The following is a 144179-nucleotide window of genomic DNA, read 5'->3' as shown; positions in this document are numbered from 1 at the left end:
CATTAAAATACCAACGGTATATTTCACAGAACTAGAAAGAACTCTCCAAAAACTCATCTGGAATAAAAAAAAAAAACCCCGAATAGCTGCAGCAATACTAAGAAAAAAGAACAAAGTAAGCGAGATCTCAATACCAGATACCTATTACAAAGTGATTGTTCTCAAAACAGCCTAGTATTGGCACAAGAACAGACATATAGACCAGTGGAACAGAATAGAGAATCCAGAAATTGACCCAAACCACTATGCTGAATTAATATTTGACAAAGGAAGCATGAGCATACAATGGAGTCAAGACAGTCTCTTTAATAAATGGTGTTAGGAAAATTGAACAGATACATGCAAAAAAATGAAACTAGACCACCAACTTACACCACACACAAAAATAAACTCGAAATGGATAAAGGACTTAATAATAAGCTGGGAAACCATAAAAATACTGGAGGAATCCACATGCATCAAAATCTCAGACATATGCCAAAACAATTTCTTCACTGATACCACTCCTAGGACAATGGAAACTAAAGAGAAAATAAACAAATGGGCAGTAGACAATTGATAAAGCATAAACTACATTAAAATAAAAAGCTTTTGCACAGCAAAAAAAGCCATCAACAAAACAAGAAAGACCACTGCATGTGAGAAGATATTTGCCAATGTTATCACCAATAAAGGTTTAATCTCCAACATTTATAGGGCACTCATACAACTTAACAAAAGGACGATAAACAACCCAATCAAAAAATGGGCAACAGACCTAAATAGATACTTTTCTAAAGAAGACAGAAGGAAGACCAAGAGACATATGAAAACATGCTCAAAGACACTAATCATATGAGAAATGCAAATTAAAATGACAATGAGGCCGAAACCGGTTTGGCTCAGTGGTAGAGCGTCGGTCTGCGGACTGAAAGGTCCCAGGTTCGATTCCGGTCAAGGGCATATAAGTTGGTTGCGGGCACATCCCCGACAGGGGGTATGCAGGAGGCAGCTGGTCGATGTTTCTCTCTCATCAAAGTTTCTGGCTCTCTATCTCTCTCCCTTCCTCTCTGTAAAAAATCAATAATATATATATATATATATATATATATATATATATATATATATATATATATATATATATATATATATAAAACGACAATGAGGTACCATCTCACCATCTGTCAGAATGGCTATCATCAACAAATCAACAATTGATAAGTGTTGGTGAGGATTTGGAGAAAAAGGAACCCTCTTGCACTACTGGTGGGAATGCAAACTGATGCAGCAACTGTGGAGAACAGTATGGAGTTTCCTCAAAAAACTAAAAATGAAACTCCCATTTGACCCAGTGATCCCACTTCTAGGAATATATCCCAAGACACTAGAAACACTATTCAGAAAGGATATATGCACCCCTATGTTCATAGCAGCACAATTAATCATAGTTAAGATTTGGAAGCAGCCTAAGTGCCCATCAGCAGATGAGTGGATTAAAAACCTGCGGTACATCTACACAATGGAATACTACACTGCAGAAAAAAAAAAAAGAAAAAAAAAAAAAAAAAAAGAAAAAAAAAAAAAGGAATTCTTACCATTTGCAACAGGCATAGATGGAACTGGAGACCATTATGCTAAGTGAAATAAGCCAGTCAGAGAAAGATAAATATAGCATGATCTCACTCATTTATGGAATGTAATGAGCAACATAAACTGATGAACAAACACATATCCCGAGACAGAAAAGCATCGATCATGCCATCAAACCTCAAAGGGAAGGTAGAGACGGTGGGGGTAATGGGGAAAGATCAACCAAAGACCTTGTATGCATGAATATAAGCCTAACCAATGGACACAGACAACAGGGGAGTGAGGGCATGAGTGGGGGTGGGATGGGGGGCAATGGGGAATTAAGGACACATATGTAATACCTTAATCAATAAAAAATTTTAATAAAGAAAAAGTTTCTTGCCGAGACCGGTTTGGCTCAATAAATAGAATGTCGGCTTGGGGACTGAAGGGTCCCGGGTTCGATTCTGGTCAAGGGCATGTACCTTGGTTGCGGGCACATCCCCGGTAGGGGGTATGCAAGAGGCAGCTGATCGATGACTCTCTCTCATCGGTGTTTCTAACTCTCTATCTCTCTCCTTTCTTCTCTGTACAAAATCAATAAAATATATTTTAAAAAAAAGAAAGAAAAAGTTTCTTAAGCTTCAGTTTCTTTATTTGTGAAATTGTTGTATCCAAATACAATATATCTTTTTGCCCCACACCAGCTGTTAAAAATCACTCAGAACTTCTTTGTATTCTTTGTAAAGAGGCCCTGTACATTGAAAGTGTACCATACTGAAGATTTCAAAGGCAAGTAGTTGGAAGAGATTTACAAACAAAACATTTTTCTCCAAAAATCTGTTTGATATCTCTTTACATCTTACTTCTCACAGCCAGTAGGTCTCCTTTTCTTCACTCTTTTCTATCATGTGTAGCCTCCCCAGTTTTGGTTTCTCCCTCTCAGCATGGTTATACTCCTCTTTCTTTGGTAAAATGAATTGTCTCTTACTAGGGACTTCCAAATTCACATACTCATACTCAACTCTACTTAGCAAACAAAGAATCCTCCAGTTGTTAAACAGCAAAAGATTATAAATAACATTTTTTACTCTTTCATGTGGATAATTATAGTAACTACCAAACAGGGCTATTATGAAATTAAATGAAATAATAAATCTAAAGTGGTTTGCATACTTGCACATAGATGTTAACCAAATGTTAGCTGCTGCTACTGTTGTTCTTTTGATTATTATTATTATTATTTAACTTATGGAATCCTTCACTGAGTATATTTTGCCAGTATCAGGTAAAATGATGATATAGGAAGTGAGAGGGCAGGGCGGGCGAGGATGCGCTCCTGACTCCACTGTGGGGCAGGGCGGAGTTATCCTCCATTTTGTAACTGGACCCAGCCCAATCAGGGTTAGCCGAGGCAGTGACATCACCACTGACCGAAATAAAACCCCTGGACTGGGCAAAATTCACTCTCTTCCGCCATGCTGCAGGCGTGAGTGGGACAGAGCCCATGCTAGCATGGAAAAGACTCTTTTGTTTATTGCATCGGACTCGGCTCCCTGGTGGTCCTTGGGGACCACAAAGTCTGGGCATAACATATGGGGGCATTCATCTGGGATTCCCAGGACCATGAGAGACCCCGATCCGGAGAGCCTGACTGGCCACAGTAGGTGTGTGTGTGTGTGTGTGTCCTTGTGTAAGCGCTCTGGAGGGATGTAAAACCCCTCATGGAATTGGTGCCTGAATACGCCTGGTAGATGCACCATTAAGGCCACGGGCAGGAGGATTCAGAAGACAGGTGTTCTGACCTCCCGGGAGGGCCCTAGAGGGACCCTCATATTAGGAGAGGGATGGTAGCCTCTCCCAGGACAAGGTGAGTGGCGTGAGCTGTTGCCTCACCTGCGGAAAGTGACGGGAACCTTTCCCAGGTCTGAGTTTGGTATCTGCGGGCGACGTGAGCTGTTGCCTCACCTGCGGAAAGTGACGGGAACCTTTCCCAGGTCTGAGTTTGGTATCTGCGGGCGACGTGAGCTGTTGCCTCACCTGCGGAAAGTGACGGGAACCTTTCCCAGGTCTGAGTTTGGTATCTGCGGGCGACGTGAGCTGTTGCCTCACCTGCGGAAAGTGACGGGAACCTTTCCCAGGTCTGAGTTTGGTATCTGCGGGCGACGTGAGCTGTTGCCTCACCTGCGGAAAGTGACGGGAACCTTTCCCAGGTCTGAGTTTGGTATCTGCAGGTGACATGGCGCCCCAGGATGGAGCCGGCGAAGTGTGGCCAGAGTGGTGGTGCGGGGCCCCCTGGCGGCATTGGGTCGGGGGGGGGGGGCTCCTGCCCGCGGGGCTCAGTCTGCGTGTTGGAGCACGGCTGGGCAGTGGTGGCCTTGCTCAGGGAGCAGGCACCTGGGTTAATTTTGCTGGCTGCCTGGAGAAGGGGAGGTGGAGCCGGGAAGCCACTGGGGCGACCCGTACTTCCTCCTCGGAAGTCGCCTGAGCAGCATGGCTGGGGTGGCAGCTGAAGCAGCCTCACTCCGGGGGCCTTTGCCCGGGGGGCCTGGGCTGGCATGGTGGCATAGGCCTCAAGGGCGAATTTCTGTGCTCATGTAAAGGGAAAAGGCCAGTTCAAAACGAGTGCACATAGTTTTGGGCTGTGCTTAAAACTCTTTTCTGTGTACAGAATGAGTTTTTAAAATGGTGGAGATTAACTGGGAGATAAGTTAAAACTGGTTTCCCAAGTCATTGTAAGCAGCTTTTGAAATTCCCTGCCGTGAGGCAGAAACTAGATGGTAATGGTAACAAGTTTACATGAATGGCTGGGAGTCTTCAGCTAAAAAATGTGTTCATTTGCATTTAAAATGCTACTCCAGTGATCTGCAGGGAGTGGCAAGTGATTCCGTGGTGAAGCTGCCCAGATGGCCATGCTTATGAATTGTGATTGACCTATGAACAAAATTCATTTTTTCCCCTGACATTGTCTTAAATCTTAGTAAACTGCCTCTGGTGTGGAGAGGTCTAGGGGAGGCCGGAGAGGGCAAGACTATTTGCTCTCTTGCAAAGAGATTATTGAGTGCTTTGTTTATATTTGACTTACCAGCTTTAAAAGTTCAAAGTATAAATTGAATTAGAAAAAGTTAATTGCAGTAACTATATGCCTAGAATATGGCAGGCTAAACTGTATAACATGTGTTAAGAATAAGCAGTAATGATCAAAGATCTCAAGGATTGATTTATTCTCATTTGTCAGATGAGAAAGTATGTGATGCTTACACTTAAAAAATTATTTTAAGTCAGTGATGCAGTATTTTTGAAGTCAGTTTTTCTGAAGTAATGTTTAATGTAACATGAAACTTTTATATTTGATCTGTTTTGTTTTGCTTTATATAACATTGTTGTCATTTGTAATTGCATTGTAAGCTTGAATTTGGGCTTGTACCTGCATCTTGTATTTTGTAAACTTTGGGAGTCATTTTTTGTTTCAGTCATGTGTGTCTACTTTGTAGATTTAAGTAGACTTCATCACAAAGGTTTATAATTTATTTAGAATTGTGTTAAAACAATGTGAAAACAATTATTTGTATGATTTAACCCCCTGCGACTGCTTGGACAATTTTCACCAATGTTCTGCGGGAGGGAGTAGAGGGGGCTTAGAAATGCAGATAAATCTGTAACTGTAGGAAAAATGTGGCATTTTAAATTTCAAGCAGTTAGAGGCCTGGGAACAGGTACTGGACCTGCTTCCTCCTCCCTTGCCTTTTCTTTAAAATTTGAGGCATGGTTATATATTTTTGGAAGATAAGATTTTTATAAAAGTTATAAAGAGAATGTCCTGACAGGTTAGCTAGAAGAGGCAAGCCTGTTAGTTTCCTGATGGGCATTGGGGCAGCCTATTTAGTTTTGAGAGAGCCAATAGGACCCGTACATCAGCACAGGAAGCCACCAGACAAACTGCCTGTTTTCCTTGGACATCAAGAAGGACTGTGGTCCTCGGAAGGAACACGTACTGGGGGAATGCAGCTGTTGAACTGGTCCAAAGTGGAACAACGGGCCTTTGAGGAGCTAAAGAAGGCTCTCATCTCAGCAGCTGCCCTAGCCTTGCCAGATGTAGAGAAGCCCTTCCACCTCTATGTGAGTGAGGTAAGAGGCATTGCCAAAGGGGTTCTCACTCAGACTCTAGGTCCCTGGAAGAGACCTGTTGCCTATCTGTCTAAGAGACTGGACCCTGTGACAGCAGAGTGGCCAGTGTGCCTCTGGGCAGTGGCCACCACAGCATTGCTGGTGAAGGAGGTAGATAAGCAGACTCTGGGCCAGGAGCTAAGCTTTTCTCCTGGACCAACCTTGTGACCAGATTCATAAGACTCTGGCCATCAACCCTGCCAGCCTGCTTCCAGATGATGATGGAGGAACCCATTCATGACTGCACATAGGTAAGAGATGGCAAGGTACTGTTCACGGATGGGAGCAGTTACATTCAGGATGGGACCTGATATGCAGAGGCAGTGGTAGTCACCCTGGACCACACCATTTGGGCACAAGTCCAGAACTTTTGGCCTTAATCCAGGCCCTTTGATGGAGACACTGTGCCATCCACAGAGAAAAGAGGGTTACCAACTGCAGCCAGAAGGAATCGGCTGAACAGAAGCAAGCCACTGAAGGACCAGATGATTGGTGGACTCTCCAGATGACAAGATTGTTGGTCCCAGAGGCTCTAGGTCAGAGTTGCCCAGTGACACCAGGTTACCCACTTAAGTGTCACCAAGACTTCTGAACTTCTGTGAGGCAGAGTTGCTAGAAGTACTGTCTGTGCACAGGTAAATGCTAAGCAAGGTAAGGGGGTCCCCCTGGGAATTCGGGTCACAGGGAACTTCCCCAGGAGAGCATTGGTAGGTGGATTTCAGAGATTAAACCACCAGCATTAAGGTCTAGTTTTTGTAGACACTTCAGATTAGGTTAAAGTGTACCCTACTAAGACAGAAACTGCCTCTACAGTAATTAAGCGATTACTCCAGGAGATTATACCTAGATTTGGACTGCCAGTAACAGATAACAGCCCCACCTTGGTACCTAAGGTATCTCAGAGTATAGCTCTAGCCTTAGGACAGGTAAGTGAGACTCTGGAAAAGGGGTTTAACTAAATGTGTCCTAGAATCGGTGAGAATTGGACCAACCCCCTGTCCTTTGCCCTCTTAAGGGCCAGGTGTACCCCTTACTGAGACAAGTTTCCAATTTTTTTTTTTTTTGGGGGGGGGATCATGTATGGTAACCATTCCCTTGCTCAAGTCCTTACAGGCTCTGCAGTTTGCTTGTTCCAGATGCACTGCCAGTGCCCACCACAGACCCTGTAGCCCAGGAACTCAATGTGGGTAAAGAAATTCACTGCCCAAGGACTCAAAGGGACGCTACACTGTTATCCTGAGCACGCCCACTGCTGTTGAAGTAGATGGCACCCAGACCTGACTACATGACTCCCAGCTTCTGCATGGCCTGGATCCTGGCAAGTAGCAGCCTCACCTGTGAGATCCCCAGCCTGGGCTCCACACAGGCCAGGAGGAGAACTGATGCCTGCAGGAGGGGAACTGGACTTCATTGAGGACAATACTGATGGGAACTGTGGTACTAAGAGTCTTGGTAACTGTATTTGTTGTTTATGCTGAAAGGAAGTAGGCTGAGTCAATGATTTGACTCCTGCACATAAGACAAGGGGGGAATGAGAAGGCAGGGCAGGGCGAGGATGAGCTCCTGACTCCACTGTGGGGCAGGGCAGAGTTATCCTCCATTTTGTAACTGGACCCAGCCCAATCAGGGTTAGCCGAGGCAGTGACATCACCACCAACCAGAGTAAAACCCCTGGACTGGGCAAAATTTGCTCTTTTCCACCATGCTGCCAGCGTGAGTGGGACAGAGCCCATGCTAGCATGGAAAAGTCTCTTTTGTTTATTGCATTGGACTCGGCTCCCTGGTGGTCCTTGGGGATCACGAAGTCTGGGCATAACAGGAAGAATGAAAGTACTTGAGGTTTTAATGAAAAAATATTTACTTGATAAATACAACCTAAAAAATCAGATTCTGTACCTTTAAGGAAGATCCACTTTGCCTGGGCATTTGTTTTCTTCCCCCTCCATCAGCTGAGGATTTGCAATATAATTGTTCTTAAGTAGTAAATTGACTCGGGCACCATCCACATCCTATGTTCTGGGGAGGAAACATAATTTTACATCTTTTGAGAGAAATAAAGAGAAACAGCATTTACTGGGCTCTTACTCTTTAATCAGCAAAGTACTACATACTGTGGTTACTTAATCCTCAAGAAAACTCTATGAAGTAAGTGATATTATTATCCCACTTGGAATCTTGGTCTTGGAGATGTTAATTTTAGTTTCATTCTTTGGGTTGGATAGAACACCACCAAATCAGTGCCAGCCACAGATAACCATCACATCAAAATCTCTTCATCTAGGGGGGAAAAAGCCCACCTTTTCCAGGATATGTTGCACAGTTTTTCAAAATATCTTGAAATCTAAATACTTTATAAAGTGCATTTCTCCTTTGCCAATGGCTTTATTTTTATATTTTGTAGACAATTTGCCCAACTGTTGGATTGTCAAAAGAAAATAAAAGAATATTCTTGCCAATCTAATTTCTTTACATTGAGGGAGAATAGAGAGGCTGAGTGCTCCCTTCTGCAAGGCGTGCACATCTATAATACAAACAAAAATTCTATTGTATTCATCCATATTTCTCTCTTTTAAAAAAATAATTATTTATTGTTGAAAGTATTACATATGTCCCTTTTTCCCCTCATTGACCCCCTCCAGACCCACCCCAGGCCCTCACCACCCCATTGTCTATGTCAATGGGCCATGCATATATGCATACAAGGTCCTTGGTTGATTACCTCTCACCTACCCACCCTCCCCCACCTTCCTTCTGAGATTCCACACTCTGTTCCATGCTTCCATGTACTGGATCCACTCTGTTCATCAGTTTATTTTGTTACTTACATTCCACATATGAGTGGGATCATGTAATACCTGTCTTTTTCAAACTGGCTTATTTTGCTTAGCATGCCACTCTCCAGGTTCTTCCATGCTGTCTCAGAGGGTAAGAGATCCTTCTTCTTTACAGCTGTATAGTATTCCATGGTGCAAATGTACCACAGCTTTTTTTTTTTTTTTTTTTTTTTTTTTTTTTTTTTTTTATCCACTCATCTATTGATTAGTACTTGGGCTGTTTCCAGATCTTAGCTATTGTAAATTAAGCAATATTCAGCTACATTTCTTACCCTTCACCCCTTTTTCTCCAACCACTCAAGATAGAAAGTCATGGGATATCTGACCCTGGACTGCTCAGAAACTTCTAATTCTCCACTTCTTTTCAAAAACCAGCATCTAGAAAGGGGCCTAGAGATGGTTGCTTTTAACTCCCAGGCAGACCTTGTCCTCTGCACAAACCCATTCTACTTTCTGCCTGGGACCACCTCTTTCACACAGCTCTAAGCAAGTAGAAGCAGCAGATTTGAAGCGGGAAAAAGTGGGGAGTTAGATTTTGGACTTGAGGTGATTGTGAGACATCCTAATAGAGATACAGATCTGGGTCTCGGGTCAAAGCTCTGGACTGAAGACCCAGAAATGAGAGAAGGTATCCATGGCAAAAAAATAGGTGAGGTTATGCAAGGAGAAAATGAAGGACAAAGGAAGGGAAGAAAGAAAGAGGAGCATGTTCATAATAGAAGTCGGGCTGGGCTATATGACAATGGCAGGGACATGAGAAGGAAGATTTACTAGGGAAATGAGCAGAGGGCAGACTGCCCATGTCTATATCTCACTTATCCCACATCCCATCAGCTTTTGGCTGGACAGTACCTGATGCATGTTTATAAACACCATCATCAGCAATCTTTTTTTTTTATTGTCTCAGGTACTGGCTATCATCTCACTTCTACACATTTTTTTTTTCCTCAAGGACTCTGAGAAACAGCTTTTTTTTTTTCATTCAGCATCAGATTGAATCACATATCTTGTTTAAGCAGGGAGTTGTAAATAGCTGTGGCCTACTTATATGTGCAATCTATAAAATCAGAACTCATAGAAACAGAGTAACATGCTGGTCACCGGGATCAAAAGGATAGGGAAAATGGAGAGATGTTGGTCAAAGAATACGAAATTCCAGTTATAAGATGAATAGGTTCTGGGGATTTAATGTATAGTATGGTGATTTTTAGAGTGAATAATACTGTATAATACATTTGAAAGTAGCTGAGAATATATTGTAAATGTTCTCACCACAAAGAAGAAGTGACAGTTATGTGACATTATGGACATGTTAGCTAACCCAATGGTGACCATCATTTTGCATATATAACTATCAAATCTACACATACACCTTAAATATACACAATGTTATATGTCAGTTATATCTCAATAAATCTAGAAAAAAAAATAGTTCTAGTCTTAAAAAAGTGGTTCCCCAATCATACAAGTTTGGGAAATGCTGAATGCTACAATCTGAGAGTTACAGCACGTAGTACAGACAAACCTCCATTTTCAAACATCTCCCATTTGACAATTCGCTCTCAACCTGACAACACTTTCATGATCAGTTTACACATCTCTCATGAGACAAAGAAGAGAATGTGGGAGCATGAATCACTTTACTGCTAAACTTCATGTTGTTAGCATCCCAGGAAATTGTGCTGTGAATATTTTCATGTTCTTTTGCTTTTGTTGCTGCTTATTATTATATAAAATATTTTTATATTATTATATATAAAAATGTTCATTTTTTCTAACATTTTATTTCCCTTTTTATTAAATTTGCACTTACATTTCATCTCCTTTTGTTTTTAAAGTATTTCTAAATTAAACAGTACATTAGACATGTACTGTATATAAGAATGGTTAAAACAGGGAGTTATTTGGGGGTCAATTTATGATGTTTCTAATGGGAAAAAATGATTCAGTTTTTGAACAGCCTTCCAGAATGAATTAAGTTTGAGAACCAAAGTTCCAAAGACTTTGCCAAGCCTACAAGTAAAACTCCACACAATTTTACTTTGCTTAACCAAGAATTTGCTCAGTTCTTTGGTCCCAGAATTATTTTTCTAATGGATTACTTACTAGCATCAGTATCACATTGAGGACTGAGGTTTCAATATACAAATTTGGGGGAAACATAAATGTTCAGTTTATAGTACTGGCCCATACTATATGGCCTTTGCCTTTGGCCTCATTAATACCACATTCTCAAAAGCCGAATGAACCACCCTCAGAGTAGATAATACATACCTCAGCAACATGCAATTTTTCAGTGACCACCTCTGTTCTTTAAACATGCAGTTATAATTAATTAGAAGAGCAGTTCTATCTCTGGAAAATCACTTTGCTAATTGACAGTGTCCGCTACAGAAAATACCTTGCAGGCATTTTTCAATTTAATACTTGAAAAAGTACAAATGTGTACTTTAGCTCATTTTTCCTAGCTGGTGTCATGTTGTAAGCACTAGTTTGCCAGAAAACTTTCTTTTACTTAATTAGTTTGGAATTCAAATTGTATACAGTAAACTTGACTTACAGACCAAGTTCCTTTAAAATTAGTAGCTCAAGCAATTATTCAGTATAAGACATTTAAAAAGCAAACTATATGAGTTTTTGAATGATGGGAAATAGAATAAGCTTATTTTCTGACTAGAAGAGAGAGTGAATGGAAAAGTAATTTATTCATGCAATTATTTCTTGTTTTATAGACCAAGGTTTTTACTCTTTCTGGCAACTATGAGAACATCTACTGAACCACTCTTTCATTTACTGTATGGTAGTATAGTGGATATGACTGTGAAGTTGTGTACTGGCTTCTATTCCTTCCACAACTGACTTACTATCTAGTTTTCTCAAGTTATTTAACTTTGCTTTGTCCCAATTTTCTAATCAATTGTTATGCTATCTAGAAGTTTCTAGGAAGAACTTAAATCCCATAGTCTATTATTCTAATATCTCACTTGTTTAACTTCAAGAATGAGTGCTTGGTAGAGAGGACCAAAGCCTAGAATATTTCTGAGCCTATTGCAAAAGATTTGAGCTATCTGTATGAAGAGACAATAACAGTTGAAATTCTTCACTTCTCAGACTATATATATTTTTTTATTTGATTCTGTTGACTGACCCTTTTCCATGTTCTCCATACACCAGTGTCATAAGAGGGTAAAGGACACTCATCTGAAGGTGACACAATTTCATTAACCATGCATCACTCCCCCAAAAAATGAATTAATGAACCTTGCCCTGGCCAGTTTTCTCAGTGATTAGAGCATTGGCCCATGGACTGAAGGGTCTCTGGTTCTATTTCTGGTCAAGGGCATGAACCTCATTGCAGGCTCAGTCCCTGTCCTTGGATAGGGTGCAAACTGGAGGCAACCAATTGATGTGTCTCTCTCATATTGATGTTTTTCCTTCTGTCCCCTCTTCCTACCTCCCTTCCATTCTCTCTCTTAAAAAAAAATCAATGAAAAAAAATATCCTCAGGTAAGAATTTAAAAAAGTAAAAATTGCCTGCCTGGTATGGCTTTGGTTGAACATGGATCTATAAACCAGGTGGTAACGGTTTAATTCCTAGTCAGGGTATATGCTGGGGATATGGGCTCAATCTCCAATAGGGGGGAAGCCGATCAATTATTCCCTCTCATCATTGATGTTTATTTCTCTCTTCTTCTCCCCTCCTCTCTGAAATCAATTATACACACACACACACACACACACACACACACACACACACACACACACACACTAGAGGTCCAGGAGCTGTCAGGGGATGTCCTACTGATGGCTTAGGCCCATACCCCATTGTTCTCTGCTCTCTGCAGGGCCTGGATGCTTCACCGCTGCCACAGTGACAAAGCCCCCATGCCCCATTGTCTGCTTGCTGTCTGCTGAGACTGAGGGCTTTGCTGCCACCACAGTGATGAAGCTCCCATGCCTTGCTTTCCACTCTCTGTCTGCAAGGCCTGGAGGCTTTGCCACCACTGTGGTGACTAAGCTCCCATGCCCCACTGTCTAGTCTCAGCAGCTGAGCTGAAAGGACTTGGTGACTCCAGTGGGGTTGAGGGGACTGGGCGCTGCCATCTTTGTGACAGTGTGAAGGTCAATTTGCATAGTCCCTCTTTATTAGATAGGATATTTTAAAAAATATATCTTATTGATTTTTTACAAAGAGGAAGGGCGAGGGATAGAAAACTAGAAACACAGATGAGAGAGAAACATGGATCTGCTGCCTCCTGCACACCCCCCACTGGGGATGTGCCTGCAACAAAAGTATGTGCCCTTGAATGGAATTGAACCTGGGACCCTTCAGTCCACAGGCCAACGCTCTATCCACCATTTTTGGCTAGATAGGATTTTTTTTTTTTTTTTAAAGAAGAAATTGCACAATTGTCAGTTTAAGGATCATTTTAGATCTTGCTTCCCAATTTTCAGTTTGGCTCACATAAACTCTTAAAAAAAAAAAAAAGAGAGAGAGAGAGAGAAAAAAAAATTAATGACCCTTGAACTAAACCTTACAACTTATACATAAGTTAACTCAAAATAGATCATATATTTATATCTAAATTAAAATTTTTAAGAGTTACAATAAGAGAAAACCTTCAGCATCAAGAGCTTTGAGAGTTCTTAGACATGATACCACAATCCAAAAAAGAAAGAATTGACAACCTTCTGGAAGAAGGCAGGGCCGCAAGGGCTGAGGCAGCTGGGGCTGCGAAGGCTTATTTTTGCACAAATTTAGTGCATTTGGGACTCTAGTTCTCTCTATAAAAGAACCTGGTAAGAGTGAAATAAGGAAAGGCCTAGAATAACAGGAGAGGGACTAGGTGGGGAAATGAACCTAGGCTGGGCTGCTTTGGCTCACTAAGACAGAGTAAAGGAACCCTTGGGGGAAAAGATCCAAGGGGTTTACCCAGGACAAACTGCCAGTACCCATTGCTTACCTGGTTGAAAGCCTTATGGCGTTGTTGTAGTGGCTAGAACAGCACTGGTGTTATACCAGTGGGTTCAGTAACTTCAGTACTTAAGTTCTAGCTAGGAAAGAATTCGGAGCCAAGACAGAGAACATCCTATATAATTAAAGGCTAATATTCAAATTGTCTCCTTGACCAGGAGTTCAACCAGGAGCTCAACCAGGAGTTCAACCAGGGAGTGGGTCTGGCCCACCAACCATCCACAGCCCTTCTCCCTGGCTGGCCCCAGACCTGATCGGTCCTCCCACCCCAATTGGGGCCAGACTCCACCCCTGCACAATTTGTGCACCAGGCCTCTAGTTTATTTATAAAATCACAGAGTTAGAAAAGTAATTCATAGAATTGGATTGAGGAAATGAGTTATAGAAGTAAGGGAAGGTCCCTTGGAATGAGGAAGCTATGTGCCTGGTAGTGAGGGAAGGGAAAGAAGAAGGGAAAGGCATAGGCATGTACCCTGGCAGAACTGTGCACTGGGTCCTCTATCCTAAATGTTTTAAGAGTGAAGATTTTGAGGCTTGAGTCCTGCCGGGGTCGTTGATGCACCTCAGCCGCTAGAGCAGGTTGCCTGCAGACCAACCTGAGGGGGACGTGGCGGCTGGCCTTCTAAGTCAGGCTGACATTGGGAGTTTCCCTTAGTTCCTTTGAGCACTGGACCTAGGCAGCCCGATCAGCAGATTTGGCCTATTACTTTGGGCACAGTAGCCACAGAAACTCTTGATGAAGGAGGAAACATTTTCTGGGGAGAAGAAACACCACATAACCAGACATCCTGAAAAGAGAGGCCATCGAGAGACAAAGAAAGAGCCCACACATGAAAGAAAAGCAGGCATCACCAGAAAAGGAAGTAAAGGAGTCAGAGGCAAGCAGCCTACCAGAGCAAGAATTCAGAATAATGATCATAGGATGGCTAAAAAGAATGGAAGAGAAATTTGACAATAACCAAGAAGAAATGAGGAAGAACCAAGAGGAATTGAAGAAGAACCAAGAGGAAATGAAGAAGAACCAAGAAGAAATGAAAAATGACATCACTACCATGAAGAACTCAATAGAAAGCATCAAGAGTAGACTAGATGAAGCAGAGGACCGCATCAGTGAGCTAGAAGACAAGATGGAAAAAAATACCCAATTAGAGCAGCTTCTAGAAAAAAAAAAAAAAAAGATTAAAAAGCAGGAGGAGAGCCTATGGGAGCTTTGGGACATTACAAAACAAAATAATATTCGAATAATAGGGGTTCCAGAAGGAAAGGAAACTGAGGTAGACATGGAAAAAGTATTTCAAGAAATAATGACAGAAAACTTTCCTGAAATAGAGAAGAAAAAAATCACAGAAATCCAAGATGCTCACAGAGTCCCAAGCAAAATGAATCCCAGAAGACAGACGCCCAGGCACATTATAATTAAATTGGCAAACAACAATGACAAAGTAAGAATCTTAAAAGCAGCCAGAGAGAAACAGAAAGTGACATACAAAGGAACCCCCATTAGACTAGCAACTGATTTCTCAACAGAAACATATCAGGCCAGAAGGGAATGGGATGAAATATAAAAGTCATGCAAAGGAAGGGTCTGAATCCAAGAATACTGTACCCAACAAAGCTATCAATCAAAATTGAAGGGGAAATCAGGAGCTTCACAGACAAAAAAAGACTGAAGGAATTTATATCGACCAAACCAGCAATGCAAGAAATGCTAAAGAGTCTACTGTAAAAATAAAGAAATAGGAAGTGAAGAAGGAACACGGCTATAGAATAAAAATGGCGTCAAATGAGTACCTATCAATAATAACATTAAATGTAAATGGATTAAATGCTCCAATCAAAAGACATAGGGTGTCAGAGTGGATAAGAAAACAAGACCCATAAATCTGTTGTCTACAAGAAACCCACCTCAGAAAAAAAGATGCACACAGACTGAGGGTGAAGGGATGGAAAAAAGTTTTCCAGGCAAATGGAAATGAAAAAAAAGCTGGGGTAGCAATACTTATATCTGACAAATTAGATCTCAGAGTGAAGGACATAACAAGAGATAATGAAGGTGACTTCATAATACTAAAGGGAACAATCCAACAAGAAGAAATAACCCTGGTAAATATATATGCACCCAATACAGGAACACCCAAATACATTAAAAAAAAAACTGCTGGAGGACATTAAAAGAGAGATTAATAGCAATACAATCATAGTAGGAGATTTTAATACCCCACTGTCACCCTTCGACAAATCATCAAAACAAAAAATCAGCAAAGAAATATCAATCCTACATGACTCACTAGACCAGATGGAATTAATTGACATCTTCAGAACATTCCACCCCAAAAACACAGAATATACATTCTTCTCAAGTGCACATGGGACATTCTCAAAGATAGACCACATTTTGGGACATAGGCAAAGTCTCTTCAAATTCAAGAAGATAGAAATTATATCAAGCATTTTCTCAGATCATAATGCCATAAAACTGGAAATTAACTACAATAAAAATAATCCAAAGAAATCAAACACATGGAGACTAAACAGCACGCTATTAAACAAGGACTGGGTTACCAGAGAAATCAAGGAAGAAATTAAAAACATCCTGGAAACAAATGACAATGAAAACACAACAATCCAAAATCTATGGGACACAGCAAAAGCAGTTTTGAGAAGGAAGTTCATATCCTTACAAGCCTATTGCAAAAAAACTAGAAAAAAGGCTAACAAGTGATCTATAATAACTCTACAACTCAAAGAGTTAGAAAAAGAGCAACAAGAAAAGCCCAGTGTAAGCAGAAGGAAGGAAATAACAAAAATGAAAGCACAGATAAATGACATAGAGACCAAAGAAACAATACATAAGATCAACAAAACCAAGAGCTGGTTCTTTGAAAGGATAAATAAGATAGATGGACCTCTAGCCAGGCTAACCAAGAAACAAAAAGAGAGGACCCAAATAAACAAAATCAGAAAAGAAAGAGGTGAAATAACAACAGACCTCACCGAAATACAACGGATTGTTACAAAATACTACGAACAACTCTATTCCAACAAACTGAACAACCTGGAGGAAATGGACATATTCCTAGAAAAATACAAACTTCCAAAACTCAATCAGGAAGAATCTAAAAATCTCAATAGACCAGTGACTTGGGAAGAAATTGAAACAGTCATCAAAAAGCTTCCAGCAAACAAAAGCCCAGGGCCAGATGGCTTCACAGGAGAGTTTTACCAAATATTCAAGGAAGAACTAAAACCTATCCTCCTCAGACTATTCCAAAAAATACAAGAGGAAGGAACACTTCCAAACTCCTTCTATGAAGCCAGCCTCACCCTAACACCAAAACCAGATAAAGACAACTCAATGAGAGAATTACAGGCCAATATCCCTCATGAACATAGATGCCAAAATCCTCAACAAAATTCTAGCAAATTGACTCCAGAAGAACATCACAAAGATCATACACCATGACCAAGTAGGATTTATTCCAGGAATGCAAGGATGGTACAATATCCGCAAATCAATAAACGTGATACATCACATAAACAAACTGAAAGATAAAAATCATATAGTTATATCAATTGATGCAGAAAAAACATTTGATAAAATCCAACACCCTTTTCTGATAAAAACTCTTAATAAGGTGGGAGTACAAGGATCATACCTCAACATAATAAAAGCTATATATGATAAATCCACAGCCAACATTATACTCAATGGGCAAAAACTAAAACCATTCCCTCTAAGAACAGGAACAAGACAGGACGCCCACTCTCGCCACTCCTGTTTGACATAGTACTTGAAGTACTAGCCATTGCAATTAGACAAGAGGAGGAAATAAAAGGCATCCAAATTGGAAAAGAAGAAGTAAAGTTATCTTGATTTGCAGATGACATGATATTGTACATAAAAAAACCAAAAGACTCCATTAAAAAACTAATTGACTTAATAAATGAATTTGGCAATGTAGCAGGATACAAAATTAATGCCAAGAAATCCATGGCATTCCTATACACCAACAGTGAAACTACAGAAACAGAGGCTAAAAAAGCAATTCCATTTACCATCGCACCAAAAAAATTAAGATACCTAGGAATAAATTTAACTAAGGAAGTAAAGGACCTATATGCGGAAAACTACACGACACTGAAAAAAGAGATAGAGAAGGATGTAAGGAGATGGAAGAACATACCATGTTCATGGATTGGTAGAATCAACATCATCAAAATGTCCATACTTCCTAAAGCAATCTATAGGTAAACTGCACTCCCCATTAAAATACCAACGGCATATTTCACTGACCTAGAAAGAACTCTCCAAAAGTTTATTTGGAACAATAAAAGACCCCGAATAGCCACAGCAATCCTGAGAAAGAAGAGTAAAGTAGGAGGGATCTCAATACCAGACTTCAAACTATATTACAAAGCCACTGTTCTCAAAACAGCCTGGTACTGGCACAAGAACAGACATATAGATCAATGGAATAGAATCGGGAACCCAGATATCAACCCAAATCACTATGCTCAATTAATATTTGACAAAGGAGGCAGAATATACAATGGAGTCAAGGCAGTTTCTTCCATAAATGGTGTTGGGAAATTTGGACAGACACATGCAAAAGAATGAAACTAGATCACCAACTTACACCATTCACAAAAATAAACTCAAAATGGATACAGGACTTAAACATCAGACGGGAAACCATAAAAATACTAGAAGCATCCACAGGCAGCAAAATCTCAGACGTATGCCAAAAGAACTTCTTCACTGATACTACACCTAGGGCAATGGAAGCTAAAGAGAAAATAAACAAATGGGACTACATAAAAAAAAAGCTTTTTTACAGCAAAAGAAACCATCAACAAAACAAAAAGAAAGCCCACTGTGTGGGAGAACATATTTGCAAATAATACCACTGATAAAGGTTTAATCTCCAACATTTACAGACAGCTGATACAAATAAATAAAAGGAAGATGAATGATCCAATTAAAAAATGGGCAATGGACCTAAATAGAATATTTTCAAAAGAAGACAGAAGGAAGGCCAAAAGGCACATGAAAACATGCTCAAAGTCACTAATTGTCCGAGAGGTGCAAATCAAAACAACAATGCGGTACCATCTCACGCCTGTCAGAATGGCCAACATCAACAAATCAACAAACAAGTGTTGGCGAGGTTGCGGAGAAAAAGGAATCCTCTTGCACTGCTGGTGGGAATGCAGACTGGTGCAACCACTGTGGACAACAGTGTGGAGTTTCCTCAAAAAACTGAAAATGGAACTCCCATTTGACCTAGTAATCCCACTTCTAGGAATATAGCCCAAGAAACTAGAAACACCAATCAGAAATTATATATGCACCCCTATGTTCATAGCAGCACAATCTACAATAGCTAGAATTTGGAAACAGCCTAGGTGCCCGTCAGCAGATGATTTGATCAAAAAACCATGGTACATCTATACAATGGAATACTATGCTGCCATAAAAAAAGAAGGAATTCTCATCATTTGCAGCAACCTGGATGGAATTGGAGAACATCATGCTGAGTGAAATAAGCAAATCAATGAAAGAGAAACACCACATGACCTCACTCATTTGTGGATTATAAAGAACATTATAAATTGATGAACCAAGAGACAGATATAGAGACAGTAAAGCAACAGGCAGACTGTTAAATTACAGTGGGGAGGGGAGGAAGATCTGGGGGAGATAATAGATCAACCGAAGGACTTGTGTACATGCATATAAGTACAACCAGTGGACATAAAACTCTGGGGAAGGAGGGTATGTATGGGAGGGAGGGAGGGGGGCAAAAAAATCAATAAAATATATTAAAATAAAATAAAATAAATAAAAATAAAAATTACATAATAAAAAAAAAAAAGTGAAGATTTTAGGGGACGTCCCAGGGATAACACTGAATGGCATATTCATCAGCTTTCCAGGCTTGTACTTTTAGGGTTGGGGTCTCCATTGATTGATTGGTTGTCACCAGGACAGGGGGTCATTATCCAATGCAGCATATCCTGAGGTCAGCCATGGGGTTGCTAGTCTTTTTTGGGCTTGCAGCTGAAATACAACTGAGGCCTGGAGCTTATGACCTTTATGGCAGTGGTCGGCTGTTGGGAGCCGAAAAAGAATTAGTGACTACATCTTAAAAGACACCTCCATCTTAGACACTGAGTTTCTGACTTACCAGAACTCATGTGACAAACTGTGGTGTGGCAGTTAACTAGAAACAATCTAAATGCCTAGCAGCATATCTGGCCATTGAGCAAGGCACACATGTTGTGATAACTCCCCTCGCCCCAGAGAATCTCTGCTGTATCCTCTCCTGCAGACACATCCTGCTGATACACAACCCTCCCCGCCCTGGAATGTCTCCTTGGCAACTTCCCCCTACAACCTGTGTACATATATTGCGGCTGCAACAAATAAAATTTGAGGCTTGATCAGAACCCTGTCTTGCCTCCATTTCTCCGCGTCTCCTGTCCTCCCTCATTCCCTTCCAGGTGTCTCCTCGCTTCCACGTTGCTGTCCCGCTGACCGGGGCAGTCGGCAAACTCATTAGTCTTCAGAGCCAAATATCAACAGTACAACAATTGAATTTTCTTTTGAGAGCCAAATTATTTTTAACTTAAATTTCTTCTAATGCCACTTCTTTAAAATAGACTCGCCCGGGTCATGATATTGTGTGGAAGAGCCACATTCAAGGGGCCAAAGAGCCGCATGTGGCTTGTGAGCTGCCATTTGCTGACCATGGTGTTAGGTGAATAAAGGTCAACCTGGGGCAAGGTCTCACTCTACAATTGTCCTTTGCTAGGAACCTAGGGCTTTCTGCCCTGGTAACCTTCTGTATCTGGCCCATTGTCCTTGCTCTGCTCATATCTGTCTAATTATCTATCACAGGGTCCCTTAGAGTTTAGATACAAGAGTGGGGAATATCCAGCCCACAGACCATATAAGGTCCACAAAATCATTTGGTCTGGCCCTGACAAGCTATTACGGGTGAGTGAATGAGATGTTTGACCAAAGATAGCAGGCTAATTTTTAAGTTGATAATTTTGTATGGCCCACCAATGATGTTATAAATATCCAAATAGCCCTTGGCAGAAAAATGATACCCCACCCCTGGTTCAGAAGAAAAATACCAGTATAGGAAGAAGAGGGAGAATGGAAAAAAGTGAAGGTCAGCTCTGGGAAGAAAGAGCTCAGGCTGGGACCTTCATTTTGAGGGGTGGTAAAGGCTGGGAGTTTAGGGGAGATCTTAGGAGAGGATGTTAATAGAATATGCATCAGTTTTATGCTGATATGCCAAAATAAGATTTATCCCTTAACATAATCTGTCATTCGGAATGGTAGACAAATGTCACTAATTGGATTTCTGCTATCTATTTTCCTGAGTAGGGTGATTTAAGCTCTTTACCCTCTGGTTGGGGAGGAGAAGTGCAAATCCTTTACTCTTATGTGTCCTTGCTTTAGGGAAGATAGGATTTACTATATGGCTGCAAACTACTTATTTAACTGCCTGTCTGTCTCCTATTCCACTTGTCTTGGGTTAATAGCCTGTATCAATTCCATTCATCTCACTTACCAGAATGGCAAAAAAATAAAAGAGAAGAAAAAGAAAAAGAAAATAGTGAGAACACCAAATACTGGAGAGGGTGCAGAGAAACTAGATTACTTACTAGTACTTTGCTGGTGGGGATGAAAAATAGTATGTGCACTCTAGAAAATACTTTGTCAATTTATTGTGAAACTAAACATGCGATGACTGTATGATCAGGCAATTGTACTCTCTCTTTTTAAAAAATATATTTTTTATTGATTTCAGAGAGGAATGGAAAGGAAGAGATAGAAACATTAATGATGAGAGAATCATTGATTGGTTGCCTCTTGCATGCCCCCCTATTAGGGATTAAGACTGAAACCAGGGTATGTGCCCTGACTGGGATTTGAACAGTGACCTCCGGGTTCAACGTTCTATGCTAAACCACTGAGCAACACCAGCCAGATAACAATTGCACTCTTGAACATTAATCATAGAGAAATTAAAACTATCCATCTAATGTCGAAACCGGTTTGGCTCAGTGGATAGAGCGTCGGTCTGCGGACTGAAAGGTCCCAGGTTCAATTCCAGTTAAGGGCACATACCTTGGTTGCAGGCACATCCCCAGTAGGGGTGTGCAAGAGGCAGCTGGTCAATGTATCTCTCTCATTGACGTTTCTAACTCTCTATCCCTCTCAATTCCTCTCTGTAAAATCAATAGAAAAATATATTTAAAAAAATAAAAAAATAAACTATCTATCTATCTATCTATCTATCTATCTATCTATCTATGCCTAAGTGACCGGCCAACTGGTAGCTATGAAGCGAACTGACAACTAGTGGGAAGATACTCAATGCAGGAGTAGAAACCACAGGCATGGAAACATGGAACATGGAACAGAATCATGAACCTAAGAAGGAAGGGAGGTGGGGGAAGGGCAGGAAGAGATTAACCAAAGATCTTTTATGCATATTAGAGGCCAGGTGCACGGATTCATGCGCTGGTGGGGTTCCTCGGGATGGCCTGGAGGGATTGGGCCGAAACCAGCTCTCTGACATCTCCCAAAGGGTTGGTCCAGGATTGTGAGAGGGCACAGGCCAGCCTGAGGGACCCCCCCTAGTGCATGAATCCATGTACTGACTGGGGTTCTAGTGTTCATACAAAGACCCATATATGAATATTCATCTCATTTTTACTCATAAAAAAGAAAACCTGTAATCATATCAGATGCTCTTCAGTAAGTAAGTGGATAAAACAACATAGTTCAGGAAGAATAATGTGCATTACTTTTTTTATTAAGCTTTAGAGTGCCAACCAAGCACATTTGTATAGCAATCCTACAATAGATATGGTTATTCCAGGGATTGAAGATTATTATGCAATTGCATGACATTCCATTTCTCATTTTTAAGTTGCCCCTACTTCCAACCATAACCCTCAGACACTCAATGTCTTCACACTGCTTCCTGGCTGCATAGGATATCAAGCAGTCTTTAATGGTATCTTGGACTTTCTATATCCTCTGAAAAAAATTAAAATCAGATGAAGAAGTATAAAGAAAAATGGAAAACAAGAAAAAATAGTAATAAATCATCTAACTCAACAACTCAAAGAATTAGAAAGAGAGCAACAACAAAAAAAAAGCCCACAGTAAGCAGAAGGAAGGATATAATAAAGATCAGAGCAGAAATTGATGACATAGAGACCAAAAAAAGAAAAGAAAAAAAAGAAAGAAAACAATACAAAGATTAATAAAACCATGAACTTATTTTTGAAAGGATAAACAACATTTATGACTTTCTAGCCAGGTTCACCAAGAAGCAAAGAGAGAGGAACCAAATAAACAAAATCAGAAATGAAAGAGGAGAAATAACAACAGACTTCACAGAATTATAATGGATTATTAAAAAATACTATGAACAACTCCATTCTAACAAACTAGACAACCTGAAGGAAATGGACAAATTTCTAGAAAATTACAACCTTACAAAACTCAATCAGGAATATCCTAAAAATCTCAATAGGCTGATAACTATGTAAGAAATTGAAACAGTCATCAAAAAACTTCCAGCAAACAAAAGCCTGGGCCCAAATGGCTTCACAGGGGAGTTTTACTAAACATTCAAGGAAGAACTAAAACCTATCCTCCTCAGATGGTTCCAGAAAATACAAGAGAAAGGAACACTTCCAAGCTCCTTCTATCAAGCCAGAATCACACTAATACCAAAACCAGATAAAGATAAAACAATGAAGGAAAATTGCAAGTAAGTATGCCTCATGAACATAGATGAAAAATTCCTCAACAAAATTCTAGCAAATAACATCCAGCAGTACATCAGAAAGATCATACACCATGACCAAGTAGGATTTATCCCAGGGATTCAATGATGGTACAATATTCACAAATCAATAAACATAATACATCACATTATCGAATTGAGAGATAAAAATCACAGTCAGCCGGGACCGGTTTGGCTCAATGGATAGAGCGTCGGCTTGGGGACTGAAAGGTCCCGGGTTCGATTCCGGTCAAGGGCATGTACCTTGGTTGCGGGCATATCCCCAGTAGGGGGTGTGCAAGAGGCAGCTGATCGATGACTCTCTATCATCGATGTTTCTAGCTCTCTATCTCTCTCCCTTCCTCTCTGTACAAAATCAATAAAAATATATATAAAAAAAAATCACAGTCATATCAATTGATACAGAAAAAAGCATTTGATAAAATCCAATGCCCTTCTTGATAAAAATTCTCAGCAAGGTTTTTTATCTCATACCTCAACATAATAAAAGCCATATATGACAAACCCACAACAAACATCATTCTTAATGTGCAAAAACTAAAATCATTTCCCCTAAGAATAGGAACAAGACAGGGATGCCCACTCTCACCACTCCTGTTCAACATAGTGCTGGAAGTGCTAGCCATTGTAACCAGACAAGAAGAAGAAATAAAAGGCATCTAAATTGGAAAAGAAGAAGTAAAACTCTCCTTATTTGCAGATGACATGATATTGTACATAGAAAACACTAAAGACTCCATCAAAAAATTATTAGACTCAATAAATGAATTTGGCAATGTAGCAGGATGCAAAATTAATGCCATGAAATCTATGGCATTTTTATATACCAATAGTGAACTTAAAGAAAGGGAAACTAAAAAAGCAATCCCATTTAACATCACACCAAAAAAATTAAGAAACCTAGGAATAAACTTAACTAAGTAGGTAAAAGACCTATATATGAAAAACTACATGACACTGAAAAAAGAGATATAGGAAGATATAAACAGATGGAAGAACATACCATGTTCATGGATTGGTAGAATCAACATCATTAAAATGTTCATTCTACCCAAAGCAATTTATAGATTCAATGCACTCCCCATTAAAATACCAATGGCATATTTCACAGACACAGAAAGAACTCTCCAAAAATTCATCTAGAATAAAAAAAGACCCCAAATAGCTGCAGCAATCCTGAGAAAGAAGAACAAAGTAGGTGGGATCTCAATACCAGACATTAAACTGTATTACAAAGCCACTGTTCTCAAAACAGCCTAGTACTGACACAAGAACAGACATATAGATCAATAAAGTAGAATAGAGAACTCAGAAATCAACCTAAACCACTATGCTCAATTAATATTTGACAAAGGAGGCATGAGCATATAATGGAGTCAAGACAGTCTCTTCAATAAATGGTGTTGGGAAAATTGGACAGATACATGCAAAAAAAAAATTAAACTAGACCACCAACTTACACCATACACAAAAATAAACTCAAAATCAATCAAGGACTTAAATGTAAGATGGGAAACCATAAAAATATTAGAGGAATCTATAGGCAGAAAAATCTCTGACACTGACATATGTCAAAGCAGTTTCTTCACTAATACTGCTCCTAGGGCAATGGAAATAATAAGAAAATAAACAAATGGGACTACATCAAAATAAAAAGCTTTTGCACAGAAAAGGAAACCATCAATAAAACAACAAGAAATCCCCCTGCATGGAAAAACATATTTGCCAATGTTATCACCAATAAGGGTTTAATCTCCAACATTTACAGGGAACTCAAGCATCTTAACAAAAAGAAGATAAACAACCCAATCAACAATTGAGCAACTGATTTCAGTAGATACTTTTCAAAAGAAAACATAAGGAAGGCCAAGAGGCATATGAAAACATGCTCAAAGTCACTAATCATCAGAGAGAAGCAAATCAAAACAACAGTGCAGTACCATCTCACACCTGTCAGAATGGCTATTATCTACAAGTCAACAAATGACAAGTGCTGGCAAGGATGCTGAGGAAAAGGAACCCTCTTGCACTGCTGGTGGGAATGCAGACTGGTTCAGCCACTGTGGAGAACAGTATGGAGTTTCCTCAAAAAAAACTAAAACTGTAACTTCCATTTGACCCAGTGATCCCATTTCTAATAATATACCCAAAGAAACTAGAAACACTATTCAGAAAGGATATATGCACCCCTATGTTCATAGCAGCACAAATTACCATAGCTAATATTTGAAAGAAGTCTAAGTGCCCATCAGCAGATAAGTGGATTAAAATACTGATACATCTACACCATGGAATACTACTCTGAGGTAAAAAAAAAAAGAAGGAATTCTTACCATTTGCAACAACATGTATGGAGATGGAGAATATTGTGCTAAGTGAAAAAAGCCAGGCAGAGAAAGGTAAATATCACATATCACTCATTTGTAGAATATAATGAAAAATATAAATATATGGGGGGAAAAGGATCCAGAGACAGAGAAACATCAATCAGAATGTCAAACCTCAGGGAAGGTAGGGGACAGTGGGGGTAATGGGGAAATAAGGACACATATGTAAACAATAATAATAATAATAATAATAATTAAAAATTAAAAATTTTTTAAAAATAAAAAGAAATGTGAGGTAATCAGAAACCCAAGAATGCCCAAAAACGTCTTTCTTGCCATTCTATCAGTCATCAGCTGTACAGTAATATCACCTGGGGCAAATGGGGAAGTATTTTGCACTTATGTCCCCGACCTTTCATGGGTAAGAGCCTTATGTAGGTTGATCCCCTGCCTAGTATAGTCACCAATAATGCCAAACACCTTGGTCATCCAGGAGGGCAATGGATGGGGCAAGGAAGTATAATTACACAGGGATCTCCACTCAGCTTCCCTTTTGTATGACACAAAATCAAACCACTCCCCCTTTACGTGTAAAATTAAAGAGAGGTTTCTGGCTTGTGTGGACACCAAAGGAAGGGACTATCACTACTTGCTCCTGGGAGAGGTGCAGAAAATGTAACTAAGACCTTGTCGATACAAAAAAAAATTGACAACCAGTTTGAAATGGAATGCCATGGCCTAGAGAAAATAATATCTTTACATGATATTATTCTACAATGTCATTATAATTTTTCCCAGGTTTGTGTTACCTCCATAACCTATAATAGTACCTGGTACCCGTGGGAATCAATAAAAAATCATCTTTTTGGTGCTTGGTGCTTGTAATATTCTTGATATTTTAGAATTACAACAGCATAATATACAATTATCCCAAACAAACTTACACACTAATTCTTTGAATGTCTGGCAGCAATTTAAAAAGGACATGAAAGGATTTAATCCCTTCTACTGTGTAGAGGGCCCCCTGGGAAGGCACCTGAGCATTCTATATTGGCTCCTCTTTCCCTTTTGGCCAAGAAGGACCCTCTTCTCACAATCCAATTGCCCACAACTGTTGCCTGAGCTTTCTGTTCATGCCAAAGTTGAAGCCTCGTGATGGCTGGTACCATGGATCTGTCTCTTGCCCAGTGAGGTGAGCTGGGCCCTCCCTGTAGAAGAAACTCAGGTTCCCCAAGATATGTGATCAGTGCTAGGGCCCTGCCACAGATGAGGGGATCCCAAGGCAGGGGCTGGGAGTGGAGGCCAGGGGAACATAGGCTACCAAGGAGACAGAACTGAACCTCACATCACCCTGCTTGGCCCCATAGGATGGCTGGTTAGCCAGAGATGGGTAAGATTCCTCAGGGAAGAAACAACCTAAGACAGGCACAGTCACAGAGGGGCCATCAGGAGAGAACTTGGGGTTCAACTGAGGTGCGGCACAGACCCTCACCTCCCCCAACTTTGCAGGGGCCTGAACCCTAACCTTTTCTGAGGGAAGTCTCCTGCCCCCATGGCTGCTTTGATTCCCATTCCCAGCTTATACTGAGACCCAGGTAACAAAGACTTAATCGACAGCAGCTGCCCTCTCACTGCAACAAGACTTGTTTGAGTTGTCTTGTACCCATGGTGTGGGGAAGTGGGTTTTTGATATCTAAATCTACCTTAGCACCAGGAATGCTAAGGGCCTACTCAAGAAGGCAAATAATCATTTCCACTAATATTTACAGGGTAAAATAAGATTATTAATAGAGTATTAAATTTGACCGTAAAATAGTAGTCAATTTCTCAGAGGTAATTAAATTGGCTAATTGAAATAAGCAAATATTCTAGAAAAATTGATTATACTAGACAAAAAGCTGTTCGTAAAGTGTTAACTAAAATTTCTATTGGAAGTTTATCTCATGGTAAAATTGCATAACATGTAATGAATCTAAAGCAGTCATATTTTAGTTTAAAAAATAAAATGTAAAAGCTATCAAAACTACATTATAAAATTTCCAAAAGCCTCCTAATATTTAAATAAAATATGGGCTAGTAGAAGAATATCATGTAAGGAAAAGTATCCTGTAAGTAAATTACATCTAGAAAATTTTTACTTTAGAAAATTAAGTTTCATTTGTAATGCTAACAGCAAGACACCCATGTAAAACATATATGTGTCAAAGCAAGCCAAAGGAAAATTGTTGGGGCAAAAAATAAAAAAGGATCACAAGTCAAATTTATAGAAAGGATTCCTTTGTTAAATTTTGGTCAAAAATATGTTTGTATATTTTCAGAAAACAACTCTGAGACCATGTGAATTCCTATCACAGAGAGGAACTGACAGGACTACTCCAGTCATGAAGACAGAAGAGAAACTTTCCAGAGATGGATGACGCTAAAGACACATTGCCATGCTATAGGTCTGCGGCTATCTGTCACTGCAGGTTGCCCAGGACCAAACCAAAGATGGTCGGACCTGCATTACTACCATTTGTCTACCACCCAGAACTGAAATATTGATGACATGTACACATGGGTGCTATTTGACATTGAAATTAGGACTCAAAAGAACTGTTGGCCCAGAAAGAGACTTGCTGCATTCTGGTTCATTTGCCCCAGCATACTGTATTTTCCGACGTATAAGACTGTGTTCTAGTAAAAAGCCTGCTCAGAATTGCCAGAGTCAGAGAGGCAGTCTATTAAAAAAAGAACTGGTGTTGCCTCAGAAGTGGAGGGTAGTCTTATACGGCGAATATAGGCCTAAACCTATGTTTTAACTGTAAAATTAGGGGGTCGTCTTATATGCTGGAAAATATGGTAACCATTATTGCTTGTCTCATTTTCTGTTCTTATAAGTGTATTTATAGTAGCACATGATCTCACTAATCTAGGGGAAATGATGAACAACATAGACTGATGAACAAGAACAGACCTGGAGACAAGGAAGCATAGATCAGACTGTCAGACCTCAGAGGGAAAGTAGTGTATGGTGGGAATAAGGAGGAGACATCAATCAAAGGTCTTGTGTGCATGCATATGAGCCTAACCAGTGGTCACAGACAAGTGGGTGGTGGGGGCATGTGTGGGGAGGGGTTTGGGATGGGAATGGGGAGATGAGGACAAATATGTTATACCTTAATCAATAAAGAAATTAAAAAAAATAATAAAGGATTCCAGAGACTTGTTCTTGTTTCATTATTTACTTTTTTTCCCACATTAAATATTTTTTGTCAATTACAGTTGACATAGACATTTATAGAATACTAGAGACTTGGTGCACAAAATTCATGCACGGGATGGGTGTTGTCCCCCAGCCCACCCTGCACCCTTTCCAATCTGAGACACATTGGGGGATATCTGACTGCCCATTTAGATCCCACCAGATTCGGGCCTAAACAGGCAGTCAGACATCCCTCTAACAACCCAGGACTCCTGGCTCCTAACTGCTTGCCTGCCTTCCTTTCTTATTACCCCTAATCGCTTCTGCCTGCCAACTTGATCAACCCCTAACCACTCCGCTGCCAGCCTGATTTTTGTCTAACTGCTCCCCTGCCAGCCTGTTTGCCCCTAACTGCCTTCCCCTGCAGGCCTAGTCACCCATAACTTCCATTCCCTGAAGGCCTGGTTACCCCTAACTGCTTTCCTCTACAGGCCTGGTCCCCCCCCGCTCAACTGCTCTCCACTGCAGGCCTGGGTCCCCCCACCCACCCACCTGCCCTTCTCTGCAGGTCTGGTCACCCCCAACTGCCCTCCTCTTCTAGCCATCTTGTGACAGCTGTCTTGTGTCCACATAGGGGCAGGATCTTTGACTACATGGGGGCAGCCATCTTGTGTGTGGAAGTGATGGTTAATCTGCATATTACTCTTTTATTAGATAGGATAGAAGCCTGGTGCATGGGTGGGGCCAGCTGGTTTGCCCTGAAGGGTGTCCTGGAGCAGGGTGGGGTTCCCTCAGGGTATGGTGGTTTGCAGGCCGGCCACTCCCCCTGTGACCCAAGCTAAGGCCCTGGTATCTGGGGTTTATGTATCTTCTATAATTGAAACTTTGTAGCCTTAAGCTGAGGCCTGGGCAGGCCAGGGTATGTGGAAAGCTTGGCTTCCTCTATTGCCGGAGGCAACCCTAGCCTCCTGCTCTTTCCAGCTCTGTGGCTGCCACAATTTCTGTTTGAATATGTTTACCTTCTATAATTGAAACTTTGTAGCCTTGAGTGGAGGCCTAGGCTGGCAAGAGCAGGCGGAAAGTTTGGCTTCCTCCATTGCCAGGGAAACCCAAGCCTCCCTCCTGCTCTCTGTGGTGGTAGCCATCTTTTTTGGGGTTAATTTGAATACTTGCTCTGATTAGCTGGTGGGCGTGGCTTTTTGGTGTGGCTTATTGTGTAGTGGAGTGATGGTTAATTTGCATATTACTCTTTTATTAGGTAGGACTAGGGGCCCCTTGCAGGAAGAATCCTGCAATAGGGCTTTCTGCTGTGGTCTCTGCTGTCCCACCTGCTTCCCTCCCTTCTCTGCAGTCCCACCTGCTTCCCTTCCTTCTCTGCCACCCCACTTGCTTCCTTCTCTCTAGCTTCGCTCCCTTCTGCAGCACTTGGTTTCTTTCTACACTATCTTCAGTTTTTACTCTGGCCTGGATGTTCAAATTAACCACCATATTGGTTGGGTTAATTTGCATACTCACACTGATTGGCTGATGGGCATGGCTTGTGGGTATAGTGAAGTTATGGTCAATTTACATGTTTCTCTTTTATTAGAGAAGATTAGTTTCAGCTATATAACCCAGAGATTGGACATTATGTAACATACTAAGTGACCACCTCAATAAATCTAGTACCCATCTGACACCACACATAGTTATTAATTCCAGTATTTTCACTGTCTAGGTACACTTGAACTGATTTATTTTCAAAGTCTCAATTTTCTCATTTTAATGTATAGGAATTGTGCCAGAGTAGAATTACTATAGAGTCTTTGAGCTCAGCCAGTGTAGCTCAGTGGTTGAGTGTCAACTCATGAACCAAGAGGTCACTGGTTCAATTCCAGGTCAGGGCACATGCATGGGTTGTGGGCTCAATCTCCAGTAGTGGGTATGCAGGAGGCAGCTAATCGATGCTTCTCTCTCATTAATGTTCTTATTTATTTTTTCTTCTCCCTTCCTCTCTAAAAATCAATGAAATCCATTTTTTTAAATAGTGTCTTTGAACTCTGATATTGGTGTTTTTGTGTAATTCTGGAAATAAAATTGCTGGCCTGTATTTTATTTCTCTATTACCCTTCTCTCTGTTATGTGACAGTATCTGATAGAATAAATAAATATTTATAAACATGCTAGTATTAATCCTGCAAGAGAACAAAATCCATGTCTCTTTAATGAGGACTTTCTCTTCAGGAAAAGAACTAAGGGCAAGGATTTTGAAAAACTTGATATTCTCATCAAAGTCTTCTGATTAGGTAATCTTATTTCTCATGAAGTAAATATGCTTAAATGGGTTACAAAGACAGCAATTCTTCAGATTTAGTGAATTCAAAATCACCTCAAAATGACACAAGCATATAAAAATCAATAGTTCTAGGGAATCCAAGATGATAGAAGTGTAGGTGCAAGTTACACTTACCTCCTCCCAAAACCAAACTGGTTTACTACTAAAATATAGAACAATCACTTTGTTAACTGAAGACTAGCAAAACAGAAGTCTTATAACAAATGGTGTATAGAAGAACTCACTGAGACAGGTAGGAAGAACAGAGATGTGAAAAGGGATGGTCCCACAACCACATGTGGTAACTGAGAATCTGAAGGGATATCTCAGCTTCAAAAGTCCCCACTGAGGAGCACTGGGTTTCAACCCCACCCCAGCTCCCCAGCCCAGAGCATCAGAGCTGGGAAGAGGGGCACACATAACATCTGACTGTAAAAAATCAGCAAATATTCTGTCCATGAGGTAGAGACAGGAGTCTTCTATAAACACATGCAAACTCTCAAATGAACAAAATCTCATTTGTAGGCACTCTCCTTCACCCTAAGGAAGAGCAGCACAAATGGACTAGTTCATATGAGGAGAGACTGGATTGTGTGGCTCCAGGGAGTGAGCTGAAGGACAGCCACTGGGATCCCTGTATTAAGTTCTTCTCCCACACTGACCACAGACACTCTTCTTTCCTAGGTTGCACATTCCTCTCATTACTGCATCATCCTGGGGGAATGCAATAGCGCAACTCCCTGTTACCACACCCTGCAGAGCTCATCTCTGCTAAGGAGTCAGCTGCTTGGGCCCATGGCATAGAGCAAGCATGTCAAACTCAAAGGTTAACACTGCCAAATAAACGAGGTTTAAGTTTATGTGGGCCACAAAAAAACAAAAAATAAAAAACACTTCAATTTTCATAGTAATGTAGGTTTTATTTCAATAAAGACATGCTAAATACAAAAGGCTGAAATAAATGAGTCATCATTAGCATAAAAGAATGGAACATTTTAATAAAAATTATTTTTCTTGAACATGAACTTACCAAGCACTGAATAACTGCACAAATTAATAAGTATAACACAAATAAACCTATTTTTCTTATTTTCCAAAAGTGAAATATTTTCTATTGCATATTCCAAACAAGTCAGTCCAAGACTAATGACTTGGCAATCGCTGCTAAAATATTACTGGCTATTACTGGAGAGAAATGGTTTGCCTGCCCATAAGGTGTGTAAGGGAAATGAATACAACATGATTATCATAATCAGTCACTAGCAAATGACTAATTAATAACTAGAGGCCCATTGCACAAAGATGCCTGCAAGAATAGGGCTTCCTTCAACCTGAGCGAAGCAGAGAAGGGAGTGAAGCCTGCCAAGCCTCCTGCCTCCCACCTTCTGCCTCTCACCTCCCACCTCATGCTGCCACCGCTGCCATCCCCCCAACCTGCTTTCCGCTTTCCCTCCCTCTACCTTGTACACTGCCTTCGCTCTGCGCCTGTGTATGCAAATCAGTCACCATCTTTGTTGGGTTAATTTGCATACTCACTCTGATTGGCTGGTGGGTGTAGTGGAGTGATGGTCAATTTGCATGTTTCTCTTTTATTAGTGTACATTATGTATAACAGGATATTGTAAAATTAAGTTATGAATTTTATTAAAACATTTGCTACTGTTATATTGGCTGGGCCACAAAAATATTTGTTGTGGGCCGCCTGCGGCCTGCAGGCCGTGTTTGACATTCTTGGTATAGAGGTCTGGGCTGACTCAGGGGGTGGCAGAAACAGAATTGTGTGTCTCTGGGGTAGGCATCATTGGCAGGTGTCCTTCTTGTGAGCCTGACAGGTGCCAACCCTCTAGGGGAGACCCACTAGCCCCACCTTCCCAACTCTCAGTGCTCTTGCCCTGCTGAGCATAGACTCTCAAGGATGTCCAGGCACAATCCTGGTCAAACTAAATGTTGTGGTTTTAGGGCAGAGGCCATTTTCATTGAACGCTTGACCAGTGCTAGGACTTCCCTTCATTTTGGAGTTCCAAACAGGTTGGCCAGGAACAGTCACAAGGCAGCACTTGGCATTGACCAGAGTCCCCCCAAGAAGCCCCAGAGTAGAGTATCAAAAAACACTAGAGAAGGATCCAACTAGCTTTGTAAGTATCACATCCAAAATGAGATTTTGGCAGGCACCTGACCTTGCTAAAGCAAATTCCATTTTCTGTGGTCAGTACCTGCACAGCATTTCATACTGTCAGTCAGCCTCAGATCAGCTCCTTGCATAGATGGGCTAGCAGCAATCAAGATTCAACTATAATACAATAGGAGGGATGACAAAACCCACAAAAGGGACATTCTTTATTGCTATTTTATTGATTTCAGAGAAAAAGGGATAGGGAGAGAGAGATAGAATGAGAAATATTATAAAACCAAAAAGGCTCACACCAAGATACATCATTAAAAATGGCAAAGGTGAAAAACAAAAATAGAATCTTAAAAGGAGCAAGAGAGTTAGTTACTTACAAGGGAGCTCCCATAAGATTGTCACCTGATTTCTCACCATTAACATTTCAGGCTTCTTGAGAGGGACTCTAATTCAGGTCAATGTCAATTGGCATGAAATATTCAAGGTGATAAAAATCAAGATATTCAAGAACCTATAACCAAGAGTACATTACCCAGAAAAAATATCATTTAAAATTAAAAGAGAAGTAAAGAGCTTTCCAGACAACCAAAAGATAAAGAAATTCATTACCATCATCAAATTAGTTTTAAAAGAAATGCTAAAGGAAGTTTTTAAAGGGAAAGAAAGAAGTAAAAAAGGAACATAGCTATAAAGGATAAAATAGCAATAAATATATAGCTATCAATAATCACTCAAAATATAAATGGTTTAAATATTCCAATAAAGAGACATAAGGTTGCTGAATGGATAAGAAAACAAACCCAATATATATACTGTCTACAAGAGACCTACCTCAGAATGAAAGACACACAGACTGAAAGTAAAGAGAGGGAAAAAATATTTCATGCAAATATCTTTTAAAAGCTGGGCTAACAATATGTTCATCAGACAAAATTACTTTAAAACAAAATCTATAAGAAACAAAGAAGGACACTACATAATGATAAAGTGACCAGTGCAACAAGAGGATAAAACCCATGTGAAATTTATGCAACCAACATAGGAGCATGGACATACAGGGGTGGGAAAAAGTAAGCTTAAAGTTGGGAGTACTCAAAACACAGGGTTTATTCCTTTAGTATTTTTAATTATTGTATTATTTTCCATGTAAACCTACTTTTGTCCCACCCTGTGTATAAAGTAAATTTTCATGGCTGGCCAGGTGTGGTGCATTGGTTTGAGCATCAGGTTATGAACCAGGAGGTCACAGTTTGATTCCCAGTCAGGGCACATGCCCAGGTTTCAGGCTCAATCCCCACTGTGTGGTGTGCAGGAGGCAGCTGATCAATGATTCTCTCTCATCATTGATGTTTCTATCTCTCTCTCTCCCTCTCTCTTCCTCTTTGAAATCAATAAAAATATAGTTAAAAAACATTAAAAACAACAATGAAAATAAAGTAAAATTTCATGGATATAAAGGGAGAGATAGAGAGTAATACAGTCATAGAAAAGAATTTTAATACCACATTCACATTAATAAATAGATTTATCAGACCTAAAACCAACATGGAAACAGTGGCCTTAAAAAACACACTACATTAGACAAATTTAATTGATGTTTGCAGAGCATTTCACACAAAAGCGTTTCCTTGTTGATTTTCTGTCTGGAAAATCTATTTATTAATGTGAATGTGGTATTAAAATTCCCTACTATGACTGTATTACTGTCTATCTCTCCCTTTATGTCCAAGAATTTTTACTTTATTTTCATTGTTGTTTTTAATGTATTTTAACTATATTTTTATTGATTTCAAAGAAGAAGAGAGAGGGAGAGGGAGATAGAAACATCAATGATGAGAGAGAATCATTGATCAGCTGCCTCCTGAACACCCCACACTGGGTATTGAGCCAGAAACCTGGGCATGTGCCCATGAAATATTTTCTGGAACGACCATGTTAGGACACAAAACAAATCTCTATAAATTTAAAAAGATTAAAATCATATAAAGCATCTTCTCTGAGCACAATGTTATGAAACTATAAATCAATTATAAGAACTAAACTTGGGAAAATACAAGGAGCCTAAATAACATGTTACTAAACAATGAATGGGTTTACAATGAGTTCAAGAAAGAAGTCAAAAGTTACAGTAAGACAGATGAAAACAGGATCACAGCATCTTCATTCAGTTTTGACCTAGAATAGGATCCTGGGTGATGCCTGCTATGAAAGGTGTTATTTCTTATTTGCTATGAGGTTATACAGGTACCAGTTCAAACTGAGGGGCTAGTGTGGATAAAAGGGGCCACATGCTAACCTGACAAACTCAGGGAAGGCCTTCTTGGCAGTCTTGCAAACTCAGTGACCTAAAGTAACCACAAAGATGGTCTGAAATTTAACTAAATGCAGTTGTTATGGGTAGTTACATCGTAGGCCAATATCTTCACTGACAAGGTCAACTTTTACTGTAACTGAGCCTATCTGTCTTTTTGCATCTATGATAACACTAGAAGCCCAGTGCACAAAATTCATGCATGGCAGGGAGTGGTGAGAGAAGAACCTCAGCCCAACCTGCACCCTCTCACAATTCAGGACCCCTTGGGTAACTTGTAACTTCTTTTTTTCCGGGGCCCCTTGGGACATAACCTAATGTGCCTGGGTGCCAGGACAGATACCACAAATTCTTTCATTGTTATCATGTTACCTGGTGACTGTTGGCTATCCTACATTCATCTAATTATATTGTAGTATGATTCTATCATTTTATTTTTTATCCAATCCCAGAGATTTCCCCCACTTTATTTTCTCCTGCCTTTCTAATCTATTACTAATGTATTTCATGTAACCCACCTATATTTCCTCCTTTAATTGCAATGTAAAAAAATAGATGAAAACCCACCATTCTCCCAATCCATTGAGAAACTGCTTCCTGGCAATTGTCAACAGTTTGGCTCAAATAAACTCACAAAAATTCTTTACAGGTTTGAATGTTTTTACATTAATATTAGGAAGCCCCAAATAGCAGAAGACAGGTAGATAAGAGGGTAATGTGACTCAGGGCACTGTGTAACAGGCATTTGGGAAATATTCAATGCCTTGAAACTCTATCATCATGCAAAAGTAAAAACAATAAGAGTTCAAAAGCTTCAATTTCAAAAAATCAAGGTCATATTATTGAAAGGTTAATAAACTTACACGGCTAGAATGCCAATAGGTTCCACTGGTCTTTTTGCAAGGTCCAAATCTATGTAGATTTGGTTCCACTTGGTTGTCACATCCACTTATTGGGGAAACTCTGTAACCACAGAAACAGCTCAAACTGGTCCTGTCCTGTTTATAACAAGACCTGGAATCAAAATTTGAACCTTGGATACCCCACTTAAAAATAACCCTTGTGCACACCACTCACACTTGTGAACCCTTAACTACTCCCCCACATGAAACCAAAAATCAGGACATAACAAGAACATGAATGCTGGAACACGAGATATGCACACTTCCCCCGCACATTTTAGGGAGACACAGGAGGACGATCTCTTCATGAGTGTGGGTGGTTACCACATTGGTAAGTAGGGTAGTCCACCCGGCACCTTTATCTGTGCCCATACACAGGAAGGTAACTTCTCACTCCTTGTGAGAGGCAAACTCTCACTCCTTGTGAGTGAGAGGCAACCCTCACTCTTAGTTTATGAGTCAGAGCTCCCTGCATCCTTGGCATCCTAGAAGAGGGGATGCCCCACTAGCAAGGAAGAGTCACAGAGACACCCTTGGCTAGGAGGGGGATGTCTCCACCGGCAACGGATATCAAATGTCCTTTCATGAGTTACAAGAATACTAGATGCTAGACATCCCAGCAAGTGTTTTTTTTGTTGTTTTGGTGGTGGTTTTGTTTTTTTGTTTTTTATGTTTTGCATACAAATAGGAAGCACATCTTCATACCCACAAGCAATGAAGGAAAAGTACCGGACTTACTTTTGTACCCATGCTTGGTCCCAGCACCAACTAGCGAATGGGAAACCTAGCCCCCAGAGGGAAGTTTTAGTTATAACACTCTCCTGCAGTTAGATCTTTTCTGTAGAAAAGATGGGAAGGATAGGAAGTAGTCAGAAGTCCCATATGTCCAGGCTTTCTTTACTCTAAGGGACAAGCCATAGCTATACAGGAACTGTAAACTTGATCCCTCACTCCTAGCAATAACAACCTAAAATCCACCAAAGAAAAAGGCAAAGGTCACACCTCTGCCAAGGGCTGGGCCAACCTTAACTTGACCCAAGACAGATGGAAGGTCTGGTCATACTTTAGCCCAGATCCCCTTCTCACTCTGGGACATGAGACAAATAAAAGGTGATTTAGAAAAGTTCTCAGAAGACCCTGACAAATATATTAAAATCTTCCAAAACCTCATTCAAATGTGTAATCTCTCATATAGAGACATCATGCTCATATTAAACCTGACCCTCTCAGCTTCTGAAAAGCAAACTATATTAGAAAAAGTAAAAGTACTTAGGAATGAATATTTTATTACTTATGCACAGGGAATAACGGACTCTGAGAAAGGAAAATAAATTTCTTAATAGGACAGGAGGCATTCCCTCCTGTAGACCCTCAATAGGACCCTGAAACCAAGAGATAGAAAATAAAACACTGCCAGTTCTATATTATAGATGGCCTCAGATGTAATAAAACAAAGTATGTTAATTACTCAAAACTAATCACCGTTACTCAAGGAGCTGACGAAAACCCCTTGGCTTTTTAAGGAAGGCTCAGCGAAGCATTGGTTAAGTACACCAACATTACCACAGATACAGATTCAGAATTGGGACAACTCATTTTAAAGGACAAATTTATCACTCAGATGGCCCTAGACATCAGGAGAAAGTTGTAAGAATTGGCAATTGGTCCCAAGAAACCTATCTCATAAAAGAGTAATATGCAAATTAACCATCACTCCACTATGCTCACCAGCCACACCCACCAGCCAATCAGGAGCAAATGTGCAAATTAACCCCAACCAAGATGGCTGCTGCCATGGAGCAAACAGAAGGGAGGCTTGGGATTCCCTGGCAATAGAGGAAACCAAGTTTTCCACACACCCTGGTGGGCCCAGGCTTTCATTCAAGGCAACAAAATTTCAATTATAGAAAATAAATAAATCCCAAAATAAATGGTGATAGCCACAGAGCTGGAGAGAACAAGAGGCTAGGGTTGCTCCTGCCAATGGAGGAAGCCAAGCTTTTTGGCTGCCGTGGCCTGTCTTGGCCTCTGCTTAAGGCTACAAAGTTTCAATTGTAGGACATAAATAAATCCCAGATACCAGGGCCTCCATTTGGGTTGCTGGGGGTAATGTTCAGCCTGCAAACCACTACAGGCCCCTCACCCAGGCAGCCCCTCACCCCAAGAGAACCCCCACCTTGATCTGGTACACCCTTCAGGGCAAACCAGCTGGCCCCCACCCATGCATCAGGTCTTTATGTTATCTAATAAAAGAGTAATATGCAGATTGACCATCACTCCAACACATAAGATGGCTGCCCCCATGTGGTCAAAGATCCTGCTCCCATGTGGACACAAGATAGCCACCACAAGATGGCTAGCAGGGGAGGACAGTTGGGAGAAACCAGTCCTGCAAGGGAAGGCAGTTGAGGTTGATAAAGCCTGCAAGAAAGAGCAGGTGGGGGGGGCGGCCCAGACCTCCAGGGGAAAGCAGTTGGAGGGGACCAGGCCTGCAAGGGAGGGCAGTTACAAGTGACCATGCCTGCAGGGGAGGGCAGTTAGGGGCAAACAGGTTGGCAGGGGAGCAGTTAGGCATCAATCAGGCTGGCAGGGGAGTGGTTAGGGGGTGATCAGGCTGGCAGGAATGTGAGCAGTTGGGAGACAGCAGTCCTGTATTGTGAGAGGGATATCCCAGATTGGAGAGGGTGCAAGCTGGGCTGAGGGACACCCTCCCCACACATGCATGAATTTCATGCACCGGTACTCTTGTGCTTCAAAAAATCTCCTGAAAGTTGCCACCTCTGTGTTCTGTAATAAAGACCAGCAGGAGGAAAAGAGAAGAAACAAGAAAAACCAGGACGAGGCTACTAAGAACCTCCAGTCAGGACCCAAAGGTAGGCAGTCAGCCTCAGTCACCTGTTACAACTACAGACAGGTTAGACCTATGCACTTGAATTATCCCACAGGCCATGGTGGACCTCAAAAGACCTGTACTGTCTGTCAAGAAAACCACTGGAAGTCAGACTGCCTCTGGAGACAGAGGTCTCCTGTAGGGAGTGACTATAGGGCAGTGGTTGGTAAACTACTGCTTGCGCACTGGCTGCAGTTTGCTGCTCTGTTGACTAATGAGTTTGCCAACCACTGCTAGACTAAATGTTACCATGTAGTTGGAAGCTGTAAGGATTAGGCAATTGTGGCATATTGTGTGCAAAGAGGTAAAGGGTAGTATATGACAGTGGTCAGCAAACTCATTAGTCAACAGAGCGGCAAACTGCGGCTGGCGAGCAACAGTTTACTGACTACTGCTATAGGGTTAAGCCTGGGACTGACCTGTTAGAAAAACCACAAACAAGTCCCAGCTTAGAGGACACAGCCCTCTTAGCATAATTAAGCTTGACCTTATGAATCTCCCTAAATCCTTACTGGGTAGCTAACGGGCTGTGGGAGGTGCAGCAAGTGCTGCCAAAACAAGTGAAAGTCACAAGAATATTGTAACTATGGTGACCACTACCTTGTTTACCTCTGACTATAAAACAAAGGCTCAGCTTGCCCTCTGAATCTGTTCTGTGGTCACAGCCAGGCACAGAAGATCCACCTAGACCCAGATTATTCTCTTTGTCTGTCTTTTCTACATCCTTCACTGCCCTCCCTCAGGCTTGTGGAACCCTCGGCTGTGCTGGCACAGCACAGTCCCCTGGGGCAGGACTGGTCATCCAGCTGGCCCAACAGGACTAATGGGGCCCACGGTCTTCCAAACTGGCTCCTCATAGGACTGTCATTTCCACCCAGGAGCCCCAGGTAAGCCTGACAATTGGGGGTAATGAAATTAATTTACTCCTTGATGCTGGAGCCACTTTCTCTGTACTCCTATCAAATCGTTCTCAGAGGCTGTAGCTGTTACAGGCATGGCTAGGAAGCAGATAGAGAAGTAATTTTTCTCAGCCTTTATAGTGCAGCTGGGGTAAGTTGCTCCTTTCCCATGCATTCCTGATCATACAGAAAGCCTCATATATTGTACATACATCAAAGGCAATATCCTCTCAAGCCTGAAGCTAGAGAAGGACTCAAGATTATAATAGATAATCTATTTTAGAAGCCCAATATTTATTGAAACTATGTTATTGTCCTTACAATGCTCCCATCTCAGGAATACAAAAACCTAATAGGGAATAAGAACTAGTTCAGGACTTACAACTAATAAATGAAGTAATATTCCCATTCACCCCATTGTCAGCTATAGAGAAGTAACACTCTTTCCCAACTAATCAAGGAGGTCCCAAAAGGACAGCCTCTCTGTTTTAGTCTGGAAACCCAAGACTGAGCAAACTTTTAAACTAAAAGGGGTCCTTGTACAGCCCCAGTTTTAAGTCTCCCAATAGGTCAGCAACATCAACTCCTGGCTCCACCTGTCTCAAGTAAAGCCTTGAATACCAGCACAAGAGGAGCATGAAGCTGTATTGCCATCCACTGAATCATCGGATTTCTCCTTGCCTCTGGAGCACCTAAAATTTCTCTTTCAAAAGAATCCTAAAGAGCTAATGAGTACCAAATAAGTAATATGCTCTCGTATTTCTGGATAATCATTGTTTTCATCTTTTTAATAGTGCTTATTTTGTCTTTTTATGAGTGTCATCAAAACCCTAGGCTGGTACCAGGAGGAGACCTTTTCTGCCCTTGCTGGAACACAGAGACATCATAAAATACTCCTACTTATAGCCCCCCCCTTTTTTAAATAAATCTTTATTGTTCAGATTATTACAAATGTGTTCCTCTTCCCACCCTCAATTTCTCCCCTCCACCAAGTTCCCACCCCACCCTTTTCCCATCGTCCATTATCCTCATCCATAGGTGTACAGTTTTTTTCAGTCTCTTCCCGCAGCCCCACTCCTCTTTTTCCCAAGAATCATCACTCTGATTCTATTGATATTATGTTCACCAGTTAATATTGTTCATCAGATTTTTTAATTCCCTTGGTTTTTAGATTCACTTGTTGATAGTTACGTATTTGTTGTTCATAATTTTTATCTTTATCTTCTTCCTCTTCCTAAATAACCCCCTGCAGCAATTCATATAATTCTGGTTTGGCGGTGATGAACTCTTTTGGCTTTTTTTTATTTGAGAAGCTCTTTATCTGTCCTTCGATTCTGAGTGATAGCTTTGTTGGGTAAAGTATTTTTGGCTGTAGGTTCTTCTATTCATCACCTTGAATATTTCTTGCTATTCCCGTCTGGCCTGCATGGTTTCTGTTGAGAAATCAGCTGACAATCGTATAGGTGCTCCTTTATAGGTAACTACCTGCTTTTCTCTTGCTGCTTTTAATATTCTCTCTTTGTCTTCTGCTCTTGGAATTTTAATTATGATGTGTCTTGGTGTGGTCCTTCTTGGATTCCTTTTGTTTGGGGTTCAGTGGGTTTCCTGGACTTGTAAGTCTATTTCTTTCCCCAGGTGGGGGAAGTTTTCTGTCACTATTTCTTCCAGTATTCTTTCAGTATCTTGCTCTCTCTCTTCTTCTGGGATCCCGATAATTTTGATGTTGGTTCGCTTGAAATTGTCCCAGAGGTTTCTTACACTATCTTCAACTTTCTGGATTCTCTTATCTTCTTGTTTCTGTGGAGGAGTGTCCTCTGGCTCTTTGTGTTCTAAATCTTTGACTTGATTCTTGTGATCTTCCAGTCTGTTTTTAGGATTCTGTGTAATTTTTTTTTTAATTTCAGACAATGTTTTCTTCATTTCTAGTTGATCCCTTATTATTTCTAGTTGCTCCCTTTTCATATCCTCATAGGTCTCATTTATTTTATTGGTTTTTTTTTTTTAGGATATTGTTGAATAACCTTATAACTGTAGTTTTGAATTCAATGTCCAATCATTTCTTTTCCTCCATCTCCTTCCTTTGTGTCCTGCCTCTTGCCTGCATTTTTAGTTGGTTCCCTGATTTGATGAAATAGTTTTGTGTTCTAGGTGTTCTGGTAGAGCTCAGTAGCACAGCCTTCCCAGTTACCTGTGGTGGACAGTCTTGGTGCAGCCCTTTGTGGGCTGTGTGTGCAGTCTTGTTGTTAAGCCTTGCATATTGTCGGTATCACTGGGAAGGGTTGATCTCCAAGCCAGTTGGCTGTGAGGATCAGCAGTGTCTCAGCTAGGAGGGCTTCTGTACTTTGCTTGGATGGGGCTGGGTCTTGGCATGGCACAGACAATCTTTGGTTCCCTGTCAGTCTCGCCTTAGAAAAGGCCTGTTCATGGTGAGTCTCACCAGATTGGTTGCAGGCACACGCACCTTTTTGGTAAAGGCATAGACAAGCTTTCAATTCAGGCCAGTCCCTCTTTAGAGAAAGCCAGCCTCTGAGAGAGCTTCTGTGCTCAGCTTGAATGGGGCAAAGTCTCAGGGTGGTGCAGACAAGCTTTGTTTTCCTGTCAGCTCCTCCCCAAGTGGCTCCTCTCCAAGTCCCACAATAATGGCCTCTGGCTTCACACACCTCTGAGAGATCTCTGCCTACTGCCTGACAGCCTGGCCTCTCCCTGCCTGGGGCCCTCTATCAGAACAATCGGGTGATTCTGTTTTCCTCTAGAACAAGAAAGCCAGTCGCGCGCTAGCTGTCCGTCCTCTCAGCGCGCCAGGAGCAAACCAGTAGCGAACTCAACCAGGCCACCCTCTCTGTGCACCAGGAGCAAGCCAGCAGCAATCTTGGTCCAGCCCTTCCTCTCCCCACGCTGGAAGTAAGCCAGGGCCTTTTCACGCACATAGCTCACTGTACCTTCACAGTTCCCGAGGCTCAGTGTGCCCTCTCTCTCCCTCCAAGATGGCAGAGCCTCCTCTCAGCTAGCAGTCCAGTGCTTCAGGGAAATGCCTCCCCTGTTTTCCAGTTCTAAATTCAAATTTGTTGTGGTAGGCTGCATTCGACTGTCTACCCTATGCCGCCATCTTGGTTTCTCTTTATAGCCCTTTTCTTTACCTCCTATACAAATCACCAATACCAACCTAAGCAGAACTATCTCTCAAGTATCTGAGAATACTAGCCAAAACTTTAGGGACATTCAAAGGTCTGCAGATTCTTTAGCACACATAGTCCATATTCACAAAGAAGCCCTTGGTTATCTACTAGCTGAACAGGGCAAAATTTCTGCCATGATTAACACTTCTTGCTGCATCTACATAAAACCCTCTAAGGTGGTAAAGTAATGAACAACTTGAATCCCTCAACAAGCAACCTGACTGAACAGAAAAGGCCTCACAATCTCTCTCCTCAGAAATTTAGAAACAAATTAAAGAAATAATACCATCCTAAAAGGCTAGTTAGACCCTTTTCTTGGCCCTCTGTGCATACTTTCTTATGACTCATCTTTAACCATTGCCTGTCTAATCTTTTGTTATGTTTCATATCCTCAAGTTTAGAAACCCTGAAGCTACAGATGGTCCTCCAAATGAAACCACAGATGGAGGGTGCTGATTCTTTCTTCCATGGACCCCTAGATCGTTTACCTCTGATGGGACCCTAACTGCTGCCCCAAACAACGTCCATTTGGCAGCAGATAGTCAGAAAGAGCAGTATCCCTTGTCCACAATAGCAATTTGGATTTCCTAATCAGAGGGGAGACTGAAAGCTAGTTTAATTAGGCAAGTTTAGAAAGTTTTAGAAATGAAAGGGATCTATAGGGAAGGAATATATAATGGAGACTTGAAGATGACAGGGAGTTTATCTTACTTGTACAGAGAGTAGAGAAATGGAATAGGCAAACAGAAATATATCTGACCCATGCAATTAAAGACAGGCATAAACCAAAGGCATTTCGGGCCTGAGCAATTAAAGTGACCATAAGTTAGGCCAAAAGTAGCCCTGACCTGAGTAACTGGGAGGGCCATAAGATAAGGCTTGCTCTGCTGACACAATTAGGAGAGATATAAGATCAACTAACAGTGACTCCAACCAACAAGATAAGAGGGAGAGAAAATGAGGGACACCATGTGAGATTTGAGCTTTGAAAACTACCGGTAATTCTATGTAGCAAAATGACCTATAAGAAGAGGTCAGATTCAGACAAAGTGTAGAGGGCCTCCTAGGAAGGCACATGGACATTTCTTTAAATTGTCAGCTGAGCCCGAGGCACTGGCAGAGTTCCTGTCTCTGGTTACACCCCTCCCAAGAAGGTGGGGGGTGTTATTCAGTTTCTGACTTACCTTTGTCCAGGTGTCAGCAGGGGCAGGTCTAGATATGTAAATCCAGTAATGCTAGGGTCTAGTTAAGAATGCAAATAAGCTCCTTTGATCCTGAATTTTGGTGTTATTTCTTGGTATTTTGGGGTGTAAAAATAAACCTGCTGTGTGGCTCAGATAGGGTGCCTGCTGCCTCTCCATCAGAGAGAATGGCGCCCACCTAGCTCTCAGCTTGATGAATCTATTTTTGCCTCTGCTCTCTTTCTTTAATTTCTTAATCCCCACCTCCTCCATTCAGGAACCTCACTGTTTTTCTTTTTCTGTGATGGAGATGGACGTGGAAAAGAGACAAACTCCCCTCCACCCCCCAATCCTCCCACTCCCCTCCAGCCCCCCATGGTCCCCCCCCCCCAACAAAGAACTGCAGCCTATTTAATGCTTCAAGACAAAGAAAGCAATGGTCACCCTTCTCAGGGTTCTCTCGATCCATCCAGGAGGGACAGAGTTTTAGGCCTAGAATTTAGAATTAGGTTTTAGAGGTATTGTCTGCTTACAATAAAGTTTCTGTACTTTTCACCTATCACTTTCTTTGTGGCTTCATTCTTCGAAACCATTGAGACAAGAACCCAGGAATTCAGTACGTTCCAATTCATTTTTTCACGTGTCACTCTCAAACTTTTATTGTGTAGTTTGTGACATTTGAATTTTTCAAACATGATATCTAGTCATTTTATCATTTCCAGTCTTTTATGCTTGCATTCCTCTCACTTATTTCATTAAATGTGAAGCATACTACTTTAAACTGTGAATGTATTTAAAGCTTCTTCTGACGAATCCTCCATAGTTTGTTTATAAAGGCAAACAACCTTATTCATGGTGAACACTTTCATTTCAACTGCATTTTTTAAAACAATTAGACTCTCACCTTTTAAGACTGAACACTATCTCTATGGCTTAGTGCAAATTGCAACATCACATTATTTTATTAATGCAGTAGGCAGTTATAGAGGCATGAGCAGGGTAGGAAAGATAGGCCAGGTGAAGAGGGTCACCAAAGTGGAGAGCCTGGGTGCCTAGCAATGGGCAACCACTCCCTTAAGCATTAACCACCGGGGATGACAACTAGGCCTCAGCTCTGTTTCATCCCCAGGCCCAGTAAAGCAGCAAAACAAGGTGAAAGGATGCTTTGACTGACATCAGGACCAGCTTCATTGACTAATGAGCCCCTCCCCTTGTGCCAACCAATCAGTGGAGACAAAGACTTGAGAAAGCTGATGAATATTCTATTGAAATCCTCCACTGAGACCTCAAATAAAAGCCCTCAGGATGAAGGACCAGCATGGTTCTCAATATGGAGCATACCCTGTGGATCCTCACCCCCAACTTCCCCCAAGACACAGGCACTTTCTCTCTTTTATGAGGCATGCCCAAAGTTCATATCTCTCTTCCTCATTCTCTTAATCACCAAAGGCCCTTCTACTACTCTTGTGATACTCTAAATAAACTTTCTAAATAATTTGAGTCTTAGCTCTGAATTATTTCTTCTCTTAGCCAGAACTCAAGAACTGAGGTTGCTGAACTGAGGTTAACACCAGGTAGCATATTTCTACTGCTATCATTTAATACATCAATGAATAGAATCTGACCCATCCCTTGACTTTTGAATGTGCAACACTCTCACCATGGATTAATAAGGAAAAACCCACATGTGAATAGAATCTAGAAAATGTTGAAGTTTTGAGTGCTCTAAATACTTAAATACAACAATGCCTTTATAATCAGATTTATTCACTTGTAGAGAAAATTCAGTTCAATAAGACTCATAGTTAACATTTGGCCATAAGACGAAACGACTGAGTCAACAGAGTGTCTCTTGACGAGAAAAAACTTCTTGTTTTTTCTGCAAAATCTGAAATTAAAAGAGAGCTTCATTATCAACAAATAGTCATTAATAACACAAACTATTTGACTTAATAAATCACAGGAATATGCAAAATAAAAAGCATTCAGCAGAGAAATAAAGTGAAACCTTTCATACACATTCACAGCTCTCTTTATCTTTAAAAGACTTGACTTTGAGATATTTTCCTCCAAGTCATCATTCTTCCTGAAATCCCTCTAACCCACAGTGACTCACTTTCTGAAATTCTATTACATTATCTGTACAACTCAAATAGCAATAATCTAAAATCAGCTCATAATACAGGTTATATTTTTGTATGAATTTAATCTCCCTCAACTACAAAATGAGCTCTGGCACCCTGGTTTTGAATTTCTGTGATCCTTTGTCTATGGTACTATATTTCAGAGTATGTCCATTATAAGTCACTTTATCCTTTCTTTTCTCCAGTAACTCTTTCCTTGTATTTTCCCTAATCTAAAGGTAAATAGTATATTGTGTTATAAAGCATTATTCTTTTATTTCAGCAAAAGTAAATCCACCTCAAAATGTAGCTTTTTAAGGTTAATTTTTAAATTGTTATATTTTCTGAAGACATTCTCACAATCCATATATCAATTGTACACCCAGAGTGTGCAGGCAAAATCATAAAATGCAGGGCCATCAGTCCTAAATGCAGGACATATTTTTGTTATCTACTGTCCCATAGTGGGCATTATAATGTTATACAACTTACCATTCTCTGTAAAGCTTTTTGCTTATTCATAAGCATATAAGTTATTATCAAAATTAAAAGTAAGATAAAAGCAAATGGTATCAAGAAAGCTAAGATTTCATCCTGCTGGACACCTGGGTGGAAAAAATCACACAAAAAGGGGGAAGGGTTAGATGTTTAGAGTTATTTTGAAACAAAATTACAATAATCTAGTAAATGATGAAGAGCTGAGTTCTAACTCAGAAACTGCTGCATCTTTGCCATTGCATACATACCACAGTTCTGTTGGGTATAGCATTACTTTCATTTATGCACTTTTTATATAGGACAACTACCTTACTGGACTGTGACATCTCTACATTTCACTTGGAAAAATAGTTCCCCAAAGCCCAATTCTTATTTTCTAATATGTTTTGTTTAAAAAAATGACCTTGTAAATTTTTCATATGAACAAAATGGTAAAACATTAGCCAAGTGATAAGATAAACATATCTTATGTATCTCTTTACTCTTAATAAGTCAAATGTTTATATCATATAATGCTATAGTGAGCAAGAGCTGGTCTTCAATAAAAGTCCAATAACAGATCTAGTCTTTAAAGGGCATGATTTTAAAGTTGTCTCACATTTCAGTGACTAAAGAGATATGTTTTTTCTCTTTTAGGGATGAACTTTTATTGGTTCTTCTACATAGCAAAAAAAAAAATAAGCAGTAACTAGATAGCCTTAAAAAGTAACCTATCTGGTGCAGCTCAGTGGTTGAGCATCGACCTATAAACCAGGAGGTCACGGTTGATTCCCTATGAGGGCACATGTCCAGGTTGTGGACTCAATCCCCAGTAGGAAGCATGCAGGAGGCAGTTGATCAATGATTCTCTCATCATTGATGTTTCTATCTCTCTCTACCTCTTCCTTCCTCTCTGTAATAAATAAAACATGTTTAAAAACAAACAAAAAGACAAAGCCTGTCCTTCAAAACTAGTATCTCTCACTTGTTTTGTAGTACTACTAGAGAACATGAAACCTAGGCCTTACCTGCACTTAAACCTACCTACCCCAACCTTATGTTTCTCTTTGTCTTATTCCCTTAGGATCTTATTTTGTACTAAGTTAAATTCATATGGTCAGTTCAGTTAAGATTTGCAAGGATATAATCCAGAGAAATGACTAATGTAAGTTTTTGGCATGCAAAAAGGAGTGGAAAAGCAGGCTTCTTTTGTGAAGTTCCAATTGCTTTCTCTCTATATAGAATCAATCCAAGTGCAGCCAGCATGGCTAAGTGGTTGAGCTTCAACCTATGAACCAGGGAGTGACAGTTTGACTCCTGGTCAGGGCACATCATCATCCATGTTTCTATCTCCCTCTTCCTTTCTGAAATCAATACAAACTTGTTTTTTGTGGTTTATTTTTTAAATAACCTAAAGCCCTAGTTAGTTTGATTCAATGGATAGAGAGTCTGCTGTGGATGGAAAGGTCCCAGGTTTGATTCTGGTCAAGGGCACATGCCAGGGTTGCAAGCTCAATCCCCCCAGTAGGGGTAATGCAGAAGGCAGCTGGTCAATGATTATCTCTCATCATTGATGTTTCTATCTCTCTCTCCCTCACCTTTCCTCTCTGAAATCAATAATAATAATAATAATAAATAGCCTAAAGAACTAAGACCAATTTTGCCATGAGATAAACTACCAAAATAAAAATTTTTGTTAACACTTTAGGAACAGCTTTTTGTCCAGTACAATCAATTTTTCTAGAATATTTGCTTATTTCAATTAGCCAATTTAAATTACTCTGAAAACTTGACTACTATTTTACTGTCAATTTTAATACCCTAACAACAATCTTATTTTACCCTATAAATATTAGTGAAAAATATTATTTGCCTTCATGAGTAGGCCCTGAGCATTCCTGGTGCTAGGCTGGATTTAGATATCAAAAACCCACTTCCCCACACCATGGGTACATCATGGCTGACATGTATGCATAAGGAACTGTTTGACATTGAAATTGGAACTCAAAAGAACTGTTGGCCCAGAAACTCACTACAGACTGATTTATTTGCCTCTCAGCATAACCATTATTGCTTATCTCATTTTTGGTTCTTATAAGTGTATTTCTTGTATCATATGATCTCACTCATTTAGGAGAAATAATAAACAACATGAGCTGATGAAAAAAACAGACCCGGAGACAGGGAAGCATCAATCAGACTGTCAAACCTCAGAGGGAAGGTAGAGGAGGGGGAGGGTAAAGGGGAGAGATCAACCAAAGGACTTGTATGCATGCATATAAGCCTAACCACTGTTGTCCATGATCACTGGACAACAGGCTGTGGGGGCATACGTGGGGAAAGGTTTGGGATGGGAATGGGGGGGATGAGGACAAATATGTGATACCTTAATCAATAAAGAAATTTAAAAAAAAGAACTAAGACCACATGCATATTAGGAAATTGTTGACTCTTAACCCAAAGTTATTAAGAATTTACCAAGAGATACCCATCAGGGAAAAAGAAATCTCAGTCATCAATATCATGGTTAAGACTACATGTAAAATACAGAAAAAAGGTGTATATTTTGAGGATCTGGCTAAAAACTCACCATAAACTATGAATTGATAAATAACAAGATATTTAAGACACGACTTTCTCAATGCCATTCCCATGGAGGCCAGATTTTTTATAGCAGTGATTAAAAAAAAAAAAAAAAAAAAAGTAGAACCAGTAGGTGCTCATTCTGATTTCATATGATCTCTTGGTTAATTGAGTTCTCCATCTGTTTATTTTTTCTCCATGGCCCTTACTGATTATGCGATATATTTGGCTTCCTTGTTGCTTATCTCTACTCAATTTGGGAATAAAATATATATTTCATGAGGACAGGGGTTGTTTTTTAATTGTTGTCTCTCATGCCTGAAAAGTGTGCTTAATAAATATTTGATAAGTGAAAGAGAACAATGTTAGCAGTATATTAGTAGATATAAATATAAGTAGTCAAACAAGAATCCCATATAATAAAATCCCAGGTGATGTCTCACAACGTTGTCACAAGATGGCTGCTGTGATGTCATCACAAGATGGCCACCACAAGATGCTCACCACAAGATGGGTGGCAGGGGAGTGCAGTTATGGGTGATCTGGCTGGCAAGGGGAGGGCAGTTGTGGGTGAACAACTAGCAGGGGAAGGCAGTTGTGGGTGAACAGGCTAGCAGAGGAGGGAAGTTGGGGGCAACCAGGCTTGCAGGGGAGGGTAGTTAGGAATGACCAGGCTATTAGAGAGGGCAGTTGGGGGTGACCAGGCCTGCAGGGGAGGACAATAGGGGAGGACAGACTGTGGGGGAGGGCAGTTGGGGGTGAGATCAGGCCAGCAGGGGAAGGAAGTTGGGGCCAACCAGGGGAGGGCAGTTGCGGGGAGGGGGCAGGACTGTGGGGGAGGGCAATTAAGGGCTACCAGGATAGCAGAGGAGGGCAGTTGGGGGTCATCAGGCCATCAGAGGAGGGCAGCTGGGGGCAAGATCAGGCCATCAAGGGAGGGCAGTTGGAGGAGAGATCAGACCAGCAGTTGGGGGCCATCATGCCAGTAGGGGAAGGCAGTTACGGGCAACCAAGCCATCAGGGAAGGGCAGTTGGGGGGAACTAGGCCAGCAGGGGAGGGCAGTTTGGGGGGACCAGGCCTGCAGAGGAGGGCAGTTTGGGATGATCAGGCCAACAGGGGAGCAGTTAGGTGTCAATCAGTCCAGCAAGGGAGTGGTTGGGGGAAATCAGGCAGCCAGGCAGGCTAGTGGTTAGGAGCCAGCAGTCCTGGATTGTGAGAGTGATGTCCAACTGCTAGATCAGGCCTAAACCAGCAGTTAGACAACCCCCAAGGGGTCCCAGATTGGAGAGGGTGCAGGCCAGGAGGGACACCTCCCCCCCAACATGCACACATTTCATGCACTGCGCCTCTAGTTTTAATATAATGAAACAGCATGAAAGGAGATGAAAGATAGATAGAAATGCCAGTATCTGTATCTATATCTGTATATATATTTCCTGTATATATATTTATATACCTATATACCTGAAAGAGCAATGTTAGTTAATTCATTGTAGGAAGCAGTTATAAGGTTAAGCCTCAGACTGACCTGCTGGCAAAGTTACAAACAAGTCCCAGCTTGGAGGGCACAGTCCTCTAAGAATAATTAAGCTTGATCTTGTAATTGCTCCCTAGATCTTTCCTGGGTAGCTAATGGGCTTTGGGAGAGGCAGCAAGTGCTGCCAAAACAAGTGAAACTTACAACAACATTGTAGATTATCTTGTTTGTCCCTGATTATAAATAAAGCCTTAACTTTGCAGTCTGGATCTGCTCTGTGGCCTCAGCCAGGCACAGAAGATCCACCTAGACCTAGCTTTTTCTCTTTGTCTATCATTTCTCCATCCTTCATTAACCCTGTTCAGCTCGCCAAACCCTTGGCTGTGCTGGCATGGCACAATTTATTATATTTTGTCTCATTCTCAAGGCCTTTTTAGTTTATATTTCTATTTCGATATATATTTTATCATGTCACTTTAAATCAATGTTGGAAGGGAATGGAATATGTATTTTATTAATGATTTCATATTTAATTAGAAAAATATTCATTAGACACAGTACTAGACACTCAAAAACAAGTGTATGCTGATATATCTTTATTTTAAGATTTCTGTTCTCTTAAAAATTGAAAGCATAGAAATATATTGTTAATATAGGTTCCTCCAAAAAAGAACTAGTATGTTCTTTTTACTGACCATCAGAAACACAAAATTTTTGTTAATAGAAATATAACAAGGCACTTAATTCAACTAGTTAAATTATTCCTATTTAAAACTGAATATTAGATTTCCCATTAATCTATGTTCCATTGAGGTGCTTTCTAATTTATCTTCTCTGAGTATAGGCTATATTATAGGCCTTTTGATTTCCATAATTACAAAATACACTGAAAGAAAATTAATTTTACTAGCAAATTTTTCATTATTTAGTTGCTGTTCTTTTATCTCATACCTCTCCAGCATTCTATTTCACTCCATTCACTCCAGATTCCATCATCTGCACAATAAACATTAATTTTGCTTCTCACCAAAAAGCATATTTCTTGGCTTTCATTTGACGTTCTTGTGAAATACATTTCATTTTCAAATGTGGTAGACTAAAAGCCAAGGAAAAAATAAAATGGCATTATTTCATCTAATTGCAGCTACAACAATCCCATTTATCTTGTAAATTTCAAAGTGGGTTTTGTTACATAAGATACATGAATCAAATGACTACAAATGTATATATACCAAAATCCTAACAGTGATTATCTGTCTGTAAGGCGGGTTCCTTTTTTTCTTCTTTTCCCTTCCTTATTTATATTTTACATTTTTTCTATAGTAACTAGAGGCCTGGTGCATGAAATTCATGCACTCATGGGTGGGATCCCTTAGTTTGTCCTGTGCCCTCTCACAGTCTAGGAGCCCTTGGGTAAGATGACTAGATGTCCGCTTTTGGCGGGACAGTCCCGATTTCTAACAATTTGTCCCGCGTCCCGCAGCATTTTTAAAAAGTCCCAATTTTTGGAAAGAATGTATGACAAGCTAGGGAACAGAGGGAGAACGGGAAGGGAATATGCGGTTTTTGGTGGCTTTGTGGCTATTTAGCCAGAATATGAGTTTTAGATTATTTTTGTTAATTTTATAATGTTAAACTTTAATAATAACAAATAATTATTGAGAATTGATTATCGAGAACTGCTTATCAAAGTTCGCAATGATGAAAACATTTTGTAACTGTCTCTCAGACAATACACATTGTCCTGCGTGCTAGTAAGCTAGTTAAACAAGTGATGTCATTACAAATCAGCTATTCAGATAATTTAGGTAAGTAATTTATTTATTTATTTCATAAATACATAAATTTTCTTGAATTATTTATATTTTATTGTGGTGGCAAAAAGTCTAGCCCCAGCCTTGGAAGTGACACAGCTTACGTTACAATTAAGTGTTGAGACTTTGAAAGCCATTTTATGTGTGAAATATAATTTAACAAATTCTTGTGAAAAATTTCATGACCTTTTAAACAATGACAGCAATCTACTAAAAGAAATTTTCACTCAAATGAGAAATATGCCAAAGAATAAAATAATACTATACATAATTTTTTATTTATTATATTTGTAAATTATACTTATGTTGAATTTTTTAAAAAAATTACAATACTATTTTTGTATTCTATGAAAATTTTTGTTGCTCCATATAGACCAAATTTTTAATCAAGAACCACCCCCACCCCCTCTCCCAGTCAATGGTGTCCCGCTTTACCAATGTTAAAATCTGGTCACCTTACCCTTGGGGGATGTCTGAGTGATGGCAGGGAGCAGGCCTAAGCCATCAAGGAGCACTGCTGGGTAGGTGGGAGAGGCTCTCGCCGCCACCACCACTGTGCTCGCCAGCTGTGAGCCCGGCTTCTGGCTGAGCTGTGCTCCCCCTGTGGGAGCGCACTGACCACCAGAGGGGCAGCTCCTGTGTTGAGCGTCTGCCCCTTGGTGGTCAGTGTGCATCATAATGACTGGTCATTCAGCATTTCAATTTATTTGTATATTACCCTTTTATTATATAAGATAATGGAACACATGCAGTAAAGGGCATGTGTGACAGGACAAATTTCTGGGGTAGCCTTTGGTGTTTATAACACCCAGTATTTGGATTGTTGTCAATTTTCCCAGATTCCATGAACTGGAAAATACTGCATACACAGAATTAGAAAAAGACAGCCATCATGTGAATGTTGTTTCTATGGAAACTAAAAAATTTATACACATGAAACTCCCCCTCACCACCACCACCACAGCCTGCTTTATGTTTATTTTAGTTAACTGCTATAAGACCTGTGTAGCAGTGCTCAGGGTTTGGCATGAAACTACCCTTGCAGACATGGGAACACAAGGTGGATGATCTCAAAGGGAAAAAAAATTACTGAAGCAATTACTTTAATTTTACATTTCAAAGAGCTGAAGAGTGTTTCTTATAAAAAATAACAGCTTTGCTTTTATTGTAACTTTTTCTCTGGTTAAAGTGGACTGGGAATAAGATCTAGATTTTAGTTCTAGCTGTGTAATTTGACTGTAAAACAACTCACTTCCTTGGGACTTGTAAATCAATTCAACTCCATTTTTCTCATGTTTATTAAATAAATTGATTAGAACTAATGCCTCACCTAATCTCTACCATCCTCTAAATTGGAAACCAATGAATAAAATTAACATATAACAATATGGGGCTAAAGGCATCATCAACACATTGTTGATGCTGGAGGGTAATCAGTCTTCAAACATTGCCTACTTCCCCAGTTAGTCTCTCTTCCTTGATACAAGCAATTCTCAGGAAGCACAATTAAACTCTAATTTTGACCTTATGGGTATTCCTCAAGAAGAGATTCTTATGTTTTCTTTCTTTCTTTCTTTCTTTCTTTCTTTCTTTCTTTCTTTCTTTCTTTCTTTCTTTCTTTCTCCCTTCCTCTCTCTCTCTCTCTCTCTCTCTCTCTCTCTCTCTCTCTCTCTCTCTCTCTCTCTCTTTCTTTCTTTCTTTCTTTCTTTCTTTCTTTCTTCCTGAGATCTCTTCATAATCCCACTTTTTCATGTACTTGGCAACTTTAATTTATTGACACATTATTTTGAAAATAAGTGACTGGATTATATCTAAGGTCTTATGTAGCTTTGAAATTGGTATGATTGATTATACTTTCAGATAGCAAAAGTCTTTCTTTTGTCCACTGGATGATTTGAATTTTTGGAAATTAAAATAATATAAACATCACATTCTATTCATCATGTGGCTATCAATTGATTGGTTTCATGTTTGCTATTTTATTTAAAAGGCTAAATTTATGATTCTCCAAAATAAATATAATGTTCATACCATCCAAGTAGTATCATCTTCTGTGAATTTAATTTCATAAATGAAACAATTTGCTGGAATGGGTCCGTTAGGTATGTTCCAATCCAGGTTAATATCCTCTGACTTCTCCACAATAATATTAAGATAGTCTGGTGGCAAAGGTTTAACTGAGAAGCAAAAGGAAACCATTTCAACATGGAGGTTACTAAAGTTTAGTATTAGCAAAGGAAACCAGCTATTGAGGGGAGCTCTCCCTGTCCCCACCTGTTGCCAGGGCTATGTGGTTTTTTTGCAATGTCACAAGGAAAAGAATTTCCTGAGACTCACATAGTCAAATGAGTGGAATTTATTTGTGTGGAGTTAAATCCCTGCATTTCCAAGGTCCCATTTACTTCTATCCTGCCAAAGAAAAGGTCCAGCTGTGCCTTTAGCAGGGCTAGAATTAAAGCATTGCTCAGAGTTTCCATTCTATATTTACACAGTCTAACCCACCATCAGGCTGGGTTAGTTTGTGTTCTGAACTACAGTATATCAGTCCATTGCATATGGGGTCTGCAAAGCCACATGGCTATGGAGTGAGCATGGGTAGGAGCAAAGTCAGAAGATCCAAGAAAGCCAGAGAGCCAAGGCTGCCAAGAGCATGAACTCCTTTGTCTTGGGATTATGTATCTCCATATTTTTGTGCATTTGCATTGGCTCCACCCCCAACTCATTGTAGTGACCAGGTGTGGTGAGCTGGGGGAAGCTGGCAAGGATTATTTGTTCTAAATCCTTTCCATGTCCCACTGTCTCTGTATGGCATTGCAAACATTTATTTGCCAAACCTTTACTCTTCCCATCTTCCTGTGAATTGTTTTCCTTCCCTTTGAAGCCCCAGACCCTTAACCCCTTCTTCTTAGCTCAGGACAGCATATAAACCTCAATTGCCTTATTGTCTTTGGGCCTCTCATATCTTTGTGAGGTTCTCATACATATGTAATTAAATTTGTTTCTTTCCATGTAAATCTGTCTTATATCAATTTAATTATTAGACCAATTAAAGAACCTAGAATGGTAGAGGAAAAATTTTTATCCCCTACAGTGCCATTAGAAACAACTTCTGCAATCATAGAAACAACACAAACATAGCTAATTTATTTAGAGTTTATGATGTCTCAGTCACTGAACCAGAGATGTTATATCATAAATTCATTCATATTTCACAATAAATCTATGAGGTAGTCCTTTATTATCCTAATTTTACTGATGAGAAAATTAAATAGAAGTTAAAAGTATCTTGCCCAAGGTCATATAGCTAAAAAGTGGTAAATCCAACATTCAGATCACAGTGTGGCTGACTCTAGAAGCTGTCATTGTTGTAACTGTTAGAGATAAGAACCCAGACTCAGAAAATATCCAAATATATTCTTATTGAGATCTGGAACTAAGTAATTCCATAATTACTCCATCACTAACACTAGACAATAATACTGTATAGCAGACCAACCCTTTGAAGCTGGGTAGTAGATTGTGAGTTCTAAATAAAAATGACACTTTATCCATCATTCAATCACTTATCTTCCATACTTTTATATTTAATAAGAGTTTCCTTGATTGCTTTGTTGGCCCTCATTTTTTTGGCTTTGCATTTTTAGTAGGTATTTATCTTTATATCTCTATCTCTATCAACTTTATCTCCATCTATATCTCTCTATGTCTATCTCTTCTCTTCCAAGTGGTTGTAAATGGCTTAAGCTAGAAACATTTTGAAGTTGTTTGTTTACATCACCTATATTTTGAAGCTGAAAAATGAAATAGCTGGGTCTGATAAGCTGGGATTTTGATGATCCATTAACACAGATGTAGAAATTTTTATAGTCTGGTTCCTCCAAATAGGGAAACCTGCATCCAATATTTTTTCCATTATCCTCAATGTAATCAGAACACTGTAATGCATGGTCCAAGCCATCATACCTGTAAAGGGAAGTTTTGTAATAATTGTTTTACTGATATCTTCTGATATTGTGGTGTCCAATTTGAGTTACTAAGTGAATTAAAAATCACTTAACATGCAATGTTTGTTGAGTACAACTATGTATCAGATCCTATGATAAATGCTAAGGATTCCACAGTAAGGAAAGCAGACATAGCCCATGATTTCATGGAGCTTACAATCTGATGGGAACCTTCACAAAACATCAAAGAAAAGGCAAGTTTATGTTGACTTACCAACAGGATTTGTGAATCAAAGAGTAAGATTTCTATTAAGAAAACCAGAAATTTACATAATTCTGGATTATACTTTTTTATTATTATAGTTGGATTATAATATTATCTTAGTTTCAGATATACAACATAAATTCAACATTTGTATACCTTACAAAATGATAATCACAATAAGTCTAATAACCGTCTGTCAAAAGTTATTACAATTATTGACTATATTCTCTGTATAGTACACTACATTTCTGTGGCTTATTATTTTATAGCTGGAAGTTTGTACCTCTTTTTCCCCTTCACTTTTTTTCACCATTCTCCAAGCCTCTTCTCCTCTGGCAACCTTTATGTACTATTGGTGAAATTGTAAGTTGGTGCAAACCGTGTGTAAAACATTATGGAGGTTCCTCAAAAAAAATTAAAACTATAACTACCATATGACTCACCAATTTGCACTTCTGGATATTTATACAAAGAAAATAAAACACTAATTTGAAAAGATGTCTGCACCTTATGTTCATTGAAGCATTATTTGCAATAGACAAGCTTTGGTAGCAACCTAGGTGTCTATCAATAGATGAATGGATAAAGATGTGATATATATAAATATTACTCAGCAATAAAAAGGGATGAAATTTTGTGATTTGCAGCAAAACTTATTCTAAATGATACTTCCTTTTTTATATTATAAATTGAAAGAAAGATTTACAAAATATTGTTATCTATACCAGTAAAAGAATAATATGCTAATTAGACCAGGCATCTTTTGGACTATCTTCCGGACATTCTTCCGGACAAAGCCACAGTGGTGGGGCTGAGGCAGAGGCAGCTAGGAGGATCTGATTGGCAGGGGAAAGCATTTAGGACAATCAGGCAGGCAGGCAGAGGTGGTTAGGGGTGATCAGGCAGGCAGGGGGGAAGTTAGGGGTATCAGGCATGCTGGTGGAGTGGTTAGGGGTGATCAGGCTGGCAGGCAGGCAAGCAGTTGGGAGCCAGCAGTCCTGGATTGCAAGAGGCATGTCTGACTGCCAGTTTAGGGCTGATCCAGCAAAGATCAGGCCTAAACTGATAGGCCAATTGGAGAAGGTTCAGGCTGGGCTGAGGGGCCCTCTTCCTCCCTTCATGAATTTTGTGCATCGGGCCTCTAGTTTTTAATAAAATAAATAAAAATTCTCTGAGGATATAATACATATCAAGAGATAAACCTCAGGTCCTAGCCAGTTTGGTTCAGTGGATAGAACATTAACCTGTAGACCAAAGGGTCCCTGGTTTGATTCCTATAAAGGGCATGTATGTGGTTGCAGACTCCTTCCTGGCCAGGGTCCTGGTCAGGACACATGAAGGAGACAACCAATTGATATGTTTCTCTAACACCAATGTTTCTCTCTTTCCTTTTCTTTTCCACTCTCCCTAAAAATCAATAAGAAAAATAACCTCAGGTGAGGAAGAGAGAGAGAGAGAGAGAGAGAGAGAGAGAGAGAGAGAGAGAGAGAGAGAGAGAGAGAGAGAGAGAGAGAGAAATATTAACATCAGAAAAGCCAGAGCCTGGTCGGTGTGGCTCAGTGGTTGAGTGTCAACCTATGAACCAGGAGGTCACAGTTCAATTCCAGGCCAGGGTTCAATTCCCAGTGAGGGCATATGCCTGGGTTGCAGGTTTGATCCCTAGTGAGGGGCATGCAGGAGGCAGCCAATCATGATTCTCTCTTATCATTGATGTTTCTATCTCTCCCTCTCCCTTCTTCTCTGAAATCAATAAAAATATATTTTTAAAAAATTCAACAATAAAGATTTTTTTTAAAGTTTGTAAACGAGAGAGGCCGAGGTCATTCCAGATAGCAATGCACATAAGATATAAAGGAACATAACATTAGGGGATGGTGATTGGTTGGGAGGAGATTAACCAAAGAACTTGTATACAGATATACATAACCTGTAGTGGAGGCCTGGGATGGGAGGGGGAAAATCGGGGGCAGGTTATTAAGGGGTCAATGGGAGATAAAAGGAGACATATGTAATACTTTCAATAATAATTTTTTTTTCTTAAAAAAAGAGCATGTGTAAGGGGGAAAAGTAGAGATGGGTCTACTCTAAATGGAAAGGAACATTCACAGTGGTGATAGTAGAAAGAGATGCTGGAAAGGCAGTGATACAGTGAGGAAGAGACTTGAATAGCAGTTTAGATTTTATACTGGAGGCAATGAGTAGCCATTGGAATAAAAGAGTGGCATATGCATATTGCAGTATAGGAAGATAAATTTGGCTACAAGGTGCAGAATGAATGGGAAGGGAGAGGTTGGCAGCAGAGGGACCATCATTTGGGGTGCTATGGCAATCATGCAGATTTGGGATAAGGTGAGCCTAAAGTAGTGTTCTTACAAAGAGACAGAAAGTAAAGGACAGATATATGACCTTGCAAAGGAGTTTCAGGACATGATCAGTGTTATCATGAAACAACTAAGGAATGAAGGAGATTGAAGATTCAAGCTGGCTCTAAGTCAAATCTTGGGGATGGTTACCAAAGATGAGAAAGTCAGAAAAAAAATCCAGTCTTAATAGGTACTTGCTTTTTCAAAAACATGTCAATTTGTTTAGATTATAACTCCCATCTATCTCAAGAATACAAAATTTAATCTAGTATAGAAACAGTGATTGCATTCCTTATATCACCCATAGAGTACCTTCCAGAAGCCACAACGTAAACCTACTTACTCCCATTTAAAACCCCAACCAGCCCAGCTGGTATGGCTCAGTGGTCGAATATTGACCTATAAACCTAGGATTTGATTACCAGTCTGGGCAGGGAGGGGTGGGGGGACACATGCCCAGGTTGCATGCTTGATCTCCAGTACAGAGCATGCAGGAGGCAGGTGATTAATGATTATCTCTCATCATTGATGTTTCTATCTCTTTCTCCCTCTCCCTTCCTCTCTGAAATTAATAAAAATATTTAAAAAATAAATAAAACCTAAATAATTGTAAAAAACACTTCATAAACACAGCACTGAAAAATATAATGAATTTAAGTAAAAATATACTTACTCATACTATGGATTAACTTTAATTGATATTTTCCTAATATGAAATTCTTATTATAAAAATACTTACCAGTAAAACAAGTAGTAATTGGTATCAAAGTTGGCATCCATACCAAGTTTCCAAGAGCACAGTAAATATTCCCAGTTGTAATATATACAATCCATATCCTGAATTTTAGTTTCCAGATTTCCTAAGGAATAAATGAACTGTGAATGCTTGAAAGGTATGGTGCTGAATCATTTTGGAAATCACTGTATAATTTTATTTCATTTCCTTTGATCTCTCCATTTCATTTAGCAATCAGCATACTCAAGAATATTTCAAAGGGGCCCTTTGCGCTATCTTCACTGACATCATGTTCCAGTTCTTGGTTGGATTTACTTTTGGCAACCTGATTTTAATGTATCTGGCTCAAAATTATGTCATGTTAAACCTGGCTAAAAACTTGAAGAAATTAAAAAAGACATGGATGCCAAGAAGAAATCTCCTAGTTCATGAGGCCAGCTCCAGCACTGGCTCCAGGAAATCCTGACTCTACTCTTCTCCAGGGTCTTTTTACATCTGAACCAAAGTTTCTGTCTTCTGTCCAGTTTCAGCCTTTGCTTGAATCACAAATGGGGCCACAAGGTAAGAACTGTGCTTACTTTCCCAACACCCTCACCTCTTCCCTTCCTCCTTCTAGCACCTTGGGAAGTCCTAAGACTGGAATTATAGTGCTAGATTAGTAAACATGATCTTTAATTAGCTGTGTCTCCCTTATTCTTTGGGATTTTTCACGGCCTTTTAAAAAAAAACATCAGTGAGTTTTGTATAGCTGATCAGATATAAATAATGGTACTTTACAGGTTAGCAATTATAAGGGTGTTTAAACATTTGGTACTAAATTGTGTTATTTCAAGGTCACTAAAATTAAAATCTAGAAGCCAGTTCCTGGTAAATTATCATTTATTCTATACTGTTCTCAGTATAACTGACATATATAATTCTATAGTTGCTAATTTAACTAATAAATCAATTTGCTACTCATCAACTGAGAAACTATATTCTGAGAACTCCATCAGGAATTGGGGAATCCTACGTAATAAAAGAATAATATGCAAATTAACCACAACTCCACTATACCCACAAGTCACACCCACAAGCCAATCAGAGTGAGTATGCAAATTAACCCCAACCAAGATGGCTATCACCACAGAGAGTAGGAGAGAGGCTTGGGTTTCCTTTGCAGTGAAGGAATACAAGCTTTCCACACACCCTGGCTGGCCCAGGCCTCCACTCAAGGATACAAAGTTCCAATTATAGAAGATAAATCCCAAGAAAAATGGTGGCAGCCACAGAGCTGGAGAGAGTAGGCTAGGGTTGCCCATGGCAACAGAGGAAGCCAAGCTTCCCACCTGCCCTGGCCAGCCTAAGCCTCCACTCCAGGCTACAAAGTTTCAATTATAGAAGATAAACATATCCCAGATACCAGGGCCTCTGCTTGGGTTGCTGGGGGGGGGGGGAGGGGGGAAGGACATGGCTAGCATGCAAACCACCACAGGCCCCTTGCCCAGGACACCCCATACCCCAAGGGAACCCCCACTCTGATCTGGGACACACTTCAGGGAAAAATAGCTGGCCCACATCCATGCACCAGGCCTCTATCCTATCTAATAAAATATTAATATGCATATTGACCATCACTCCAACACACAAGATCAAGATAGCTGCCCCCATGTGGTCAAAGATGGCTACCACACGATGGCCAGCAAGGGAGGGCAATTGGGAGAAATCAAGCCTGCAGGGGAGGGCAGTTAGGGGTGATCAGGCCAGCAGAGGAGGGAAGTTAGGGCTAAACAGGCTGGCAGGGAAGCAGTTAGACATCAATCAGGCTGGCAGGGCAGTGGTTAGGGGGTGATCAGGCTGGCAAGCAGAAGCTATTAGGGGCAATCAGGAAGGCAGGCAGGCGAGCAGTTGGGAGTCAGCAGTCCTGGATTGTGAGAGGGATTCCAGAATGGAGAAGGTGCAGGCTGGGCTGAGGGACACCCCCCACCCCACTGCTGCCCGTGCACGAATTTAGTGCACTGAGCCTCTAGTTAAAAAATAATGGCCTATGTCCACAGTAGACTTCATTGTTTAGTATGCATGTTTTTTCTTAATGATGCATTTGATCTGGCTCTTTCTTCTCAAAAGAATCATACTTATTTTAAGGGATTATAGATGCATTTGACATTACATGATGGGTAAGTGACAAGTTGTCTATAAAGAATATTTTATGCCTTTTCACATTAAGAGAAATGTTTCAACATTATAACTGTAGTCATTCTCACAAGAAAACTTTTTTGCGGTAATCAGAAATTATCATTGTAACTTGTCAAATGTATAATGAGTTCATTTGAAAAAATTAAACAAAGATGTTTTAATACATCATTTTTAGAAAAAAAAAGAATATTTCAAAGGGAAGTTGTTGGAAATCACTTCACTGTCAAAGGGGCTCACAAAATAAAAAATCTTTGAGGGCTCATTTACTAGTGTAAGTACTATTATAAGCATACACACAAGAACTAAGCATATACACATTTGGCAAATGCTCACATACACGTTTATTAATATGACACCAAAACTGAGAATATTAGCCTGATAAGTTGTTGGTTTTGCCAAATGTGATTACTAATATAAAGAATTGAAAAAGGCCAATCACGCACTCCTAAGAAAGATTCTATTTTGTGCCACACTCTCAACTGTACATGTAATCTCATGTATAAGAGTTAAAGGACTTTTTCTCTATATGGATTGTTCTGACAGTATTAAATATGAAAGGAGAGCTTTGTTTTAACCTTGAGGTGATGACCAATAACTAGCTTCTGACCATGAACTCTGAACTTCAGATCCATTTGTGCATTGCCCTTGTAGAACTGTATGTATCTTTGCTTCAACGCCTTTGTTAAGATCAAACCCATCTTTGTAAAGGAGATTCTTAGTGATGATGGTCTGATAAAAAGATGAGACAAAGTCAAGCTTAGAAACAGTGATGGTATCATAAGCCACATTAATAAGGTTAATAGGTCATTAATAATCTGAGGAGTTTCAATATCTATAAAATTCATCATGATTATGTGATACAAAGTCTTTGTTATATTTCTGGCAGAACTCACTTCAGTATATTATTTGAAGAGATCATTTGAATCTTAATATCATTCAAAAAACAAACAAAAAAACTGGAAGAGAAAAAAAAGGCTCAATGGCAGATTTTGAGCTTTAAGCAACTTGAAATCAACAGATACTTTTCACATACTATATACATATTAGATGGCAAATGATTTATATCTTTAAAATGTCATATAAATTCTTCAGAAATAATATAAAATAAAATATTGCGGTTAACTGGAGAAAGCAAGACAAATTGTGAGCTCCTAGGTTAAAATCATATATAATTAATCCTTGTATTCCTGATATCTAGCAGAGTGCCTGATACAAAAAGTTGCCCAGTAAATGATTTGAATTGCCCCTTGAAACTACCTAGCTGAATTAGAAGGTAACATAATTCCTTTTACAACAGATTCCTGTACAACAGAAATCTTTAAAGGAACATGCTTGACTATGTAAATAGTTAATATTTTAACTTACTACACTATATGCAAAGAACCACGTTCTGTTCTGTGGGGTAAGTACAGAGATAAATAAGGCTTGATTCCCACAGAATAAAATCTCACAGTTGAGTAGCATATATAAAACCCATATCCAGGTATATAAGTAACTATGAAATATGATAAAATATATAAGTACTTTTCAAGTTCATATTCCATGGAACCAAGTATTTTTCTATATACTTCCAATGGTAGTCTTAATAGTGGATAGGGTGAAAATAGATGTGGCAAGAAGCACAGTAGACAGCAGCAACCATGGTAGCTTGTTATCCTATATAATAAAAGGTTAATATGGCCGAAACCGGTTTGGCTCAATGGATAGAGCGTCGGCTTGGGGACTGAAAGGTCCTAGGTTCAATTCCGGTCAAGGGCATGTACCTTGGTTGCGGGCATATCCCCAGTAGGGGGTTTGCAAGAGGCAGCTGATCGATGACTCTCTTTAATCGATGTTTCTAACTCTCTCTTTTTTTTTTTTTTTGACTGGAATAAAAAATTGTTTATTGATTTTAGAGAGAGGAGAAGGGAAAAAGAAACATCAATTTGTTGTTCTACTTATTTATGCATTCATTGGTTGATTCTTTTTTTTGTTGATGTTTCTAACTCTCTATTTCTCTCCCTTCTTCTCTGTACAAAATCAATAAAATATATATATTTTTAAAAGGTTAATATGCAAATTGACTCTATCAGGGAATGACTGGTCTCTATGATGCACACTGACCAGCAGGGGGCAGACACTCAATGCAAGAGCTTCCCCTGGTGCTCAGTGCTGGAGCTTTCCCAAGGCTCATGGCTGGCAAGCACAGCAGTAGTGGCAGGAGCCTCTCTTGCCTCCTTGGCAGCACTAAGGATCCCTTGGGAGATCTCTAACTGCTAGGAGGACATCCCCCGAGAGGTCCCAGGCTGAGGAACCCCTCCTCCCCCCGCTGCCAGTCCACAAATGTTGTGCACTGGGCATCTAGTATCTTAATAATAGCTATTGAGATACAGGAATTAGAGTGGACACTGACATAAGGAATCATAAGAAAACTAATAATTGCTCTGATATCACAAATGCATGCTTTACTTACCCTCCAGTTTTCACTGTCGATGTTTCGGTATTTTAATTCATATTCTACTGTGTGTTCCTCACAATTATCCAGAAACACTGGAGGTTGCCATTGCAAATAGAGATAACCTAAATATCCAGGATCCACTATCTCAAAATCCTCAGGAGGATTAACTGAAATAAAATTAAAATATTTTTACTTTTTCCCCTGTATATAATGACAAAGATTGTTAAATCTAGATTACTTCTATATGTCCATCAACTGATGAATGGGTAAATAAACTGTGGTTCATCTATAAAATGGATACACGCTACACTATGAAGAACCTTGCAAACATAAAGCTAAATGAAATAAATTACTACAAAAGATCTTATATTACATGATTCCCTTTATATAAAATACCCAGAATAGGCAAATCCACTGACACAGAAAACAGATTTGTGGTTGCCAGGAGCTGGAGGAGAAGAAGAATGAGGCATGACTGCTGAATGGATATGAGTTTTCTTTTTGGGGTGATGTAAATATTCTAGAATTTGATACTAGTGGATGTTACACAACTTTGTGAATATGCTAAAATCCACAGAACAATGCACTTTAAAAGTGAGAGTTTTATGCTATGTAAATTATATCTTGCCCAGCCAGTGTGACTCAGTGGTTGACCCATGAACCAGGAAGTCATAGTTCTATTACCAGTCTGGGCACATGCCCAGGTTGTGGGCTCAGTCCCCAGTGGGGAGCATGTAGGTGGCAGCTGATCAATGATTCTCTCTCCTCCTCCCTTCCTCTCTGAAATCAATAAAAACATCTATAATAATAAAAGCATAATATGCTCATTAGACCAGATGACTTTCCAGAGCAACCAGGACAGCGAGGGAAACCCGGGTCACAGGAGCCTGCCAGCGGCCAGAAGGAAGCTCCAAGACCCAGGTGCCAGAGGGAATCCTGGGTCCCAGGTGCCAGAGGGAAGGCAGTGCTGGCAGCTGGGGGAAGGAAGGCTTACTCTTGCACGATTTTTGTGCATTAAGCCTCTAGTCTTTTAGAAAATTATATCTCAATAGAGCAGTTTAAAAATCTGGATTACTGCTATATAGTTATCCCCTCTTTCAGAAATCTCATATGCAAAATGTGATTTTGCCTAGCTAGATACTAAGTTTTCACAGAAACAAAAATTTCAACACAGAGTTATCTCTATGATCATATAGATCATAATTTGGTCTAGGATGTGAACACTTTATTACATAAATCTCTCTAATAACAAGAACCAAAAAGTATTAATTTAGTGTATACTATATCCATATAACATCATGGCATATACAAAATAGGAATCTTATCTAATAAAACAGTAATATGCAAATTGACCATCACTCTAAGATACAAGATGGCTGCCCCCATGTGGTCAAAGATGGCTGCCCCCATGTGGACACAGGATGGCTACCACAAGATGGCCTGCAGGGGAGGGCAATTGTGGGCAGTTAGGAGTGACCAGGCCAGCAGAGGAGGGCAGTTGGGGGAGACCAGGTCAGCAAGGGAGGGCAGTTGCAGGGGACTGGGCCAGCAGAAGAGGGAAGTTCGGAGGGACCCAGACCTTCAGGGGAGGGCATTTGGGGGGACCAAGCCTGCAGGGGAAGGCATTGGGGGAAGCAGGACAGCAGGTGAGGTCAGTTGAGGGAAACCAGTCCTGCAGGGGAGGACAGTTGGGGAGACCCAGACCTGCAGGGGAGGGAAATTAGGGCTGACCAGGCCAACAGGGGAGGGCTATTGGGGGGAACAAGGCCTGCAGGAAAGGGCAGTTGTTGTCAATCAGGCCAGCAGGAAGGGCTGTTAGAGGTGACCAGGCAAGCAGGGGAGGGCTGTTGGGGGGGACCAGGACAGCAGGGGAGGGCAGTTGGGGGTGACGAGGCCTGCAAGGGAGGAGAGTTAGGTGTTACCAGACTGGCAGGGGAGGGCAGTTAGGGGTGATCCTGGTGGATCGGGCCTAAATGAGCCATCAGACTTTCCTCAAGATTGAAGAGGGTGCAGGCTGGGCTGAGGGACACAGCCCCACCCCCACCCCCCGTCGTGCATGAATTTTGTGCACTGGGCCTCTAGCAGAAAATATAAAAGATAACTACATGACTAAGGGCCTTACAATTAGGCAGATCTTGTTGGTTTAGTCTCATTAATTAAATCCTTTAGTAAACTAAAGTTCAGAGTGATACCTATAGTATGGCAAACCAGGGCCACTTTTTGAGAGGATTCAAGAAGTGGCAGGCAGACTGAATATTGTGACACCTGGAAACAACTTCTTTTATTTTGGGGGAAGAGGCAGTGGGAGCCAATGGCTCCCCCATATGGTAACTTAAAAGCAACAAAAACAAACAAATAAAAGGCTAATATGCAAATAGACCAAAACAGCACAACAACCAGTTGCTATGGTTTCACGGAGGTAGGTGAATTAGCAAGGATCTGTAGGTTGTGGATAGTCATGTTGAATATAATTTTGATTAACTTTATGGGGTATGCACTAACCACCAGGGGGCAATGCTCAAGGCAAGAGCTGCCGTGAGTGGTCAGTGCACTCCCACTGGGGGAGCGCCACTCAGCCAGAAGCCCTGAGGTAGCCTCACAGTAGGTGAGTGCAGTGGAGGTGGCAGGAGCCTCTCCTGCCTCCACAGCAGTGCTAAGGATGTCTAACTGCTGGCTTAGGCCTGTGGGGAGCAGGCCTAAGCCAGCAGTTGGACATCCCCCAGGGTCTCCCAGACTGTGAGATGGCACAGGCTGGGCTAATGGACTCCCCACCCCAGTGCACGAATTTCATGCACCAGGCCTCTAGTATTCTATAAACTTTTGTACTAGAAAAGCTAGCAGTACTATACTATATCCCTCATGCTGCCTTTCTGTTGCTAAATCCCTCTCATTTTTTAAAAATATATTTTTATTGATTTCAGAGAGGAAGGATGAGAGAGAGAAATATCCATAGTGAGAGAAAATCATGGATCAACTGCCTTCCGCAAGTCCCCCACTGGGATTGAGCCCACAACCCAGACATGTGCCCTTGACTGGAATCAAACCTGGGACCTTTCAGTTCACAGGCCTACGTTCTATCCACTGAGCCAAATCGGTTAGGGCTAAATCCTCATTTCTACTTTGTTGTTCATTTTAATACTTTATAACACTGAGGGGGGTAAGGGGAGGATCCACACACACAAAAAAAAATGTGGCAGGATTTTAAACAAAAGTTAAGGATAGTAATTAAAGAAAGTTTTAGTTAGTTGGTACCAGGCAGTGAGGTTTTAGATAATTAACCTATGCATTGGATAGGACTATATAAAACATTTGGAAATGTTTTGGAATTAATTCAGGAAGCCCATGAACAAAAAGATATGTTCTTAATAATCAGTCTCATGTATAATTAGCTATTGAATTTGGCTTTTATCCCACAAAATATTTATCATCAGTTACCGTACACATGAGGCTAACTAGTAAGAACATACCTTTTGTGCATGGACTTCCTGAATTAATTCCCAATAACAATCCACCTATTTGTCATACATTTTCTTAGGGTAGGTTGAAAAGGCAGTTAATATCCTTAATTTTAACACTTCTCCATTGTTGGTTTACCTTTTATCTCAGTGTTTGAAGACAAAGTAGAGCCAAATGCTGTGCAAATAAGAATGGCATATAGGCATCTGACATCCAAATGAATGAAAGCCATTTTTCTAAAATTTAATACCTTGAAATTCCACTCTAAAGAAAGAAAAAAAATACATTTTAACTTTATCTTACTTCAAATAATCAAATGACTAAATGTGGCTGAAAACCATTTGGGAACTTTCTGCATGCCTTCTACCAAGATTTGGGAAAATTGTGCCTCTCTGAACCATGAACAACAAAAAATCATTTGTAACCAATATATTTGGAAATTGAGGATTCTAGTCTCATCCTTCTTATAAGGCTGAAAACAAAGCAAAACCTGTGTCCCTTCACCCGCCTTCAACTCCCACACCCACACCCACACTTTTCTATACATTACACCTGTGGCCAGGATGGGATGACTTAGCCTTCAGCCTGAAGACTGAGCCAGAACCACCAGAGTGTTCTATCTGGTGCAGGGTGGCTGGGATTGGGGGTGGGGGAAGAGATTATGACATCATTAGTCTCCATAGCAACCCTCTCGCCTAGCAACAAACACTAATACAAACTTTTTTGAAATAAAAAGTATTTTAAAGTTATCTGACTACTAAGAATGCTCAGAACCCACATCAAAAGTCTCAAATAACACAAAGCTTTGTTCCATTCCTTCATAAATATTAAAACAACATCATCTCGCATATCTGTTTCACTCTTCCCTGTGTTTTTCATATCAGTAAATGGCATCATCATCTTCCCAGTTGCCCAAACTAGAAACTTGGAGGTTTTCCTCAATTTCTCCCTCTCTCATCTAATATCTCAATTATTACTACCATTTTCTAAATTGAGGATCTTTTCATCAAGGATCTCCTTATCCAGTCTTTCTTGCCTCCAAACCATTCTCCACTAAGGTAATGGAGAATGTAAAAGTAAAACCAGAAAAGTTTTACTTTTCTATATTTTCACAACTAGTGGATGTTACACAACTTTGTGTAGTTCTGTGGAAATGACCTCTCTAAAAGGGAATTCTGAACTTTATAGCCTTTTCTCAAAGCAGTATTTCACTGCCACAGAATACAATTTAATAATCTTTTTGGAGATTCCAACATGGTGGCTAGCAGAACCGGAGTGAGGGAGAGAGTGACTGAATAAAGGAGTGAGAAGGGAGTGTGTAGATGTGCATAGTGTGTGTGTGTGTGTGTGTGTGTGTGTGTGTGTGTGTACCAGTCAGATCTCATAAGAGTCACTGGGGCGGGAGGTTCGGGCTTTCCTGGGCAAAGAGCCCCCGCTACCACCATAGGTACTCTCTGGGTGGGCATGACTCTGGCTCAGAAACCACACCATCTTGAAGGGGGGAGTGGCAGCAGCTAGGAGCACAGCTCACCACCACCCAGACTAGGCTTGGACACTGACTCTGACCATGCAGTAAGTTGAAGGACAGCAGGACCTCACCTGCAACCTGCTGCATCCACTGCTCAAGACAGGCAGCTAGTGGAATACCAACCTCACAAGCATCCCCTGACACAGGCACTGACTGAGAAAGCCAGCGAGTGGAATGCCAGCTGGACCTCATGCGTGCTCCCGCCCCCACCACTGGTACTGCCTGGGACCACCAGAGAGTGGAACACTAATGGGACTCCTAGCACCTGTAGCTGACACCTTCAGGTCCAACTCCATGGGGAGAGGGAGTACAGCTCAGAACAGGAACAATCAAGGTGTGAGACTCAAGGCAGATCCAGTCTCTGAGCCAAGGAGTCCTGACCACTAGACTACTAGGGGATGCAACCTCTCAGACCTCAATCAGGTTGCAAAAAGGGCAGTTATTCAGGATAGACACATCAAGGGACCAGATCCAACATCAGAATAAAATCCAGCTAGCCCCACAAATCCAGCTAGTGGACCCAAAGGTCTTTGAGTGTGTATGTGTGGTTTGGTTTCTTGGTGTGTGTGGGGGGGGGGGTGTTATTTTTTGTTGTCCCCCTTTTTCTTTCTTCTTTTTTCTTGCACATCTGTAATTTCTTTCCTTTGATTTTATTCTACTTTAGCATTTTATTATTGTTATTATTAATTTTTCTTATTTGTTTCTTTTTTCTTTTTTCCCTTTTCTGGTTTTACTTTTCCTATTTATGACTTCATATACCCATTATTACTATGCTTTAATTTCATTATTATTATTTCATTTATTTTCTGTTTCCACTTATTTTTTCCTCCTATATTAGTTCTTTTACCTTCTTCCTTACTTCCATATAGCCACTTTTTTTTTTGTCTTCTTCCTTCCTTTTTCTTTATATACCTTCTAAGTCTTTGGCCATGTGTCTTCTAATATTCTTTTTATTTCTTCTGTGCTTTTCTTTTCTTTTTCTTTTTCTTTTTCCTTCTTAGTCTTTCCAGATGTTGATGCTGAGTAACTTGATTTTTGTGGTGTTTTGGTTTGGCCCTATTGTGTCTTATTCCATTCTGTCAGCACTATATAACTGCTGGCACAAAGATGTTGGGGTTGAACCACATTGGCAGCAAGTCCAAGGAGGAAATCCTTCCCAGGAATGGGACATCAACAATCAAGTCCCAGTTACAATTGGAGAGCCCAAATAATGCACACAAGGAGCATTCCTAGAGCATGTAGTTCAGGTAGACAAAGATACTGCACCAGTGGATATCTCAAGATACTTTCTACACTAGGCCATCCCACAAAGACTGGAAGGCATAACAGTTCTGTGTAATACATAGAAATAAATACAAAGAGACAGGAAAAACAGAGAGACTCAGAAGCAACCCCCAAGTAAGAGAAAAGAAGAAATCTCCAGACAAAGAAATAAATGAGATGGAGGCAAGCAATCTATCAGACATAGAGTTCAAACAATGGTTATAAAGATGCTTAAGGAACTTGGTGCTAATTCAATAGCAAGAAAAGGAAACTAGAGGCCATGAATAAGAACCAGGCAGAAATGAAGAATGATATAGCTGACATCAAGAACATACTGGAAGATATTAAAAGTAGATTAGATAAAGCAGAGGATCAAATCAGCAATTTGGAAGACAATTTACAAATAAATACCCAATTAAGGAAGCAAATGGAAAAAAGAATTAAAAAGCAGGAAGATAGCTTAAAGTAGCTCTGGGATGACATGAAATGTAATAACATCCAGATTATAGAAATACCAGAAGGGTAAAAAGTTCAGCAAGGAAGAGAGAACCTGTTTAAAGAAATAATGACAGAAAAGTTCCCCAACCTGGTGAATAAAAATGACACACAAGTTCAAGCGGCACAGAGTCCAAATCAAGATGAACCCCAAAAGACTCACCATAATTAAAATGGCAAATGTTAAAGACAAAGAAAGGATTTTAAAGGCAACAAGAGAGAGAGAGAGAGACAGAAAAGTACCTATAAAGGAGTTCCCATTAAAATGTCAGCTGACTTTTCAATGGAAACATTTCAGGCCAAAAGGGAATGGCATGAAGTTCTCAAAGTAATGAAAAGCAAGGGCCTAAATCCAAGAATACTGTATCCAGAAAGGCTATCATTAAAAATTGAATGTGAAACAAAAAGCTTTCCAGACATAAAAAAGTTAAGTAGTATATTGCCACCAAAGCAGAAACACAAGAAATGTTAAAGGGATTCCTCTATGAAAAAGAAAAGGGTAGAGAGGATCATAGGGATAAAGAAAATAAAAATGGCAATAAATAAATACTTATCAATAATAACCTTAAATGTAAATGGATTAAATGCTCCAGTCAAAGACCTAGGGTGACTGAATGATAAGAAAACATGACCCAGCCAAAACCGGTTTGGCTCAGTGAATAGAGTGTCAGCCTGTGTACTGAGGGGTCCCGGGTTCGATTTCAGTCAAGGGCATGTACCTTGGTTGTGGGCACATCCCCAGTGAGGGGGAGGGTGCAGGAGGCAGCTGATCAATGTTTCTCTCTCATCGATGTTTCTAACTATCTCTCTCCCTTCCTCTCTGTAAAAAAATCAATAAAATATATTTTTTAAAAAGAAAACATGACCCATATATAAGCTGTCTACAAGCAACCCACTTCAGAACAAAAGATGCACAGATTAAGAGTGAAAGGTTGGGAAAATATATTCCATGCATATGGAAAGGAAAAGAAAGCTGTGATAACAACATTCATATCAGATAAAATAGACTTCAAAACAAAGGCCATAACAAGAGATAATGAAAGCCACTTTATAATACTAAAGGGAATGATTCAACAAGAAAATACAACCCTTGTAAACATATATGCACCCAATACAAGAGCACCAAAGTACATGTAACAAGTACTGATAGATTTTAAGGGAGAAACTGACAGAAATACAGTCATAGTAAAGGACTTTGACATCCCACTGACATCACTGGATAGGTCTTTAAGACAAAAATTGAATAAGGAAACAGAGGCCTTAAATGACATACTAGATCAGATAAATATACCTGCTATTTACAGAACATTTCTCTCCAAAGCAACAAAATATACATTCTTCTCAAGCACAAATGGGGCATTCTCAAAGATAGACCACATGTTGGGCACAAAACAAGTCTATACCAATTCAAGATTAATCCCATAAAGAAACTGAAAGATAAAACCACAGCTCACTGACATCTGGTTATGTGGTTAAGTGTCGATCTATGAACCAGGCAGTCACAGTTTGATTCTTGGTCAGGTCACATGCCTGGGCTGTGGGCTCAATTCCCAGTGTGGGGCATGCAGGAGGCAGCCAATCAATGATTGTCTCTCACCATTGATGTTTCTGTCTCTCTATACCTCTCCTTTCCTCTCTGAAATAAAGAAAAATACATTAAAAAGAAAAAGAAAAGCCACACAATCATATCAATAGATGCAGGAAAAGCATTTGACACAATCCAGCACCCTTTTTAAATAAAAACTCTGGGTAAAGTGGGAATAGAAGGATCATACCTCAGCATAAAAAAGACCATACATAACAAAACTACAGCCAGCATAATACTCAGTGGGCAAAAACTAAAAGAAATTTCCTTAAGAACAGGAAGAAGACAAGGATGTCCACTTTCACCACTCTTATTCAAAATATAATAGTACTGGAAGTCCTAGCAATCACATAAAAAGAGGAGATAAAGGGCATCCAAATTGGAAAGGAGGAAGTAAATCTCTCATTATTCAAAGATGACATGGTATTGTACATAGAAAACCCTAAAGACTCCTCCAGGAAAATACTAGACTTAAAGGAATTCAGCAAGATAACAGGATACAAAATCAACAACCATAAATCAATGGCGTTTTTATGCACCAATAATGAACTCTCAGAAAGAGAAACTTAAAAAGCATTCCCATTTACAATTACAGCAAGAACAAAAATAAGATACCTAGAAATAAACTTAGCCAAGGAGGTAAAAGACCTGTAATTGGCAAACCATAAGATATTGAAAAAAGAAATAGAGGAAGATTCAAACAAATGGAAACGTATACTATGTTCATGGATTGGAGGAATTAACATAATAAAATTATCTATACTACCCAAAGCAATCTATATATTCAACACAACCCTTATTAAAATACCAATAGTATTATTAAAAATATAGAAGAAATACTTCAAAAATTTATATTGAACCATAAAAGACCCCGAATAGCTACAGTAATCTTGAGACAGAGGAACGAAGTAGGAGAGATCACAATGCTAGATATCAAACTATACTACAAGCCATTATAGTCTGGTAATGGAACAAGAAGAGGCATATAGACCAATAGATTAATTTACCCACACCATTAAGGTCAATGAATGTTTGACAAAGGAGGGAAGAGCATACAATGGAGTAAAGAGAGTCTCTTCAACAAATGGTGTTGGGAAAACTTGACAGATACATGCATCAACTTACACCATATACAAGAATAAGCTCAAAATGATAAAAGACTTAAATGTAAGGCATGAAACCATAAAAATCTTAGAGGATAACATAGGCAGCAAAATCTCAGACATCTCATGTAGCAATCTGTTTACAGAAACATCTCCCAGGGCAAAGAAAACTAAGGAGAAAATAAACTAAAAAAATGGGACTATATAAAAATAAAAAGCTCTGGACAGCAAAAGAAACCACCATTACAATGAAAAGGGAACCCACTGTATGAAAGAACATATTTTCCAATGATACAACTGATAAGGGGTTAATATCTAAAATATATTATGTACTCATACATATCAACAAAAGAAAGACAAACAATTCAAATAAAAAATGGGCAGAAGACCTGTATAGACATTTCTTAAAAGAGGACATACAAATGGCCAAAAGACATAAAAAAGTGCTCAGTCACTAATCATCAGAGAAATTAAAATTAAAACTACAATGATATATTACCTCATATCTGTCAGAATGGCTATCATCAATAAATCAACAAGCGAGAAGTGTTGGCAAGGATGTGGAGAACAGGGGACACTAGTTCACTGCTGGGAATTCAAATTGGTGCAGCCACTATGGAAAACAGTATTTGACCCAGCAATCCTACTTTTGGAAATATATGCTAAAAACCCCAAAACACCAATCAGAAAGAATAAATGCACTCCTGTGTTCAGAGTAGCACTAGAGGCCTGGTGCACGAAATTCATACACGGGGGTGGAGGGTGTCCCTCAGCCCATTCTGCACCCTCTCCAATCTGGGACCCCTTGAGGAATGTCTGACTGCCCTCTCACAATCCAAGACTGCTGGCTCCCAATTGCTCACCTGCCTGCCTTCCTGATTGCCCCTAACTGCTTCTGCCTGCCAACCTGGTCACCCCCTAACCACGCCCCTGCCAGCCTGATTGATGCCTAACTGCTCCCCTGCCAGCCTATTTTCCCATAACTGACCTTCCTTTCAGGCCTGGTCACCTCTAACTTCCCTCCCCTGCAGGCCCGGTCACCCCCAACTTCCCTCTTCTGCCAGTCTGGTCACCCCTAACTGTCCTCTCCTGCAGGCTTGATCACCCCCAACTGCTCTCCCTTGCAAACCTGGTCCCTGTCAATTGCCCTCCCCTGCTGGCCATCTTGTGGTGGCCATATTGTGTTTACATGGGAGCAGGATCTTTGACTACATGAGGGCAGCCATCTTGTGTGTTAGAGTGCTGATCAATTTGCATATTACTCTTTTATTAGATAAGATGGAGGCCTGGTGCACAGGTGGGGGCCAGCTGGTTTGCCCTGAAGGGTGTACTGGATCAGGGTAGGGGCTCCCTTAGGTGTGGGGAGGCCTAGGCAAGGTGTGGTGGTTTGCAGGCCAGCCATGCTCCCTGGTGACCCAAGCAGAGGCCCTGGTATCTGGGGTTTATTTATCTTCTACAATTGAAACTTTGTAGTCTGGAGCAGAGCCAAGCCTTCTGCTTGCTACGTGGCAGAAGCCATTTCTGTTGGGATTTATGTATATTCTATAATTGAAACTTTGTAGCCTGGAGTAGAAGCCTAGGCTGGCCAGGGCTGCAGAAGCTTGGCTTCCTTCATTGCTTGGGGCAACCCTAGCCTCTTGCTCTTCCAGCTCAGTGGCTGCCCAATTTCTGTTAAGGTTTATTTACCTTTTATAATTGAAACTTTGCAGCATTGAGTGGAGGCCTAGGCTGGCAGGGGAAGATGGAAAGCTTGGCTTCCTCCATTGCCAGGGAAACCCAAGACTCTCTCCTGCTTTCTGTGGCTGCAGCCATCTTGGTTGGGTTTATTTGCATGTTTGCTCCTGATTGGCTTGTGGTATGACTAGTAGGCATGGCTTGTGGGTGTAGAAGAGATATGGTCAATTTGCATATTACTCTTTTATTAGATAAGATATTTAAGAATTGGAAACAGTCCAAGTGCCCATCTGTAGATGAATGATTAAAAAAGCTATAAGACATTTACACAATGGAATACTATGAAGCTATCAAAAAGGGTTTATTACCATATGGGACAGCATGGATGGATCTGGAAAATATTGTGCTAAGTGAAATAAGCCAATCTGATAAAGATGAATATCATATGATCTCACCTATTTGTGGAATCTAATGAACAGAATGAATTGACTAACAAAATAAGACCTTAAGGAAGACATGGAACAGACTGATATTCTTCAATGTGGGGTTGGGGAGAATGAAGAGATAAACTAATGAACTTATATACTTATATGCATAGCCCATGCACATGGGCAATAGGGTAATGAAGACATGTGGAGGAGGGTAGAGGCTGGGAGCAGTCAAGTAAAGGGGTAAATGGGAGATATCTGTAATACTATCAACAATAAAAAATATATTTTAAAAAATAAAATAAAAATGAAAATCCCACCCCAAAAAATAATCTTCTTATTCTTGAAAAATATTGGTTTTATGATAAAAACTTAAAGGATTCAAGCCCTAGCTGGTTTTTCTCAGTGGATAGAGTGTCAGCCTGCAGACTGAAAAGTCCTGGGTTTGATTCCAGTCAATGTCACATGCCTTGGTTGCAGGCTTTATCCCTGGGCCTCAATTGGTATGTGTCTGGGAAGCAACAAGTCCATGTGTCTCTCTCACCTTGATGTTTCTCTCTGCCATGATATTTCCCTCTGTCTCTTCCCATCTCTCTCTCTCTACAAAAATTAAAAAGAAATAAAAAAAGGAAAAGAAAAGAAAAAAATTCAACAAAAAAAAGGCCTTGGGCCAAAGCCTGTTTGGCTCAGTGGATAGAGCATCGGCCTGCAGACTGAAGGGTCCCGGGTTTGATTCTGGTCAAGGGCATGTACCTTGGTTGTGGGCACATCCCCAGTGGGGGATGTGCAAGAGGCAGCTGATTGATGTTTCTCTCTCATCGATGTTTCTGACTCTATCCCTCTCCCTTCCTCTCTATGAAAAATCAATAAAATACTTTTAAAAAAAATAAGTCCTTGGGTAAGGATTAACAAAACAAAACAAAAAAAAAAATTAAAGGATTCCTATCCCCACATATCTATTCAATCAAAATATCTCCTTTTGAGAACCAAAATGGCAGCTTATGTAAATACCAGTACTTGCATCTTTCCACAATCACATCAAAATTACAATTAAAATACAGAACAACCATCATTCAGAACCACCTGAAACCTGGCTGAATTGAAGTCCTACAACTAGGAAGGTAAAGAAAAAAGTAGATTGAAACTAGTAGGAGGAGCAGAGGTGCAGAACAGGCTGGTTTGACACCCACATGTGGCATGTTTTTAATCAGGAAGGATATCTTGGCTGTAGAGATCCCCTGTGAAAAGCAAGGAATTCCAGCCCCATATAAGACCTCTAGCCTAGGGTTCCAGAGCTGGGAAAAGAAGTACCTGTAACTTCAGTGTGTAAAAACCCCTGGGACTGTGGCTGAGTGACTCAAAGGATTTCTCTTAATGGGCTAGTGCACACACTTACATGGTCTTGCTTCCTCTGAGCTCCAGCACTGGGCAGCACCATTGTGGAGAGAAGGGACATAAGGGGAGGAACTGTATGTCTGGCATTGGGGCAGGAACTTGAAGGGGGAGCTTTCTCCCAGGCAAAGGTCCTCACGGGGTTCATTGATTGCTCAGGCTCCAGACTTTCTTAAAATCTCTTTAAAAAGAAGCAGCTGGAGTCAGCATGCCCCGGCACTAGCACCAGCCTGCCTTGATCACACCTTGGCCTCCCCTGGTTGCTTCCAAGACCAATACAAATAGCATCCATCAGCAGACCGCTCAGTAGCTCCTGCTGGGTGGCCCTAGGCAGTGGCTGACTTTGCACCTCCCAGGATACCTAGAGCCAGTGCACCCCATGGACAGCTTCAGACCACACTGGATTATAACTCTACACATCTACAAGCAACACACTCCAGGGACAAACTCAGTGAGCACCAAACCCCACTGAAGCAAGTACTGCTCCATAAGAGTGTCTCCTGTACAGCAGCTCTTCCACTGTAGTAATAGCTGGTCCTTGTAGCAAATTGGACTTATGGTAAAGTCCTTGTAGGGACGCAATCAAGGCTCAACTACAACAAGATTATGCACACAGCCCACATAGAGGTGCACCTAGAAGGCCCAGTTCAAGTGACTGGGGAGGCTGAGCCATTGGGCCCTACAGGACCTACTATACAAGGCCACTCTACCAATCCCAGGAGATACAGCAGCTCTACCTAATATATAGAAACAAATACAGGGAAACATTCAAAATGTGAAGACAAAGAAACATTTCACAAATGGAAGAACAACAACAACAACAAAAACAACAAAAAAAATCCAGAAAGGAAAATAAATGAAATGGAACCAAACAACCTATTGGATACAGAGTTCAAAGCAATGGTTATAAGGTTGCTTAAGGATCTTAATGAGATCTTCAAGGGACTTTCTGAGACTTTCAAGAATCTCAGTGAAAATTTCAAACACATGAAAAAGGACCAGTCAGAAATTAAACAGACACTAACTGAAATGGAGAATAATTTACATGGATTCAACAGTAGAGTAGAGGATTCTGAGAATCAAGTCAACAATGTGGAATATGAGGAAACAAAAAATACTCAATCAGAACAAAAAGACTAAAGAATCTAAAAATATGAAGATAGTGTAAGTAGCCTTTGGGACAATTTCAAGTGTACCAACATTTGCATTATGGGGGTACCAGAAGGAGGTGAGAGAGAGCAAGATATTGAAAACCTCTTTGATGAAATAATGACAGAAAATTTCCCCTACCTGGTGAAAGAAATAGACTTCAAGTCCAGGAAGCACAGAGAGTCCCAAACAAGAGAAATCCAAAGAGGACCACACCAAGACATATTATAATTAGAATGCCAAGGGTTAATGACAAAGAGAGTATCTTCAAAGCAGCAAGAGAAAAGCAGTTAGTTACCTACAAGGAAGTACCCTTATGTCTGCCAGCTGATTTCTTAATAGAAACTTTGCAGGCCAGAAGGGAATGACAATAAATATTCAAAGTGATGAATAGCAATGACCTACAACAAAGTGATGAATAGCAATGACCTACAACCAGCAAAGATATCATTTAGAATTGAAGGTCAGATAAATCGATGTACAGACAAGAAAAAGCTAAAGGAGTTCATTACCACCAAACTAGCATAACATGAAATTTTGAAGGTTATTCTTTAAGAAGAGTAAGAAGAAAAAAAGGAGAAAAGGGTTAAAAAAATGAATAAAATGGCAATAAATACATATCTATCAACAATTTAATCTAGAAATAAAAATAAATGAACAAAAAATCCAACAAAATCAACTGATGAATGAAATACAATCAGACATGGAACAGAATGACGAATCTCAGAGGGTAGGGGTGGGGAATGTGTGGACAAATTAGTCAAAGATCTTATATGCATGTATTCATATATGAACACAGACAATAGAGTGGTGAAGGCCTGGAGCAGGGTGGGAACAGGGTGGATGGGGGGGAATGATGGGGAAGAGGGGTTCTTCTGTAATACTCTCAACAATAAGATAACACCTCACACCTGGCAGAATGGCTATCATCAATAAATCAACAAACAACAAGTGTTTGCAAGGATGTGGAAAAAGGGGAACCCTCATGCACTGTTGGTAGGGATGCAAACTGGTGCAGCTACTGTGGAAAACAGTATGGAGTTTTCTCAAAAATTAAAAATGGAACTTCTTTATGACCCAGCAATTCTAATTTTGGAAATATATCAGAAGAAACCTGAAACACTAATTCGAGAAAATATATGCATCCCTGTGTTCACTGCAGCATTGTTTACAATAGTCAAAATTTGGAAGCAACCCAAGTGCCCATTAGTGGATGACTGCATAAAAAAAGCTGTGGTGCATTAGTAAAGAAGGTGATCTTACCTTTTGTGACTGCAGTATATTACTCTAAATGAAATAAGGCATCAAAGACAAGTATCATATGATTATACTTACATATAATTTAGTTAACAAGATAAATTATCAAACAAAATAGAAACATTCATAGATACAGAGAACAGACTGACAGTAGACAAAGAGGAGGAAGCTTGGGGAGGGGGGCTGAGAAAAAAGGTGAAGGGATTAAACCAAAGAAACCATCTCAGACACAAACATTATGGTAATTATCAGAGGGAAAGGGGGTGGGTAGAGGTAGAAGCGGTTACTAGGGTGTAAATGACTTGGGGTGGAGAACCCAAGTCATTTATAGAATTGCACACCTGAAAACTATATAATTTTATTAACCAATGTCAATAAATTCAATTAAAAATAAAATAAAATTTTAAGACACTCTCTTTTCAAAGAAAAATCACAAGTCCTATATTTAATTAAGGATTAAAAGTCACTTACCCCAATATTCAGGGACGTTTCTTTTCTCCTATGTAAATTAATTGAATGTAGCAGACGCCTTTCTCTCTCTCTCTCTGCACCACCTTATTTATCTGTAACATTCTAATGTTGCTAGGCTTCAATTATTACATAATAGAATCTTGGGATCAAAGTGTTACTAGTAGAGAAAGCTGGTAATTAAAGACAATAGTTGTCCAATCGTACTTTATATAATGAAAAGTAAAACTCAGACTTGCCTGAGACTATACAACAAGTTAGTAACAGAGCTGGGAGTAGGACAGAGATATGATTTCCAGTCCAGTGCACTTCCACCCTACTCTGCTGGATCCCACACATTTGACTCAGGATTATGAAAACTTTTCTTCTGGGGCTCCAGTATTTAAATCTTCCTTCAATTAGCTAGTCAGGCTGATTCAACACTATGCTATTCTTTTTATGTCTCATAAAATCAAGAGAGGAACTCTAGCTGGTTTGGCTCAGTGGATAGAGCTTCAGCCTGCAGAATAAAGGGTCCCTGGTTTGATTCCAGCCAAAGGCACATGGCCGGGTTTCAGGCTCGATCCCCAGTGTGGGAATGCAGGAGGCATCCGATTAATGATTCTCTTTCATCATCGATGTTTCTACCCCTCTCTCTCCCTCTCCCTTCCTCTGTGAAATCAATAAAAAATATATATTTTAAAGAAATCAAGAGAGGATTCCATTTCTTACTGTGGTCCAATAAATCTCTCTCCCCGTTTCTCCCTCCCCACTTGCCAGCCTATTGCTTCCTACTAGTTATTCAGCATTCACAGCATCCCAGGCACTGCCCTACACTAAGCACTTTATATACATTATCCCATGTAATACACAGAATCAATCTTAGATTTATGTACTCCTATCACTTTTTTTTTGTCTTTTTTTAAAAAATATTTATTTTTGAAAGTATTACATTTGTCCCCCCTTTTCTCCCATTGACCCCTTCTAGCCCCCCCCCCCACTCCTATCCCTACCCAAGACCTTCACCACACTATTGTCTGTGTCCATGATTAATGTATATATGCATACAAGTTCTTTGGTTGATCTCTTCCTATCCATACCATGACCACCAGCCCCCTTCCTTCTGAAATTCAATAGTTGGTTCGATGCTTCCATGCCTCTAAATCTATTTTGTTCATCAGTTCATTTTGTTCATTAGATTCCACATATAAATGAGATCATGCAATACTTGTCTTTCTCTGATTGGCTTACTTTGTTTTGCATAAGTCCCTCCAGGTCCCTTTATGCTGTCTCAAGGGTGAGATCCTTTTTAAATATATTTTCATTGATTTCAGAAAGGAAGGAAAAGGTAGAGAAAGATAGAAACATTAATGATAAGAGAGAATCATTGATCAGTGCCTCCCAAATGCCCCACACTGGTGATGGAACCCACAACCCGGGCATGAGACCTCACTGAGAATTGAACTGTGACCTCCTGAATCATAGGTTGATTCTCAACCATTGAGCCATACCAGCTGGGCTCCTTCTTTTACTGCTACATAGTATTCCATTGTGTAGATGTACTACAGTATTTTTTATCCACTCATCTACTGATGGGAAGTTGGGCTGTTTTCTGATCTTAGCTAATGTAAATTGCACTGCTAAGAGGTGTATATACTCTTTCTGAATGGTGTTTCAGGACTCTTAGGATATATTCCTAGAAGTGAGATGACTGGGTCAAATGGCAATTCCATTTTTAGTTTTTTGAGGAAACTACATAAAGTTTTTCACAATGGCTGTACCAGTCTGCACTCCCACAAGCAGTGCAAGAGGGTTCCTTTTTCTCCACATCCTCTTTAGCACTTGTCCTTTGTTGATGATAGCCATTCTGACAGGTGAAATAATATCTCATTGTTATTTTGATTTGCATCTCTCAGATGATTTGTGATTTTCAGCATGTTTTCATGTGTTTCTCAGCCTTCTGTATGTCCTCTTTCAAAAAGTGTCTATTTAGGCCCTTTACCCATTTTAAAATTGGATTGCTTGTCTTCTTTTTGCTAAATTGTGTGAGTTCCTTATATATTTTTGATATTAACTCTTCATCAGATGTATCATAGCCAAATATGTTCTCCCACATAGTGGACTCCCTCTTCATTTTATTGATTTCTTTTGCTATGCAGAAGCTTTTTATTTTGATGTAGAAACGTTTGTTTATTTTCTCCTATTTCCCTAGCCCTAGGAAATGTATCTATAAACATATTGCAACATGAGATATCTGAGATTTTGTTGCCTATGGTTTCTTCTAAGACTTCTATGGTTTCACAACTTACATTTAAGTCTTTTATCCATTTTGAGTTTATTCTTGTGTATGGTATACCATAATTTGGTTGTCTAGTTTCTTTCTCTTTTTACATGTATCTTATGTATCCCATTTATTATCATTTTAAAGACCAGAAGTTGATACATAGAGAAATTAAACAATTTTCTGCAAGTCACACAGACAATAAATGGTGAGGCTTAGATTTGACTCCTGATAGTCTCATTCTAGAGCCCTTGAAGATAACCATTACACTAGGCATTTTCCATGTTTAAGATCAATATGGAAGGCAGCTTCCAGTTCCTACCTACTGTTTCACACACACAGTACTATTACTTAGACAGTTTCCCAGTGAGAAGCTCCTTTGGAATGGCAAACCTAATGCTAGTTCCTGTTTTCAGCCTCAGGTCCCCACATCTTCAAAGGCATGTTATATAATCCCTATTCTAAGAGTTGGCTGGGATAATCCTTGCATTATTGGAGAAACTCCAGGTACTTACCAATAATATGGTTTCTCAAGAAATGTTATCATAGGTGATTATCACAGGCCCTCTTTTTTTTTTCTCCTGTACACTTTAGAGACATTAACTAGAATCTCTAAAATTTATTTCCCTTTCTGTCTGATAATCAAGCACACTGAAAAAAAATAGATAGGTGATCTATTAACCACAAGTCACAAGACAGGTGAGGATCTGGGTGGGCCTAAAAGCCATCAAAAGCAAACTTAGCAAGGTGTCATACAAGCTGATAAGATTGCCCTGGGTAGGTATTCAGTTGGTTAGAGTGTTGTCCAGACACTCCAAGGTTACGGGTTTGATTCCTGGTCAGGACACATATAAGAAGCAACCAATCGATATATAAATAAGTGGAACAACAAATCAATGTTTCTCTCTCTCCCTAAAATCAATAATTTTAAAAATGTTAATAAAAATATGTTTAAAAGCTGACAGTAGGGGCTGAAAGGATGGGAGTTAAAAGGGGGGAATAGGAGATAGCTGTAATACCATCAACAGTAAAAATATATTTTTAAAAAGCTGACAGGACTAATTAATTCTTGCACAAACAGATATACAGCTATGGAGCTTGTTATAATAAAAGGTACCATGGTATAAGTATTAACCTGAATTTCAGCCCTGCCTCAACCATTAATGTGTTAAGAGGCAAATTATAACTCAATTTCCATCTATAAAATGGAGGTAATGACAGACTGGCAGATTCGTGTTAAAAGTTAAATGAGATAATGTATGTGAAAAGTGCTATGCAAATAGTAAATCTACACTAAAAAAAGAGAACCATGCAAATTAACCATCACCATGCTACACCCACTAGTCAATCAGGAGTGAGTATACAAACTAACCCAACAAAGATGGCAGCAGCCACAGAACTGGAGCAAGCAGGAGACTTGGGTTGCCCCTGGAGACGGAGGAACCCAAGCTTCCCACCCACCCTGGCTGGCCCTGGCCTCTACTCAAGGCTACAAAGTTTCAATTATAGAAGATAAATAAATCCCAGATACCTGCTCCCAGCTGGCCCTGGCCTCCACTCAAGGAGGCCCTGAAAAAAAGAAAAAAAGGAGGGGCTGGGACTTGGGTTGCTAGGGGCATGGCCAGCCTGAAAAAAGGCCATCAGCCTCTCACCCAGACTGGCCAGGCACCCCAGCAGGACCCCCCAACTTGAAGGGGTTATGGCCAGCTTGCAAACAGTCATCAGCCCCTCACCCAGGCTGGCCAGTCACCCCAGTGGAGATTCCCACCCTGAAGGAGGTGTAGCCAGCCTGAAAACTTCCCTCAGACCATCACCCAGGCTGACCAGGCACCCCAGTGGGGACCCCCAACCCTGAAAAGGTGTGGCCAGCCTGAGAACATCCCTCAGCCCTTCACCCAGGCTGGCCACACTACCATGAGGTGAGGGTCCCCACTGGGGGATTTGACTAGCCTGCAAACAGCCATCAGCCCCTCATCCAGGCTGACCAAGCTCCCCAGTGGGACCCCCATTCTGATCCAGGACACTCTTCAGGGCAAACCAGCTGGCCCCCACCCATGCACCAGGCCTCTAGCTATACTAATAAAAGGGTAATATGCTAATTAAACTGGGAGACCTTCCAGGAGACCTTCCGACGTTCTTCTGGACAAAGCCATGGTGGCAGGGCCAAGGTAGAGGCGGTTAGAAGCCAAGAGGGGAGGGCAGTTGTGAGTGATCAGGCTGGTGGGGGCGGGGCCATTGGGGGTAAGCAGACCATCAGGGGTCAAGAAAGTTGTCAGTGGGGGTCAGTGGAGGTGATCAGGACAATGGGGGTGAGGGGGGGAGGGCAGTTTGGAGTGAGCAGGCCAGTAAGGAGGCAGTTGGGGGAGAGCAGGCCAGTGGGGGGCCGTTTGAGGGCAGGTAGGCCAGTGGGGGCAGTTGGGGCAAGCACACTGGCACAGGGGGAAGTTGGGGGTGATGAGGCTGGCTGGGGGACATTGGGGGGTGAGCAGGCCAGCAGCAGGGGCAGTTGGGGGCAAGCAGGCTGGCAGGCAGGAAGGTGGGCGGTTAGGAGCCAACAGTCCCAGATTACAAGAGGTATATCCGACTGCCAGTTTAGGCCCGATCCCTGTAAATGGGCAGTAGGACATCCTTCGAGGTGTCCCAGACTGGAGACGGTGCAGGCCAGGCTAAGGGATACCTCCCCCATGCACTAATTTCATGTACCAGACCACTAATTGTTCTATATGCTTGAAAGGAGCTTCCTTATGAGCATCTTGCCACTAAGCAAAAACTTGAAAATAACTTGCTCCAACCTACACATTTGCCTTTAGTAATTCAGCAAAATTGACCTGGCAGTTGATACCTAGGCACTTATATTAAACTCCAACTTCCACCTCCCTTGTTGATCCATTATCTGCCTTTACATTGTCTTAATAACAGTAATTTCTTACATTTGTTTAGCTTTTTATGGCTTACAAAGAGTTTATTGATTTTTTTTGAAATCAATAACATTGGTGTTGCACATTTATAATCAGTAAAACTGGGACTTAGAAGAGTGATGCAACTGTACAAGATCACATAGCTGGTATGATCCATACCAAAATGAAAGTTTAAAAAAGGAAGGGATAGAAAAATGTTGTAAGGCTAATAATCTAGTCACCCACATAATATGGTTTTGTAGAAAAGTTCCTTCTTCACCTTGACAAAGAAAGAAAAGATTTCTCCAAAGTATCTGAAATAAGCACAGATTCTTGTTTTGTTTATAAAAGCAGTGACCAAGTTGCAGAGACAAAGAATTATGTGTTAGAAAATGATGAATGGACTTTTTCAATGTCACTAAAGTGCCTTCTCAAAAAACCACCCAAAAGAATTATGGCATGTTATCTATACTGCTTTTGGAGTGTGTGTGTATGTGTGTGTGTACTCAAGGTCATACAACTTAAGCAACAAAAGACATGTATATCTGATTCTAAAAACTGTGTTCATTTTAACAAATAATATTATCTTTCAACTAATTTCACTTTAGAGAAGCTCAATTTCCTCTCATATAATTACCCCTGAGATATAATTTTGTTTCCTCAGTTAATCTGCTGTGTATCCATCCACAGTTCCAGGATGTGACTCAAAAGCACTGGCTTCCTGAATGACTAATCTTATTTCAAGGACACCACTCTACATATACTAATGTGTATGCAGAGCTTCTAGAGTATGACCATGACTCAGCATCATAATCAGCACATCTGGAATCTGCAGGATCATAGGGTCTGACAACATGCTGAGATGAATGTATTTCTCAGTAATAGTACAATCAGCCTATAAAATGGTGGTGAGTCAAATCTAAATTAGATGATAACTAACAAATATTATATCCTGCAGTAGAGTAGTTCACAAAGAATTAAGATGACTTTGTGTACTCTCAAACACAAAAAAGACTTTGAGTCAAACAGATTTGTCATATTCACCACTAATCAAGCAGTGAGTCATTTCTCACAAAAATACAAAGTTAAGGACATGTTGAATGATGAAAATCATTGTAGACAAATAAAATATAGGTAGGATCTCTTTTAAAACAAGTATCACTTTAGCATCCAGTTATGTATAATAAAGTTATATTTATCTCCCTGCCAATATTACATACTCAATTTTTTATTGATATTTACAAAATACATGTAATACATCTTGTAAAGCATAGGTAGTGTTCTCATTCCCTAATTTTTTTAAATTTTTCATTAATTTCAGAGAGGAAGGGAGAGTGAGAAAGAGATAGAAACATCAATGATGAGAATCATTGATTGGCTGCCTCCTGCAGGCCCCCTATTGGGGATTGAGCCCACAACCTGGGCATGTGCCCTTGACAGGGAATCAAACCCACAACCTTTCAGTCTGCAGGTCGATACTCTATCCACTGAGCAAAACCAGCTAGGGCCCTAATTATTCTTTAGATGTTTTTCTGTATGGCATCCTGAATTTATCCAGTTAACAAATTTCCAGAAGCACTGTCAAAGCTAGAGAATTTAGTTTTGAGCTATGATAGCAACTGCCAGGTTAACAGTGTTAATTTACAAAGCAGGTTACATATTTCAGAATTTGTTCCCAATATGAGCAGACCAGAGCTTTATTAGTGTATCCAACATACTACCAACAGGATTTTACAACCCTTTAAACAATCCTCCAAGACCATCAATTTATTAACACAGGTTAAATTATTAAACATGCCTTACATTCTATTCAAATGCAGTCATGGCTGAACAATAATGCAGTATCTTGAAAGTCTCCACTGCTCTGGAACTAGCAAAACAATTTTTATGATCAACACCCTTCTCCCTACTCCCAGATGCTTTCAAATACTCATTAGCAAGCAAACACTGTGTACCCAAAACATTCATTTTGTGGAATAAGTAATGAATAATACAGTGTGCCCCACCCCTTCGTATTAAATGAAAACAGAACACAAAATGTAAAATAGCAGGTTTTATATTATATTAAGGTTATTCTACCAGTATGCTCTTTCATGTCCATAAGATATAGATTATAAATACAAGGAAATAGGATATTACATTATATATAGTAGTATTCATTATGAAAAAAATATTAACAAAACATGTAAATATTTCTATTATGTATTCATTATTCAACAATTATTTTTGAAGCCTATTTATTACATACCAGGCACTGTTCCAGACACTGGAAATACAACAATGAACAAGACAACGAACTTGACATCTTGGAATTAACTTTTTGGTGTGGAAATCAGATAATAAACATATCAGATAATTATAGGTTCTATAAAGAAAAATAAAGCAGGACAATATGAAAAAAAGTAATGGGGGTTTATTTTAGAGAGGTGTTCAGGGATTGCTTCTCTGAGAAAATGCCATGAAGGACCTCAGTAAAGTAAGGGAATGAGCCATATGAAAATACAGAGGAAGAATTTTTGAGATAGAAGGAATAGCACTTCATAAGCCCTGAGGTGGGAAGCAGCACAGTAGCCCTAGAAATAGCAAGATCAGTACAATAGGAAACAGAAAAGGTTAGATGATCTCACAAATAGGCACAGGGTAGGTCATGTTCCTATTTATTTTATAATTTATTCTTAGTAAAATGAGAAGCAATTGGACAGTTGTAAGTTGTGAACTGAGTGACATGATGTAATTTATACCTTATTTTTAATTGATTTTGAGAGAGAGGAGGGAGAAGGAGAGAGAAAACATCTGTGTGAAAACAAAACACCTTTCGGCTGCCCTCCTGCACATCCCCTACCAAAGATAGAACCAGAAACTGAATTTATCATGTGCCCTGACCAGGAAGGAATCTAACTAGCAATCTTTTGGTTCACCAAACAACATCCAAACAACTGAGCTACACCAGCCAGGGCCTAACTTATATAGAAGAAAAAAGTAGAAGCAATAATCCAGGCTAGAGTTGATGATAACTTGGACCAAGTTGATAGCAGTGGATATGCTGGTAGGATTTACTGATAGATTGAATGTGGAGTATCAGAGGATGATGCCTCTGTTTTTGTCATGGGCAAATGGATAATTGTTTATGGGGTCTGTAGATGATGCACGAGAGTTCAGTATGGATGGTTCATTTTGAGCTACCTGACTAAACATTCAAGGGGAGAAGATGAATAGGCAGTTAGCTATTTTACTCTGGAGATTAAGGAAAAGACCAGAACTATAGAGATATATTTGAGAGTCATCAGCATAGAGATAGTATTTAAAGCCATTGTATCAATTGAAGTCACCTAAGGTAAAGTGGAGATGAGGTTAAAAAAGAAAAGAAAAAAAAATCCCAGCCAGTGTGGCTCAGTGGTTGAGCATTGACCCATACACCAAGAGGTTCCTGATCAGGGCACATGCCAGGATTCAGGCAAAATCCCCAGTAGGGGGCTTGCAGGACATGGCCAATCAATGATTCTCTTTCATCATTGATGTTTCTATCTCTCCCTCTTTCATTCCCTCTCTCTAAAATCAATAAAAACATATTTTAAAAAATAAAGAAAAAGAGACCATGGGCTGAGATGTGGGAGCCTCCAATATAAAGAGGTTAAAGAGATGAGATGGTACCAACAAAGGAGACTAAGGAGAAGCCAGGAAGGTAAAAGGAAAACCCAGAGTTTGTGGTATCCCAGAAACCAAGTGGAGAAAGTGTTGAGGCAATGTCAAAAACTGTTGACAAGCCCAGTAAGATGAAAGCTGAAAATGGCCTAATAGATTTAGCAAATTGATGATAATTGATGAAGTTGATACGGTAATAAGTGAAATTAGAGATAAAGAGTATAGATAACTTTTTTGATAAATTTGCTATGAAGGGACAAAAAGTACTCTAAAAGGGAGTAAATCACTCATTTCTTCCCTCTAAAAAACATGAATGGAGACTATCTCACATAAAATCTTGCTCATGACCTTTCTTAGATTTTTGTCAACCTGTTTTCTAATGATGGATGTTGTTTAAGGAACACAGGTCAGTGTACATTAGGATCATATTTATCAAAGGGTAACATACCAAGACAGAACATTTTTCTAAGACAATTAGACAATACCAAAGTTTAGTTTCACCAGTGATAACTTTAACAAATATTTTCTATCTGCTCAAAATTATTTCAACTTCTTGCATTTCTAATGAAACAATATTTTTAAAGCCTGCAAATTCTCCAGACTACTGCACATCTTTACTTTGTTGTTGTTGTTTTTAATCCTCGCTTGAGGATATTTTTTATATTGATTATTTTTTAGAGAGAGTGGAAGGGAGGGGGAGAGATAGACAGAAACATTGATATGGGAGAGATACATAGATTGGTTGCCTCCCATTAGTGGACTGGGGAGCCTGCAACTGAGTTATTTGCCCTTCAATGGAATCAAACCTTCAGTCTTTGGGCCAACGCTCCAACCATTGAACCAAACTGGCTTGAGCAGCACATCTTCACTTTCTATGTGAAATCTGAATTTTTTTTTCCTTCTGAATTTGTTTTCTACAACAAATCTCCAGAAACAACTTTATATTTTTACTAGAGGCCCAGTGCATGGATTTGTGCACCAGTGGGGTCCTTCGGCCTGGCCTGCAGGGACAGGGCCAAGACCAGCTCTCTGACATCCCCAAAGGGGTCACAGATTGCGAGAGGGCAGTTCTCAGGTAATGCACCTCAGAATCAGGCTTCCTCCTCTCTGGTTCCGGGTGTGTCACTCAAGAACCATAGCTGCCAAGTCATTGCACCTCTGCAGCTCCTGCATTGAGTGTCTGCTCCTAGTGGTCATTGTGCACCACAGCTACTAGCCAGTTAGCTGGTCAGCTGGTCACCTGGTCACTTAGGCTTTTAAATACATAGACAAGTGGTCCAGTGTATGAAATTCATGCACAGGACGGGGTGGGGGGGGGGGGCTGTTCCTCAGCCCAGCCTACACTCTCTCCAATCTGGGACCCCTCGAAGGATGTTTTACTGCTGGTTTCAGGGATTTGACCTAAATCGGCCGTCAGATATCCCTCTTGTAATCTGGGACTGCTGGCTCCAGCCACTCACCTGTCTTCCTGCATGCCTGATTGCCCCTAACCACTCTGCCTAAAGGCCTGATCGCCCTCAACTGCCACCCCACTGCCGGCCTGCTAGCCCCTAATGGCTCCCTGCCAGCCAGATCACTCTCAACTGCCCCCCATGCCAGTCTGCTCACACCCAACTGCCCTCCTGCTGGCCTGCTCACTCCAAACTGCCCCCCCCACTGTCCTGCTCACCCCAGCTGGCCTGCTGCTGGGCTGCTTACCCCTAACAGCCCCTGCTGTCCCATCCTGGCCTGGTCACCACCCAGTGACCCAAGGTCCCAGCCCCTCCTTTGATTCTTTTTCTTTTCTTTCTTTTCTTTTCCTTTCCTTTCTTTTCTTTTCCTTTCCTTTCCTTTCCTTTCCTTTCCTTTCCTTTCTTTTTCTTTCTTTTCTTTTCTTTTCTTTCTTTTCTTTTCTTTCTTTCTTCTTCTTCTTCCTTCCTTCCTTCCTTCCTTCCTTCCTTCCTTCCTTCCTTCCTTCTTCCTTTCTTTCTTTCTTTCTTTCTTTCTTTCTTTCTTTCTTTCTTTCTTTCTTCTTCTTTCTTTCTTTCTTCAATTCATATTTGCTTCCATACCTCAAATTCAGCCTATTTGCTTGACTTTTTGTCATAACAGAACCACAACCCTAAATGAATCCAACTCTCAGGTTTTCTTTGTGCCTATGCCTAAGTAGATAGTGCTGGAAGAAGTGCCATAATAGGCTAGTTCCATGCTAAATTCATAATATGCCATTTATTTTAGTTTATTTCATATATATTTTTTTGTTGATTTTAGAGAGGAAGGGAGAGGGAGAGAGAGATAGAAACATCAATGATGAGAGAGAATCATTGATCAGCTGCCTCCTGCTTGCCCCCTACTGGGGATCAGGCCCACAACCTGGGTATGTGCCCTGACCAGGAATTTTACTATGGTCTCCTGGTTCATAGGTCCACACTCAACCACTGAGCTATGCCAGCTGGGCCATAATATTCTATTTTAAATAAACACACACTACTACTCAAACATTACTACATGTCTCTGTTCAACATTATTCCATTCTTGACAATTACAAACTTTTTTTTTAATATCCTCAATTTTTTCACCCTCTCTCCCCTATCTCAGCTCATGACTTTGTCTGTTCAAAAAAAAAAAAAAAAAAAAAACAAATTGAAGCTATCTGATAGAAATTCTCTCATCTTCCTGATTCCAGATCCTCTTTCCTTTCTTCCTGCTATAATAAAGGAGGCATGTTTACTACCTTCTAATAATTTTTCTTGAGAGAGAGAGAAAGAGAGAGGGAGAGAGAAACATTGATCAGTTGCCTCTTGCACTATCCCTGATGGGGGATTGAACCAGCAACCTGGTTAAATGCTCCAACTGGGAATTGAACCCACAACCTTTTGATACATGGGATGATGCTCCAACCAACTGTGCTACACTAATCATGGTGTATATTTCCTACTTTCTAAGTTAAAACTCCTCATGTGTGTTTTGAATTCTAACTTTGCTGACATTATAAGAAATATTACCATTTAAAATATTTCTTCTTTCATATTTCTTAGACATGCCTAAGATATATAGTTGGATATATACATCTCAGCTGCACACATCCCATTAGCATTTAAACATGCCCTATTCTCCACAAACTTAAAAAAATATAAGCTACCTTGCCCACATATTTGCCTCCATCTACTACTCCAATACTCCCATCTTCTTCACAGCCAAATTTCTAGAAAGAGTTGTCTATACTTGCCATTTTCTTCACATTTTCCATTCATTCATCACCCCATTTCATTCTGGCTTTGTCCTTAATCCCACCACTAATTCATGCCTCTCCTGAAGGAGATCCCACTAGAATAACTAGTGACCTATACGTTATGGAATCCAATAGGTTTTTTGTGTTTTTTTTTTTTATCCCAATCTTGTTTATCCCTTAGCGTTACTCAACTGTTTGCCACCATCTGTCTTGGCATACTCTTCCCTTGTCTTTTCTGATACCAGCTTCCCAGTTTTTCTTCTATTTATCTGGCAACTCTTTTAATTTTATTTTTAGATTCATCCTTTACTTATCCTAATATCAAACATCAGAGCTCTTTGAGATTCTCATCCTTTGATTTTCTTATCCTTAGATAATTTTTCCATTCTCACAGCTTCCACTTCCATTGATATTCCAAGAACTTTCAAACATATATCTTTCACTACTGTATTGAGCTTAAGACTTGTATATTTAATTGTTTTCTCAAGATCTTCACTTGGAAGTCTCAAACACAACTCAAATACAAAATGTCAAACACCAACATCATGATCTTTTTATCTGAAAATGGACCCTCTTGACAAAGCTGTATTAATTTCGAAGTGTAGTGGTCTCATCTCACTATTGGCAGTGTTGCCCATTCAACAGTAAGAGCCAGAAACCAGAGATTCATCTTAGACACCCAATACCTGCATCTCCCATATCCAACACATAAACAAATTTGATCAATTTTTCAAACATCACTTGAAAATATTTATTTCTGTCTTCCCTCTCAGGCTAGTCCAAATTATCATTATAACTTTTCGCAACTATTATAATAACTTCTTAATACATCTCACTAAATTTATTCTGGCCCCATTTTATTTCCATGCTATATTTAGGCAGAGTGACTCTTTTTTCCAAATGAAAACTTGGTTATACAACTTCCCACAAAATATTCTTTTGCCTTACTTTTTATCTTGAAATAAAGATAAAATTTATTTTATTTGGTCTTCAAGGTCCTAAATATTGTGGCATCTGACAATTTCTGCAGACACTTTTTATGCATTCTCAACACAGGTCCTGTGCACATGCTGTCTATTCCATGTTCTTGGAATATTCATATTTCTCTCTAACCCCTTTAGACTACTTAACTTTTACTTATATTATCTACATTTTAGACAAAAATCTGAGACACAGAGAGGTTAAATAATTTATCTAAATGATCATTTAGTAAGCAGGAGGAAATAGAATTCCAGTCCAATCAGTTTGATTCTAGAACATGTGCTTTTAACTCGTAATATAATACCATTGGAAAAACTTTTCTTTCTAGTAGTTAGAATTCAAAACTACATATTTGTAATTGAGATTATTTGAATAATGTCTATCACTTCTGGTTAACTGTAAGGTCTATAAGAACAGAAACTGCTTTTGCTTTCATGTTAGCATAATACCCATCTCATAGCAGACAATAAAAATTTGGTGAATGAATGAACTGATGTGTCTTTAAGAGTGTAAGTTGGTTATTTCCAGAGATCCCCTCATTTTGGAAAGCTGGCAGGCTCCTGATCCAAAGTAAATGTACCATGCTTGATCATGTTACTTTGATAGTTCCACAACATCATTCACCAAAGGATTCTTCTCAATAATATTTTTAAGCTACGTAAGTAACAAGCCCATACTTATCAAAGAAGTCATGGAAAGGAAAGTATATCAGTGATAAATTCTACTTATTCAAATTACCTTGAAGTATCCAGATAATCCTTCAAAGTATGATTTCACAACAGAGATGATGTAAGTCAGTTTTCTGTTTCAAAGAATATGAATACACATGGAAATTATGAAATCAGAACATTAAAGCAACTTATCATCATCTTCCTTTCCTCTTTCTGGGATTCATCTATATCACTTTATTTTCACTTCCATAACTCTAATCCTAGTCATTACCATCTCTTGACTGATCAACTACAATGAGCTCCTGATGTATTTCCATCCTTACAATAAGTCAGATCCAGTTAATTTGCCAACACTTTCAGTATTATCTCCTTCCTATAGAAGACCATGAAAAGTCAGGTCTTCTTTCATCTCTAAGTTTTGCCCAATCAGGTAACCTAATATTAATTCTGCTTTACCTAGCCTACTTTTGATTATGTTCAGTCATTGAGATTTATCTCAGGTAGCACTTTTTAAAAAATAAATCTTTATTGTTCAGATTATTACAATTGTTCCTCTTTTTTCCTCCAATAGCTCCCCTCCACCCAGTTCCCACCCCCTACCCTCTGTCCTTACCTCCCCCCACTGTCTTCATTCATAGGTGTATGACTTTTGTCCAGACTCTTCCCGCACCCCCTATACTCCTTTCTCCATGAGAATTGCCAGTCCACTCCTTTTCTATGCCCTGATTCTATTATATTCACAAGTTTATTCTGTTGGTCAGATTTTCTATTCACTTGATTTTTAGATTCACTTGTTGATAGATATGTATTTGTTGTTCACAGCTTTTATCTTTACCTTTTTTTCTTCTTCCTCTTCTTAAAGTATACCTTTCAGCATTTTATATAATACTGGTGTTGTGGTGATGAACTTCTTTAGCTTTTACTTATCTGTGAAGCTATTTATCTGAACTTCCATTCTGAATGATAGCTTTGCTGGGTAGAGTAATCCTGGTTGTAGGTCCTTGCTATTCATCACTTTGAATATTTCTTGCCACTCCCTTCTGACCTGCATAGTTTCTGTTGAGAAATCAGCTGACAATCATATGGGTGGTCAATTAACTGTTTTTCTCTTGCTGCTTTTAATATTCTCTTTGTCTTTTGCTCTTGGCATTTTAATTATGATGTGTCTTGGTGTAGTCCTCTTTGGATTCCTTTTGTTTGGGGTTGTCTGCTTTTCCTGGACTTGTAAGCCTATTTCTCTCACCAGGTGGGGGAAGTTTTCAGTCATTATTTCTTCAAATAGGTTTTCAGTATCTTGGTCTCTTCTTCTGGCACCCCCATAATTCTGATGTTGGTATACTTGAAGTTGTCCAAGAGGCTCCTTATAAATATTCATATATTTATCTTTTTTATTTTTTGCTTTTTGCTTTTTTGGTTGGGTGTTTTTTGCTTCTTTGTATTTATTTGAAATCTTTGACTTGTTTCTTGTGATCCTTTAGACTGCTGTTGGATCTCTATATATTACTCCTTATTTCAGTCAGTGTATGTTTAATTTCTAGTTGGTCCTTTTTCATATTCTCAAGGGTATCACTAAAGTCATCGGCCTTTTCTAGGAAATTCTTGAAAAACCTTATAACTGTGATTTTGAACTCTATATCCAGTAGTTTGCTTTCCTCCATTTCTTTCATTTGTGACCTGTTTCTTTGTCTCTGCATTTTGGCTGCTTCCCTGAGCTGATAGAGTGGTTTTGTGTGCTAGGTGTCCTATAGGGACCAGTGGCTCAGCCTTCCCAGTTACCTGAGGTGGACACTCTTAGTGCACCCCTTTGTGGGCTGTGTGCAAAGTCTTGTTGTAGTTAAGCCTTGATTGTTGTTGATATCACTGGGAAGAATTGAGCTCCAGGCCAATTGGCTGTGAAGATCAACTGTGTCTTTGGTGGAAGAACTTCTGTGCTGGAGACACCCTTATGAGACAAGGCTTGCTTAAGTGGGGCTTTGATGCTCACTGAGTCTGCCGCCTGAGTGTGTCCCTTATGGACCAGAAGAGTTGTAATCTGGATGGTCCCACTCTGACCCCTGGGTCCACTGGCTCTTGGATATCCAAAGAGGTGGTAATTTAGCCTCTGTCTGAGGCCCTCCATCAGAAGCTACAGAAAGATCTGCAGATTCCTCTTCTTTGTTTGTGTTTTGAAGGTGCCAAGATGAGGCCCAGCTGTGAAGCAATGCAAGCTGCTATGGGGCCTTGGGCTTTCTTTTGGATGTTCTGGGTCTCACTGACTCAGCTGCAGTTTGTTAGGTAAGTTTAGAATTCAAAGGGCCAGGCCATTCATATCTAAAAGCCTCTGTGCTCAGCTTGAATGGAGCAGAGTCCCAGGGCAGGGCAAACAGAAATGTCTTCCCATCAGCCCTGACCTAAGAGGCCCCTGGGTGTCAGTGTCCTGCAGTAATTGCTGCAAGCACCTGTGAGAGAAAGCCTGCAGCCAGATAGTCCAGTTTCTCCCTGTATGATTCTGGGTCCCCAAAGTCTCACCAGGAACTGGAGTTTAGAGCAGTTGGGAGCTTTTGTCTCCCTCCCGCTTGAAAAAACCAGACACATACTCAGTTGCCAGCCCTCTCCGTGCATGTGCCTCTGTACCTTTGCCTTCTGAAGCTCCTGTGAGTCTCAGTGTGCTTTTCTCTTTCCTTCTAGTTGTAGAATTTCCACTCAGCCAACATTCCTGTGGTTCTGGATGATGTCTGTTTTGTCTTTTAGTTGTAGCTTTGAAATTGTTGTGTGAGGCAGCAGTTCAGGTGTTTACCTATGCCACAATCTTGGTTTCTCTTCTTAGGTAGCACTTTTTTTCTAAGCTTTTTGTACTTCCTTTCCCATACTGGATTTTGTTAGTCTCTTCTGTATTTTCTACATATATATTAGAGAATGAAGTTTTGCAATATATCAAAAGGTATTCACAATTTACTGAAAGAGAGAGTTTCAGTTCTCTGTTTTGACAAGTATGTGGCAGCATGATTTGAGATAATTATCTGTGGTTTGCTCTAAGTTTTTTTGCTTCATCCTCCCATTTTAAGAAAACAGCCAGTTCTTTTTATTCTTCCTTATCTCACCAGAGGGATTCCTCACCCCTACTCCCACTGCCAGAATCTAAAGCAGAAATTCTTCACAGAGACTTAATTTCCTGGCTTTCTATTTCCCAAATCTAAGGTAATGGGAGACATTATGCTTGAGAGTGTCAATGGTGATCTCAAAAGGACAGATTAAATTCCTTTTAGGGTACTAATATGGAAAAGGGACATATACTTTAGACAAAAAGAAGTCAAGGGTTTGGTAGGGGTTAGAGGTGGCAGGGAGAACAACCTAACATTTGATGTCAGCAGCCTAGGAAAGGGGCAAAAATCCAGAGGAATTTCAGTAAGTGTGCTGGGTCCTAGACACTGAAAACCCTATTTCAACAGTGATCTAGTCCCTCAAGCATGGAATAGAAGCAGCAGCAATAAACCTGAAAAAACCATTTCACATTGAGACAAAATGGTATCTCAGACACTATCTTAGAGAGTTGACAAAAAATTAATGGTCAATGTCCAAAAGGGCCTCCCAAGTGCTTTGGCTGTTGTCTAAGGTCTCAGAATATTTGCATGATCTAGGAGAAAGCTCAAGTACTGGTTCAAATTGCATAGCCTTACTTTCCTGACAGAATGTTAAATACAAGATAGCTTTAAAAATCTTATTTTTAAAATATATTTTTACAGAGAGGAAGGGAGAGGGATAGAGAGTTAGAAACATTGATGAGAAGGAATCATTGATCAGCTGCCTTCTGCATGTCCCTTACTGAGGACTGAGTCTGCAACCAAGGTACATTCCCTTAATAGGAATTGAACCCAGGACACTTCAGTCCACCTGCCAATGCCCCGTCCACTGAGCCAAACCAGTTAGGGCAAAAAACTATTTTTTAAAAAAATATACATATATTATTGATTTTTTTACAGAGAGGTAGAGAGGGGGATAGAGAGTTAGAAACATCAATGAGAGAGAAACATCGATCAGCTGCCTCCTACACTCCCCCTACTGGGGATGTTCCCACAACCAAGGTACATGCCTTTGACCAGAATCGAACCTGGGACCTTTCAGTTCGTAGGCCAATGCTGTATCCACTGAGCCAAACCGGTTTCAGCAGGGCAAAAACTCTTATTTTAAATGTGAAATTTCTTGCATACTCAAGTTTGTGGATTAATTTCACACTAGAGGAATTGGCAGGAATACTCCACCTAACTTCAATTATAACAAAATGTGCTAAGTTTCAAGAGAGAGGCAAGTGTTTAAAAGTACAAAGGACAAGGATGTAACCTGATCTTGGGAGTAGAGGTGGTCAAGTAAGAGTCCTTAGAGAAAGTAATACCTAACTATCTCATAAATAAGGAATAGGTGTTTGCCAAGGTGGTGAGGGGAAATTGGTAGGGTAGAGGATTTTGCTTTAATAGTAATTGATAAAGCAAAAGCAAACAAGTGAGAATGTTTAATGAATTCAAGAATCTAACAGTGATTTATTTTGGTTGCAATGTAAGATGTACGTAGGCATGCTTTCTGAGACATCTTAAAAGACTTTGGACTTAGTCCTGAGGGTAATAAGTGGTATTGACAGTAGAAAGTAGTTTCATGGAAACTAATGAAGCAGAAGAATTCAAGGGAGAAATATTCAAAAGCCTCACATGCTTAAAAAAGAAGGACATGAGGGTAAAATAAGACAAGAACTGAATTGAGGAGTGAAGAGCCACTAGGCAGTTATAGGGATGGGACTATGGGAGAAGAATGTAAAGGGAAGGTACAGCTGAATACTGTAGATGTGGACAGGAACCAGTTCACCAGCCACATCCTGTCCCATGTAAAATCCCAAGAACAAAGGGCCCTGATCCCAGGCTGAACACACAGGCAGGAATATATAATATACAGAACCCAGAACCTTACAGTGTATGGATGTTGCTAGGGCTGAATTTTTTTTAACCAACCAATGGGAAGTTAGCAGGGCATATATTAATCCCGGCCTAGATGAAGGAGCTACCATGGCAACCCATTGGGGTCCCCTCCCTGCAGCAGGGAGTTTTTCTGTAATTAAAACTTTGCTTTCACTTATCCCTTTGTCCATGGAACTCAATCTTAGATTTCACGAGACAATAAAAGGGCTTCAACTTGAATTTTGGTTTCAAAGTATGTCTGTTTTATGTGGAAATAAGAAGTAATTGTTGACTTTGGTAAAAGCAGTTATATGGATGGATCACTTTTTATAGAACCTTGATTATATAAGTTGTGCAGGTTTTGGTTGTATAGGAAAAGGTCAAGAAAAGGAGTCTTTTATTTCCTTTGCTTACAAAAGAACTCTTAGAGGGGAAGAGCTTAAAAATACAGAAGAGAAAAAGGATAATTATGTATGGATATCTCTGAAAAACCAAGAAGGTGGCATGGAATTTAAAGAAAGATAAGGAACACCATCTCCTGGGGAGGCATTTGTCTGGGCATCAGACAGGCAGTTGTTAGGTTGTGTGGCGAAAACACAAAAAGCCACTCCTATCTCCTCTGCAAGCTCAGCTCATGTTATTTCAGGAAAGGAAAGAAGTTCCCTGTCTTTCACCCCCCCACACACACACACACTGCAGGCTTGTTGGCATCACACTCAACAAGAGACTGGATATTTCCCCCAAGTCCTGATGGCCCTGCTCTGCTGACCTCAATTCTGCAGGGAGAAGGGAGGACTGCTCAGATCTGGGACATTTAGAGTGTGTCTCCATTGGAGGCTATTTTGGTTGCAATGTAAGATGTCTGGGATCAGGTTGAAGTGCTTAGTCGCCTCCTACTGACTTCACCAGTACCACTCCCAACCTGAGCCCCAGTGGCTCACCTTCTTGAGTTTGCTCCTGCAGAGGGGATGGCTGGGTACACCCAACCTGAACCTTCAGTGAGATCCTCATGGGGGAGCTAGAGTTGGAGATTCTGTCGGAGAATGACTGGTTTGGCTCTGAAGAAGGGGCCATTTTACTGTCATTGAGTGCCTGACTGCATGATTGGCAAGTAGGGGACACACAGGCCCCATCATTCCAACCCTAATTTGCCCACTCTACTAAGCTCATGACATGTGGAAAGGTCCATCAGTCATGATCAGCTTGGGCCCACTCTACAGTCATTCTTCAGAAAGCTCTGGAGGAAATTAAGGCACTCAGAGGGAGGCGAAATAGCTACTCGGAGGGAAGGCGAAGGAGGTAGCCTCAGACTCCTTATTGATCTGCCCTCAGGTCTAAACTGAAGGAAGCTAAACTTTGTACACAGATTGCCCACACACACACACACACACACACACACACACACACATTCCACACACAACCAGGCCCAGTAGATGCAGCCACAGTAAATAGTGTGGTAGCTCCAGACAGGTAACCCAAGGCCAGTTACACACAACGTGTGACATTGACCTGTACCTGAACCCCACCCAAATAGACCCAAAAGCAATACAACCAATGATGGGCTTCAGATTACACCCAAAACTTGACTCAACTAGCCACAAAAGCAGTACACCCAAAGGGACATTCTGGCAGACACCAGAACCTTCTGGGAACAAATCCACCCTGCGGGAGAGGATATAGGCAGTACCTGCACAGCAACTCATACATGGTGATTGAGGTTTATCCTTATAGTCAGCCAGCCTGAAGAATGAAGTCTATCCATGAAAGGGCCAACAGCATTAAAAGGCCTACAACAGAAGGTTGCACATAACCTACAAGAAATATTCCTGGAGCACCAAGCTCACATGATATGGAAAATTGTACCAATAAGATACTGATATCATAAAGTTATCATAACAAATTTGGAAGACATAGCAGATCTACTTAATACGCAGAGACAAAATGGGAAGACAATTAAATATTCCCCAAATGAAAGAACAAGAGATATCTCCAGATAAAGAATTAAATAAAATGGAAGCAACCAAAATACCAGATGAAGAGTTTAAAACAATGGTTACAAGTATGCTCAAGAACCTTAGGGGGAAGAATGCATGATTTCAGTGACAACTTAAACATAGAGATAGCAAGCATTAAAAAGGTCATAGAAACCATTAAAAAGAGCCAGTCAGGAATGAAGAATACTATATCTGAAATGAGGAACACACTAGAAGGAATCAAAAGCAGGATAGATGAAGCAGAGGATCTGATCAGCAATATAGATGACAAGATAACAGCAAGTACCTAAGTTGAGCATCAAAAAGAAAAGAATTTTTAAAAATGAGATAACGCCCTGGGTGGGTGGCTTAGTTGATTAGAACATCTTCCTGTACACTAAAATGTTTGTGGCTTCAATTCCCAGTCAGGGCACAGGGCACATATCAGAGCACATACAGGAGGCAACCAATCAATGTTTCTCTCTCATATTGATGCCTCTCTCTCTCTCTCTCTCTCTCTCTCTCTCTCTCTCTCTCTCTCTCTCTCTCTCTCTCTCTCTTTCTCTCTCTCTTCTTTCTATTCCTAAACATATACTTGTGTGAGGATTAAAAAAAAAAAAACATGAGGAAATTCTAAGGGATTTCTGGGACAACATCAAGTGCAACAACATGTGCATCAGAGCAGCACCAGGAGGAGAGTAAGCAAAGTATAGAGAAGTTGTTTGAAGAAATAATGAGAGAAAACTTCCCTCACCTGGTGAAGGAACAAGTCACACAAGCTCATGAAGCACAGAGAATCCCAATCAAGATGAACCCAAAGAGACCCATACCAAGACACATCATAATTAAAATGGCAAAAATTAAAGACAAAGAGGCAATTTTAAAAGCAGCAAGTTATTACAAGGGAGCTCCAACAAACTGTTGGCTGATTTCTTAACAGAAACATTTCAGGCCAGAATGAATTGGCATGAAATATTCAAAGTGATGAAAAGCAAGTACCTACAAATAAGACTACTTTACCTATCAAAGCTATCATTTAAAATAAAAAGCTAAAGAGATTCCCAGACACAAAAAAAGATAAATGAATTTATTGCCACCAAACTAGTATTGCAAAAAAAATATTAAAGTGACTGCTTTAAAATGAGAAAGCAAGAGGGAGAGGAACATATGTATAAAAAACAAAATGCCAGTAACTAAGAACCTATCAATGATAACCTTAAATATAAATGGATTAAATGTTCCATTTTAAAGATATAGGATAGCTGAATAGATAAGAAAACATGACCTATATACATGCTGTCTACAAGAGACCCAACTAAGAATAAAAAATACACATAAACTGAAAGTAAAGAGATGGAAAAATATTTCATGCTAATGAAAACAAAAATGATCTGGTGTAGTAACACTTTTATTGATAAAATACTTTGAAACAAAGGCCATATAAAGAGGCAAAGGTCACTACATAATACTAAAGGGATCAATACAAAAATAGTATATAACTCTTGTAAACATATTTGCACTCAACATAGGAGCACCTAAATATATAAAGAAAATCTTGGTGGACATTTTAGTGGACATTAAGGCAGAGATCGGCAACAATACAGTCATAGTAGGGGATTTTAACATCCCATTGACATCAATGGATAGATCTTTCAGACAAAAAATCAACAAGACAATAGCATCCTTAAAAAACACACTGAATCAAATGTATTTAATTGATATTTATAGAACATTTCAACCCAAAGCCGCAAAATATACATTCTTCTCAAGTGTACATGGAACATTCTCAAAGATAGACCACATGTTAGGACACAAAATAAGTCTTAATACACTTAAAAAATTAAAATCATATCAAGTATCTTGGTATGATTTTTAGTATGAAACTAGAATTAAAAGTATCTTGATATGATTTTTAATATGAAACTAGATTTTTTTATTTACAATAAAAAAACTGAGAAATATTCAAACACATGGTGGTTGAATAATATGTTATTAAAGAATGAATGGGTTAACAATGAGATCAAGAAATAAATCAAAGTTTACCTGGAATCAAATGAAAATGAACACACAACAACCTAAATCCTATGGGACACAATGAAAGCAGTCCTGAACAGGAAGTTCATAGCATTACACACCTACCTCAAGAAATAAGAAAAACCTCAAATAAACAATCTAACTCTACACTGAAAAGAACTAGGTAAAGAACAATAAACAAAGCCCAGAGTAAGGAGAAGGAAGGAAATAATAAGTTTAGAGCACAAATAATGACATAGAGACTAAAAAATATATATATTACAAAAGATCAATGATAACAAGAGTTGATTTTTTGAAAAGATAAACAACATTCATGAAGTTTAACCATACTCACAAAAAAGAGAGAGAACCTAAATAAATAAAATTAGAAATGAAAGAACAGAAGTAACAACTGACACCACAGAAACACAAAGGATTGTAAGAAAATACAATGAACAATTATTTGCTAACAAATTGAACAACCTGGGCAAAATGGATATATTCCTAAAAAAAATACAATCTTCCAAAACTGAATCAAGAAGAATCAGAAAATCTGAATGGACCAATTACAAATAATTAAATTGAAAAAGTAATGAAAAACCTCTCAGCAAAAAACAAACAAACAAACAAACAAAAACATCTTGGACTAGATGGCTTCACAGGCAAATTTTACCAAACAATCGAATAAGAACTAGTACCTATTTCTCTCAAACTATGCCAAAACATTCTGGAGAAGGGAAGACTTATAAGCTCTATTTACGAGGCCAGCATTATTGTAATTCCAAAACCACACAAATAAAGAAAATCATAGGCCAGTATCCCTGATGAATAAAGATGCTGAAATCCTCCAAAAAAATTTTGGTATAACAAATCCAGCAATACATTAAAAAGATCATACATCATGATCAAGTAAGATTTATTCTGGGGATATAAAGTTGGTACAATATTTGCAAATCAGTAAATGTGTGTACCACATAATTTTTTTTAAAAAAGAGGAAATCTTTTGCTAGAGCATGAATGGATTTGGAGTTTATTAGATTGAGAGAAAGACAAATACCATATGATCTAACTTATATGTGGAATCTAATGAACAAAATAAAATGACCAACAAAATAGAAATAGAGGCATGGAACATTGAAGCATACTGACAGCTGTCAAATGGGAGGGGCGTTAGGTGGCTGGATGAAAGAAAGTGAAGTGTGAGCAAAACAAAACAACACAAAACAAACACATATAAATAACACATAGACACAGACAACCATATAGTGATAGCCAGAGGGAAAGGGGGTGGGATGTAGGTGGAGGTGGGCAAAGGGGTGGGGGGAATGGAGACAGAAAGAAAGTTTATTTGGAACAATGAGAACACAATGCAGCAATGCAGTGTGCAGATGATGTTCTATTGAGGTGCACATTTGAAATCTGTATGGTTTGGTGAACCAATGTCACCCCAATAAATTAAAAAAAAAAACTAAGGCAATAATTCTTGGGTTCAAATAATAATTAAATGAGATCATACATATAAAATGTCTGCAATATAGTGGGCATATAACTCAAGTGTTATTAGTTGCCTTCCACTTATCCCATGTCCAGAAGCCACCTCCTATAAATTCCTTGAAAACACTCTGAAAAATACATCAAAAGGAATAAGCAACCCACCTTACCCCCAACTCATCCAAGCTGTAGCAAAACACAAGTGATATTTCTCTAATTATAGAAAAACACCTTGAAAAAAGGTTTTCATTTACAGGTAAGATCTTTGCATTAAAACAAAAAATGAAAATAATCTTAACAGTTGTTCTACCTCTTTTTGTTTAATCCTGCTGTTTAAATAATTGTTTCTAACTTTTCTATTGTCTTTCATGATATTATGCAGAGTCAGGACATCTGATTTCTTTTACAAACTAATAAATTACAGTGGAGAGTGAATGTATGTCCCTCCCTAGTTCACAGGGTTATATGGGGGGAGAGCTAGGACTGCAAACCAGAACTCTTGGTCCTTTAGGTTATTATTCTGTAACAACAACAAATCCATGTACTTTACTTAAGTCTTGAACTCTCTAAAACATTCTATATTTTGATAAGATTTTTAAATAAAAAACTACTGAAAAATTCCTATATTCATGTCCTCATTTCACAAACCCTTTTACATATTAAAAATAAAAACTAATCTGAAAGCATCTGAAGTGAGTGCAATGTATAAAAGTGATGTGTTTTTAAATGTCAACTGTGTTCTTTCAGAGGAAAACAAGCCACAAATGTATAAGATTCTAGTTCATTTCACAGCAAAAACAGTGAAAATTATAATTTTTATTTTCATAAACTTAATATATATGTAAAAACATTATATAAATAAACACTACATATAGAGGATATGTGGGTTCTATAAAGTCAATCAAAACATATAAAAATAAATTAAATCATTCATTTTAGAGGAGTTGCATTGTTATTTCTGAACTTAAGAAAAGTTATTGCAAAGTGGAGTTTTTCAGTTGTAGAAAACAATCACATAGAAAATAAACTCAGAAAACCTCTTAACTCTAAAATGCAACTATCCTTATATTTCCAAAGGACAATGTTTGCTTATAAGAGGTATGATGATTTTCATAGAAAATAGGTGTTAGTAAGGAAACAACAATAAGAATTACAAGCAATTGTGTTATTTATGCTGATTATCCAGTACCTATGAATTAGCTTCATGCAAAAATATGCAGAATTTCCCCCAAATTAATATTATATCAAGTCAAACAAACAATTTTTGCTACAAAAATATTTGAGTCTATTTTTAAATGTTGAAGAAAGTGAAATAAATAATTATTCAAAACAAGTTACCTTTCACTCTTACATTCCCTGCCCCAAATTTAAGTTCCAGACTTACTGTAAGTGAATAATGTGTCCAGTTATCATAGCATCTTCTGTAATATCAATGTAATATGTCTCAGTGAACAGATTCTTAGCCTAATAAACTTTAAATGACCTTAGAACTGAAGTCTTTATGTAGGAGGAACTCTGCTTTATCCACAAAAATTTACCAACTGACAAAAAATGTGCAGGTCAGCATCTGAGACTATATTTCTCAAAAGATTCAGAGGAAATCACGAAGTTCATCTGAGTAATTTTCTTTTCCTTTTAATTAGTCCCTGACTGGCATTTCAGAGTGCCAATATTATTTTAGTATGTGACTCACCACATTTGGAATTAGAAGATAATCCAAAGGTAAGTGTGCGATTGCCTGGTCTATGTTGTTCCCTCAGAGTGCACTATCTAAAATTGCTCCACTGTTTTTTCAAATATTTTTAAGTATGAAGAATCATAAATTAACAAGAAACTTGAAACGTGGATTCTACTCGAGGCTCTCCCTCCCACAATCAGCTTATGTGACCTTGGGGAATTTCCTTAACATCCTTGGACTTCAGTTTCAATAAAAATATTCAATGATACCTCATAAGTCAACTAATCCAACCTTCAAATTGCCTCCTCTTTTGCCTCCAAGGTATCTCTAATTTCTAAAATCCTTGAGGCTGTGATTAAAATTTGGTGTCATGTACCTTTTTTCCCATTAAAGGTTTATCAAATATTTCTTTACATAACCAAACAAGGTTTTCTTTTAGCCCAGATAAAATTAAACAGACAAGCTCAGGCCACCACCAAATTGTCCTTTGTCCTTCAATCCCCCATTGACTTTTCAATTCAGCCCTGGTTGAACCTCCATGCCCAGAAACTATGAAGAGATATAAGAAGCCAGAATACTTTGATGCTTTTCTAAAGTAGCTGAAATGTTAATGATTTATTCCAAAATAGGAAGGAATTGAGATCAGATCCAGTTTACGTATTACCTAATATCCCAATGGATGAAAAGCATCTTCCTTGTAATAATTTCCCTCAGATACCAAGGATATATTTTATACTAAATATGTGAATAAACAACAACAATAAAAGCAAGCAGACTGAATAAAGAGGGGATCATAGACAGTCCATTACTAACTTTATGTTTACCCTATGAGGTTTTTTCTTTTTTATTCATTTGTACAGTTAATGTTTTACCATAAATTGAAGTTGAAGGTGAGAAGAAAGTGAGAATTGTGTAGAGTTATCTGCTTTTCAGATATCAGCAAGTTTGGCTCTTTCACAATTGTTTTTGACAGAATTATTTATCAGGCCTACATGAGGTATTTTATAATGAGAATTTGCTCACATGATGCAGGGTTGAAGACAGGAGACCTAAATTTAAAATCCTTTTCCTATGATTGCAATTTCAATGAGCTCATTTATCTTCTATCTAAAATTAAAATAAAATAAAAAAACTCTCCAGGAAGTTTTCTTCAAACTTCTGTTTTCACCAAATCTTCTGGCTCTTGCAAATAATTCATCATACCATACTTTATGGTATAAAAGAAAAATATGAGTCAAAAAAATAGAACCATAATATTATCTTGGAATGATGTAGTGTATTTATTTGTTGACATGCAAACCTTAAGTTAAATATAGTTAATAAGATGTAGTTGGAGGAGAAACCAAGATGGCAACATAGGTAAGCACCTAAACTGCTGCCTCACCCAACAATTTCAAAACCACAATCTAAAGACAAAACGGACATAATCGAGAACCACAGGAAAGTTGGATGAGTGGAAATTTTACAACTAGAAGAAAAAAGAAAAGCTCACTGAGAATCAGAGGAGCTGCAAAGGGCTGAGATACAGAGACATGATAGAAGAGAGGAAGGGCAGCTGAATGCCTGGCTGGCTTTCTCTGGTAGGAAGGGGAAGGAATCCCCCAACTGTACTAAACCCCAGTTCCAACTGCACTAAACCTCAGTTCTGGGCAAAACCCTGTGGGCCCAGGCTCATACAGGGGGAGTTTGGACTATCAGGAAGAGAGAAAGTCACATGGAGACTCGGACACTCGAGGGATCCATGGCAGGCAGGTGTCTGGAGGCTCGAATGCAAGGGCAGGGCTGATGGGAAGCCAAGACTCTCTGCTCAGCCCTGAGACTCTGCCGCATCCAAGCTGAGCACAGAGGCTTTTGCAATTTTGCAAGTCTAGTCCTATAAGTCTGTCTTCAGCACAGTCTCCAGGCATAAACACAGCTGATATAGCCAATTGGCCTAGAGGACAATTCCTCCCAATGATACCAACAACAATCAAGACTTAACTACTCAATAATAACTTTAAATGTAAATGAATTAAATGCTCCAATCAAAAGACATAGGGTAACAAATTGGATAAGAAAACAAGACCCTATATCTGCTGTCTACAAGAAACCCACTTCAGAAAAAAAGACGCACACAGACTGATGGTACAGGGATGGAAAAAGGTTTTTCAGGCCAATGGAAATGAAAAAAAGCTGGGGTAGCAATACTTATATCTGACAAATTAGAACTCAAAGAGAAGGACATAACAAGAGATTATGAAGACCACTTCATAATACTAAAGGGAGCAATCTAACAAGAAGAAATAACCCTGGTAAATATATATGCACCCAATATGGGAGCACTCAAATACATAAAAAAAAAAAAAAAACTGATGGAAGACATTAAGAGAGAGATTAATAACAATACAATGTTAGTAGGAGATTTTAATACCTCACTGTCACCCTTGGACAAATCATCTAAACAAAAAATCAGTAAAGAAATATCAATCCTAAATGACTCACTAGAGCAGATGGAATTAATAGACATCTTCAGAACATTCCACCCCAAAGCCACAGAATATACATTCTTCTCAAGTGCACATGAGACATTCTCAAAGATAGATCACATTTTGGGACATAGGCAAAGTCTCTTCAAATTCAAGAAGATAGAAACCATATCAAGCATCTTCTTAGATCATAGTGGCATAAAACTGGAAATTAACTATAGTAAAAATAATTCAAAGAAATCAAACACATGGAGACTAAACAGCATGCTATTAAACAAGGACTGGGTTACCAGAGAAATCAAAGAAGAAATTAAAAACATCCTGAAAACAAGTGACAATGAAAACACAACAATCCAAAAATCTATGGGACACAGCAAAGTTTTGAGAGGGAAGTTCATATCCCTACAAGCCTATTGAAAAAAAAAAAAAAGAAAAGAAAAACCAAGAAAAAAAATGGTAACAAATTATCTAATTCTACAACTCAAAGAGTTAGAAAAAGAGCAACAAGAAAAGCCCACTGCAAGCAGAAGGAATGAAATAACAAAAATCAGAGCGGAGATAAATGACATAAAGACCAAAGAAACAATACATAAGATCAACAAAACCAAGAGCTGGTTCTTTGAAAGGATAAACAAGATAGAGGAACCTCTAGACAGGCTAACCAAGAAACAAAGAGAGAGGACTCAAATAAACAAAATCATACATGAAAGAGGTGAAATAACAACAGACCTCGCCGAAATACAAAGGATTGTTACAAAATACTACAAACAACTTTATTCCAACAAACTGAACAACCTGGAGGAAATTGACATATTCCTAGAAAAATACAACCTTCCAAAACTCAATCAGGAACAATCTAAAAATCTCAATAGACCAGTGACTTGGGAAGAAATTGAAACAGTCATCAAAAAGCTTCCAGCAAACAAAAGCCAGGGCCAGATGGCTTCACAAGAGTTTTACTAAACATTCAAGGAAGAACTAAAACCTATCCTCCTCAGACTATTCCAAAAAATCCAAGAGGAAGGAACACTTCCAAACTCCTTCTATGAAGCCAGCATCACCCTAATACCAAAAATAGATAAAGACAGCTCAATGATAGAGAATTACAGGCCAATATCCCTCATGAACAGAGATGCCAAAATCCTCAACAAAATTCTAGGAAATCAGATCCAGCATAGCATCACAAAGATCATACACCATGACCAAGTAGGATTTATTCCAGGAATGCAAGGATGGTACAATATCCGCAAATCAATAAACGTGATACATCACATAAACAAATTGAAAGATAAAAATCATATAGTCATATCAATTGATGCAGAAAAAGCATTTGATAAAATCCAACACCCTTTCCTGATAAAAACTCTCAAGAAGGTTTGAGTACAAGGATCGTACCTCAATATAATAAAAGCTATATATGATAAGCCCACACCCAGCATCATACTCAATGGGCAAATCTAAAACCATTCCCTCTAAGAACAGGAACAAGAAAGGGATGCCCACTATTGCCACTCCTCTTTGACATTGTACTGGAAGTATTAGCCATTGCAATTAGACAAGAGGAGGAAATAAAAGGCATCCAAATTGGAAAAGAAGAAGTAAAGTTATCCTTATTTGCAGATGACATGGTATTGTACATAAAATCCCAAAAGACTCCATCAAAAAACTAATTGACTTAATAAATGAATTTGGCAATGTAGCAGGATACAAAATTAATGCCAAGAAATCTATGGCATTTCTGTACACCAACAGTGAACTTACAAAAACAGAGACTAAATAAGCAATTCCATTTACCATCACACCAAAAAAATTAAGATATCTAGGAATAACCTTAACTAAGGAAGTAAAGGACCTATATGCGGAAAACTACACGACACTGAAGAAAGAGATAGAGGAAGATGGAAGGAGATGGAAGAACATACCATGTTCATGGATTGGTAGAATCAACATCATCAAAATGTCCATACTTCCTAAAGCAATCTATAGGTTCAATGCACTCCCCTCTAAAATACCAACGGCATATTTCACTGACCTAGAAAGAACTCTCCTATTGTTTCATTTGGAACAATAAAAGACCCCGAATAGCCACAGCAATCCTGAGAAAGAAGAGTAAAGTAGGAGGGATCTCAATATCAGACTTCAAGCTGTATTACAAAGCCACTGTTCTCAAAACAGCCTGGTACTGGCACAAGAACAGACATATAGATCAATGGAATAGAATCGAGAACCCAGATATCAACCCAAATCACTATGCTCAATTAATATTTGACAAAGGAGGCACGAATATACAATGGAGTCAAGACAGTTTCTTCAATAAATGGTGTTGGGAAAATTGGACAGACACATGCAAAAGAATGAAACTAGATCACCAACTTACACCATTCACAAAAATAAACTCAAAATGGATACAGGATTTAAACATCAGACTGGAAACCATAAAAATACTAGAAGCATCCACAGGCAGCAAAATTTCAGACGTATGCCAAACGAACTTCTTCACTGATACTGCCCCTAGGGCAATGGAAGCTAAAGAGAAAATAAACAAATGGGACTTCATCAAAATTAAAAGCTATTTTATAGCAAAAGAAACCATCAACAAAACAACAAGAAAGCCCAGGGTGTGGGAGAACATATTTGCAAATAATACCACTGATAAAGGTTTAATCTCCAACATTTACAGACAGATTATACAAATAAATAAAAGGAAGATGAATGATCCAATTAAAAAATGGGCAGTGGACCTAAATAGAATATTTTCAAAAGAAGACAGAAGGAAGGCCAAAAGGCACATGAAAACATGCTCAAAGTCACTAATTGTACGAGAGGTGCAAATCAAAACAACAATGCAGTACCATCTCACACCTGTCAGAATGGCCAACATCAACAAATCAACAAACGACAAGTTTTGGTGAGGTTTCGGAGAAAAAGGAACCCTCGTGCACTGCTGGTGAGAATGCAGACTGGTACAACCACTGTGGAGAACAGTGTGGAGTTTCCTCAAAAAACTGAAAATGGAACTCCCATTTGACCCAGTAATCCCACTTCTAGGAATATATCCCGAGAAACTAGAAACACCAATCAGAAAGGATATTTGCACCCCTATGTTCATAGCAGCACAATCTACAATAGCCAGAATTTGGAAACAGCCTAGGTGCCTGTCAGCAGATGATTGGATCCCAAAACTATGGTACATCTACACAATGGAATACTATGCTGCCATAAAAAGAAGGAATTCTCATCATTTGCAGCAACCTGGATGGAATTGGAGAGCATCATGCTGAGTGAAATAAGCCAATCAATGAAGGAGAAACACCACATGACCTCACTCATTGGTGGATGATAAAGATCATTATAAACTGATGAACCAAGAGACAGATATAGAGAAAGTAAAGCAACAGGCAGACTGTCAAATAACAGTGGGGAGGGGAGGAAGATCTGGAGGAGATAATAGATCAACCGAAGGACTTGTATACATGCATGTAAGTACAACCAATGGACACAAAACTCTGGGGAGGGAGGGGATGTGTGGGAGGGAGGGAGGGGGGCAAAAAAATTAATAAAATATGTAAAAATAAATTAATTAATTAAAAAAATAAAAATAAATAAAAAATAACAGTATCAAAAAATAAATAAATACTGCCGAAAAAAAAAAAAAAGAGAAATACCACATGACCTCACTCATTTATGGGTATTAAAGAACATTATAAACTGATGAACCAAATGATAGATATATGGCTGCACAGGTAAACTCCTAATCGCAGCCGCACACAACAATTTCAATAAAATACAACTAAAATATAAAATGGACATTACCCAGAACTACAGGAAAGTCGACTGAGTGGAAATTCTACAACGAGAAGCAAGGAGAAAACCAGAAAGAAGAGCGGAGGAGCTATAAAAGCCTAAGGTACGGAGACACGCTTCGTGCACAGAGTGGACGGAGCCGGAGAGGAGGGGAAGGCTGAATGCCTGGCTGGGGTTCCCTAGCAGGAAGGAGATAAAAGCTCCAGACTGTGCTGAACCCCAGTTCCAATAACACTGAACCCCAGCTGTAGGCTAGACCCTGGGGACCCAGACTCATACAGAGGGAGCCATGGCTGTAAGGTGGAATCCCAGGGGAGCTGCGAAAAGCAGAGCCCCCGGAGGCACGCACATTGCACGCAGAGGACGGACTGTTGTCTCTGCTACTAGATTGCCCTAGCGGGAAGGAGAAAAAAGCTCCGGACTGTGCTGAGCCCCAGTTCCGACTGCTCTGAACCTCAGTTCTAGACCAGACCCCGGGGACCCAGGCTAATACAGAGGCAGCTGGGGGGTAAGGCTGAACCCCGGGGGAGCTGCGAAAGGAGGTCCCGGAAGCTCACATATTGCGCACAGAGAAAGGACGTCTCAGAGGCATGCACATTGCATGCAGAGAAGGGACTGTTGGCTGTGCAGTGGGATTGCCCTGGTAGGAAGGAGACAAAAGCTCCAGACTGCTCTGAAGACCACCTCCAACTCCACTTCCAACTGGACTGGACCCCAATTCCAGGCACATTCGGGGAGAGCCTAGACTGTTTGGTAGCAGGCAAAAATCAAGGGCACCTTTCCCTCAGAGGTGCTTTCAGCAAGTACTGAAGGACTTTAAGGAATACTGAGACTCCGGAGCCGCATAGAGCTTGGCTGAGGGAAGCCAAGGCTGTAGGCTCCACCCTGAAACTACATCCAAGCAGAACACAGAGACTTTTAAGGCTACCAACTCAGGGAAGCTGCGAAAATGCAGAGACAAGGAAAAAGATCACAAATGAAAGAATTGGAGGACAAAAAGTGACTGGATATAGGGTTCAAAACCACACTTACAAGGTTGTTCAAGAATCTCCTAGAAAAGGCCGATAAAATACAATAAATGAGACCTATGAGGATATGAAAAGGGATCAACTAGAAATAATAAGGAATCAACTAGAAATAAAGAATACATTGTCTGAAATAAAAAATATTATACAGAATCCTAAAAACAGAATGGAAGATCACAAGAATAAAGTCAAAGATTTGGAACATAAAGAGCCAGAAGACATTCCTCTGCAGAAGCAAGAAAGCAAGAGAATCCAGAAAGTTGAAGATAATGTAAGAAACCTCTGGGACAACTTCAAGCAAACCAACACCAGAATTATGAGGGTCTCAGAAGATGAGATAGAACAAGATATCAAAAACATACTGAAAGAAATAGTGACAGAAAACTTCCCCCACCTGGTGAAAGAATTAGACTTACAAGTCCAGGAAGCACACAGAACTCCAAACAAAAGGAATCCAAAGAAAACCACACCAAGAAAAATCATAATTAAAATTCCAAGAGCAAAAGACAAAGAGAGAATATTAAAAGCAGCAAGAGCAAAGCAGGTAGTTACATATAAAGGAGTACCTATATGATTGTCAGCTGATTTCTCAACAGAAACCATGCAGGACAGATGGGAATGGCAAAAAATATTCAAGGTGATGAATAGTAAGAACTTATAGCCAAAAATAATCTATCCAGCAAAGCTATCACTCAGAATCGAAGGCCAGATAAAGAGCTTCACAAATGAAAAAAAAGGTAAAGGAGTTCATCACCACCAAACCAGAATTATATGAATTGCTGAAGGGGGTTCTTTCAGAAGAGAAAGTAAATAAAGATAAAAATTATGAACAACAAATAAGTAACTATCAACAAGTGAATCTAAAAACCAAGGAAATTTTAAAAAAATCTGATGAACAATATTAACTGTTGAATATAATAATATCAGAGGTATGGAAGGGGAGTGAACTGACGATTCTCTGGGAAAAGGGGAGAGGGGGGTGTGGGAAGAGACTGAACATAAACTGTGCACCTATGGATGAGGACAATGGGGGGTGGGGAAAGGGCAGAAAGTGGAGTGGGAACCTGGTGGAGGAGAGCAACGGAGGGGGGGGGGAAGAGGAACATTTGTAATAATATGAACAATAAAGATTTATTTTAAAAAGACAGTAAAGCAACAAGCAGACTGTCAAATTACAGCAGGGAGAGTAGGGAGATATGGGGGAGATAGGAGATCAACCCAAGGACTTGTATACATGCATATAAGTACAACCAATGCACACAAAACTCTGGGGAGGGAGGGTATGTATGAGGGGGGGCAATGTTAAAATATGTACACAGATAATTTAATAAGAAAAAAAGACTTAACTACTACAAGGCTATGCACACAGACCACAAAGGGGTGCACCAAGAGTGTCCACCTCAGGTAACTTGGGAGGCAGACCCACTAGGCCACATAGAAAACCTAACACACAAAGCTACCCTACCAATTCAGGGAAGCAGCGAAAATGGGGAGACAGAGTAACAGAGCACAAATGAAAGAAATTGAGGAAAACAAATGGCTGGATATAGAATTGAAAACCCCAATTATAAAGTTTTTTTCAAGAATTTCTTAGAAAAGGCTGATAAATTTAGCAAGACCCTTGAGGATATGAAAAAGGACCAATTAGAAATTAAGCATGCACTGACTGAAAAAAAAAATTATACAGAGACCCAACAGCAGTCTAGAGGATTGCAAGTATCAAGTCAAAGATTTGAAATACAAAGAAGCAAAAAACACTCAATTGGAAAAGCAAGAGAGAGAGAGAAAGAGAGAGAGAGAGAGAGAGAGAGAGAGAGAGAGAGAGAGAGAGAGAGAGAGAGAGGATGCAAAAAGTTGAAAAGTTGAAAATAAAGTAATCAGCCTCTGGGACAACTTCAAGTGTAACATCAGAATTATGGGGTGCTAGAAGAAGAGAGAGAGCATGATACTGAAAACCTATTTGAAGAAATAATGACTGAAAACTTCCCCCACCTGGTGAAAGAAATAGACTTACAAGTCCAGGAAGCACACAGAACCCCAAACATGAGGAATCCAAAGAGGACCACACCAAGATACATCATAATTAAAATGCCAAGAGCAAAAGACAAAGAGAGAATATAAAAAGCAGCAAGAGAAAAACAGTTAATTACCTACAAGGGACCACCATAGGATTGTCAACTGATTTCTCAACAGAAACTATGCAGGCCATAAGGGAGTGGCAAGAAATATTCAAAGTGATGGACAGCAAGAACTACAATCAGGATTACTCTACCCAGCAAAGCTATCATTCAGAATGGAAGGTCGAATAAAGAGCTTCACAGATAAGGAAAGGCTAAAGGAGTTCACCACCACCAAACCAGATTCATATGAATTGCTGAAAGGTATTCTTTAAGAAGAGGAAGAAGAAAAAAGTAAAGATAAATCTATGAACAACAAATACATATCTATCAACAAGTGAACCTAAAAATCAAGTGAATTAAAAATATGAGGAACAGAATAAATTGGTGCATATAATAGAATCAGGGGCTTAGAAAGGGAGTGTACTGATAATTCCCAGGGGTAATGGGTATGTGGGGTTTGGGAAGAGATTGGACAAAAATCGTACACCTATGGATGAGAACAGTGGGGGAAGGTAAGGGCAGAGGGTGGGATGGTAACCTAGTAGAGGGGAGCTATGGGGTGAAAAAGGAGAAACAATTGTAATAATCTGAAAAATATAGACTTATAAAACTAAAAAAAAAACACGATCTAGTTGGAAATAATGCACCATGCCTCATATGTTAAAATTGATTTGATATGATCTTCCACCCTGACTTGATAGCTTACTCAGTGAAAGCATAAGGCTATGCTTTACTTCTTGGTGTAAAGAGTGAGACACCAAAAAGCCAACTCATTTTAATATTCCAAAAGCCCCATTTGGTTGCTTTCTGGTGACATCAATTGAAACTGCCAATGATACTTATGTGCTTGTACCTTAGCACTCTAATTACTCTGCCCAGATACAAGGCATGTTGTAACTCCTAAGAATAAGAGAATTTGAGGGTGAACCTGTTTGGTGCAGAGAAAGGACTAGTTGGAAGAGCCCCTCCCTAGCTGGAAGCAGGTCTACACCAAAAGGAAGCTGGGCTATACCCACATATGTAGCAGACCAGGGTTGCTGTCACCCAAGGGATATGGAATCAAGAAGTACATCAAATCCCCAGGATGGAAAAGTTCTTCAGCAGAGTTGGGATTAAGTCATTCTTCTGAAAGAACTAGGAAAAATTATACAAACGATTTTGCCAACTGTCTACCAGAAACTAGGCAAAAAGATTTAGGTCAGGGCCCCAATTTCAACAGAGACACGGGGGAAGAACTGAGCTTCCAGATCAAAGCCAAAGTCCAACTAAATAACCAAAAACAGATGGCAGGGTAGGGGATAAAAACTAAAGCTTGATGCTTGTAAAGTCTCCTGCGGGTCCCAAATCAATTCCAGAGTCAAAGCACACACTAGGCTATTGCAATGGTTCTCGCTGGGCCAGGGCGGCGTCAGAACTAAGACTTTATAGGCTGAAACCATAAGTGAAGCTGGGATGGGCCCAAGGTAGACACATACTGTCCTTGGCCTCTCTAACAGGAACATGCATATATTATTATATTGTATCCATTATCCCCCCAAGATAGCTAAGGATATTATTTCAGTTTTACAAATGAATATGAATCAAGTTGCAATAGGTTAACTCACTTTCCAAAAGTCAAAAATTCAGGAGTAATAAAATCTAGGAGGACCTGACACCTAGCTCAGTGCTTTGCCTGGAGAATCATGCCACTGGTGGGATATTTTTAAATACCTCACTAGCTAAAACAGTTGGCTAGCAGGGATCATATTTCTTTCATTGTGTAAAGCTCTGTGACTTCCGTTCTATTGACCATCAAAACAGGAAATGGGTATTCCTGAACTTCTGTTCAGAAGAGGCAATCAGCAAAGGCAGTATTTAATTTCCCAAAGTGTTATTTCCTTTGTAAGATTAAGGGACATTAAATAAAGAAAAGCAATAAAAATTTAAAAAATAACAATTGACTATATAGTTTGTATGTATACACACATGCAAACTATCCTTAACAAAATTCTTTGGATTTAACAACAGTTTTTAAATATGCAGGCATATGCCAAACTTCTAAGGTTCTGAGTTTGTTTTTCTTAAATCATAGCATTCCCAGAAAACTAATTTGAAAAATTATTTAGTAGAGTTAGCTATTTTACAGAAAAGCAGTGTGCTAAGCAGAACACACTGTGAGACAGAGGACATCTCAACTTGCCTGCTTTCCCTGAAACACAGTTGTTGTTTTTATTATTTGGAAACAAACTAATTTGTGAACTCTGAATTCCCCTGCAGACAACCACAGATTCAACAGCAGGACACCAGAGCTGAGCTTCTTAGGAAACCCACATGAGCTGGAAAATGCATGATCCAGTGCCCAGATTAACACCAAACAGTTTTTAAAAGACTCTCAAACTGCAGAGGTCAGCAGTGCCAGACTCTAGTGTTTATGCACTCACATTCATTCAATGGTTTACAAAGCAGCAATGCACCAAGCACTGTGCTAGATGCTAGGGTTACAAAGGTGCGTTAGATACAATCTCATACAATTTACCTTCTAGTTAGAGCCATGGTCAGCAAACTGCAGCTCACAAGCCACATGCGGCTCTTTGGCCCTTCTCTTGTGGCTCTTCCACAAAATACCATGGCCTGGGCAAGTCTATTTTGAAGTAGAGTTAGAAGAAGTTTAAGTTTTAAAAATTGGGCTCCCAAAAAATTTTCAATCGTTGTACTGTTGATATTTGGCTCCATTGACTAATGAGTTTGCTGACCACTGATTAGAGGGATAGAAACTAGAAATACTGAATAATTATACTCCTGCTCCTGACAATATTAAGTTGTGGCATAATAAAAATATGTGTTTGGGCCCTGGCTGGTGTGGCTCAGTTGGCTGGAGTGTCATTCTGTATACAGAAAGGTCGTAGGTTCGATTCATGATTAGAGCACATACCTAAGCTTGAATAGGAGGCAACCAATCAATGTTTTTCTCTCACATTCACTCCCTCTCTTCCTCTCTCCCTAAAACCAATAAAAACATATTTGAAAAACAAATGAACAAACATCATATCCTCAGGTGTGCATTAAATATATATATAGTTGGTCTTTGTCCCCAGTTTCTGGCACAGAGATCCTAAAAACCTTGAAATTTTCTGAGTGATGGGAGTGTCTTTTGTTCTTCCTAATGAGTCCCTTTCAGCCATACCCAATTTTATGCTAATAAAGTGACTACTGGTGAGTCCCTGGATAGTTTCAAGAAGAGGGCTGATTGCCAGAGGAACCAACTAGGTGATTAGAAGGTTGTTACTTTCAGACCCACCCCCTGACCTTCATGAAGGGGAGAGGGGCTAGAAGTTGAATTCAATTACCAATGGCCAATGATTTAATCAGTTGTGTCCATGTAATCAGACTTCCATACAAACTGCTAAACTTGTGCAAATTGCTTCCACATTGGTGAACACATCAAGGTACTGGGAAGCTGACATACCTGGAGAAAGAATGGAAGCTCCCCAAGCTGTAGTACACCACTCTCACCCCCAATACCTTGCCCTGTACTATATATCTCTTCCATTTGGTTATGTCTGAGTTGTATCCTTCATAGTAAACCATTAAAATATTTATCTGAGTTCCTTGAGGTGTTCTAGCAAATTATCAAATCTGTAAGGGGTCATAGAAACTCCTGAATTTCTACTGGCATCTTGTGAGACTCAGCCCTTAACCTGTGGGGTCTTTGCTAACTAACTACAGATACTAAGTGTCAGAATTGAATTGAATGATAGGATACCCTGTAGGAACCAGAGAATTTGGCACCATATAATTGGTTGATGTCAGAAAACAACTTGGATGAGTCAACCTTTTTTATAATCACTTCTTTATGAGCCCACTTTTTTGGAAAGACTTAGGTCTTTCAGGAAGCTTATCAAAAAAGTTGGGGTGAGTGGGTGGGTGGGAAGGGATTAACCAAAGATCTTATCTGCATATATGCATAACCCATGGACATAGACAATAGTATGGTGAAGGCCTGAGGCGGTGTGTGGGGGAAGGTCTGGGCTAGAAGAGATCAATAAGGGAAACAGGAGGTATCTGTAATATTTTCAACATTAAAGATAAATATTTTTAAAAGTAATCTGATAGCCCTAGTTGGTTTGGTTCAGTGGATGGAGCATCGGCCTGTGGACTGAAAGGTCCCAGGTTCAATTCTGGTCAAGGGCACAAGCCCAGGTTGTGGGCTCGATCCCCAGTGGGGTGTGTGCAAGAGGCAATCAATGATTCTCTCTCATTATTGATGTTTCTACCTCTCTCTCCCCCTCTCTCTTTCTCTCTGAAATCAATAAAAATACAATATATTTAAAATAAGTAAAAAGTCATCTGATAAACTAAGACAGATACTGCTAATTGTTTCTCGGTGTCCATTCTCCTACCCTTCCTTTTAGCCATAGAAATTCATGAGCTTTAGCTGTGTTCATGGCCTCCAAGACAGACTTCATTTTTCAGACTCCTTTGTAGTTTGATATGAAGAAATTAGACCTTGTAGATATGCAAGCAGCAGTGATGCGTGCAACCTTTGGGTCATGTTTTGACAGGAAAATCTCTTGTCCTCTTCTTTCTCTCCCCTCACTCAACCAGCACAAACATGATAGTGGGAGCTATAATTGACCACAAAGGCAAAGTCAACATTCTAAGAGATGACAAAACAACAAGGTAGAATGTTCCTGGGCATTGGAAGACATTCTGTATCAATGCTGCCTGGCCACCTTTGGTCTGTTGCTTGAGCCATAATATTTTGAGGTTGCTTGATTATAACTATTTACCTTGTACCTTAAATAATATAGACATAAATTTTTATTAAAGAGCAATTCATATTAATGTGTTAATCTTTCCAAAGACATGGATTCCAAAATTTATATATATATATATATATATATATAAAGCTAATATGCAAAATGTCCCTGTGGGAGTTTGACCTGGAGACCTGGAGTTCTATTGCTCGCTATGATATGTGCTGACCACCAGGAGGCAGTGCAGATGGGTACTTGAGATGTTTCCAGATCTAAGTTATTATAAATTGTGCTGCTATAAACATAAGGGTGGATATATGGTATTCTTTCTGATTGGTGTTTTAGGTTTCTTAGGATATAGTCCTAGAAGTGAGAGCAGTGGGTCAAATGGGAGATCCATTTTTAATTTTTTGAGGAAATTTCATACTATTTTCCACAGTGGCTGCATCAATCTGCATTCCCCCGTCAGGGCACGAGGATTCTTTTTTCTCCACATCCTCGCTAGCACTTGTCATTTGTTGATTTGTTGATGATAGCCACTCTGACAGGTGAAATGATATCTCATTGTTGTTTTGATTTGCATCTCTCAGATAATTCGTGACTTTCAGCATGTTTTCATATGTCTCTCGGCCATCTGTATGTCCACTTTGAAGATGTGTCTATTTAGGTTCTTTGCCCATTTTTAAATTGGATTTTTTTGTCTTCCTTTTGTATGAGTTCCTTATATGTTTTGGAAATTAACCCCTTACTGGATGTATCATTGGCAAATATGTTCTCCCATAGAGTGGGCTCTCTTTTCACTTTGTTGATGATTTCTTTTGCTGTGAAGAAGATTTTTATGTTAATGTTGTCTCGTTTGTTTATTTTCTCCTCAGTTTTCTTCTCCCTAGGTGATGTACTGTTAAACATACATAAAGATGTATGACTAAAAGAGATATCTGGGATTTTTTTGCATATGGTTTCTTTTAAGATTTTTATGGTCTTACAACTTACATTTAGGTCTTTTATCAATTTCAGTTTATTCTTCTATATGGTGTCAGTTGGTGGTGTGGTATAATTGTTTTTTTTTGCATGTATCTATCCAATTTTTCCAACACCATTTATTGAAGAGACTGTCTTGACTCCATTGTATGCTCCTGCCTCCTTTGTCAAATATTAATTGAGCATAATGGCTTTGGTCAATTTCTGGGGTCTCTGTTCTGTTCCATTAATCTATATGTCTGTTCTTGTGCCAGTATCAGGCTGTAATGGTTTTGCAGTATAACTTGATATCTAGTATTGTGATTCCTCCAACTCTGTTCTTCTTTCTCAAGCTTGCGGAAGCTATTTGGGGTCTTTTTTGCTTCCATACAGATTTTTGCATTGTTTAATCTAGATCTGTGAAATATGCGATTGGTATTTTAATAGGGATTGCATTGAATCTATAGATTGCTTTGGGTAGTATGGTCATTTTAATGATGTTGATTCTATCAGTCTATGAACATGGTATTTTCTTCCACTTGTTTATATCTTCCCCTATTTCTTTTTTCAAAATCCTGTAGTTTTTTGAGTACATGTCTTTTATCTCCTTGGTTAAGTTTATTCCTAAGTATCTTAAATTTTTTGTTGCAATTGGTAAATGGAATTTTTTTTGTTTGTTTCTATTTCTGAGAGTTCATTTTCAGTGTATAAAATTCCATCAATTTATCTATGTTAATTTTATATCTTGCTACATTGCTAACTTCATTTATTAAATCCAGTAGTTTCTTGGTGAAGTCTTTTGGGTTTTCTATGTACAATATCATGTCATCTGCAAATAATTGTTGTTTTATTTCCTCCTTTCCAATTTGGATGCCTTTTGTTTTTTCTTCTTATCTGATTACTGAGGCTAGTATTTCCAATACTATCTATATAAATAAAAGCCTAAGCAACCCAACAACCGAATAATAGGTCAACTAGTCACTATGATGTGCACTAACCACCAGGGGAGGCAGATGCTCAATTCAGGAGCAGCCCCCTGGTGGTCAGTGCATTTCCATAGCAGGAGCACCGCTAAGCTCACCTTTGGAAACCAGACGCCAGGTTCATGGCTGACAGGGACAGCTGCAGTTGTGCTACCAAGCAGCAGGGGCAGGCACAGTGGGGCCGGATAAGTGGGAGTAGCATGGTGCCCACTGGGGCTCTGCCCCGACCGCCTGACACTTCACACACTACTATAACTCTCAGTCCTGGATTGTGAGAGAGCACAGGCCAGGCTGAGGGACACCCCCAGTTCATGAATCTGTGCACCAGGCCTCTAGTATTGAATAATAGTGGTGAAAGCAGACATCCCTGTCTTGTTTCTGTTCTTAAAGGAAGTGGTTTTAGTTTTTGCCCATTGAGTATAATTTTGGCTGTGATTTGTCATTTATGGCCTTTATTATGTTGAGTTATGATCCCTCTATTCCAACTTCATGGACAGTTTTTATTAAAAAAGAATATTGGGTTTTGTTAAATGTGTTTTATGTGTGAATTGATATGATCATGTGATTTTTGTTTTCCAGTTTGTTTATGTGCTGTATCACATTCATTGGTTTGACAATTCAATACTAGCCTTATATCCCAGTACTAAATTCTACCTGATCTTAGTGTATGATCTTTCCATTATAATGCTGGATCCAATTTGCTAATATTTTGTTGAGGATTTAAGCATCTATGCTCATCAGAGATGTTGGCCTGCAATGCTCTTTCTTTGCAGTGTTTTTATCTGGTTTTGAAATTAGGCTAATGCTAGCCTCATAAATAGCTTGGAAATGTTCCTTCCTCTTGGATTTTTTAGAATAGTTTGAGGAGGATAGCTGTTAGTTCTTTTTTGGATGTTTGGTAAAACTCCCCTGTAGAGCCAATTGGACCAGGGCTTTTGTTTGCTGTGAGTTTTTTACTACTGCTTCAATTGCATCAGTAGTTATGGGACTATTCAAGTTTTCTGATTCTTCCTGTTTGAATTTTGGAAGATTGTATTTTTCTAGGAATATTTCCAGTTCTTCTGGATTGTCCAGCTTGTTGGAGTACAGTTGTTAATAATGATTTCTCTCCCCATCCTTTTTTATTTCTGTGGAGTCACTTGAATTACCTCTTTCATTTCTGATTTTGTTTATTTGTATCTTCTTTTTTTGTCTCTTGATGAGTCTAGCTAAAGGTTCATCAATCTTTCTTATCTTTTCAAAGAACCATCTCTTGGTTTTGTTAATCTTTTGTATGGTTTTATTAGTCTCTGTGTCATTTATTTCCACTCTGATTTTATTTCTTTCCTTCTGATCACACTGGGCTTTTCTTGATGCTCTATTTTTCATTCTTTAAGTTGTAAGGTTAGATAATTTATTACCACTTTTTCTTGTTTTTTTGAGGTAGGCCTGTAGGGTTATGAAATTCCCTCTCAGGACTGCTTTAGCTTTGTCCCATAGATTTTGGATTGTCGTGTGTTCATTTTCATTTCTTTCCAGGAAAATTTTTATTTCTTTCTTTCTTCAGTTCTTTGGTCACCCATACCTTTTTAAATGTGCTAGTTAGTGTCCATGTGTTTGAATGTTTATGAGTATTTCTATTATAGTTGATTTTTAACTTCATGCCATTGTGATCTGAGAAGATGCTTGATATGATTTCAATCTTCTTGAATTTGTAGATTTTGTGTTCTAGCATGTGATCTATCTTTGAAAATGTCCATGTGTACTTGAGAAGAATGTGTATTCTGTAGTTTTGGGGTGAAATGTTCCATAAATGTCAATTAACTCCATCTGATCTAGTGTGTCATTTATAATTGCTGTTTCCTTATTCATTTTTTTATCTAGAAGATCTATCCAGTGATGTCAATGAGGGTGCTGTACACCTCCATTTTTAAATCCTCCAGAAGTTTTAATATATATATATATATATATTCCTGTATTCCTGTATTGGATGCATATATGTTTACCAGAGTTATATCCTCTTGTTGTATCAATTCCTTTTATTAGGAACTGGCCTTCCTTTTGAAGTCTATTTTGTCAGGTATGAGTATTGCTACCCCAGCTTTTCATCAGAAAACATAGTTCATGTCTTCCACCCACAAATAGAATGCATTTTCTATCTTAACTGAGCACTTACCAGGCACTGTAACTTTAACTTTTGCAGTTTGAGGTGGGACAAATTTCTTTTTTTTTCTTCATGGATACAAGATTCATTCTTGTCATATTTCTTAGCAATCTCAGCATACCGATTTGTTTTCTTTCCAAGGACTTTCACCTTTTCAATTAAAGAAAATATTTTGTGGCTTCTTTTTGCCACCTTAGAATTGCCACATCACTAGTCTTGCACTTTGGGGCCATTATTAAGTAAAATAAGAATTACTTGAACACAAACACTGTGATACCATGATAGTCGATCTAATAAAGAGGGGTAGTAAGTGACTAAAGAGCAGGTAATTTATACAGTATGGTATACTGGACCAAGAGATGATGCACTCCCCATGCAGGACAACACATGTTTTCAATAAAACAACTCAAAAGGACATGCGATTTGAAATTTATTATTTGTTTCTAGAATCTCTTATTTAATATTTTCATACTGCAATTGACCACAGATAACTGAAGCTGAGGGATGCAAAACCATAGATAAGAGGGAACTGCTGTCTGTGTTCTTAAGAATAAAAAGTATGCCTTACTTGCTTCTATAAATCCAATTCCTAGAGTAAAGCAGATGTTCAATAAATATGTATTGAATGCTTCTAGTGAAGGTAAACAAAATAGCCACATTTCCTTCCTTGTTTGTTTAAACCCTTTCACACCTACATTTTATTCTACTACAAATAACTAAATGAAAAAATAATGATGACATAAATAGACCGATATTGTTTATTTAAGCTGCTTACCAGGTAGTGTTGGGAGCCATCAGAGTTGAGACAAGCAACTCCCTCTTAAGGAAATAGAATTAAGTTCCTTCTAGCAGAAGTTATGCAGTGCCCTGAGGGTTTGGCCAGAAGATAAGATTAACCTGCTGCTTAACATCTTTGCAACTTCCCCTTCCTGATCCTCCCCCATAGCTAGCCCAGCCTTGGAATGTCACACCTTGGAATGTTACTAACTGCCCTGGCAGTTAGCCAATCCTGTGTTGCCAGATACCTTACCACCTTTCCACTCAGTGCCTAAACCAATTATACACTGCCAAAGACCCCTCTGCATAGGCAACCCTGCCCGCCTTTGTTTCTGCTGTATATATACAGCCATTTCAAAGAATAAAGTTGAAGCTTGATCAGAACCTTGTCTTGCCTCCATTCTTCCACATTCCTTGTTTGTTTCATTCTCTTAGGTGGTTCCTGCGTACCCCCATTGTTGCCCCGCGGGTCGGGACAAGGTAGTATGCTTAATAATTAACCATGTTCTTTAGTCCTCACTGTAACCCCATTATATAGACACTTTATTGACATTCCTATTTTATATAAAAAATAACTGTTGTTCAGAGAAGTTAAAAAATTTTCCCAGAGCCTCACATTTAGGGAAAAGGTTAAAATAGGAATTTGAACCAAGTGGTACTTAACATCAAAAGATACTTTCTTACATGAACTCTAGTCTGTCACGTTATCTTCTAAAAATGGCCTGGTAATGTGTAGGATGGCAAGAGGAAAAGTTGGTCTGTATCTCAGAACGTTATAGATAATTATTCCAATCTATTTCCATTCACCTGAAAAAACTTTTCCCATCCCTTCACCCTCAGTCTGTGTGTGTCTTTTATTCTGAGGTAGGTTTCTTGTAGACAGTAGATATATGGAGCATGTTTTCCTATCCAATTTGTTACCCTATGTCTTTTGATTAGGGCATTTAATCCATTTATATTTAAAATTATTATTGATAGGCACTTGTTTGTCACCATTTTTATTCTTTACCCTCATATTCCTTCTTTGCTTCTTATTTCTTTTTAATTTTAATTTTATTATTATTATTATTATTATTATTATTATTATTATTATTATTATTTTGCAGACCCTTTAGCATTTCTTGCATTGCTGGTTTGGTGGTTTAGTCCTATTTTGTCTGTAAAGCTCCTAATTTCACCTTGAATTTTTGATTAGTAACCTTGCTGGATACAGTATTCTTGGATTCAGACCCTTCCTTTGCATGACTTTGTATATTTGATTCCATTCCCTTCTGGCCTGATGTGTTTCTGTTGAGAAATCAGTCATTAGTCTGATGAGGGATCTTTTGTAGGTAACTTTTTTTCTCTCTCTGGCCGCTTTTAAGATTTTTATTTTGTCATTGGTGATAGCCAATTTAATTATAATGTGCCTTGGCATCAGTCTTTTGGAGTTCATTTTGCTTGGGACTCTGAGCTTCTTGGATTTGCGTGGGTTTTTTCTTTCCTATATCAGGGAAGATTTCTGTCATTATTTCTTCAAACAGGTTTTCTATTCCTTACTCAGGGTCCTCTCCTTCTGGAACCCCTATTATGCAGATGTTGGTTTTGTTGCTTTTTTTTTTTTTTTTTTTTTTTTTTTTTTTTTTTTTTTTTTTTTTTTTTTTTTTTTTTTTTTTTTTTTTTTTTTTTTTTTTTTTTTTTTTTATGTTGTCCCAAAGTTCCCTTAAGGTCTCCTCCTGCTTTTAGGTATTTTTTGTTTGTTTGTTTGTTTTCTAGAAGCTGCTCTAATTGAGTATTTTGTCCCACCTTGTCATCTATTTCACTCATGTGGTCCTCTGCTTCTTCTATTATAGACTACTCTTGATGCTTTCTATTGAGTTCTTTACAGCAGCAATGTAATTTTTCATTTCTTCTTGATTCTTCTTCATTTCTTCTTGGTTCTCACACATATAGAAGAATTTGTCTTCCATTCTTTTCATCCACCTTATGACAATTTCTCTGAATTCTTTCTCTGACAGGTTGCTTGCCTCCATTTTGTTTACTTTCTTTTCTGGTGATGCCTGCTTTTCTTTCATATGTGGGTTGTTTCTTTGTCTCCCCATGTTTTCTCTTCTCCACATGTCTGGTTATGTAGTTCTCTCTCTCCTTATTCCAGGCAAAATCTGACCTTACTGTGGAGTGTAGAGCTCTTCTGAATCCATGTGCTTGCGCCACTTGGGGACTGGTGTTCTCGGGTTTGCAGGTGTTTGGTGGGTGCCATAGTTGTAGATTTCCTGGGCTTTTCAGGCTCCTGAAACATCCACTTTTCCTTCTAGATGGTGTGGTCTCTGCATCCAAGCCAGTCACTCTGGGGGGGGGAACCCTGAAGGAGTTGGGGCTGTATAGCTGTCCCTCAACTCACCAACAAACACTCCCTGTGTGACCACACACTCTCCCTTTGTCTTTTCACTCATAACTATCTTATAGTCTACCTTCCTGACAGCAGCCATCTTCAATTCTGTGCAATTTACATTTAAAAGCAAAGTTGAACTCTTAATCTAATCTAAATTACATGTTGTGAGTTGCCAAATCAATATAAATTATATCATGTTTGTAAGAAAAGTTTGATAGCTTCCTGAGCAATAAATACCTTCACCTTGAAAATCTGTACTATGATATATATTGGGAAATTTGTTAATCTTGTCTGAATCTTGGCATGGTTACCTAAAAATGGAAGAAAACTGCTTTGGAATGCATAATGGCAGTGTAAATGCAAAATCATAAGAGGGAATGCTATTTTGTGTAACTGATTCAGAGGACAATGGAAGAAAACAGCATAGACATGAAATAGACTTCACAAGATCAGTTTGAATGTAGTATATTATCTATTGTCAAGCATTTATTAATTAATTTATAAATTCATTATTGTTGGAGAAAATTGAAACATACATAAAAGTCAAAATAGTACAATGAAATTGCATTTACCCATTATCTAGATTCAACAGTTATCAAGATAAATATTAATGTTTATTGATCATAGCATGAGAACTGATACTCCTACTCTAAAAGATCAGAAAGAATCATGTTCACAGAATCTTAAACTGGTGAGGCTGAAACAAATCTAAGCACTCTAATATAATATCTTCTTTTTAGAGCCAAGGAAACCAAGGTCCTGAACTGAGAGATGGTCTAATCAGGTAATTTAATTAGTAATAACCTATATAAGAATCAATTTGCACTCTCCCACACTACTATTTAGTAATAATAACTTTAATTTATTTTAATCCTTTAAAAATAAATGATGAAGTATGGTAAAAGCCTTTTCTCCATAAATTCATTGAAACATACTAGGCTCTTCTCCAGATATAACCTTTTCTACTTAATGGTTTTTTCTACCTACATTATTTTCCAAAAATACAATTTACAGAACAACTCTCTCATTTGTTCTCTTTTACATCTAATTGCATTATAAATAGTTCGCCAATTAAAACAGCTCAAAGAAACAATCACACTGAATTTTACAATAACATAGTGATCTTTCCCAATTTGTTTCTTGAAAATGCTGAGACAGGAACAAACACATGACGAACTTGTTAATGAACTAGTAATAGGAAACCAGAGTGTACACATGTGTGTCTTTGAATTGAGCCTTAATAAAATTAGGAAGCTAAGTCCCAGATGGAGACTGGGCAACCAACAGAAAATCCTAAGAGCCAGAGCACACCAGATTTTCAGGAAAAATAAAGATCAACAATACACATTAATTTTCTCAAGTTGTCATTCCATTAGTGATATATAGGTTTTAAAATGCTAAATGGATTACCAAATCAGGTTTCAAAACCATCTCACCTGTCAAACTTTACATTTGATTTAGAATAAAATCACAGATTTCATGGATCATATTCACATATTATCATTTGCCTTTAAAGTGCCTATATGTCCTGAAAAGAGAACTGCTGGATCTCTTTCACTAATACTGAGGTGATCTTATGAGCTATATTTTATATTGGCAGCATATCTCTGAAAAATGTTTTATTTTTTTCCTCAGACTATGACCTACATTCTCCCTAGGTTACTGCCATTGAGTGATTCATTCATTAAGTCTTTTATTTATTCAACAAATAGTTATTGAGTTCTGTGCTAGGTTATTGGGATACAACTACGAAAAAAAACAGACAAATTCTTACACTCATTGAACTTACATTCCAGTAATGGAGATAGACCATAAAAAAATAAACAGGAAAAATATGTTAGGTATTCTGGCCAGTATGGCTCAGGGAAAGAGCATCGATCTATGAACCAGAAGGTCATAGTTTGATTCCTTTCAGGGCACATGCCTAGGTGGCAGGCTTTCTCCCCAGAAGGGGGGTACAGGAGGCAGCCAATCAATGATTCCATCTCATCATTGGCATTTCTATATCTCTCTGCCTCTCCCTTCCTCTCTGACATCAATTAAAATATATTTTAAAAATATAATAGTATTATTGGAGGAGGAACCAAGATGGTGGCCTAGGTAAGCACCTAAGCTGCCGTCTCACACAACAATTTCAAAACAACAACTAAAATCACAACGAACATCATCCAAAAACACAGGAAAGCTGGTAGAGTGGGAAATCTACAACTAGAAAGAAGGAGAGAGGCTCACGGATCAGATTGGGAGCAGGAAAGTGCTGAAGTAGGGTGACTTGCATGCACGCAGAGAGGAATTGCGGCTGAATGCCTAGCTGGTGGGAGGGGAAAGGAAGTCCTTGATTACACTGCACCCTTTCCAACTGTACTGAATCCCAACCCTGGCTGAAAACATGTGGACCCAGGCTCATATGGGTGGAGTCTGAACTATAGAGAAAGGCACCCAGAGACTCAGAGACTGGGAGACTGGGGTAGCTGGGAGCCATAGTGGGCAGGGTCTACAGTCACACGCGAGTGAGTGCACACAAAGAGCTAAACTTCAGACTACAGAGACCCAACCCAATTCCAGGCGAGTCCCTGGGGCACCCACTTTCTTGCACAGGGAATCTGGGATGGTCAGGCAGAAAGTCAGGGGAGCCATGGAAGACAGAGGTCAGGTAGAAACTCAGGCAAGCACACAAGGGCAGGGCTGACTGGAAGCCAAGACTGTCAGCTCAGCCCTGAGACTCCACCCCATCAAGCTAAGCAAAGAGGTTTTTGCAATTTTAGAAGTCTGATCCTATAAGACTGTCTCCAATATAGAAGGTATCCAAGAGTAGACACAACTGATACTCATATCCAATTGGGATGAAGGTCAATTCCTCCCAGGAATACCAACAACAATCAAGGCTTAACTACAACAAGGCTGCACACGCAGTCCACAAAGGGGAGCACCAAGAGTGTCTACCTCAGGTAACTGGGGAGGCTGACCCACTGGGCCATATAGGACAGCAAACACACAAAGCCATCCTACTAACTCTGGGAAGCAGTGAAAATGCCGAGACAAGGAAATAGATCTCAAACGAAAAAGATGGAGGATATAGAGTTCAAAACCACAGTTACAAGGTTTTTCAATAATTTCATAGAAAAGGCTGATAAATTTAATGAGACCCAACTAAAAATTAAACATAAACTGACTAAAATGTAAAATATTATGCAGAGATCCAACAGCAGAATAGGGGAACACAAAAATCAGGTCAAAGATTTGGAATACTAAGAGCCAAAAGACACTCCTCTGGAGAAACAAGAAGAAAAGAGAATCTAGAAAGTTGAAGATAGTATAAGGAGCCTCTGGGACAACTTCAAGCATACCAACATCAGAAGTATGGGGGTGCCAAAAGAAGAGAGAGTGCAAGATACTGAAAACATATTTGAAGAAATAATATCAGAAAACTTCCCCCACCTGGTGAAAGAAATAGACTTACAAGTACAGGAAGCGTCAGAACCCCAAACAAGAGGAATCCAAAGAGGATCACACCAAGACACATCATAATTAAAATTCCAAGAGCAAAAGACAAAGAGAGAATATTAAAAGCAGCAAGAGAAAAGCAGTTGGTTACCTATAAGGGAGCACCCATACGACTATCAGCTGATTTCTCAACATAAACTATGCAGGCCAGAAGTGAATTAAAAATCTGAGGAACAGAATAAACTGGTGAATATAATAGAAACAGGGGTAAAGTAAGGGAGTGCATTGATAATTATCAGGGGGAAAGGGGTGTGGGGGTGCAGGAAGAGACTGAATTAAAATCCTACACCTATAGATGAGGACAATGGTGAGGGGGGGAGGTAAGGGCAGAGGGTGGGGCAGGTACTGGGTGGAAGAGAGCTATGGGGGCTAAAAGGAGAAACAATTCTAATAATCTGAGCAATAAAATTTATTTAAAAAATAAAATTAAATAAATAAAAATAAAAATAATCTTATCTAATAAAAGTGTAATATGCAAATTGACCATACCTCTGATACACCCACAAGTCACACCCACCAGGCAATCAGAGTGTGTATGCAAATTAACCCCAACCAAGATGGCTGTGCCCACGGAATGAGTAGGAGGCTTGGGTTTTCCCAGCAATGAAGGAAGCCAAGCTTTTTTCACACCCTGACAGGCCCAGACCTCCACTCAAGGCTACAAAGTTTCAATTATAGAAGACAAATAAATTCCAACAAAAATGGTGACAGCCATAGAGGTAGAGAGAGCAGGAGGCTTGAATTGCCCCTGGAAATAGAGGAAGCCAAGCTTTCCACGCAACCTGTCCTACTTTGGCCTTCACTCAAGGCTACAAAGTTTCAGTTATAGAAGATAAATAAATCCCAACAAAAGTGGGTGCAGCCAGGGAGTAAGCAGGAGGCTTGGCTCCACTCAAGGCTACACAGTTTCAATTATAGAAGATAAATAAATCCCAGATATCAGGGACTCTGTTTGGGTAGCAGGGGCACATGGCCAGCCTTCAAACTGCTACAGGTCCCTCGCCTAGGCCACCCCACACCCAAGGGCACCCCCACCTTGATCCGGGACACCCTTCAGGGCAAACCAGCTGTCCCCCACCCATGCACCAGGCCTCTATCCTGTCTAATAAAATAGTAATACGTAAATTGAATGTCACTCCAACACACAAGATGGCTGCCCCTATGTGGTCAAAGATGATTGCCCCCATGTGGACACAAGATGACTGTCATAAGATGGCTAGCATGGGAGGGCAGTTGGGAGGCACAAGGCCTGCAAGGGAGGGCAGTTGTGGGTGATCAAGCCTGCAGGGGAGGGAAGTTAGGGGTGACCAGGCCAGCAGAGAAGGGAGTTGGGCATGACCGGGCCTGCAGGGAAGGGCAGTTAGGGGGGATCCAGGCCTCCAGGGGAGAGCAGCTGGGGGGGGCGCGGAGAACCAGGCCTGTAGGGGAGGGCAGTTAGGGGCAAACAGGCTGGCAGGAGAGCAGTTAGGCATCAATCAGGCTGGCAGGGGAATGGTTAGGGTGTGATCAGGATGGCAGGAAGAAGCAGTTAAGGGCAATCAGGAAGGCAGGCAGGCAAGCCGTTGGGAGCCAACAGTCCTGGATTGTGAGAGAGATGTCCGACTGCCCATTTTGGCCCAATCCTACCAAAATTGGGTTAAAATGGGCAATTGGACATCCCTTGAGGGTTCCCAGATTGGAGAGGGTGCAGGCTGGGCAGAGGGACACACTCCCCATGCACAAACTTCATGCACCAGGTGTCTAGTAAATGAGTAAAGTTCTGTCTGTTTACATGCCAAGATTTATCCCTTGTCACTTACTGGGGTTACAAGTGTCAATACTGGCATCACTCCTTTGAGATATGTTCCCAAAGCAGGAATCATTCTTTTCTAAAAACTCATTGAGAAATTCAGTCAGTCAGAGAAATGTCAGTGTGTGAGGTCCCCTTGGTCTCTCCCCTTGAAGTTTCAACTATTTAAACAGCTATAACTCAACAGATAATTTCCTGCTCAAAGCGCAGTCAGATCTGAGAGATTTGTGCATTGAAGCATCTAAAGATCAGCAACTAGGATCAAATGACAAAGGTGAGTAAGGGCTGACACTAGCCAGGGACACAGTCCTCAGCAGGGAGCTCATGATGGCAGGGTTCCCCCTGGAGAGAGGATCAAGCCAGTTATGGTGAGTTCTCCCTTCAGCTAGGAGGAGCAAAGATACACAATGGGCATCTCTGCAAGAATGAGCAGTATGTGCTGCAGCTGAGTCCAGAGTTCTGGGAAAGGACACAGCTCTAGGGTGCTGCCTCAGTTGTTAGGGACATCAGCAATTTAGACATAGAAACAAACTCATGAAGCTCTGCCACCCTATAGACCAAGAGCTTGCCTCTCTTCACACTTGGTGTCAAGTTGCAGAGCACATTATCTGCAAACCTGAGATCTGGTACCACAGCATCACTATCCATCTCCCCCAACCCCCAGAGCAAAGGTTGTGCTCTGTGACTGGTCCTGGGTTGGGGTGCAAGGATGACACCATGGAGGCCCAAGGTTGCCATTACCAGAAGATCAAAACAAAGAAGGTGACCAGGTTCCCCCAATCAACCGAATCCCACACATCATGGCTACACTGGTTGCAGCCAGAGATGGCAGGGTCAGCATTGGGATTTCACAGAGCTAAAAACTTGTGATTCAACACCACTTACTGGAAAATAATAGAAATACCCCTTCATATTAATCTGTTAGAGAGGTGCCACTCATACATAGTAGCCTAGAAAGTGAAAGAATTCAACAAACACCATAAATAACTAACGTAGCAAAGTAGTTCAGAAAGAAAATTAAAAATTTCCAGAAAGCAAACTGGAACCCATGGATATATGTGATATAAATGACAGAGAATTCAAGATTGGCATTCTGGAAATACACAAGGAGATGTAATAATATACTGACAGAAGATTTAATTAAACAAATTAGTGAACAAAATGAGTAATTTACCAAAGAGATTAAAACTTCAAAATAAGAAATTCTGGATATGAAGAGCTTAAAAGACATCAAGAATGAACTAGTGAGCACAGGAAATAGAGCTGACCAGATGGATAATAGAATTAGCTGTATTAAAGATAGAAATCTAGAAATGACACAGAAGGAAAAAGAGAAAGACTTGAGCAGAAAGAAAGAAAGAAAGAAAGAAAGAAAGAAAGAAAGAAAGAAAGAAAGAAAGAAAGAAAGAAAGAAAGAACTCTATGAGAACTATCTGACTTCACAGAAAGAGCAATTTAAGAATAACAGGCATACCAGAAGGAAAGGAGAAGAAGGGAACAAAGAGCCTATTCAAATAATTGATGAGAACTTATCAAACCTAAGGAAAGAGCTAGATTCCCGAATCCAAGAAGCAAACAGAACAACTAGCTCTCTCAATCCAAAGAGGCCTTCTCCAAGACACATTGTTTTAAGACTGTCAAAAAATAATAACAAATCAAGAATTCTCAAGGCCGCCAGGAAAAAGAAGAAAGTAATCTATAAAGGAAAGCTCATTAAGTTATCATAGAAATTCTCAGAAGAAATTCTACAAGCTAGAAGATTGTGGAACCAAATATTCAAATTATTGGAAGAGAAACATTACCAGCAAAGAATAATATATCCAACAGAGTTATACTTCAAGTATAAAGGAGAAATAAAGAATTTTACAGACAGAACTACAACTAAAAGACAAAACAAACATCATCTAGAACCACAGCAAGGCTGGCTGAGTGGAAATTCTACAACTAGAAGGAAAGAGAAAAGCACACTGAGACTCAGAGAAACTGCAGAAGGCAAAGGTATGGAGGCACACATGTGGAGAGGGCTGGCAACTAAGTACATGGCTGGTTTTCTCAATAGGAAGGGAGGAAAAAACTCCAGATTGCTCTGAACTCCAGGTCTGGGTGAGACTCTGGGGAACCAGACTCATATGGGGAGAAACTGGACTGTGAGGAAAGAGAAAAGTACACTGATACTCAGAGGAACTGCTGAAGGCAGAGGTACAGAGGTGCGCTCATGGAGAAGGCTGGCAACTGAGTACACAGCTGGCTTTCTCAATCATGAGGGAGACAAAAGCTCCTGACTGCTCTCACCTCCAGTTCTGAGTGATAATCGGGGGACCCAGATTCATATGGGAAGAAACTGGACTGTAAGGAATGAGAAAAGCACATTGAGACTGAGAGGAAATGCAGAAGGCAGAGGTATGGAAGTACGTGTGTAGAAAGGTCTGGTACCTGAGTACGTGGTGGGCTTTCTCAATAGGGAGGGAGACAGAAGCTCCCAATTGCTCTGAACTCCAGTTCCGGGCAAGACTTTGAGGACCCAGACTCATTTGGAGAGAAACTGGACTGTTTTGTAGCAGGCAGAAATCTATGGCAGCTTTCTCTCAATGGTGCTTCCAGTGATTACCACAGGACACTGAGACACAGGGGCTGATGGGAAACCAATGCTGTCTGCTCTGCCCTGAGATTCCACCCCATCCAAGATGAGCACAGAGGGTTTTGCAAGTCTTGTCTCATAAGGGTGTTTCCAGCACAGAAGTTCTCCCAGCGTAGACACAGTTGATCCTCACAGCCAGTTGGCCTGAAGGTCAATTCCTCCCAGTGATACCAAAAACAATCAAGGCTTAACTACAACAAGACTGTGCACACAGCCCACAAAGGAGTGCACCAGGAGTGTCCACCTCAGGTAACTGGGGAGGCTGAGCCACTGGGCCTTATAGGACACCTAGCACACAAAGCCACTCTATCAACACAGGGAAGCAGTGAAAATGTGGAGACAAAGAAACAGGTCACAAATGAAAGAAATGGAGGACAGCAAATGACTGGATATAGAGTTCAAAATCACGGTTATAAGTTTTTCAAGAATATCCTAGAAAAGGCTGATAAATTTAGTGAGACCCTCGAGGATATAAAAAATGACCAACTAGAATTTAAGCATACACTTACTGAAATAAAAAAGTATACAGAGATCTAACAGCAGACTACAGGATTGCAAGTATCAAATCAAAGATTTGAAATACAGAGAAGCAAAAAATACCCAACCAGAAAAGCAAAAAGAAAAAAGAACCCAAAAAGTTGAAGATAAAGTAAGAAGCCTCTAGGATAGGGGTGTCGAACTCAATCAGAGAAGGGGCCAAAATCTAAAATCCAGCCTAAATCGCGGGCCGAATGGTTTACTGAATAGTCATAAACTGTCATTGTGATGGAAACCCAGCGGAGTGCAGTGATGACAGCGCAGTACGGGCCACATTGCAAGGCCTGGCGGGACGGATTTGGCCCGCGGGCCTTGTGTTTGACACATGTGCTCTAGGACAACTTCAAGTGTACCAACATCAGAATTATGGGGGTGCCAGAAGAGGAGAGAGACCAAGATACTGAAAACCTATTTGAAGAAATAATGACTGGAAACTTTCCCCCACCTGGTGAAAGAAATAGACTTACAAGCCCAGGAAGCACAGAGAACCCCAAGCAAAAGGAATCCAAAGAGGACTACACCAAGACACATCATAATTAAAATGCCAAGAGCAAAAGACAAAGAGAGAATATTAAAAGCAGCAAGAGAAAAACAGTTAATTACCTACAAGGGACCACCCATACGATTGTCAGCTGATTTCTCAACAGAAACTATGCAGGCCAGAAGGGGGCAGTGGCAAGAAATGTTCAAAGTGATGTGTAGCAAGAACCTACAACCAAGATTACTCTACCCAGCAAAGTTATCATTCAAAATTGAAGGGCAGATAAAGAGCTTCACAGATAAGAAAAAGCTAAAGTAGTTCATGACTGCCAAACCAGTATTATTTAAAATGCTGAAGGGTATTCTTTAAGAAGAGGAAGAAGGGAAAAAAGGTAAAGGTAAAAATTATGAACAACATATACATAACTATCAACAAGTGAATCTAAAAATCAAGTAAATAAAAAAATCTGATGAACAGAATAAACTGGTGAATATAATAGAATCAGGGGCATAGAAAGAGAGTGGACTGACAATTCTTGGGGGGAAAGGGTTGTGGGGATTTGGGAAGAGATTGGACAAAAATCGTACACTTATGGATGAGGACAGTAGGGTGGGGGAGGTAAGGGCAGAGGGTGGGGTGGGAACTGGGTGGAGGGTAGCTATAAGGCAAAAAAGAGGAACAATTGTAATAACCTGAACAATAAAAAAAATATTTTTAAAAATTCCAAAACCAGGACATATAGCTTTAAAAAAGAAAAGAAAAGAAAAATACCGAATACCACCAAACAAAAACAACAGACAGAAACACAAAGGAAAAGAACCACAATGGAGGCACAAAGCTACAAAAAGAAAATAAGAGCCCTAGCTGGTTTGGCTCAGTGGATAGGGTGTTGGCCTACTAAATGAAGGGTCCCTGGTTCCATTCTGGTCAACGGCACATGCTTAGGTTGTGGGCTTGATGCCCAATAGGGGGCGTACAGGAAGCAGCCAATCAATGATTTTCTTTCATCATTGATGTTTCTATCTCTCTCTCCATCTTCCTTCCTCTTTGAGATAAATAAAAATATATTTTAAAAAGATAAAATGGCTATAGAAAATCCTCATACATCAATAATTATCCTAAATGTAAATGGACTGAGCTCACCAATAAAAGGGCACAGAGTAGCAGATTGGATAAAAAATGAAACCCAATCATATGCTTCCTTCAGACTGCATATCTAAGCTTCAAAGACAAAGTTAGACTCAAAGTGGAAGGGTAGTAATGATTCAGGCAAATAATATTCACAGAAAAGAATGTGTAGCCATACTTATTTCTGACAAAATAGATTTCAAGGTAACAAGAGACAAAGATGGACATTTTATGATGATAAAGGGGACATTACATCAAGAAGACATAACACCTTTTAATATATATGCACCCAACCAAACAGTATCAAAATATATAAAGCAACTACTTACAGAACTAAAGGGAGAACCTGACAAAAACACAATCATAGTTAGGGACCTTAATACTCCATTGACAGCTCTAAATAGAAGATCTAAACAGAAAATCAATAAAGAAGTATCAGTCTTGTCCAGCTGGTGTGGTGCAGTAGATTGAGTGTCATCCCATGACCAAGAGGTCCTGGGTTTGATTCCTGATGCCTGGATTTCAGGTTCAATCCCCAGTGTGGGGCATGGAAGAGGCGGCCAATCAATGATTCTCTCTCATCATTGATGTTTCTATCTCTCTCTTCTCCCTTCCTCTCTGAAATTAATTTTAAAAATATTAAAAAATAAGATTCAGCCTTAAATGACACATTATACCAAATGGACATAATTGACATTTAGCCTTTTATCCCAAAATATAAAGTATACACTCTTCTTCAGTGCACGTGGAACATTCTCAAGGATAGGCCATATGTTGGGTCACAAAACTAAGCTCAACAAATTCAAGAAGACTGAAATTATACCAAGCACAATCTCTGACCACAATGCTTTAACATTAGAAATCAACTGCAAAGAGGAAGTAAAGAAACCCACAAATATGTAGAGATAAAAAAAAAAAACCTTCAATATTTCCATATAGTACTTAAGAGGTCAGTGTGGGAAATAAGCAGGTAAGTGTTTGTCTTTCACATTTGCACAATATGACTAATTATTACATTAGGTATCTTGCAAAGTACAGAGACTAAGACTGATAAATTTTATTGATGTATAAGAAATAAATTTGTGAATACATGGATGTATGCAAAAATGAAATTTAAAAAGTCTTGGAAAAAGGAGGGTAAACATCATGAGCAAATATCAAAAGGGGAGATGGGAAAGTGAAAATTACTACACCATCAAAGACCTCATTTCCACATGACAAATGTGCCTAAGACTCCTGCAGTTTTTTAAGAGTTACTATTCACTGTAAATGCTTAACAGAAATCCCACATATATTCCATTGTTGATATAATAGAGGTTCCTCCTTTGGCAAAAATGAAGCAGAGAGTGATTCAGGATACCACATTCACAGATAATTGTGAGTCCCCAAACATTAAATAACAATGACCTGATTGATCCCTTCCCTGGTTTATTAATTTCATATTTCAGACTATGATGCAGAATCTCAAGGACCCAGAAGGTAGGATAAAGAATTGTAAAAAAGCCAATATAGAAAAGCAGTTATCTTTCCCACTTCTTGCTAAAGGTTGAAAAACCTAAATTTGGAAAAGAGAGTAATGGAAAATATTCTACTAATCTTTAAAGTAAAATTTGTCACACATATAAACCTGTCTTGTGATATTTTAACTATTTATAAACACTTAAATATCCTTTGCACCTTTTAATAAGTAATACCATGTCATCCCCCCCCCCCCCCCCCGAATGACCTCAATGGTGAGATGGCCAAATGCAAGTCTTCAAAAGCCTTTACAAAGTCCTCACTCATATACCCACAAGTCAGTAAACATTGTATAAAGTACAGGTGGATATACAATATCTGCCTTTGAGAAGTAGAAGAAAGTGAAAATAAAGGGTGAGTCTAGGGCAGTATGGGATCAAGGGCTAAATGTTTGAGGATGGTCTCTAAGGGCATTTGGAAGAGGCAAAAAAGGAAAAATGCATACTACTCACTGAACTCCATTACATTAAATTGTTTGCTAAAAAAAAAATTTCACCTGAATGTCTCACAGACAAGTCAAACTCAACATGTCCAAATCTGAATGCATCATCTTCCTCTGCCACCTAGAACTGATCCTCCTCCTGTGTTTCAGATGTCAGAGTATGGACTGCTATCTAGTTGCTCAATCCAGATAAGATATCCTTATTCTCTCCCTTTATTTCATCCACCACAATCAACCCAATATGAGTTCCTATTAATGCTATTTCCTCAAGCTCTGCCATCCCAGATAAGTCAAGTTCTGACTCACATGATTGCTCCCTCTGACCCATCCTCTCTGGCTCCACTGGATATGTGTTGTGTGTCAGACTCCAAGAGCTCAAAAATGGATTAAAATATATTTCCTCTCCTCAAGGCAGAACTTGAGGTGGGTCCAGGAAACATGATTTTTGTTTAAAACAATATTGGTTGATTGTGTGTAAATTGGGCTATCTACCTTTTCTTTCATTTAATGTTTCAGTAATATTGGCCTTCCACATTACCATAAGTCTTTTAGAGTGCCACACTGCTTGACAATTCTCATTTTCTATGTCACTCAAATACCTAATGACATAGATAGACTCTAATTCCAGGCTACATGGATACTGCTTACTATGAGCACCTTAGAAAAAAATTCAGTAGCTGTGAAAAATGTAATTGTTGTGAAAACTTTTCATAAGGTTTGATGGAACACATTTAATTTCTTAACTACCATCTATAATCTTTATATAAAAGGCTAATATGCTAAGTGTCCAACCATTCAACCATTCGACTGGTAGCTATGATGTGCACTCACCACCAGGGGGCAGATGCTCAACACACAGGCATGGAAACATGGAACAGACAGATGAATCTCAAAGGGAAGAAGAGAGGGGGTGGGAAGAGATTAACCGAAGATCTTATGTGCATACTAGAGGCCTCGGGCATGGATTAGTGCACTGGTGGGGTCCCACAGCCTGGCCTGCGGAGATCAGGCTGAAACCAGCAGTCCTACATCCCCTGAGGAGTCCTGGATTGTGAGAGGGCACAAGCCAAGCTAAGGGACCCCACTGGTGCACGAATCCATGCACCAGGCCTCTAGTATTTGATATGAGCCATTGAAGGTTTCTGGTTCTATTCCCTGTCAGGACGCATACCCACTTTACAGGTTTAACACCTGATCAGGGTGTGTGCAGGAGGCAACCAATTGATGTTTCTTTCTCTTCCTCTCCTCTATCTTTAAAATCAATAAAACATATTTTTTTAAAAAGCATAATATTTAATGTAAGTCAAATTTCCATGATATCAACCATTTGATTATATTTTCATGCATGGTAAATTAGTATCTCTCCTTGTTCTCCTCACCCCTTATTCTAGAAGAGTCCCCTGAAAATTGTTCATCTCTAAAGTCAGGAAATATCTTCTGTATGAGTTTCACTTTGCCATGTTACCTTTCCTGTGTCCCTTTACTTTAAAGAGCACACTCTTCTGAGTCATCTAACACTTTCATATGGCTGTCACACTTCTATGGACCAATAGATTTTTAGTTCTAGCACACATGCAGATGCTCATGCCACCTCACCTGACAATAACCACCCAGAGAAAGATTTAGTGAAGTGTGTTGTAAAGAGCACTAGACTGTGAATTAGGGGACCTGAGTTTTGGTCCTAATGCTACCATTGTTATATTAGATACAAACGTTCTTTTCTCAGAACCTCAATTTTCTCAACAGTAAAATAAGTTTTATGACCTTCAAAGTCATATCCTACTGTAATTGTTCTCCAAATATACTTTAAGATTAAATTTGATTTATTACAAATACATTTATTTTATATAATTTCATTATAAATTTTAAGAAAATTAAAGCTTACCTTTGCAAATGCGTGTGAGATTCGGCCACTTCTTCTGAATTGTCTCTACAAGTCCTATGTAAGGGGAGTAATATAGGTTAAAAGCAAATAAAATTATAGGAAAAGAACATTAAAAGTCATAACTTTCTGACAATATTTATGAACATTATTCAAATAAATGCTGTTTTCTTTCACAAAAAGAAAGTAACGAAGTAAAAGAAGATATACTAAGAAATTATTCAGACTCATGACATGTTTGAAAATGAGAGGAAATTACTAAAGTTTATAATTTGTTTACAGAAGGTATATGTATATTTCAAATATCACTTAACCAATAGCTTAAATACAAATCATGCCAGTCTACTCCAACCTTATGCAAAGACAAAATGATTCCAAAAGACCTGGCACAGTAAGTGTAGTACTGCAGAAGAAACCTTAGAGTTGCTAGGTCTTGCTTCCACACTCTACCCATGACAGATGAATGAGACTTTCTCTTATTTATAAGCCTCTCTAGTAAGAAGAGTCCTCAGGACTTTCCTCAGGAACCACGTCCAGTGTTTCACAATCAAGATTCCCAGTTCAGTCTAAGCAAAATCTCCCATGGCCTCTCTTACGTCTATTGAATCATCTAAGAAGAAAGAGACCATTTGTTGACTATCCTCTCCATCTGAGTCATTGATATTTTAAAATAATTATTAAATTATCCCTCAGGCTTCTCTTCTTCTGGGTTTAATGAATACCGTTCCTGCCACATTCCTCTCAGAGTACATCTCATCCCCTATGACCTATCCTGTTTCTGCAGGCAAATGCCTGGCTTCAGGCTTCTGTTAAGGTTATCCTGGATTTGAGTTTCTCTATTCATGTTTTGCCCTCTAAAACTCATGAGACTGTATTTATAATTTCCATGAGGGTCTGTAAATCTGTTCCTTCCTTAAAAATTTATCTCCCACAATAATATTGAGCAATATTGCCCAGAATATCCAAAATAAGACTGTATTTACCACAGTGCAATATATATATATATATATATATATATATATATATATATATATATATATATATATATATATATTTAAATTAAGTCCTGACTCCAGCTCATAAATTAAGTTAGGGCAATACAGTTTAGCTTTGCTGTATCCTTGTCCAGAGGCCAAGAAATTATTCTAGTGGTATTTCTCAGGAAACAAATGTTTAGACTCCTGAGAGGAAGCCAGAAATCTGGAGTGTTTAATTTGGTTCTTGGCTACCCCTGGTTCTTATGTCACCAAAGAAATATTCTGGCTGAGCACTCATATTCATTTCCAGACCACATCATTTTATGAAGTTAAATTCTTTGGAGAATTTCACAGTACATCTCAAGGTGCATTTTTATGGTCTAATTGCCATATGTTATATATTTGAAATTTAAACTTTTGGAGTGTATGACGGTCCTGCCAATATAAAAGCTTTCTATATATTATGCAATAGCACAAAAACTAAAGCCTCTCCAAAGCATCTGCCTTATAATGCTAAATCAGGCTCTCAGCAGAGAAAAGAACAGTTGCCCTCTGGGTTTAACCCTGACATGGCTTACAATTGGGACCAACTCTAGACATAGGCAGAATAAGCATCACTTCTTTAGTGAGATTTGAGGGGACCTAAAAGATCAGTCTGGTTCAGTAACTGACTTAGTCCTTTGGGCTCTCAAATGTCTCCTTCTCAATAAGACCTACATCATGGCTATATTATTTAGAACTAAAGGTCCAGTACACCAATGGGGTCCCTCGGCCTGGCCTGCACCTTGACATCCCCCAAGGGGTCCTGGGTTGTGAGAGGGTGCAGGCCAGGCCGAGGGACCCCACCAGTGCATGATGGGGCCAAGGAGGAATGGGAAATGTTAGCCAGCCAGGGAGGGACTGTAGAAGGGCTCCAGGGCATGTCTGGCTCTTCTCTCCCAATCCCGATGGGCCAGACCCCAGCAGCAAGCTAACCTATGAGTTGGAGCATCTGGCCCCTGCTGGTCAGTGCATATCATAGCAACTGGTTGACTGATCCATTGTCTTCCCCTGTTGGTCAGTGCAGGTCATAGCGAGTGGTTGAGCAGCCTTAGCATATCATTAGCATATTACACTTTCATTGGCTGAACAGACAACTGGTCAACAGGACACTTAGCACATTAGGCTTTTATTATACAGGCAGTCCTTAGTTTATGTCAGACTTGATGTACATTGTTTTGTGGTTACATCGCCATCTCCCATTTATTTATATATATAAAAAAAAAGGTTCCATCATTTTGATGTATGTACAT

The 144179-nt window shown here is 39.5% G+C and overlaps 1 protein-coding gene and 1 pseudogene across 3 annotated transcripts; one reads left to right on the top strand and one right to left on the bottom strand.

The window, feature by feature from the left end:
- Positions 1 to 46421: 46421 nt before the first annotated feature.
- Positions 46422 to 142460, bottom strand: IL13RA2 (interleukin 13 receptor subunit alpha 2). 3 transcript variants are annotated; one of them, XM_036454454.2, is made up of 11 exons: positions 142263 to 142460; positions 141914 to 141967; positions 68665 to 68790; positions 65086 to 65237; positions 63209 to 63362; positions 60462 to 60582; positions 56929 to 57113; positions 55182 to 55327; positions 52288 to 52432; positions 47291 to 47403; positions 46422 to 46563 (listed from the first exon to the last, which is right to left on the bottom strand). In XM_036454454.2, exons 3-11 carry the CDS (start codon positions 68756 to 68758, stop codon positions 46513 to 46515), a joined length of 1161 nt encoding a protein of 386 aa, XP_036310347.1. In that variant the 5' UTR covers positions 68759 to 68790; positions 141914 to 141967; positions 142263 to 142460; the 3' UTR covers positions 46422 to 46512. The 3 variants fall into 3 exon arrangements, with proteins under 3 accessions (XP_036310347.1, XP_045443347.1, XP_036310349.1); XM_045587391.1 differs by lacking the exons at positions 141914 to 141967; positions 142263 to 142460 and adding an exon at positions 106314 to 106494; XM_036454456.2 differs by lacking the exons at positions 141914 to 141967; positions 142263 to 142460 and adding an exon at positions 80872 to 81227.
- On the top strand, positions 60612 to 61007 carry LOC118728180 (annotated as a pseudogene).
- Positions 142461 to 144179: the final 1719 nt, after the last annotated feature.

This window comes from Pipistrellus kuhlii, unplaced genomic scaffold (assembly GCF_014108245.1).
Source record: "Pipistrellus kuhlii isolate mPipKuh1 unplaced genomic scaffold, mPipKuh1.p scaffold_m20_p_29, whole genome shotgun sequence".
In the NCBI taxonomy this organism is placed as follows: domain Eukaryota; kingdom Metazoa; phylum Chordata; class Mammalia; order Chiroptera; family Vespertilionidae; genus Pipistrellus; species Pipistrellus kuhlii.
This window is presented reverse-complemented; position numbering and strand designations above follow the sequence as displayed.

What these genes read in the sequence shown, in the direction of transcription:
- IL13RA2 (XM_036454454.2), bottom strand. Translation starts at nt 68,758, where the DNA reads ATGGCTTTCATTCATTTGGATGTCAGATGCCTATATGCCATTCTTATT. An exon ending in TGAAATAGAATGCTGGAGAG is followed by an intron (nt 47,404 to 52,287) that starts GTATGAGATAAA and finishes TTTTCCACCCAG; the next exon opens with GTGTCCAGCAGGATGAAATC. An exon ending in AAAAAGCTTTACAGAGAATG is followed by an intron (nt 46,564 to 47,290) that starts GTAAGTTGTATA and finishes TTTTAATTTCAG; the next exon opens with ATTTTGCAGAAAAAACAAGA.